General features: G+C 39.0%; 5 protein-coding genes and 1 long non-coding RNA gene across 12 annotated transcripts; 4 read left to right on the plus strand and 2 right to left on the minus strand.

The window, feature by feature from the left end:
- Positions 1-4,527: 4,527 nt before the first annotated feature.
- Positions 4,528-10,723, plus strand: LOC311276161 (uncharacterized protein; the record flags this gene model as incomplete). Its single annotated transcript, XM_084385702.1, has 4 exons — positions 4,528-4,798; positions 9,745-10,371; positions 10,551-10,607; positions 10,700-10,723. The coding sequence occupies exons 2-4, from the start codon at positions 9,808-9,810 to the stop codon at positions 10,721-10,723; spliced, it is 645 nt and encodes a 214-aa protein (XP_084241828.1). The 5' UTR covers positions 4,528-4,798; positions 9,745-9,807.
- A 14-nt stretch (positions 10,724-10,737) lies between these two features.
- LOC311306730 (microtubule-actin cross-linking factor 1, isoforms 6/7-like) lies at positions 10,738-52,726 on the plus strand. Its single transcript, XM_084435278.1, has 37 exons — positions 10,738-10,862; positions 11,577-11,743; positions 12,280-12,439; positions 12,531-12,615; positions 12,727-12,968; positions 13,220-13,339; positions 13,442-13,549; positions 13,670-13,888; positions 14,183-14,386; positions 14,692-14,923; positions 15,053-15,279; positions 15,529-15,651; positions 15,752-15,853; positions 16,296-16,397; positions 16,506-16,670; positions 16,748-16,903; positions 18,203-18,400; positions 18,645-18,773; positions 18,886-19,056; positions 22,310-22,465; positions 22,544-22,750; positions 23,161-23,280; positions 34,388-34,557; positions 34,642-34,801; positions 36,080-36,274; positions 37,571-37,696; positions 38,295-38,438; positions 38,976-39,164; positions 42,155-42,269; positions 42,358-42,524; positions 42,622-42,784; positions 42,881-43,035; positions 44,191-44,265; positions 46,895-47,012; positions 48,623-48,789; positions 48,893-49,004; positions 50,355-52,726. The coding sequence occupies exons 1-37, from the start codon at positions 10,767-10,769 to the stop codon at positions 50,378-50,380; spliced, it is 5,571 nt and encodes a 1,856-aa protein (XP_084291404.1). The 5' UTR covers positions 10,738-10,766; the 3' UTR covers positions 50,381-52,726.
- LOC311306731 lies at positions 25,260-30,223 on the minus strand. The gene is made up of 5 exons (XR_014630215.1): positions 29,661-30,223; positions 29,409-29,436; positions 29,007-29,252; positions 28,474-28,635; positions 25,260-25,461 (listed from the first exon to the last, which is right to left on the minus strand). It is a non-coding gene; the product is annotated as an uncharacterized lncRNA (long non-coding RNA).
- A 15,546-nt stretch (positions 52,727-68,272) lies between the features above and the next one.
- Positions 68,273-85,167, plus strand: slc52a3-2b (solute carrier family 52 member 3-2b). 3 transcript variants are annotated; one of them, XM_084384672.1, is made up of 4 exons: positions 68,273-68,384; positions 80,946-82,013; positions 83,985-84,108; positions 84,384-85,156. In XM_084384672.1, the coding sequence occupies exons 2-4, from the start codon at positions 80,992-80,994 to the stop codon at positions 84,594-84,596; spliced, it is 1,359 nt and encodes a 452-aa protein (XP_084240798.1). In that variant the 5' UTR covers positions 68,273-68,384; positions 80,946-80,991; the 3' UTR covers positions 84,597-85,156. The 3 variants fall into 3 exon arrangements, with proteins under 3 accessions (XP_084240798.1, XP_084240797.1, XP_084240799.1); XM_084384671.1 differs by lacking the exon at positions 68,273-68,384 and adding an exon at positions 78,650-78,909; XM_084384673.1 differs by lacking the exon at positions 68,273-68,384 and adding an exon at positions 78,652-79,037 and having other exon boundaries at positions 84,384-85,167.
- Positions 85,168-86,130: 963 nt separating this feature from the next.
- On the plus strand, positions 86,131-101,297 carry cyth2 (cytohesin 2). The gene is made up of 12 exons (XM_084384674.1): positions 86,131-86,321; positions 88,466-88,616; positions 89,077-89,143; positions 89,765-89,883; positions 90,303-90,383; positions 90,791-90,903; positions 91,355-91,503; positions 92,724-92,835; positions 98,038-98,114; positions 98,691-98,762; positions 98,909-99,063; positions 100,143-101,297. Exons 1-12 carry the CDS (start codon positions 86,255-86,257, stop codon positions 100,228-100,230), a joined length of 1,251 nt encoding a protein of 416 aa, XP_084240800.1. The 5' UTR covers positions 86,131-86,254; the 3' UTR covers positions 100,231-101,297.
- A 4,973-nt stretch (positions 101,298-106,270) lies between these two features.
- Positions 106,271-121,079, minus strand: LOC311275972 (neuronal pentraxin-2). 5 transcript variants are annotated; one of them, XM_084385349.1, is made up of 7 exons: positions 120,904-120,992; positions 116,590-116,707; positions 115,745-116,238; positions 111,952-112,378; positions 110,117-110,367; positions 108,026-108,205; positions 106,271-106,810 (listed from the first exon to the last, which is right to left on the minus strand). In XM_084385349.1, the coding sequence occupies exons 3-7, from the start codon at positions 116,177-116,179 to the stop codon at positions 106,601-106,603; spliced, it is 1,503 nt and encodes a 500-aa protein (XP_084241475.1). In that variant the 5' UTR covers positions 116,180-116,238; positions 116,590-116,707; positions 120,904-120,992; the 3' UTR covers positions 106,271-106,600. The 5 variants fall into 5 exon arrangements, with proteins under 5 accessions (XP_084241475.1, XP_084241474.1, XP_084241472.1 ...); XM_084385348.1 differs by having other exon boundaries at positions 115,745-116,328; XM_084385346.1 differs by having other exon boundaries at positions 115,745-116,514.
- Positions 121,080-133,090: the final 12,011 nt, after the last annotated feature.

Raw genomic sequence — 133,090 nt, forward strand, 5'->3', positions numbered from 1 at the left:
GTAGCATTACTTTAGTCTTACTACTTTAAATAAATGTCAAAAATTCTTTCTGTCAGCTTCTTTTGTCACCCCTTGTTTTTAATCCCCTGTGATGGTTTAATTTTCAATATCCCAGCAAGGAAGCTCTTCACATTGAGCCGGTCATCATCAGTCTGTTTTTGGAAGTGAACGTTCTGGTGACACATCACTGTGTTTGTGGAACGACACTTTGATTTTGCTGCTCAAAGGAGATCCTTCTGTAGTTTTCCATTGATCATCAGGCTCACGGACAGCCTCAAAAACAGGGTGTGATATGTCCGCTGAGGTGCTAATTATATACTGGAGGAGCCATTGTGTGTTATTTGATTTGAAAGCAGGAACGGTGGGGGAGGAGAACATGTCTGTTGGATTAATCCACTTTAAGGCTCTCTGGGTATTTACACACAGGGGACCTGTGATCAAATTTGGGCACATCTGCAACCCATTTGGCATTACGCTGATTCATCTGCTACTCTCTTAACATACAAGCCTCATTCATTTCACATGTGCAGCAGTCTGCCAGGCAGACAATAGATCTGAAGTGAATTATTACTCATATCAGAGATTTTATAGTCTTTACAGTCCATTGTGCACAATAGGCTATATACATCATAGCATGTGAACTGCAGAATACATTCGTTTGTAGATTGTAAGACTGACATTGCCATAGGAGTGAATAACTTAAATACAGTCAACTCCCTGACCAACGTTATCATATGATTCACACACTGGGTAAACGATATGGTCAATGAGAGGACAATTCAATTTTCCCTTTGAGTGATCAGGGAGCCTGGATCAGGTGTCAGATTGGGTATATAATGGCGGCAGTGCCAAGTGTTGACACGACGCTTACGTCACTCTCTCTTTGGTTCTTTCTCAGAATTACTACATTGGTATTATCTGTTCACATAGATCAATAATACATTTATGGATGGATCTATCAACACAATCTCAAGGCAATTTGTAACTATTTTAAGTTTTGGCGAAATGGTGGCTAATTCGAATGAATTTGTATAATCGCATTTGCATGTTTTTGTGCGATATATGCATATGCCCCAGTGATGGGTAGGTTTAGGGGTGGGGTTGGGGGGAACCTTCATGCTTACTTTATTCTTATATTGTATTACTTTATTCTTCCTTTATTTCGTAACATAGTTCATTTGAATTTTCAGCATCATTACTGGAGTACTTCAGTGTTACATGATCCTTCAGAAATCATTCTGATTTGCTGCTCAAGAAATATTTCTCATTATTAGCAATGTTGAGATGTAGAAATGTTTGTGCAAACCATGATTTTCCAAGATTCTTTGATGATGAATAGAAAGTTCAAAAGAACAGCAATTATTTGTAATAGAAATCTTTTGTACATTAATATAATAATACATATTGTGATGTCATACATGTGTAATGTTACACATAGCATATAAGATAAGTACTGTATTGAATTTGATCAGGGCAGGATTGCACATTGCTACCCAACAATTTGCTACCCAAAAAAATTCTTGCCATGTGAATTCACATACATCACAAAAAGAATTTCAGAATGGTCTGTTTAAGGGCCATAACTCAGGACAGACATTGATGCCCTGTCTCTGTTTAAGAGCCTGGTCAGGTTAAACATCTTGACCTCCTGGGATCACACCACTGAATTCCCTTTCCCAGGACAGTCAGGGTGACAGGCATTGTTGCTCCTCTTTTTTCCTCGTCTCCTCCTTTTGTCTGATTTATTTTCCTGGCTGTCTCAATAGGGGGGATGGGCTGGGGTTAATAATTTAAGTGCTGTGGTTAGTGTAGTGGCCGTGTCATCCCCTCTTCTGCAAGTCCCCTCTGAATTAGAGGGACTCATTCATCATCATAAAGTGGATGTGTGCACTCTGCCGCTCTTCTGCAAGCTTTCATCTTTATTTCCCACTCTTCCCCATTCCACTTCCTTGTTCTGTGGACACTGGTTCTCCTGCTACGTGGGTGGGGTCCACTCTGATGACCCACACCGTACCATCGCCCCAGCTCTTTATGCTCAAGGTCAAGCATTCTCAAAGACCCACATTCTTACACTGTATTCTGTGATCATTTTCTGTTTTCTGTTTTCTCTGGTCGTGTTCATATATGTAAATTGCATGAACTTATTAGATCGAAAGATCTGAAAAGCCCATAAATTTACCCGGTCATAGACCCTCCCCTCGAAGAAATCAGGACAGAAGTGTTTGAAAGTGGACAAAAGAGACGGATTAAAACACCAGGTGTAAACGGGTATGTGTCTCAGTCGTCTACCATGTGATCCAATCGACCAAAACGCATCTTAAAACCAGGTGTAAACGGGCCCTACAGGAGGAACTCTGCTCAGTGCTATAATACCTATAGCTATAATTGCTAGATTAGCAATCAAAGTCCTTTCACTGTCTAGCATTACCCATATTGTTATCAATGATGTAGTTAACACATTGTAAGTTTGTTTGTGTGTGTAGGTTTGGCTATAATTGTGAGGCCCAAATGTCCTCACTTATATAGTGAAATATTATGACAACCAACTAGTGAGGTCATTTTACTGGTCCTGGCCTGGTAAATCCTACATTATGGGGGAAAATGTCCCAATATCCATTATCCATTTCTTGAGGGGACATTTTTGGTTCCCATGTGGAAAACAGCTTATAAATCACTAACTACACTCTAAAAAATGCTGGGTTGTTTTAACCCAATGTTGGGTCAAATATGGACTAACCCAACGTTGGGTTAAAAAATGCAGTTTAAAAATGGACAAATTGCATTTTGGACAAAATCAGAAATGGACAAAAATGCAATAAAAAAATGGACAAATTGCATTGGTTACATTAAAAATGTAACCCAACGGCTGGGTTTGTCCATTTTTAAATTGCATTTTTTTAACCCAACGTTGGGTTAAAACAACCCAGCATTTTTTAGAGTGTAATGTTTTTTGAAAATGTAAAAATGCAGAAAGTTTTCTGTGATGGGTAGGTTTAGGGGTAAGGTTAGTGTACGGGGATATAATATACAGTTTGGACAGTATAAAAATCAAAATGTCTATGGAAAGTCTCCACAAAACATGCACGTTCGTGTGTGTGTGTGTCTAAAAAAATTGCATGAAAGCTGGGCTTGTTATATTGTATTTGATTAAAATCCTATTGGATTTGGCATTTTGTATCTATTGCAATGACATCATGCATTTTGAAGTGTGGTTTAAGCGTCCAAATATGTTTCGAGGGCACAGTGTGTAAATTGACAGTGGCATCACAAGGACTTCAATTTTCTCTCCCATATGTTAGTTTCCTGTTCTATTGAGCAATTGAGTGTTTTTTGTGTGAGATGGAGGATAAGGCCAAGTAAGAGCGCAGGTGTTGAGTCTTTTTGTGTGGCAAAAGAATGGGAGAACTGTGTGTTTGTTATACACCTGAGTCTCTCCCCCCTCCCCTGTCCTCATTGCACCTGCTATACACACCTGTCCTCACTCTCCCTCTCTTCCCCCATGGGAACCAATCAGAAGGATTATTTGAGATTTGACACCTAGACATAGAGGTGATAGGAGCTTCTATTCTCAAGCAGCAATGGAGCAGAAAGTGGAGATTCAGCATCACGTAACTCCCATGAAACTCTGACGAGTCCTCCACTCTATCGCTTTCTCTGCTGTTCTCTGTTTGTTTGGCAATTTCAGGACTGAAAGTGACTTGAAAAGTAATCAGAGATGTCTTACAGTAATTAGTCGTCTTTGTAGCTGTGGCGGGGGCTTTGAATAGTCATGGGGGTTTTTGTGTGCGGGATGGTTGGCTCCTTTTGTAGCCCGCCTCGGTTTGCCCTGCACTTGCTGCGGAGAGGGAGGGAAGAACGAGAGCGAGGGGCTGGAGGCAGCTGTCACTTAACATGTGAATGTTCGGGAGCAGCCTGGGGGTCTTTAGAAAGCTTTTTTATCCACCTCGTTTTCATTAGAAGCGGAGTTTGTGAGCCAAAAGAGGAGCTGGGGGAGGGGCTAGTGCTGGGAGGGAAAGAGGGAGGTGAAGGGACTGCTCCTCTTTCTAAATGTCTGGCACAAGAGTTCACACAACAGGCTGCCGACTTACGGACCTGCCTTAACTCTACCAAAATCACCAGATGGGGAATATGTAGGATTCTGGACCTGGAAACACAGGATTTAAGGAACTTTTTTTAACCGCTGAATGTCCCATCATTTGCTTCACCAAGGAATTCCTCTATCGGAGTGTGCACAACAAAGGCAAGAGAGAGAGAATACCGCTGACGGGAGGGGGCAGCCGGAGGGAAAGAGGGACATTGTTTGCTTGTGGCTGTGGGCGACGGAAAAGCATGGGTCATCTTGCATAAAGTGTGTGTGTGTTTAAACCGGGATTTGTGAGTAAGTGAGGTCCTGTTTGAGCAAGTGAATGTGAAGGTTTCGCATGTTTATACGTCGCTCCCGCTGGAAAGGAAGGCCTCTCAAAGGATGCTGAGAGAAGACAGGTTTTTTGTTCTCCTGTTTGAATAATGACGGAGGAACTTGTGGAATTGTTCGGTTAGACGTTTGTCCTGCTCTATGAACAGGGGTAAGTATGCACCACCGAGACCCCAACCGCCACAACCGCCACCGCTTTCAGCTCATGGTGGGCTCATTCAAACTTTCTCACTGAAACCGCCAGCTGCTTTTGGATGCAGGGAGACAGTGATGCTATGCACTGAAGGGGATTTTGGCACAAATGTGGTATGGATAGAAACAGCTTGCAAGGATTTGGGTGTAATTAGTTCATTTGCTGCTGTTTGTGACTGCTGCTACTGTACTGTATGTAAGTATCTATTTTTTTTAATTATTTCATTAGTACATTCATATTATATATTCTTTGGCAATTACCAAACCCTCTACTAAAGTTAAATAAAATACAATTTGTTATTCATCCCTTTTGTAGTATAAACTTTTAGATTCTATATCAACATGTTGGCTAAAGCATAAAATCAATTGGTAGCACTTTATTTTACAGTCCTGTTCCCCATGTACATAGTAATTACAGTAACTGGGTAATAACTAGGTACCAATCTAAACTTACCCCTGAACCTAACCTTAAACCATGTAGTTTATATATATATTATTATTTATATTAACGAGCACTTTCTTAGGTAAGTACACTGTAAGTACACGTAAGTGCACGTACTGTAAAATAAAATAAAACCAATCAATTGGACTAAAACAGTTTATACATATTTTGCATTTATGCATTGACTTTTTACTTATGAATTATCGTCAAACACTCTTATCTTTCTAGTGGGTTACACACTGCTCTCCTCGTTAATTAGAGAGACCACTATAATGATTACCGCACAAACTCACCAAGACAGACAGCGCTAATTTATGATTATTAGGAAACACATAAGTACACTTCAAGAGAGCCAGCACTCTCACTGCTTTGGATACGAGTTAATCCACCAGCAGAAGGACACCAGTATACACCGTCTGTCTGCCATATTGAGGTCAGATTAGGAAAGGGTATTGTCAGGGTGCTCTGACAGCACCCACACCCATTGGTTTAATAGGTAAAGTGGAGCATTTCTGCCCCCTTTCTTTATTTAGCATATCATTAGTTAGAATATGACAGAAGAATCTTTCAGTTTGAGCTGAGACTTAATTAATCTTGCTTTATGGATTGTTGATACACAAAGCTGTCCATCACAGGGGTTAATCTAACTCACTGGGAGGCCAGTCACAGACGGGCCTCATAAATCAATATCAAGAGGCTACACGGGGTGGTCTGAAATCAGACTACATCAGAGTTAGGTTAAGTGGAAGGTTGGTTCAGATAACCAGTTGATAAACATGCAAAGGGGAATCAATCGGTTTCATTTATCACAAGCTTTAGAAAATTACTTTCTTTCACTCAGTGATGTTAGTGTGCTGCTATAACAAAGTTTAACCAGCAAGACTTCCATGGTCAAACCGCATCATTACAAAAACCTTGCTGGCCTTTTAAGAAAACAGGGAATTGCCTCATTAAATGCAAAATATGGCATCACCTCTTTTGAGATGTTCAGTGCTGAGGTGTAGAAGGTTGTGTCACCTCCAACTCCATTGAAACAGCCATCACACGTTTTAGACACCATGCCATAATGCTTGTAAATCTTTATATTCAAATGGCTGTGGTGTCACTGCTCTTACATTAATGACTATTTCTACTTTCCCTCCCATCCTCCTTGTGTTAACCACCAAGGCTAGGCATGAGATGGATGGAATGAGTTAATTTAATTAAAGTTAATTTGAAGAAGAGCATTTGTCAATAGTGATATTGTTACAACTGCATATAGATTTTATGGCTTTGAGTGCTCATGAATGAAGAAAAATGGGTAACACTTTGGAATACTGTTCCGTCATTAATTAATAACTACAGGAACAAATGAGTAACGCAATATAAACATTCTCATTTCTGTCAGGACCACTATCATCAAATACGATTGACAGTTAGCATACAGTTTGGATTGGCGGTATGGTTCTGTTCTGGGCGAGAACTCCCTGCGCGTCCATGCAGCCTAGCATGGATAAGAGCAGGGAGAGCAGCAATAACCTTTGTATTCCTATAGGTAGATGTGGATCAGCTGAGGGTCAGCTGATGCGAGCTTGACTAACGTGACCTGCCAGAACTAACGCTACGCTTGATAACTACTATTAACTAATAGGAAACTCTGATTAACAAATTAGTAAGTAATAGTGCTCAGTTGAATGAGGTAGTTCACTATTAACTAATCAGTCATTTTTTATTAGAACTACTAAGAACTACTATACAGGTTCAGAATTAATGGGAATAATGTGAAGATCATGATGACCTACTAGTAACAACTCAAGTATTACCAAATCCTCCAGACGGAAAAACATTTTATTTGGATCAGTATTCTAAAGTCAAAAACATGATAACTCTCTAGTAATGATTGAAGTCATTGTAAGCTTTTTGTAAGGTTTTGGATAGTAATGACTCAAGTTTTACTACATCCTTCTAAAGGAACTACTAATTATTGGATCAGTATTCTAAAGTTAAGATCATTGTAACCCTAGTAATGACTCAAGTGTTACCCAAAACCTTAAAAAAAAACATTAAATGCTTGCAGTGACTTCAGTCATTATTAGGTAGTTATCATGCTTTCACTTTAGAATACTGTTCCAAATAATTTGTAATTCCTTTAGAAGGATGTAACGCTTGAGTCATTACTAGTGGGTAAAATCCATCCAATGATCTTCACATTAGAATTAATGGTCACACTTTAGATAAGGGTCCAATTCTCACTATTAACTATATTAACTATGACTTTTGCCTCAATAAACTCCTAATTACTGCTTATTAATAGTAAATAAGGTAGTTGTTAAATGCAGGTATTGGGTGGATTAAGGGATATAGAATATGGTCATGCAGAACGTGCTTTATAAGTACTAATAAACAGCCAATATCCTAGTAATATGCATGCTAATAAGCAAATAGTGAGAATTGGACCCTAAACTAAAGGGTTACCGAATTAATTATACATGAAGCATTATTCATGTTAATTATGAACCTGTTATAGTTGTTATAAGTAGTCCTCTTGGAGGTATGACAAAATAGTGGTTACTGATTAGCTATAACAGTGAACTACTGCATTCAACTGAGCGCTATCAATTACTAATTCGTTAATCAGAGTTTCTTGTTAGTTAATAGAAATATCTTAATTGTTTTGCTCAATGATCAAATTTTTTTTTTTGATATTTAACAAGACAAAACATAACTGTACATTCATTGAATCGAAAAAAATGACAGATTGTCTCAAATGAAATCCCTCCCCCCATCCAAATTAACATAAACTCAGTTACTCACACCCTACATTCAAGGTAGGGGAAGAAGTAAAGGAAAATAACAGCTCAATAAATTTTTATTCTATGTCCATAGCATCAGACTCATCATTACAGTATTTCCTGTCACGTGTTAGCAATGTCAATTCACACATTATACAAGTTAATCCACCCTGCTAGAATGTGGGCTGATACTAAGTCTTCTGCTCCAGTGATCTAGAAACACTGAGTCTGTCTGGTGTCTGGAGCCAGTTCCCTCAGCACCCGTCATTAGCATGCAGTGAACCACAATGACCTGGACTGACCCAGATCACCTGTGCCAATTAACATACACTCTTATCTGCACTCAGTAGAGCTCTGTATTACCTACACAAACAAAACTGACCGGCATATTGTGCCTGGAATGTCCAGCTAAAAGGTCAAAATGTCATTGCATTCTTTATTTGTTTTAAATGAACAAAATTTAAATAATGAGCAAGCACATCATAAAAAAAAAAACATATCCGTAAATAAAGGAAAGAGGGTCAAACTACTACTATATGCAGTGCAAGTAGCTTGAAGCCACAACATTTGAACCTAAAACTGAAAAGAATTTGTAAGCAAAAAAGAAAGCGACAGTGCTGTAATAAATCATGAATTTGAATCTGCATACCATCACATTTGCTGTGCATTGAGTAGATAAAAAAAAGAAAACAATGTTTATGCTTTTAACAATTCCAATCTCTAAACCAGTTACTGGTCTATTTGTCAATAAATAGCCTTGTCAAGTTATAGTTTCCACCATTGCTTGAAATTAATAGCAATCATTATGTCTAATGTCAGCGATGCCAAACTTTAACATTGTTTTAAACCAATTGATTTCAACAAATCAAAACAACAATGGCATTTAAGTTACTTACCTGCTCATAAGACATATTTTCCACATATCCTTCTTTCATTATTGGGGGAGTTTAGATGTTGTTAGTGCCATTTATTCTGACAAGGCGATTTTTGTAACCATGGGCACAGTGGTGCACCTCAAACCATCAGATGCATCTGCACAGAATAGCAGAGCCGAAAGCACAACTCAAGCAATGACCAAAACACTGTTCCTCCACAAGTAACTTGCAGTTAGAGGGCCAAAAGTTACATAGTATAGCTTTAAAAAAGTATGAATTTGTTATGTATAAAACATAGAACACGGTTTGAATCATTTAGTTTTAATGTTTGTTCGCCTTTTTCCTGAGAAAGAGACCATAATTATATAGTCTCATATTGTTTCAATATCTACTAAATCAAATAGTGTCGATAGTGTCATATAGTATCTGTGCAGAGTAGACTGGTTGTGTCTATGTGTTCATCCCTGTCCTGCTACTCAGGCTTGTGGTCTGTGTCTCCCAGTAAACCATGAACACGTGCACTAAAAAAACACTGTTCATTCTTTTGTAGCAATGAAATGAAGCAGCATTTCCATGCCTGTCATATTTGATCAGGAGCTAAATAGTTTCCCAGGGCCATCCCGGGGACAGTCTTGGCAGAGAACAGTGGCTGTGTCTGCCAGGAGGAACCGTGGGTATCCTGGAGGAGACTGCCCTCATAAACAGGCTTGTCACTTGCATTTGTATGGCTAGTACTAGCAATTCTGTGTTCATGTTGTAGTTCTCCAGCAGTAATCTGGCCCCTCTTGATCAGGATAGAGTCTCAGTCAAGTGTTACCCTTTCTGTCGTATAAATAATGATGGTGGTGTTTGTTGGCGTGAAAGTGGTAAAAGACTCTCCTTTGTAGGACTACAAGGAATCTAATTGAGATTTTAACTCAGTGGTCTTTGTCAGACCTGGATGAACCTGCAGTAGGAAACTGGAAACTAATACCATTTCCTTAAAGGGGTAGAAGTGTTTTTACTGTTTAAGAAGAGTATCTTCTCACTTTGACCTTCCTTGTGTTGTAGGTAGTTTAGGCGACGGCTGTATGTATGGCAAAGGGACCCGATTAACCTTTGGGTTGAAGAATCATGGGTAACCTCATTAGCAGACCTAGCTGTTTGGGACAAAAGTCCAAACATGTTAAGTCAGATGAAAGCGTCTTGAAAGAGTGCTACCAGCAACGGAGAGAATGGCCGCTCCCAGAGCCTCCTAGAGAAGAGAAAAGGAAAGAGGATGTGGAAGATGTTCTTCGACAAACTCCAACACCGGACAAGCAGAGGAGTTCCCCAGCCCCTACTGTCACCACTACCAGCACTCTGGACAATGCTTGGAGAAGCACCCCATCCCCAGTTAAAACACCACGAAATGGGTCTTTGCCCAGAAGGTCTAACGTTCCCGAGTACAGAAGATCCCCCCTTAGTCAATATGGATCCATGGACAGAAGAGCCAGCCTGCAGAGAAGGGATTCTGGAAGTCCCTGGTCCTGGAAGCCTCTGAACACTCGAGAGGTTACCGAAGTCACAGAGGTGACAGAGACTATTGTGACAGAGATTGTGGAGGTGACAGAGTATCCTACTGGGGGGAAAGGAGGTGACCCTATTGTCACCAGAACTGTTAGAGTCCTTACTGGAGCTGCTGAGGAACTTGCAGAGGTTATTCAATTTATAATAATGATTTTAAAAAAAAAAATCAAACTACGGTTCTTCATCGAGTTTTTCTTTTCTTTTTTACCATCATTTACCATTTTCATTTAACTGATTTTGGAGTCAATGTATCAACTGTGTTCACCAGTTGTTCATTTTCCAATCAAATAAATTGTTGTGATTCACAGCTGCAGAGTGATGGTCAGTCAAGCTCAGACCAGGAATCAAGTGTAAATCAATGGAAGGTACAGTTCAATGTTCTTTTCTTAAATTACGTTCTTTATGAATTTTTGTTACATTTTTAGCATATTGTTTGGTCTTATGTTAAGGATGGCAGAAGTGCTTTGGCTCTGAACGATGAGTTCAGGGATCCGTTGACATTCCAGCAAAATCTGGAAACACTGATGACTTGGGTCTGTGATATTGAGGAGTTGACAGCCAATCAAAAACCACCATCCTCAGAGTTCAAGGTAGTGAGAGCCCAACTGCAAGAACAGAAGGTATGTTCAAAAATCAGTTACTGCTATATAAACAAACAAGCAAACAATTAATACATAAATATATGTACAAATGAATAGTAAAAATAGATTTACCTATTTTAAAAGTCTTGTCATGAAATTCCACTTCCTTGAGTTGAGAAGCCTAAGTTCATGCTTGTAATGAGCCTCTAACTGCCTTTGTGTATATTATAAGAAAGCGAGGGAAAAACAAGTCATTCACCTCGTAATTTGAAATAGCCATCTTTGTTAGCTTAGTGAGTGAGGTGAAACATACCCGAAAGTCTACAATGCTCCTCTGATACATGATACAAGCATTTGGCTTAAGTGCCACAAAGAGAGACCAAGGTGCATTATAAAACTTGTAGATTTTCAGAAGTAGCAATACCTCTGTAAACACAATGTGTGTTTGCTTCCTCATACAAAGCGTCTTCAAAGACAAAATAATGATTTTGAGACAGAAATGTTCTACAACATTGTGTTAGGAAGTTAATTCTGCAAGTTTCTTCAATAGTCTTCAATAGGCCTTCTTCAAAGATAAACACATTAAAGCAAGCCACTTAAAAAGTCCAAAATTGTACGTGTCCAAAATTGCCAAAGGGTGTACAATGTCCAGTGCTAAGGTACTCTGGGACCAGGATTGAGAACCACTTGCTTGCAAGCCCTTGGCTTTGAAGGAAACATATAATTTGTCCAAAAACATTTCTTGTCCTGCAGCTCTTACAGCGCCTCCTAGTGGACAGAAGACCCAGTATAGAGACCATGATGCAGGAGGGTCCACACCTGGCAGAAGGGCTACAGGGAAATGACAGTGAAACGACCAAAGTGCAGCTCTCACAGCTCAAACTCAAGTGGGAGGCTCTACTTGAAGGCGCAAACAGCAGGTCAGTCTGGTCCACACTGCAGCTTACTTTGGTCCAGAACTACCCACTTAGATGGGTCTGCCTGACTGACATATAAAACAACCAACCAGAACATCTTTAACATATGATGCTTTGGGTGGGTACATCTGAAACCCTTAATATCCCTGGCAGCAGAGATAATACACAGGTATACTCATATTTTGCTTGAGACTCACCGATTTACCATTATATATATTCTCAATGCAAATTTACACTTCCAAATTATGTTTTATTAACAAAGTTCTGGAAGAACACGTTCAGATACCTCTGTCCCCCTGTCTGTTTTTGAGCATCACTCCACCACCCCAACTCCTCACTCTCGATTGTTCCTATCCCATTCAGGGATATGGGGGGAGAACTCTGGGTTCGGGCCAAATTACGAACTTGGAGCCCTCCTCTCGGACAGCACACCAAATATGCATACTCTTCTGCATATTTCTGATTAGATGTTAGTGTGAACTCATTAAATAATACTGCCACATATAGAAAGCAGTGAAGGAATACAAGTTTTTTGACAGACACAGGATTCTGGAGGTCATTCTGCCAAGGGCTCAGCTATTCCAGGAGAGGACAGACAGACTTCAGCAATGGCTCATATCTGTGGATCAGGACTTAGCCGAACTCCGCTCTGCCGAGAGAGGGATGCTCCATCTGCAAGAAGCCACAGGACAGGCCAAGGTTAGCAAAACATTGCAAAATTTCATTAATAAATGTTCGTATTGCACCATGTCAATGTGGAAAGAAATAACATTTCTCTATCACCATTTAGTCAGTCATGGAAGAAATCAAATCTAAGAGTGTCGACCTGGGGAAACTTCAACAATGTGCTCATGAGCTCATGGAAACGATTTCAGGTGGTGTTTCCTCCATTTCTACTTTGATTTAATTGATTAAACTAACCTTCGTACAATACCCACAAGAACATTTTTCGAACATGTTTTGGTCCTTCACATGCTATTCTAAAGAGGAGGAAACCCAGCTGGTGCAGGAGCGGGTAGACGGTCTGCGTATCAGGTACTCAGTGATGAGTCTGGGCAGTGCTGATGTCCTGCAGAGGCTGGAGCAGGCTCTAGAGGCGTCTAGTCGATGTACCTCCAGTCAGGAAGACCTCCACCTGTGGCTGGGTCGTATTGAGAGAGAGCTGCTGGCTCCTGCTGCTCAGAGTCAGACTGGGGATGCAGTCTTGTGTTCTGCGGAGAGGCAGAAGGTAAGAGGCATATGGATACTTGCTTTGTCCTTTATTTGGCCATGTCAGAATCTAATCACATACACAATATATTGTTCTGGTGGACCGCTGTGGCCAGTGCAGTGCAGCATTGTGTGTAGTGGTCTAAAGTGTGCTGCAGAAAGTGGCTTAGGAAGTGGCTTCCTGAGCAAGGCATCTAAATTCAGGATGCTGAACTTTACTGTAAGTCACTTTGGATAAGAGCAGCTGCTAAATGAACCTGTTTTTCTTAGTTGGAACAGGCTGTTGAGAAAGAGTTGGGTTGGTTTCGAGACACCTCACTGGCACTGGAGGATCTCAGAGTCATTCATCTAGACCCAGACATCATTGCATCCCATCTCAATGAGCAGAAAGTGAGTTTTAGCACATTTACAAAGATTTTTTTCTGTGTATATACTGTTGTAAATGTTGTAAAGTTCTTCAAAATCAATCATATGATGTATGTTGTTCTGCAGATACTTGCTGTAGAGATTCTGCAGCATAAGTTTAACATTGAGAAAATGGTGAAGATTTTGGAACTCCTGCAGACATACAATGAGGAAGGGGAGACACAGAGACTCCAGGTAAGATAATGTCCTGGAGATAATGCCACTTTTGAAATATTTCAACACAAGGACCTACTCAAGGACCAACAAAATACTACTCTGTGTTAACATCTATCTTCTCTTTTTTTGTCTCCAAAGTCATCCCTAGGCACTTTACAGGAGCAGTGTCAGGTTACCACTGCCACTAATTCCCACGTTGTGCTTCAACTGGAGCATGCTCAGTCGCTCTTGTCTCAGTTCTCAGAAGGCTATGCTGAGGTGTTACCATGGTTACAAGAAACCAAAGCCCTTATTGGCCAGTTTACCCTGAACACCATCAGCTACGAGGCTTTCCGAGAACAACAGGACCTCTTACAGGTACTAAATAACCTGCATCTTCAGAGCAAGGCATGAACTCCTTTGAGTGTGTCACATGTGCTACAAGTACAACACATTGGACTATTTCAGAAAATGTATAATTGTTGTGCAGTATGCAGTATTCTCTAAAGATTTTAATAGCTCATTTGTATTTAATAATTCACACAGTTCATTTGAAAATGATTTCACTTTGTAATGTTATTCGACTTCATAAATAGTCATTCATTAAGTAGTTTCAGATAAAGCAATTCAACGACCAACATTTAGTCATGGTGCTCCATTACTTCCAAACAGGGTATCAGAGAGTCCATAGCAGAGCATAAGCCACTGATAGCACGGCTGATCATGATAGCCCAGCGTCTATCAGACCTGAATACAGCTCAGGGACAGGAGTTCTGCCAGAAAGCCAGAGACACTGAAGAACAGCATCTGTCCATCAGAGACAGGGTTCGAGAAGCTGCTGGAGTTCTGGAGGAGTCTCTACCCCGCTATACACAGGTGACATACCTGTACATGAAGACTTTTATGTTAGCTACATTTATGCATTTTGGCAGACACTTTTATCCAGAGTGACTTAGATTGCATTCAAGGTATGCGTATGCTTACCCTGAGACTCAAACCCATGACATTGCTAGTGCTGTGCCCAACTGTTTGAGCTACAGGAACGCCACCTTAAACAAATATAACCTGTTTTCCAGAAGGCATATGTTTCATTTTGCTATAGAGGTATAGAAAGACATTATTGCCACATTTTAGCCATATAAATGTTAGCTCACTCCATACTCTCTGTGTGCCCTTGTCAGCTGAATGAGAGGATGACTCTGATTGGAGAGAGACTGGAGCGTCTGTGTAGTCATCTGCAGGCTTCAATTGCTCTTCAAGGCCTTACCCCACGAATTCATGAGCAGTTACAGGACAACAAGCACACACTGTCTGAGCTCTCCAAATTGGATCTGGACCTCAGCAGTGTGAGGACACAGGCTCAGGAACTCCTGACCAACACAGGGGCTGTTGGGGACAGTTCCATTTGCGCAGGTACCTCATCTCCTTGTACATACAGCATTAAATAATACACATTATAAAGCATCTCATAAGCATATTTTTTTCAAATGCATAATGCATGTCTTACTATGATAATCTTGGTAAATCTCCTTCCAATTCCAGCTATTCAAGAGCGGGTTTGCAGTCTAACAAGCCACTGGGAGGAGGCTCAAAGACAAGCTCAAGAGAAAGAAAAGTTGCTTCTCAACCTCCTTGATCTGGCAGTCAGGTTCTGGAATGACGTGAGTGACATGACAGCTGGACTGAATGATGCACAACAAGCTGTTCTGGACCTCAATTCCAGTCGATCAGATTCAGAAACCATCCGACAGAGCCTGGAGACCATGCAGGTAGGGTACACAAATGACACTGTAGTCAATGTTTCCCTGCTTAAACAGCTTGGACTTTGCTGGTTTGGTGCTGGTCCAGCTGGTGAAACAGAAAAGCTGAAAAAAGCTGGTTGACCAGTGTAATCTTTCTAGCAAGTACATATTATGCTGGGGACTAGCTTCCAAAAGAGTATTTAAGGATGTTCCCTCATTGTTTTAAAGAGACACTTGGTCTCATACCATCCATATTTTCTTATCCTGCCTTCTCAGACTCTCAGGGAAGACATTGATTCTCTACAAGGTGACCTGGACACACTAGGAATTCTGGGAATGGAACTCATGTCAGCCTGTGGTGACACAGACAAACCAGAGGTCACCAAATGCTTGGATGAGGTTTGTATTTGAAACTGAACTGAGCCTAATCCCTATAGAATTGTTGTACATCATACAGTTAATTATTCAAATTTCACTACCCAGCAGTCTTTCTCCGCAGCTTTACGGCACATGGAACAATCTCAGTAAGATTTGGACAGGGTGCAACAGTAAGTTAGAAGAATGTTTACGAATGGCTCTCCATTATCAGGACAGCATGCAGGTGAGTTAGCCACAAGAAACAAGTCTAAATTCTTTTCAGTCATAATGCATGCTGTACTTGCTGCTGACAACATTTAAACAATCACAAAGGATTGTCTGTTCATCCCTATTTCTATCTTGATATCCTCCATTGGTGGTAGGTCTCTGTCTACAGTTGTAGTATTTCAGTATTCATGCCTCCATGTGGTTATAGTAATAAGTCTCTGACAGACTGGCCAATTGGATGCCCTTCTGAGAGAGACTAGCAATAGAGAATTTAGATTAAAGTCAGTTTATTTAAGTACATTTTCTTGTTGGTTTTCTTAAATTTTCTTGTTGACAGTGAAATAACCTGACAAAATGTGCATTAAAAAATATTCACATCTATTTTAGGGTGGGTAAAGAAAACTTTACAAAAGGGTTTTTAAAAACAGGTTTAAAAATAAGACCTTCTTTTTTTCAAGGGACTCTTTGAGTGGCTGAAGTCTGTGGAGTTAAAATCCACTGAGGAGTTCTCAGTGGGATCTGACCTGGGATCAGTTAAAGAGCAGCTATGTGACCTAAAGGTGAGACCAAACAAACAACCTACCTTCAGAAACTGAAAATTGTGTGAATGAAATGAATTATCAATTTCATTAGAGCTTTTGTGATGATGTCATCACCTCTCTTGTCAGGAATTTAAGCGGGAGCTCTATCAGAAGAAGATTGAGATAGAGAGTCTAAACCATCGCTTTGTGTGTCGTCTTTCCCCGGGTACTGAGAGGCCTGGGTCCATCTCTCCACTGTGCGACTTCCGTCAGCGGTGGGACAACTTGGAGTCAGTGACTGTTAGCAGACAGGTAAGATCTCAGCTAAGTGAATAAAATGATTGTTTCATCATAGCGATACTTCAAGGGAACAATGTGTTTTTGAGCAGCACCAGTTGGAGTGTGCACTGCTGGGCTTGGGTCAGTTCCAGAACACTCTTGATGAGTTGCACTCCTGGCTCTCCCACACGGCTGACCTCCTGCAGGCCTCTCAGCCAATCAGCATTGACCTGCAGACCTGTGAGATAGAGCTAGCCAAACACAAGGTACAAACACAAACTCTAAGTGTCTACGGCATGTTTTATTATTGAAGATGTTGAGTCCCCTCTTTTGCAGGGATTTATGCTAATTTCAGAATGAAATAAGAATGTACTGCTTACTGTATGCTGCATAGTATCTACCGCATGGCTACTACTTTAAAAAAAATACTGTGTGAAACAGTATATTATACAGCATAGAGTTAAAATTGTAGAATGAACATTTTATTTGTATTCACTGCTTAGTCACAGAGCTTGAATAGGGTATAGCTCAGTTTCACATTATTATGATCATTATTATGATCATTATCGTCAGCTAGCCAGCACTCATCAATAAGAACTATCAGTGGATGCACACATTAAATAAGCATGATCTGCAAATCTGCAAATGCTTAATTTTATTGAAACAAACTGCCATTCACTATCAAATAATTAAACTTTCAACCTAAAGTGTGTGTGCATTCAAGTGAAAACAGCAACAAAATATACCATAAAGTATTTTTTTTAAAAGCCTGCGTAAATGTGTGGTGACAATGTGCAACAAATAAAATGTACAAAGTACAATAAAAACTAACCAAATATGGGACAAAAATATTTTAAGAAGAACTCTATCTATGCAATTATTGTGGTTTTCTATCATTTGAAATCTCTAGTACAAGGCAGCAGGGAAAATACATTAGGTTTGCAGTATTTTGGCTAAAGTGGCATACAGACAGTAGCTATGTTTCCATCGAAAGTTGTGAATATAACTAATGCGCAAAACTGGAATATCGCACAAAACATCCAGCGAGTCGAAGAGAACAAAATGGTCACTTCCTGATAAATATCACTAAGAAAAATGGAAGTCGATGCAGTAGGAGAAGCCACTGTGTATAATAATGTTCGTATATATAATATATCACTCCTTGAACCACAATAAACGCGGTCATGTTAACTTGCTTTCTGAAGCAGATGTCTGCCGTTTGGGAACACAGTCGTGTAAGACAATTCTGAAAGGTAATTATACGAAACACTTGACAACAAATGATGCTGCATGTGCAAAAAGATCGGTCCGCTGGTTGGTCCAGTTATGCCGTCCCATTGCAGAGTCATGTCTTTGATGCGTATTGAGGAATTTATTCGGGAAATGTGTTTCCATCTCCACTATAGAAATATTAATTATTGTCCCCAGTAATTTGTCATTACTGTAGTGGCTACTACATGAAAAATACTGCATACTTTTTTCTTTGTAGGTAATATGCAGTTCCGAACGTACTCATAGTATCAATCTTTGAATGACTCACTGTAATGGTTGTTGTGTGCATCTAGGTTCTGCGGAATGATGTGATGTCCCATGTGCGCACGGTAGACTCTCTGAACCAGGCCGGCAGAAACCTGATGGAGTCTGGGGCAGGAGACAGTTCACATGCCCTGCAGACTCGCCTCGAACAGCTGAATGAACGCTGGGAATTTGTGCGCTGCGAGACAGAGCGCAGACAGCTAGAGCTGGAAAATAACCTCAGTCAGGTGACCACAAACAACAGCAAATTAACTTGATTACAGAATTATATAAAACAATGTCTTTAATTTAATCAGTCTCAGTCCCATTGTGCTCATATGTTTACATCATCCTTTTCTGTGTATATACAGTTAAGGGTTATAAATATATATTTATATATACATACATACATACATACACTTAATGTATAAGTTCAAGTTCATAAGTTCAAGTTCATGCAGAACTCAATTAACAATTATAACTGGATTTCAGGTTCAAGATGTAACCATGGAGATCCAAGATCTCCTGCAGTGGCTGGAACACACAGATCTGAGGCTGTCGTCCAGTAAGACAGTGTGGGGTATGCCAGACTCTGCCAGCGAGAGACTAAACACTCATTTGGTAACAATGACTTTAATTTTGCTTGCTGAATTTGCAGTCTCAACCCTGCAAACTGTGTTTATAAAACATGATTCTACAATGAAGCCTGACTAGTTTCTTTATTGTTTTATAGGAGTCGTGTAATGAGATGGATTCTAAAATGCACGCCTACACAAACGTTCGCAACGCCATCCACAGGATGCTAGAGGGCAGTGAGGTGGCCCGGGGCTCCAGCACGGAGCATAGCTTATGCATACTGGAGCAGAAATGGAGCACTGTCTACGCTAAAATGCAAGAAAGAAAGGTGATGACAGTATACTCTGCCTAATTATATACAGTTGTGCTCAGAAGTTTACATACATCTTGCAGAATCTGCAAAATGGTAATTATTTTAACAGATCATACAAAATGCATGTTATTTTTTTATTTAATACTGTCCTGAATAAGATATTTTACAAAAAAGAAGCTTACATATAGTCCACAAGACAAGAAAATAGTTGCATTTATAAAAATGACCCGTTCAAAAGTTTACATACCCTTGATTCTTAATATTGTGTGTCGTTACCTGGATGATCCACGACGGTTTTTTGTTTTGTGATGGTTGTCCCTCAATTGTCCTAGTAGTTAAACTGCCCAATGTTCTTCAGAGAAATCCTCCAGGTCCCAAAAATTACATTACGTCAGAGCCGAACTGACGAATTGGGATCTCGCTGAGAGATTATGACAGCCTGTGCTTCCGGGAGAGTGGAGCCCCATCCGCAGGTGGTCCAGCTGATCTAGAAGTGCTTCAAGACCGCACAGGTAGACCTGTTTGCCGCTCCGGACAAGTCTCACTGCCAGTTATTTTACTCCCTGACCGAGGGGACCCTCGGCACAGATGCGGTGGCACACAGCTGGCCCTGGGGCCTACGCATGTATGCGTTTCCCCCAGTGCGCCTACTTGCACAGACACTGTGCAAAGTCAGGGAGGACGAGGAGCAGGTCTTGCTAGTTGCGCCCTATTGACCCAACCAGACCTGGTTCCCAGAACTCATGCACCTTGCGACAGCCCCTTCCTGGCACATTCCTCGGCGGAAGGACCTTCTCAGAGACGGGGCACCATATGGCACCCACGTCCAGACCTCTGGAATCCCCACGTCTGGTCTCTAAACAGGACGCAAAGGACTTGGGTGATCTAACCCAGGCAGTGGTAGACACCATCACTTTGGCGAGAGCACCCTCTACGAGGTGTGCTTATGCTTTGAAGTGGAACCTGTTCGTTGAGTGGTGTTCTCCTCACCAGGAAGACGCCCGGAGATGCCCGATCAGAGCTGTGCTTTCATTCCTGCTGGAAGGGTTGGAGCGAAGGCTGTCACCCTCCACCCTGAAAGTATATGTTGGCACTATTTCCGCACATCACGATGCAGTGGTTGGTAAATCCGTGGGGAAGCACAACCTGATCATCAGATTCCTGAGGGATGCGAGAAGGCTAAATCCTCCTTGCCCTCACCCTGTACCCTCTCATTGGTGCTAACAGCATTACAGAGAACCCCCTTCGAACCACTGCAGTCAACTGAGCTGAAAATTCTGTCATTGAAGATGGTGCTCCTGACCGCGCTGGCTTCCATCAAGAGGGTAGGGGACCTGCAAGTATTTTCGGTCAACGAATCGTGCCTGGAATTTGGGCTAACTCTCACGTTATCCTGAGACCTCTGCCTGGATATGTGCCCAAGGTTGTAATCACTCCTTTTAGGGACCAGGTGGTGAACCTGCAAGCGCTGCCCCTGGAGGAGGAAGACCCAGCCCTTTCTTTTTCTCTGTGTCGTCTTCGCTTTGCATCTGTACGTGGACAGAACGCAAAGCTTCAAGACCTCATACCAGCTCTTTGTCTGTTAAGGAGGCCAGCAGACGGGAAAGGCTGTCTCTAAGCAGAGGTTGGCTCACTAGATAGTGGATGTCATCGTCTTGGCGTACCAGACCCACGGCGAGCCGTGCCCCCTTGGATTGAGAGCTCACTCTACCAAGGAGTGTTGCTTTCTCCTGGGCGCTGGCACACGGCACCTCGCTGGCAGATATATGTAGAGCTGCTGGCTGGGCAACACCCAACATGTTTGCCAGATTTTATAATCTTCATGTCTCAAGTAGCAAGTAACTGGGGACCCATTCCCCTCCTAAGGACCGGATACGTGCGCTTATCTTGCTCCTCAGGTGAGTTACCTAGCTGGTGAACCCTGTTGGACTTCCTCCACCACCCTCGGCAGTCAGACGTGGCGGAGACTTCCGCCTCCAGGCCTAACGTTCGTAAGTACGCCCAGTGGTTGACCCCTGTGCTAGGCTAGTTGCCCATATGTTGTGATCCCTATGGTAATCCCATATGTGTATTCTTCCATGGTACGGCTTCCCCTGCAGGTGAGCCTGTGTCTTTCCCTTGGCAGAGCCCGCTCTGCCGGTGTTGACTCCCCCCTAAATAGGCCGGAGCTACCTCAGAGACCTTCCATATCTTGCACTGCCTAATGGCCAGTCCATATGTGTAATCTTTACATGATACCTCCCTAAGGGCAGGATGTGGCCTCCGTAGCATCCCTTTCCACTTGGAAAAGGTACGCTTTCACAGTGTTATCCAATAGTCTTACTGTATGGGTCAAGCGGAACAGCAGTAACCCTGCGTAAGCCCTGTCCCATCTGCCGCTCCAGTAGGTGTGGGGGGATCAGGTGGCTGGACACGGCGCGTTGGAAAGGGCAGCAATAGTGGCGCTTTGGTAGGGATCCCAATTTGTCAGTTCAGTTCTGACGTAACATTGAAAGTGACTAAATGAAAGGGAACATCTTGGTTACGTATGTTACCCTCGTTTCCTGAAGGAGGGAATGGAGGCTTTACGTTTCTTTGCCTTAATAGCTGTACCAACGCTGATCGGCCAGGTCACCGGCTCGGCTCCTCAGCGAAAACCTAAATGCGGGGCAGGGCAGAGTATGCGATGCAAATCTCGGCACACCAATGTGCATTGGCTCGTTTAATTTACACTCGAAGGTGATTGGGCTCTCAGGCAAGATCCCAATTCGTCAGTTCAGTTCTGACATAATGTCTCCGTTCCCTCCTTTAGGGAATGAGGGTTTCATATGATACCAAGACATTTTCTAGCATCTTTTGCATATTTTAACCCTTTCCAGCAGAAACGGTATAATTTTGGGATCCATCTTTTCACACTGAGGACAATTGAGGGACTCAAACACAACTATTAAAAAAGGTTCAAACATTCACTGATGCTCCAGAAGGAAACACGATGCATTAAGAGTCGGGGGTTGAAAACTTTTTGAATTTGAAGATCAAGGTAATTTGTACAAAATTTGTCTTCCAGGAAACTTGTAAGTATATTCTGTTGCTTCCGAAGGGCAGTACTATATGATTTTTATTTATTTATATTTAAACAAAATAAATTTGGACGTCTTCATCCTGTTCAAAAGTTTTCACCCCCAGCTCTTAATGTAATTTTGATGATGTTTTTTAAAAATTAAATATGTCAGTAGCTTTTATAAATTTTTATTTCCGTATTTTTACATTATATTATTTTTTTTTTTAGGCAAAGTTAACAGAGGGACTTGGTCTTGCAAAGGAGTTTAACAGTAATGTCCAAGACCTGCTGACCAAAATGGCTAAGTGTGAGGAGACCATAAACACTCTACCTGCGCCCAGCTTCATCCTGGACACCATCTCCTCACAGCTTCAGGAGCACAGGGTATGTGCATCTGCACATGGATTTGTGTATGTCTGTGGTAGTGTACATGTTTGTGTGATTGTGTCATCTTGTGTGTAGATGCTGATAGGTGAGGTGCAGTCTTATGGAGAGAGGAAGACGAGTGTGGAGAACGCTGCCACACGTCTGTCTGCGCTCAGCAGGAAGGAAGACTGCGATGTTGTGCAGAACCTGATCATGACCGTTCAGGACAGATTCAAGAAACTCCTCCAACACACTACAGAGAGGGGAAAAACGCTTGAGGACGTCAAAAGACATGCTAAACAGGTATTCACTTCCAACGCTATCTCACGACCAATTCGTACGAATTCGTACGAGTGATTAAAAGGTTGCTAATTCATACGACCTCACTCGTACAAATTCGTACGATTTGTCTAAACCTACGTAATGGGTAGGTTGAGGGGCGGGGTCAGGGGTAGGTCATCCATACGAATTCATGTGAATTGGGCAACTCGTAAAATATGTACGATTTAGCAAAAATCTTACGAATTCGTACGAGTGAGATCATATGAATTTGTACTAATTAGCCACCTCGTAAAATTCGTACGAATTGAGATCGTGAGATCGGGTTGTCACTTCTCATATGGACTTTGACACAGACAGAAAGAGTTAGTTTAAAGTATCTAGGAAATCATTTGGCAAGTACTACTAAACTTTTGTGCTTTCCACTTCCACAGTTCAATGAATCATGGCACTTACTGGTGGACTGGATGACGGAGGTTGAACAGACACTGGATACACACAAAGAGATCGCTGTGTCACAGGAAGAGATCAAACAACAGCTTACTGAACAAAAGGTACTTCACATTTCAGGTCTGAACAAAGAGGGTCTGAAGCCAATGTCAGAGCGTTTCGGGTCAGTTGACAGTTTGGCCTTTTGGGCTAGTGCTGCACTGCCACAGAAAAATGTAGTCTACATTCATTGGTCTTGTTTTAATTAAAAAAAATTTAGGTTTACTTTAATTTTATTTTTTCATCTTGGTAGTCTTGGAAGCATCAGTAAGAATGTGTTGGAAACTAAATATAATGTTTTGCATTGCAAATGTAAAAAAAACAACAACTTTACATTGTATTGCATTTGCAGAAGAGTTTATGAATTCAAGGAGCTATATTATAGCTGTATATACGGTGGCCGAGAGAGCTCAACGCACTGCAGCTGAAGAAAACACATGCAAATTGAGAAACACCCGCAAATTAAACATCTTCATTAGTTTTACAACACATGTGTGCTCCAAATACTCACAACCAAATACAGAAACGCGCTGCAAAAGTTCACAACACAACCAAACACAGAAACGCGGTGCAAATAGCACAGACCACAACAGAAATGTTTCCAGGGGACCCCAATAAGTGTCGAACCCGACTGGGACTGCTTATAGCTCAAAGTCTACTTTTTTAAAAAATTTTGCAAAACATACAGTGATGACATGTTTGACACATAACTTTGTATACAATATACAAAATGTTTTAATATGTTCAATGTCATCAGAATACAAATAAGAAGAGTTAAAGGGACTGTGTGTAGGAATTTCTCCCATCTAGTGGTAAAACTGTATTTTGCATTCAAACGAATAATGCTCTCCAGCGCTAGGCCTGTCACGATAACAAATTTTGCTGGACGATAAATTGTCCAAGAAATTATCGCGATAAACGATAATACCCATACAGAAATGTAATATATGTCAATATATGTAAATTACATATATAATGTTAGTGCCCATGTATGTCTGCTGCATATATGAGAATATATGCAAAATTCATATATGTAAAACACATATACATATATGAAACATATATTTCAAAATATATCAAAAATGGCCGTTTTCATGTAAGTGCCATATATTTTCCCGTATATGCACATAAATGTGAAATATATGTAAGACGCATATATGTATACATGCATATATGACGCATATATGTATACATGCATATATGACGCATATATGTATACATGCATATATGACGCATATATTTATACATGCATATATGTACTTATTTCAATAGTACATACTTTAACATATATTAGGGGTACAAATCTTATATCATTCTGAATGCCTTGAAATTAAATGACTATAGTTGGAGATTTTGTCTATTGTGTGAATACCAAATATAGTATTTTAATATAGTAATACCAAATATAGTATTTCTTTGTCATTTTTGACAAATACATCCACAAAGTACCATAACCATATGCCACAGCTTTAAAAATGCATCAGTATCACATGCATGTACACTGTAAAACTTTTCACTGTAAATTTACAGTTAAATACTGGCAGCTGGGTTGCCATCCACATACTGTATTTTTACAACACTACTACAGTAAACAGCATTTGCAGTACTCCACTGTAATTACCAAATACAGTATATACCACATTTTACATTATTAAACTTGTCGACAGCAATAAATTGTATTTTTACAGGGAATACTGCTTTTATTATTACATAATTCAAATATTATACTTTAAGGTTTCATAAGAGTAGTCACACTAGGAAAAAGCAAACAACATTTTCTGGGTTTTAAAACATTTATTTAGTTAAATTGCCTTCTGTGAACATGTTGGCTGAATTACTTTTTAAACATAAAATGCAATTTTAACACTTAACAACAAACAGGTAACAGTTAGCACTTAATTAAAGGAATAGTTCACCCAAAAATGTTAATTAGCACATGATTTACTCACCCTCAAGTCATCCTAGGTGTATCTGACATTCTTCTTTCAGACGAATACAATCAGAGTTCTATTAAAAAATGTCCTGGCTCTTCCAAGCTTTATAACGACAGTGAAATGCTGTTTCTTTTTTGAAGTCCATAAAAGTGCAAACGAAATCCCATTCAAAGTCTGCAAGGTTTCGCAGAAGTGAGGACACCTGTAGGCTTACAGTGGTGTTCGTTTTGCACAACTTGGCCAGTTTTCTTTGAAGTTACTTGTCCTTTCTTTGTTTTTGATCCACGTTCAGGATTGATGTCAAGAAAGCGTCTAAAAGGCAGAAAAAAAACACAATTAAATATTATTAACTGAGTGTATATATTTTGACAAAGAGAGACAGCACAAAAGCTGTCTAAAACTGAACAACATAAAAAAAAATGCAATGTAGGATGTTGTGAAAAAAAAAAAAAAAAAATGCAATGTTGGATGTTGTGATCAATAACTGATATTTTTTCCGCCCTGGTAAAATACATCAACTCAATGTGTCTGTTTACATGCGCACTGTCAACTAACTAAATTTTTGGAAGTGGGGTTGCCAGATTTAAAGTTTTAATCTTTTCATCTTCGGGACACAAATGAAGATATTTTTGATGAAATCTGATAGTTTTGTCCTTCCATTGATATCAATATCATTGCAACTGTCAAAGCCCAGGAAAGTGGTAAAAACATTGGTAAATCTATAGCTACAGTGGTTCAACCTAAATATTATGATGCAGGGTTTCTGCACATTTTTTAAAGTCAAATTTAAGGCTTTTTAAGACCCGAAGAAATCAAAATTAATACCATGCATTAGGGGTGTGCAATATTGACAAAATATGTCTCGATCGATATTTTCAAAGTTTTCTTGATAATAATTAGATAACATTTTACTGATTGTGTTTCTGTGCTTGGTGCCATGGCTTGTTTAGGCCTGTTGACAACTGACTGACAAAGATATTCATATTTTTCATATTCTATGCAGTGGTCAGTTTACAGCAGTGACAGAAATTAACATTTTTTATTAAGGGGTAATATTTGCCACCTTAAATTGATTTCAAGGGGCATTTTCACCTATATACGGACATTTGTAGATGTTTCAACAAGATCTTTCACATCTACTGCAGTCAGATTCACCCGTGTTCACTCTGAAGGAATCACTCACATGGCTGGGCACTTGTATGACACATCAAGGATGTTAAGAGGCTAAAAGCAGGTTTAAAACTTGAAGTCAACAGGGTGCAAATTTTAAAAAGAGGATAACACGGTGTAGGCAACATCGATTTTTGTCGTTGTTCTCTGTACTGACAGCACTCCAAATTTACACAAAAATGCACTAGTTACATGGATTATTTAAACAATGTTTTTACTAGCTTTCTGGGCCTTAAAAGTTGCACAGACGTTGCTGTCTATGGGTGGTTCAGAAACCTCTCAGATTTCATCAAAAATATCTTAATTTGTGTTCTGAAGATGAACGAAGGTCTTACAGGTTTGGAACGACATGAGGGTGAGTAATTAATGACAGAATTTTCACTAATCCTTCAACTGAAAACAACTTGCACTGACATATCTTAAAATATATGACTGCCACTGTTTTATCTCAAGATGCACACCAGTAATTTTTTTTTTTTTTTTAATGATACATTATTATAAAATCTGCTTAAATACCCTAATTTTATTAAGGCCTAGACCTGGCTTAAGCTAAGCCCTGTATGGAAACCAGGGCCATATTGTTCATACCAGTAGTCAACATAATAAATACTGTCAAGTCAAGGTTAGTGACACAATTCAGTCTAATATATGTATATATATATATATATATATATATATATATATATATATATATATATATATATATATATATTAGGGCTGTAACGATTCCTCGATTAAAGTCGAATACTCGATTTTAAAAAATCCTTGATTGCAATTTACCCGTGTCGAGTAACCGGCAAAATACCGGAAGTGGCGCATTCCACAGACGAGAGTCCATGAACCGCATTATTACACAGTTTTCTAAGGCTACGCGATATATTTAACTGTTTACAATCATGATATTGTGAAATCACAAAGGCTAAGATTAAGTTAAATAAATATATGCGCTGTTTTTTTTTCTCCCACAGAGAAGCATGACGGTTTAATTATTTACATGCGTGCAGATTGTGTTAAAAGTACCTCAGCTCTGTTCACAGTAAACGCTGCTCCACACATACTCAGTCTCTGCATGTGCTGTTTGTTTAAGTTTCCAATAATGTGCATTTGGGAACGCAAAACCCCGGACGCGTGTTTCATAGTAACTTACTGTCATCATTTATGCGTGGAGCGTCTCGGGTTTCTCAAACTCCATCTCTGCGTGCTGTGAGTTTGTGTGGCTTATATAACGTTCGCACGCATGCTGCGCCGTTTCACAAGATTCGTAACGCAGCTCATTTATAAATCTTCGCCAACACAGGAGAATACATAAGTATGTTTCTGAATATATTCAGAAATATATTCGCAATCGCATATATTCTCATGTGCGAATTGTTGTTCATCGCGATTTCAAAATAAAAGTTTAACCCTTGCACTGCTTGCATGTTTTGACGTGCACATGTTCTTTTCAAGAAATTACGGCAGCTGTTGCATTTCTATCATACAGAAGTGACCAAATATGAAAGATTAAGTTGACATTTGAATTAAATGTTATGTTCATTAGTTATCATATTTACATGGTGTATTTTAACAGCGTTGTTCAATAAAACCCATATGATTACTTCAATACTTTATTTGAACCAATAATTATTGCTTGTTATTATTTGGGTAACACTACAATAAGGCTCATTAGTTAACATGAATGTATTAATCAACATGAACTAACAATGAACAATAACTACATTTGTAACTAACATTTGTTCATAAAAATACAGCTGTTCATTGTTTGTTCATGTTAGTTCATTACATTAATGTTAACAAATACAACCTTTAATTTTAATAATGTATTAGTAAATGTTGAAATTAACATGAACTAAGACTAATAAATGCTGTAGAAATAAATATTGTTCATTCTTAGTAACTAATGAACCATATTGTAAAGTGTTACCTATTTGTCTTTAAGTAATTTTAAAGGCTGTTGTTCACTTGGATCTATTTTTATTACCACAATTTTTTATCCGATTACTCGATTAATCGATGGAATAATCCGTAGAATACTCGATTACTAAAATAATCGATAGCTACAGCCCTAAAATATATATATATATATATATATATATATATATATATATATATATATATATATATATGAGAATGGCAAATATGCCAATGACTAACCTCTGAACAAACTCAAGGTGCTGCCTCTTCCTGGTACTGCAAGCTGAAGTTATAGGAGGAGGCAAACAGCGCTGCCAGGCCAGTGATGAAGAGGCTGTGATCCTTCACACACACCTTGACCTTCCAAACTTAATATCCAGCACTGGTTGCTTAGAGATTGACCTGTAATGGAATAAAAAAATAAATAAAGAATAAATAAATAATATTAATAATTAAAATAACTACTGTGGGTTCCACTGTGGTTCGATGTAGTTGTCTATTCATAGTTCTATGAATTACATTTTTCAACTAAAAATTAAAATTGGTTAGAATGCTAAAATGCACTGGCATATAATTTTGTTTGTTTTAAGCATAAACTCACTTAATTTTGACTTATTCTTTAAGAAAACAAGACAATTTTTACGTGTCTATTAAATGCTTCTTCATGTAAGAATTGTAGAAAACACTTATTAAGAAAAACATATTTTGCAGTGGGGTGAGTAAATGATGGCTTTTCATTTTAGGTTTCATCTACCCCTTTAATGTTTACATACCAGGAAATAAGTCGTGGACTTTCTGGCAAATGTAGATTGCTGGACATCAGCGATGCAAATTCCTGAAACAATTTTTAAAAAGGACAGCACAACCTTGATCAACAGAACCAAAACATAAAACATATTACAAATTAATGAGATTTGCTGAATAATCTCTACTTATCTGCTTGAAGGATAACACCGTCTAACTTCTTTGAATTAGGGAGTAGTTGTAGGACCATGGGATGGCAATCAGGAATAGGCCTACTACATTTGAAAACAGCATTAGGAACATGGATTTTCATGTGCTAGCAAAATTCTGACAACGATTCAAAAGCACGATCACAGAACTGACAGAATTTGACAGCATTTTTTTTTTTTACCACATAGACTATAACTGTAACACTACTTAAAAGCACTTACATTAACAATGGCCATCAGATTACAAAGCCTAAAACGAAAAAAATATATATCAAATGCACGTCATGCAAATAGCATGGTAAAGGTTGCCTATTATATGAAATGTCGAAGTTAACGTTACTTGGTAAACAGGTGGAACAGAGTCAGTGAATTGCTTGCGCGGCCACGTTAAACCGCGTTCGCAAAATCAAACCAAATACGTGAAAACAATCACACAAAACGCAAAAAAAAATATATATATATATATTGGCTTACCGTATCACTCAGTTGAACAATTCTCCATCTTCTCAAACTCTAAATCCCACTTATCGTCACGCGCAGGTTAGATTATTCAATGACAAATTCTTCCATCCGTCTTCAGGTAGCTGCTACCGTTAACGTCGTCCATTTTCTGCTGCGTCACAGGCAACTAATGTTTGAAACACGAACCGAACCTCAAAAAAGCTTTAAAATTGCTCACAGATTCGCAGACATTGTTTATCTTGATAACAGGAATGATTATTTTGTTCAGTTGAATCCCGCTGACAAAACGAGTTTGCCTGTTGTAGCTGCCTAACGTTACTGTCTGCTGCTGCTGCTCGCATGACGCGTCACATTTGAACTGAATTGAGCGCGAAAGAAATCAATCCCACAATGCAATGACTTTTCAGTCAGTATGATGGTAACGAATTTATCAGGACGAAAACAGAAATGTGCTGTATATTTACAGCTGTTCTGTAAAAGATACATCTTAATACTGTATTATGGAAATACAGTACAATTCTGTAAGAAATTCGTTGTAAATTTACAGTAAAGGGTTACAGTGTATGTTTACATACATTTATTAAATATGTTGAAAACAAATATGTATGTCACATATTTATAATTAATGCTGTCCATATATGCGAGAAACCAATACTATAGGCTACTGTAATATATGCAGATATATGGTATCATATATGGATGAACTCAAATATTTTCTTTACATGTTTGGACACATACATGTTCATATATGTTGCAGGCATATATTGTGATCTCAGATAAGTCAAATATATGTATAGATATATGTTGCAGTCATATATTGTGTTCTCAGATAAGTCAAATATATGTATAGATATATGTTGCAGGCATATATTGTGTTCTCAGATAAGTCAAATATATGTAGATATATGTTGCAGTCATATATTGTGTTCTCAGATAAGTCAAATATATGTATAGATATATGTTGCAGTCATATATTGTGTTCTCAGATAAGTCAAATATATGTATAGATATATGTTGCAGGCATATATTGTGTTCTCAGATAAGTCAAATATATGTAGATATATGTTGCAGTCATATATTGTGTTCTCAGATAAGTCAAATATATGTATAGATATATGTTGCAGTCATATATTGTGTTCTCAGATAAGTCAAATATATGTATAGATATATGTTGCAGGCATATATTGTGTTCTCAGATAAGTCAAATATATGTATAGATATATGTTGCAGGCATATATTGTGTTCTCAGATAAGTCAAATATATGTAGATATATGTTGCAGTCATATATTGTGTTCTCAGATAAGTCAAATATATGTATAGATATATGTTGCAGTCATATATTGTGTTCTCAGATAAGTCAAATATATGTATAGATATATGTTGCAGGCATGTATTGTGTTCTCATATAAGTCAAATATATGTATAGATATATGTCATGCTATTTAAAATATAAGTACATATATGGCCATATATTACATTTTTGTATGGGTATTGTCGTTCTGAGACCATTTTCATTTAATATAATTATAATGGCATAATAATGCAGGTACACCTTTTCAACGATCTATAAACTTTTATTTCTAAAGAATATTAAACATTGAAAACAGAAAACATTTTAAATATCCCAAAAAATGAACAAAACAACCAAAAACAATAAAAGCAATGGACTCTCAGTGTCTGTTAACAAAATAAATGTCTGTTAATAAATAAAATGGATGTAAACAAAATTGCACTTCAAAAAATATTAAACATAAGGCTTTAGACATTAGGCATAAATAGTGATACATACATTCCATAACAGGCAAATCTGACAGTTAGGACCTTTGTAAACAAAAAAACAAAAAGCCTCAACAAGCCATATCGCGCAATTTTGCACTGTTACTCCTGTTACTTTGTCCTCCTGTTACTTTGTCAAGTGATTGTGTACTGTCGGGAAGACGGAGACGCGCTTTATTACGTGTGTATGCTACGCACTGAAAATACTTGGTTAGGATTAGGGGTGAGGAGTGCGTGCGTATTACACGCCATAAAGAGCGTATCATATGCACGCAAAAACTATTTTTGGCGTATAAATGGCACGAGAAATAACATTCGTGGTATAGATACGCATTTTCATGTGATCGGGCTCGCTGTCGCTACTCACAACTAGCGTCTTCTCTCTCTCCCGGCAGTCGCCGCAAACAGTCCCGCCGGCGCTTTCCCGCACAAAGACCATGTGACTGACAAGCGCCGCGGCACCGCCTCCCCACACAAAGACCATGCAACTGACAAGAGGGTTCACTCCTCCTATAGGCTACGCTAAAGAACCGAGAGTGGTCATCCAGTCTCTTTGGTAGAGACTGAGAGAGAGAGAGACGAGGAAAACAAACAAGCATGCAAATGGAATTATCGCGGCCGGAAAAATTATCGAGCTCATTTTTTTTTATCGTGCGATTAATTGACTTATCGACTATCGCGACAGGCCTATCCAGCGCCTCACTTTTTCAAATGCGCGTTGCATCTACGGTAGCCGTTATGTATTAAAAAGCTATGACAGGATGTCTTATAATAGCACTTCGAGTTTTTCTTCGGGTGAACAGGTTTGTTATTTAAAACAAACTGAAACTTGAAACAATGAAAAAAAGAATGTTACAGTATGAATTACTGACTGTGAAAAACATTAACTATGGTAGTTAGTAGTAATGCCTTCTTTACTCGTTATATTTTTTGAAGTACGTGCATTGTTAGATATCATCATCATCATCAGAGCCTTCTCTAACGTTACTTTACTCAATAGCTGCTATTCATCAAAGAGCCTGTTTAACTTTTAACTATAAATGTTCTACTGTCTATATAATAAAGTACACAATCAAGCAATGAAAAAAAAGCTTGTAATTAAGACCGTAACATTGACTTACCTGTCGAGAAGAAAGCAGGCACCTTCAGGGTCTCTTTTGAAAGCTTTCTCCTGCATTAGCTATCCCGACATTAACCCTTGTTTTTGTAATCTCCGGTCACGTTTCCTTTTACGGTCTATTTTGGACTTTTTCGACGACGAGGACTCATCCTGTGACTCAGCATATGTATGAATGAACGGTGTATAAATAACCGTGCAGTGCAGCCTTTTAAACTTGCCGCGGCAGTGACAAGCGCCTCTCACTGCTCTGCTCCTCCGCGTCTGCTGGCTTCAGTCACGTGACGCTGGCTCTGAACGAAAACGCGTTGTGGAAACGCGTTGGCCTAGTACTTTTTGTCCCTCTCTGCTATTATAGTTTTTCAAGATGGCGTAACTACATGGAAGCCTCCGTGGACCTACCCGTCCCATGTATATAAAGATAATAAATTCTTCGTTTACGAGGATTAGTCTGATCATTGGCATAGGTATTTGTACACCATTTGTACACCATACATAAAAATATTGATTTTAGATAATAAAATACCTGAAAAGCTACACATAGTCCCTTTAACAATGAGTTGAAAAAATAAAAATAGAGAAATAGAGAAAAGGAACATGAGGGTAAGATATGAATCTATACATCAGTTACATTGTACACATTTTGTCATGTAATGTTTCAATAAGTTTCATGGGTCCAAAGATGAGAAGGCACATTTTAAAGTTGAGACACTCACACACACATATATAACGCATATTTTAAAAACTTTTTTTGTATAAAATGTATATTTATTTGCAACAGTTATGTTAACAGTAATAATAAGACATTTCTGTCATAAAAACAGCTATTCAGCTGATGGACGCCGTGCTGCGTTGTCATGGGAACATCCCAGGTGAAAATAATGAGGAAATTACGTTGTCTTTCGTTGCTCCCTTTACCAAGTGAGTTCCAAATGGCTACATAATGGCACACAAGTGCCCTGCTCCCTCCAAAGTCCCCACTTCAAGGGCTCTGCCCTTCTAAGGGAGTAGAGCATAGGGATGCTCATGAGCAATAAGCATGTCTTGTCCCAGCCGGGTTTGTCACTTATTGGGGTCCCCTGGAAACATTTCCGTTGTGGTCTGTGCTATTTGCAGCGCGTTTCTGTATTTGGTTGTGTTATGAACTTTTGCAGCATGTTTCTGTATTTGGTTGTGTTATGAACTTTTGCAGCACGTTTCTGTATTTGGTTGTGTTATGAACTTTTGCAGCACGTTTCTGTATTTGGTTGTGTTATGAACTTTTGCAGCACGTTTCTGTATTTGGTTGTGTTATGAACTTTTGCAGCGCGTTTTTGTATTTAGTTGTGTTGTGAGTATTTGGAGCACACGTGTTGTGAAACTGATGAAGATGCGGGTGTTTTTCTATTTTGATGTTTTCTTCAGTTGCAGCGTTTTGAGCTCTCTCGGCCACCGAATGTATCGTTTCCAGCAAATTTTCTTTTTATAAAGCAAAAATTAATGAACCAAAACATTTGGAAGGAAATCTTAACATTTAATAAAAAATATTTATAGCAAATCCAAAAAAAAATGCATTGTTAAAAATGTATCATTCTTTTGTGGCGGGGCCAGTGAAAATGTTAATAATAGCAAGCAAAAATGGGGGTTAAATTTTATTTCAATAGTCCACTTTAGACTAACTATAAGTAACTTTGCAACTGTATGTTGACTAACTATCATTAAACTAACTATCAAATAAAAAAAACCTAGACAGTGAAAGTAAATAATCTATAGTATAATATGTATAAACCACACTGGAAGTTTCACCCCAAAATAAATAAATTCTTCACAATGGCTCATTTATGAAGTGCATTTGTATATCTTCAGGAGTTCCAGAAAGTTCTCCGCTCGAAGCGGCCCATGTATGAGGCTTGTCTGAAGAGTGGCCGCTCACTCCAGGAGAAAGCGCAGGGCCCAGAAGACACACAGCACCTGGAGAACATGGTGTCCGAGCTCAGAGATTCATGGGACACCATCAGCGGGAAGTCCAGTGAGAGGTGAGTCTGATGTGAGCTGTACCATCTGATTGGTAGTGATTTGAGTATATTCTCTGAGCTCTAAGTTGTGCTTTTTCCCCCAAGGCAACACAAGCTGGAAGAGGCTCTGCTGTTTTCCGGGAGATTCACTGACGCTCTCCAGGCTCTTAATGACTGGCTGTACAGGGCAGAGCCACAGCTGGCTGAAGATGTGCCTGTCTGTGGTGAAAAAGACCTGGTCAACAATCTGATTGACAAGCACAAGGTACATATCTCTGCATAATATTACACTGTAAAACCAATAAGTTGGCAAACCCCCAAATTACATCAAAATTTTTAAGTTTAAGTAAGCAGAACTGGCAGAAGCATGGAGCAAGATTTGTTTTACCAACCTTTATGTTACAATCATTCACGCTAGAGCTCGGCTAATGTATGCACTGTTATTTATACAGTTTTCACCGCAATAAATTAGAAAAATACATGGTAAATAAATATAAGTAAAATAATTTGTTCATGGACATGCACTTGTTAATGCTGATGGTGAGGAATTACAGTTGCAACATCTCATAATGTACCTCAAAGTGAGTAGTGTATCACTGAAACGTCCTGCTAAAGTTGTCCTTGCAATGGAGGTTCGGGTTGAATGAATAGTTCTTCCAATGTTTCATCATCGGACTCGCGCTCGCATTGATATGGTAAAATCAACGTCACTGTTCGTTAAATTAAACAGTTTTTTTACCTTTGATGCATGTAAACCTGTTGTAGGAGACTCCAAAACAACATTAGGAAACTTAAATAGCATAATAGGGGCACTTTAATGCTCAGCTAATGATTAATAGCGTGCAGTCATTATAAAGTGTTATACCCATTCATTTTGCACAAAAAAAACATTAAATAACACTTTATTTTAGCATTTACACTTCCTTTTGAGTGTTATGGCAAAGCATGCTGGGAAATAGAAATTCCAGCCCATGTTTCAGTTAATTTTAAGTTTGTCTAACTCAAATCAATGAAACAATTCAGGTTATATAAAAAAACAAAAACAATTGTGAACTCAAAAGAAGAAAAAAAAGTTCTAAATACTCATAAAAGTTAATTTGATTGAAATAATTTGTTAATTTAAGTTTACTCAAACCAGTTCGGGTTAGGGTTTAAATTGCATACACTCTTAGAAGAAAAGTTTCTATATAGAACCTTAAAGGGTTCTGTGAGGCACTTCATATAGAATATTTTCATGGGATCATATATGGATTTAGTTTTAATTCATTCATTTTGTTTTAATTCATAAATGTTATGAATCAGCTCGTAAACATACTTTATCATTAGAAAAAAAAAATCGAAATAACCCATTCAACATGAAAGTGTCATGCAATCATTTAAGACGATTGTCTTTATATAGAAGCTTTTTGACATAAAGGATTCTTTCAAACTGAGTCAAGAACCCTGTGGTTCTGTATAGAACCCCACTAAACCTTTGCTTCTAAGAGTGTAGACTTTAGGTCTAAGCTGCTAGGTGACCCGTACACCTTCTCTGTGACTGCAGGTGTTCCAGCGTGAGCTCGGGAAGCGTGCCAGCTGTATCCGGACCCTGAAGCGTTCGGTCAGGGATCTGACACGGAGCAGCATGGCTGATGCCCACTGGTTGCAGGAGCAGATGGAGGAGCTGGAGGGCCGCTGGGAGGCCGTGTGCCAGCTCTCGGTGTCCAGACAGGCTCGACTCGAGGCGGCCCTTCAGCAGGTACCGTCACACTCCACTGCGTTGTATGATAATTGTGGAACCTTCGATCACAGAAGTTATATTTACACTGTGCATTTGGCTGATACTTTTATTCAGAGCACTTACATAACATTCAAGGTACTGTAGTGTTGTCATCATTAAAAAAAAAAAAAAAAAAAAAAACTGAAATAAAATAAACGCTGACAGAAATAAAATAGATAAAAAACTTCAACTTAAACAAAATAAGTTAAGTTGAATTTCTAAAAAAATATATAAAAATGGTTACACTTTACTTCAATGGTCCACTTTAGACATTCTACTAACAATAAGAAACTTTTTAACTATATGTCACCTAACTCTCAGAGTATTAGTAGACTGTTAGGTTAGGGTTCGGGTTAGTAGTATAACTTGACGTTGTTGCAAAGTTACTTATAGTCAGTTGAATGTCTGTTGGGAGCATTAATATAAAGTGTTCAGATATTAAACAGACAGTCTACTAATACTCTAATGAGAGTTAGTTGACATGGATTTGCAAAGTAACTTATAATTATTATGTCTAAAGTAGACCATCGAAATAAAGTTAGCATAAAAATGAATAAAAACTAAAAAGGCAATTTTAAAAGAAACTAATAAAATTGACAAAAACATGCAAAAAATTACAAAAACTTTATAATATTAATAAAAAAGTATAGTCTTTTTTTCCCTTGAATGCGATGAATGTTTCCAAACTGTTGTTATTTGTTAGGTACATTATCATTTACAGTTTTTTTTTATTTTATATATCTCTTAATGTCTTAATGTCTTTAATGTCTCTTATGCTAAGATTTATTTGATCAAAAATACAGTACAAACTGTAATGTTGTGAAATATTATTACAATTTTAAAAAACTGTTTTCTATTTGAATATATTTTAAATGTAATTTATTCCTGAGATCAAAGCTGCATTTTCAGCATCATTACTCCAGTCTTCAGTGTCACATGATCCTTCAGAAATCATTCTAATATGATGATTTGCTATTAAACATTTATTATTATTATCAATGTTGAAAACCGTTGTGCTGCTTCAGATTTTTGTGGAAACTGTGATATTTTATTTTTCAGGATTCTTTGATGAATGGAAAGTTCAAAAGAACAGCATTTATTTTAAATAGAAATCTTTTGTAACATTAGGCTATAATTGTCTACTGTCACTTTTGATCAGTTTAATGCATCCTTGCTGAAAAAAAGCAATTTCTTTAAACTTTTGAACAGTAATGTACAGTCAGGCATATTAATAATCCCAACATTTTGCACACTTTGTACCTCTGTCGTTCTCAGGCGGAAGAATTTGATGTGATGGTTCATTCGTTCCTGGATCATCTTTCAGATGTTGAGAGGGTTCTGAAGTACGGAGTGCTGCCTGAGGAAGAGGAGGCTCTTCTGGCATTTCGTACATGTCATCGGGTATGGTGGACATGGACCCACTTATTACTCCAGAAATGTATACAGAGTGTCTATAGCCCGCCTTGTTGGCAAAGGCTCTTTAAACTAACTCCAGATGAAATTACAAAAAATTACAAGAAACAAAAGAAATCCTGCTGATAACAGGAGCAGTGGCATGGAGAGTAAGGTGGGTGGTGTTGGCTTTTGAAGCGACCAACCCAAGTTCGAATCCACCTTTTTCCGAACTCTTTCTTCACTCATGTCATTTCACATCAGCTTAGACAGGCGTTTATTTTCAATAAAAATTAAGAAAATATTTAAAAAGTGGAAATAAAGTGCCTCACGGGTATTTAATAGTGGGAATAAAGTGTTTATTGGGTAAGGGTGACCTAATAAGGCAGCATGCATTTATGATTTTAATAAATATAACCGTATACACTGAATAAATTTGTATTATTGCATACTTTTTCATAATATACTACAAAACAATAAGGTGCAAATAGTATCTGCCACTCTTTGCACAAAGTATAAATAGCATCTAACAACTATTTACACTTAGTGCAAATAGCTGCTGCCAATGTTGTCATATGAGTTGCATGATTGTGTCTGTGATCTGCAGGAGTCAATGAGTTCCTTGAACGATCAGCAGATGGAGCTAGAGAACATTCGCAAACTGGGTGAAGAGATTCTGTCCTCCTGTCATCCTGACTCTGTCATCACCATCAAGTCATGGATCAGTATCACAAAGACTCGCTATGAGGAGGTGAGTCAAGTTAGAGGATGAGCAGGCCTACTTGATATTAACAGTTGCAATCTGTTGACAATTAGCATGCAACAGAAAATCTAATTCTATAGATCAATGGACTTTTACCAATAAAATACAGTGTAAACTTTCAAGGCAGACCTACCATGAGCTCTGAGGTTGCTGCTAAGTGATGAAATATGGTTCTGTAAAAGTGATTTCAAATTAGGTTTTGAAAAATCACATAATGGCTGAACTCCTGCTAAAGAAATTACACTAATTATAACCCTGAAGCGAGCTCCACCAATCAGAGTCTTTGTCACCCTGTAAGTGGAATGATATGTTGTAAATTATATAATCAAGTCAGTTTCCTACTTACTGGTGGTGGTACTATAAAACTATAGACATTGAGATTATAAGAAATATATTGGACTTTTCCGAGAGTGCAGGCTTAGAATTTTTAATGTGCATGAAGAACTGTTGTGTTGTTTATTTTTGACTTTTCTCAGTGTAGAAGTATAAGTGTGTTATATGTACATGTGTGATTTCATGCATCAGGTCCAGATGTGGGCGAAGCAGCAGGCCGAAAGAATCCAGACCACACTGTCTGCTCTAGAGGCAGAGAGAGAGGAGGTACAGCGGTTACTGGACTGGATCTCTTCCACTGAAGAGTCTCTCAGTCTAAAGGAGCAGGAGCCATTGCCTGAAGACTTAGAGATCACCGCAGAGCTCATCACTCAGCATGCGGTACCAATACCCAATAATAAACTATTCATATTAAACACCCAAAAATTATAATGCTGTCCACATTAACTCACCCTCAAGTCAGTACAAACATGTATGACTTCATTCTTCAGTTGAGAAATAACTTTCTGTTATGTTCCACTGAAGAAATAAGGTCATACAGTTTGGAAGAACATGCGGGTGAGTGCAGCATTTTCTTTTTTGGGTGAACTAACCCTTTTAGAAAAGCAGATACATATTGTACATGCAGTAGTGGCCAAAAGTGATGCTCAGAGGGAATATTGTTTTATTTTTATAAGTATAAAGTATTAAGTCTGACGGAACCATCGAAATGTGTGGAAAATATTTTAAAATATATTTGAATTTTTTACAATTTAAATATGAGGGAAGAACAAAACACTGAACTTGGTTCATTTTAAATTATTTGTTTATTTATTTATTTAATAATAAAAAAAAAAAATTGGCAAAAAAACTGCATAGAAAAACAAAAAGCTCACAAAAAAGCATACATTGACTACAACTGTAAAAGTTGGTGGCTGTATTAAAGCACCCGAAGACAAAATAGCAAAACAAACTGACTTTAATAAAGATTCTTAGAACACTTAGGGAATTAAAACCATGTAATCCAAATCTGACACCGAACCATGAACTGACAAAACTCAAGGGCTGTGTTCAAAATCACCCCCTATACTCTCATTCACTATTCTCTACATTACTCCACTTGAAGAGGTGAATGAAAACAAGTGAGGTACAGCCGATAAGCGCACCTGGTCAGACTCGTACATATCAGGCAACCAGTGGGCTCGCAGCTCACGGGAGACAAGGGCTCGACGTCTTCGGTGGGCTTAAACTGCTTTCTTCTGATCGATGTGTTCTGGCTGGGCACTGGGTTTGGAGTGGGGCTGGTGACGTCACTGGACTAGGGGCTGGAGCCCACGTGTGCGCAGCCCACACACAAAAAAATGGTCATGGCCATAATGGTCAGCGCTGTATTCTCAGGAGCAGACTCTAGGGCTAGAATGGGCTCTGGACTGGTACATTTCTCTCACCGGAACAGACTCAGGAATTTCTCTCACTGGAACGGACTCAGGAATTTATCTCACTGGAATAGACGTTTTCCTCATTGGAAAGGGGGCTGTGGCTGGCATGCTGGTTTTCTCCTCACTCTCCACGATGGTAATCGGGGATCCATTGTGGACAAGCACCAACTCCACATAGTCCTGGAAGCTCCCACGAGGCCCGTCTTCGGGAAAACTGCCCTGAAAAACACACAGAGGCTGGTGTCATCATAATGGACAAAAGGAACCAGATCCAAATACCTCTGTGTGTGGACCTCCAGGGACAGATCCCCCTGGGAGAGGAGGAGAATCTTCACTGCTGCTTGATCCATGTTTAGTTCAGTTCTTCTCTCAGCATTGGTTGCAGAAGAGATAAAACAGGATCTAAGTGCAGCAGTCTTTATTTAGAAATAAACTAAAATCTTCACAAAACAGAATCTCGGGAACAGGAACAAGATCAGGACCAGAACAACCAACTTAACACAATGTACACATTGACAAGACCCGACAAACACTCACAAACTGAACGGGAGTTAAATCGTGGCGATAACGAGACACACACGTCTGAACATAATGATGAAATCAAATGAATAACCATGCCAACTGACAAGGAGCGGGAAAACACAAACAAATCCATGCGGTGTGACACTACCAATTTTTTTATCATTTTTTAAATAATATTTGAATAAAGGATAAAGGTCCATTTTCCTAGTCCAGACATCCCTTTTGGACACTACTGTATGTCTTCACTACAATCATTACTGACAGAGGGAAAAAGTAAATTTTAATACACTTTTTATAAAATTTCACACCTGTGCATATAATAACCTTTATAAAATTAGGCAAAATCAAAGTCAGGTCTTCTTTCCATATTTCACCTTCTTTGAGCTTTAATTCACCTTTAATGATTAGATTTATGGTTATTTTTATAATCTTAGATAACTGTGCTTATATTTCTTTGTCAAAAATGAATGAATTGTGTATTACCGGTATTATATGATGTTAACTTTTGATCTTAGCTTTTTTTTTTTATTTTATCCTCTATCCGGTTTTGTCTTGTCTTAGAAAACAATTACTTGCTTTTAGTCTTAAAAATGTGTTAAAGGTATAGCGGAGGATTTTCCCGAATTTTAGAAAAGAACCGCCCTCTCCACTTTTTGAAAAAATGCACATGCGCAACACTCTACCTGCTCCCGAGAGGGAACGCCTATTAAACGTGTGCACGAGAGAGCATGCACGAGCTAATCATAGCTTACTTTAACTTTTACTAGCAGTGATTTTAAATGGATTTCTCCAAATAGCATGCCAAACTTTACCTGTCAAGTAGAAACTTCGCGACTGAGGCATCAGTGGGAAGCCCAACCTGTGTTTTGAGCGCACGCCATCGTGTGAATCGTGTGCACGAGCACGTACGACGGCCTTACGTAAACATATCACCAGAATGATTGACACTTAGGAGGACCAATAGTCTTGATGATCCACCCGGAAAAAGAAAATCCTCCGCTATACCTTTAAAGTTAAATAAAACTAAAACAATAAAAAAACACATTTGTTGTTACCTGAATTAAAATAATATAATAAAATAATAATAAAAAACTCATTTCATTTATTATATTAACTTGATGTACTAAAATAACTAAAACAGAAATAAAACTTAATAAAAACTATATAGTCATTTATATAAAAAAAATGACAAAGAAAAAAAACTCACAGCAAGAATACTAAAAATGTAAGGAACATTTTTGATAAAAATTGGGGAAATAAAAACTACAATAGTATCTCCATGATACTAAAATAAAACTGACGTACATTGAGCAACAATTAAAAAAATTCTAAAAATCTAACAAGTTCACATCAAAACAAGATCATGATGACATCACAGCATTTAATCATCATTTAAATAAGGTTTAAATTAAGAAAATTATGCTTTTGCAGGATTTTATGGATGAGATAAAAGGGAAGATACCAGAAGTTGAAAATGCCACGAAATCCTGTAAACACAAGCTGGTTCCCAAGCAGCAGGTTTCCCCAAGTCGCAAGGCACCATCAAGTGAGTAGAGAATCATCAAGATTCATTACTGTGATTATTGTGTGTATGCATTCAACTGTAATCTCTGTGGATTGCATTGCATGAATAGAGAGAAGAGGCATGGCAAAGCCTCCGCTATCAGTGCCTCTACCACTGGATAAACTGGACCCTCAAACCCCCTTGATGTGTCAGCTGGTAAATCATTGGCAGAAGCTCTGGCTCCTGGCACACGGCAGGCAGAGCAGACTAGAGGAACATCTACAGAGGCTAAAAGAGGTGATCATGACTGTGCTGTAGCTTTGATAAAAGAATATGCTTGTGTTTGAATCTATACGGTTGGTCTAAGTAAGAACCTTCTCTTTGGCACATGCAGTTGGAGGAGTTTGCTAATTTTGACTTCAACATCTGGCGGAAAAGATACATGCAGTGGATAAGTCACCTCAAATCCCGGATTTTGGATGTTTTTCGTAGCATTGATCGAGATCAGGATGGCCGAATAACTCACAAGGAGTTAATCGACAATGTTCTGGCCTCTAGTAAGCGCAGTTTTAACACTCTTGGTTGCTCATTTTTTGCATCGAGGTGTTTGATATGCATGTAACTTCACAATATTTGCCTTTGCATTTGGACAGAATTTCCCACCAACTCCCTGGAAATGACGGCTGTTGCTAACATATTTGATGTAAACGGTGATGGATTCATTGACTACTATGAATTTGTGAGTGCCCTCCACCCAAGCCGAGACCCTTACAGAAAAGCAATAGATGTAGACCAAATCAACGAGGAGGTATGTGTAGTTCTGTTTCATCTTTCATATACACACTGCAAAATTTTATTTTACTTAGAATTTTTGTTTTTGATATCTAAAATTTCTTAAATCAAGATGCATTTACTTGAGAAGGAAAATTGCTTAAGATATGTCTTGTTTTCAAAAAAAAAAAAAAATTCTAAATTAAGTGAGTTCATGCTTAAAAAAAGAAGAAAATATCTGTCAGTAGGATTAGTTTTTTTCCAACTGAATTAAAAGTTTAGTTCACCCAAAAAGGTAAAAAAAAAAAAAAAATCACTTACCCTTGTCATTCCAACCCAATAAGACTTTCGATCATCTTCAAAACACAAATGAAGATCTTTTAAATTAAATCTGAGAGATTTCTGTCCCTCCATTGACAGCTACACAACTACTTTGACGCTTCAAAAAGTTCATAAAGACATCGTAAAACTAATCCACATGAATTGAGTGCTTTAGAAGAGACTCGATCGCTTTATATGATGATCAGGTTTAATTTAGGCTTTTATTCACATATAAACATTGATCAGAGAACATAAACAGAAGCTCAACCGAACCTGCTTGACGTGCAAGAACAAACCTTTAGCGGAAGCTCAAGCGTGCTGTGTAACGCATGAGAGTGAACCTGGTGCTGCGTAAGAAATAAGGATGAACCTCATTGGTTCTCGCACGTCAAGCGAACATGCTCGAGCTTCCGTTTACCAGATCTGATGTGTGCATTGATGAACGTTTATATGTGGTAAAAAAAATTTCATCATATAAAGCGATCAAGTCTCTAAATTTTGACTAAACTGCTCAATTCATATGGATTAGTTTTACTATTAATGAACTTTATGAAGCGTCACAGTGGTAGTTGCTTTGACTGACTATGGAGGGTGTTTCAAATATGAACAAAAGTCTTACAGGTGTGTAATGACATGAGGGTAATTTTTAGGTGAACTATCTCTTTAAGTTTATTTTTCTTACAACACTGACAGACATTTTTTCTAATTTTAAGCGTAAACTCAGTTTACATTTTAATTATCAAACAAGACTTACTATCTCAAGTAAATGTATCTTGATTTAATGTATGAAAATATTTTTTTTCCCCAGTGCATTCTTATCATCTACATTGAGTTTTTCTGTAATATGACTAACAAAAACACAATTTTGCAGGTGAGTCGTCAGGTCTCTCAGTGCAACTGTCCAAAGAGATTTCAAGTCGAGCAAATTAGCGCAAACCGCTATAGGGTGAGTAGAAATCTATTCTAGTTTTTTGCTTGTTTCAGCCCGATGCAGTTTTCATTTTTATGTCAAGCGTCAAGTTGTTTAAATAGCAAATGCATTGGCGCCCATTTGTTTGCCCATAGGCGTGCTGGTCTGAAAACGAGGTGTGTTCAGGTGCATTGTTTGCTATTGCTATTTTGAGGCAACTGAAATAGACTGCGCCATTGACCAACTGAAACCTGGTCTAAAGGTTTATTTAATTTTTTTTTGTTATTTAAAGATCGCATTAGTAATATGCACCTACAGGCGGGTCCACAATGCGCGTACACTTTGTCCCGTAGATGGTCTGCTTGCGCATTAACCATCCGTTTCCTCTCTAGAGAAGCATTCAGTTTTTCCACTTGCAAACTCCATCATGTAAATAGCGAATCCGCCATGGCGTGAGCGCAATTGGCTTTTAAAGGGAATGAGAGATGAGACTCTGATTGGTTTATTGCATGTTATGCCCAAAACACACCCATTACTCAAGAAGAGAATAGGACCATGCGCCGGGAGCACCAACCATTTTTCCCGTCGTTAAACTAGCAAAAGTGGATTCGGACACGCCCTTAGTGCACTTGTCTAAGTGCACTAGATGGAAGATTGTTAAAATCTTCCATTTATGTCTAAAATATTAGAAAAAGTGGTGTCTGCTCAATTGTGTTCTTTCTTGCAAGAAAATGATATCTATGAAAAGTTTCAGTCTGGTTTCAGGCCGCACCATAGCACTGAAACTGCGCTCGTTAAAATCACAAATGATTTACTTTTAGCTTCTGACCAAGGCTGTATCTCAATACTAGTTTTACTTGATCTTAGTGCTGCGTTCGATACTATAGATCACACAATACTCTTAGATCGACTACAAAATTATACTGGTGTTCAAGGACAAGCATTAAGCTGGTTTAGATCATACTTATCTGACCGCTACCATTTTGTCTATTTAAATGGAGAAAAATCGATCATAACTCCAGTAAACTATGGAGTGCCGCAGGGATCTGTGTTAGGCCCTCTATTATTCTCAGTATATATGATGCCACTTGGAAATATTATAAGGAAACATGGAATTAGTTTCCATTGTTATGCTGATGACACTCAAATATATATTTCGTCACGGCCAGATGAAAACGCTAAATTATCCAAATTGACAGAGTCTGTTAACGATATAAAAGATTGGATGACGCGTAATTTTCTTTTATTAAATCCAGACAAAACAGAGGTACTACTTATCGGTTCCAAAAACCACCCGCAAAACCTCTCGCAATACAACTTTAATATAGTAGGGTGTCCTGTTACTTTATCCTCTACAGTAAAAGACCTGGGTGTTATACTCGATTGCAACCTGTCTTTCGAAAATCATATTTCATATGTTACAAAAACCGCCTTTTTCCACCTTAGAAACATTGCTAAGCTACGTAATATGCTATCAGTTTCTGATGCAGAAAAGTTAGTTCATGCATTCATGACCTCGAGACTAGATTACTGTAATGCTTTATTAGCCGGTTGTCCTGCATCCTCAATAAACAAGCTACAGTTAGTCCAGTATGCCGCCGCTAGAGTTCTTACTAGATCAAGAAAATATGATCATATAACACCGATTTTATCATCACTGCATTGGTTACCTATAAAGTTCCGTATTAATTACAAGGTAGCCTATTGCTACTGACTTATAAAGCCCTAAACGGCTTAGCTCCAGTCTATTTAGCGGATCTTCTATCGCCCTATAATCCATCGCGCTCTTTAAGATCACTTAATTCAAGGCTTTTGGTCATACCTAGGATATCCAGAACCACCAAAGGAGGGAGCGCATTTTCACATTTAGCTCCAAAACTCTGGAATAGCCTTCCTGATACTGTTCGTTGCTCAGACTCGCTCTCCCAGTTTAAAACTAGATTAAAGTCGCATCTCTTCAGCCAGGCATTCATATAATATTTTTAATCTTACAGTTCAAATTACAAACCGGCCTCTAGTTAATAAACGCCAGAGGAGAACTGGCCCCCGACTGAGCCTGGGTTCTCCCAAGGTTTTTTTTTTTCTCCATTGGGTCACCTGATGGAGTTTTAGGACACCATTAGGTCATTTGATGGAGTTTTTCGGTTCCTTGCCACTGTTGCCTTTGGCTTGCTCAGTTGGGGATATTCTGGGGATATTTAATCTGATTTTATCAATCAATAAATTCCACTAGAAACAAACCTTGTTGTATTATTTTAATTTAATACTGTGAAGCTGCTTTGATACAATCTGTATTGTGAAAAGCGCTATACAAATATACTTGACTTGACTTGACTTGACTTGTGCTGTGCGCTTTAGACCATGCGCTTAGATCATTAAAATAGGGCCCATAGTCTTGGATGATCTGGTCACAAGTAATCAGGTGACACAGACCGCCAATTACACCTGATGGTAACGTGTCTCAAAAGTGTCTTCTGTGGCCACTTGAGGGAATCTCTGATTTCATGACTACATACATTACTTACTACATCAAATTTTATGGTCACTGTTTACACTCTATTTAATGCCCAAAACAGATACCAGGTATAAATGGGGCAGCACAACTACATATTCACAGCTACATGCTTGACATGTGATTTTCATTCAAATCTGTGATTTTCACTAGTTTGGAGACTCTCAGCAGTTGCGGATGGTTCGTATTCTCCGAAGCAGTCTGATGGTTCGAGTTGGTGGTGGATGGACGGCATTAGATGAGTTTCTGGTGAAGAATGACCCCTGTAGAGGTGAATAACTTGCATTAATTCAAAATCTGCATATCATAGATCAAATAAGTAGAGGACAATGTAGGAAAGTCAGAAGTGAAGACCAGGAGTTTCGGCTGTATCTTCAGCAGGATTCCTTATTGAAAACGCTCTGTTGGTATAGCTGCAGTCATCAAGTCCAAACGAAGGCAATGTACAGTGTAGTTTCAGATAGATTTTAGGAGGCAGTGTTTAGAAATGGAGACAAAGCATCTGGGTGACGACCTTAAACAAAGCATTCAAATGAAGTATCCAGGTATAGGAACCCGTACCAGGCTCTCGAGTGTTACCAGTCCTAATCCAATTAGCATAACTATTCAAAGAATGGGACAGTGGCTCCAAGAGCCATTAAAGACAAGGGGTGAGAGTTTCAGTAATCTGACTCATTTGGTGCACAATAAAGAGAACAGGACTAGCAGGAACCTCTTGCTAAAAGCCTTGCTTAACCGAATCATTCATCTGATGTCATCATCTTTACCTTAAATGCTAAATACAATCTACTTCCCCTTAGTTTTTCATGTGATGTTATGTAAGGATGTAAGATCCTTAACACATTCTTAAATTTGTAATTCCACAACAACCAATATATGGCCAAGACAATATTCTTAACAGCACTGGCTGATATCATCTCCTGTTTGGTTGCTTTGGCTAATTACAAACCTGTGCACCTCTAGCTCATGAATGTTGTGTGATGATCAGCCAATGAGACCCAAGCATCCTGGAAAGTCTTGCTATTTTCTTAGATTTCAAATGATGTAATAAGTAATTGTTCGCTATTAATATCATATTCATTGTGTACTGTATAATTACTTTTTCCCATGCTTTTGTAGGGGCACAGACTTTTCCGTCACTACTTTCTTCAGTGTTTACTTTTTTAATAATATTAGTGAAGAAAAACAAGGAGAAGTTGCTACTATAAAACAAACTAAAGCACATACAGTACCATTCAAACGTTTGGGGTTGGTACAAGAAGTCTCTTCTGCTCACTGAGGCTATATTTAGTTGATCAAAAGTACAGTAAAACAGTAATATTGTGAAATATTATTGCTATTTAAAATAACTGTTTTTTAGTTGAATATATTTTTAAATGTAATTTATTCCTGTGATCAAAGCTGAATTTTCAGCATCATTACTCCAGTCTTCAGTGTCACATGATCCTTCAGAAATCAGTCTAATATGATGATTTGCTGCTCAAGAAACATTTCTCATTATTATCAATGTTGAAAACATTGAAACCATGACACATTTTCATGATTCTTTAATGAATAGAAAGTTCAATAAACAGCATTTATTTCAAAATAGATTTTATTTTATTTTTGTAACTACTGATAAATAGAATGCATTCTTGCTACAAAAGTATTGATTTCTTTCAAAAAACTAAATCTTATTGACACCAAACTTCTGAATGGTAGTGGATTTATTATGTATTTTAAAGTTAAAGTCCTTGGCACTGCCTATTGAAGAACCCATATCAACCACCACAAATGAGTACTTCAAAAACATATAGCCAAATCTCTGAAATAAATCAGCATCACTATCAGCTTCTGAAAGAAACATTGACACGCATCATTTCCCCGGTTCTTCTCACACAGTAAAGGGACGCACAAACCTGAAGATCAAGGAGAAGTATCTCTCTCCAGACGCGTTCGAGGCATCGGGTCGCAGAGGGAGTGCTAAAGGCCTGACTGTCAGCAGATCCAACTCCAGCCTGAGTTTATACAGCAGCGCTTCGGCTCCCAGCAGCCCACTGACACGCAAGGTACACCAGACAACTCGGCAACAATACTAAAACATTGTAGAGCTCCTAATGTCATTGGTAGGATTTATTTTTCTGAAGTCACTCTGTTTTGGTCCTGACACAGGCATTGCTACGCAGAAGTTTCTCTGGCGAGAGGTGTATTCGACCCAGGAGCTCTATTGCTGCGCTGGGGAGCGACCATTTCTGTGCCGACATTGACTCACCTTCACATTCAGGTCAAAGTCGGGTTTAAACTCAGCTCTGTCGCGGTGTGTGTTTGCCATACAGTATGCATTTGTTTTCCAGTATAAATACCTAAATGCAAAATATTAAGGCTTGTTTTGGATTATGCTTTAAGAAATCTGGTAAGAAAATACAGTTCAAAACAGTTGGAAAAATACACTACCATTCAATAGTGGTCAGTAGTGTTCGGTAAGGAAATAATTACATCTTCAACAGTTTAATTAGATTACTGTACTAATTACTCTCTCTAAAATGTATTGGATTACTTATTAGTTAGTAATTACTTTATAAACCCCAGATAAACCTCGACCAGTTGAACAAAACAATGATAGACATGAAACTCAACCGCTTTAAAATAAACAATATACAGTTACATAAATTATTTTTGAACTCACCAAAGTGTGTAAATTAAAAGGTTGTATTAAAAACATATATTTTAACTTTAGATTTTGATGTTAAATCCACTATTATTTTTATATAATAGTTATTTATTCTACACAGTATTTAATGAAATTACATCAGACGTAACTGTAATTAAATAACAGAAAAATTAAGAATAATCCTTTACTTTACTTTGTCAATGGAAAAGTAATCAGATTACTTCGTAATTAATTACACCCAACACTGGTGGTCACTCAGTAATATTTTGTTATATTTTTGAAAGAATTCTCTTCTGCTCACCAAGGCTGCATTTATTTGTTCAAAAAATTTAGTGAAAACAGTAATATTATGCAATATTATTACAATTTAAAAGAGTTTTATGTGAATATATTTTAAAATGTAATTTATTCCTGTGATCAAAGCTGAATTTTCAGCATTATTACTCAAGTCTTCAGTGTCACATGATCCTTCAGAAATCATTCTAATATGGAAAATATTAGTCATTGCTCATTAAGAATGGACCCTTTTTACATTTCCGAGGTTCTCAGAAGTGGAAGTGGAAGCAAAAGGGGTAAAAAACACAACTTTCCAAAAGAGGGAAGAAATATAGAGAGATATAGACAGCAGTCAGAAGAGAGAATGATGTGAAATTTGCTGTCACTCCCTCAGCCATTGTATTAAACACTCACACATTAGTGTTAATTCGTTTTTTTGGTATTTACTGCCAAGGAAATATAACACAAAGTATAGCGTTACAAATGAAAAAATGGACACATGTAAAACTTTATTACATTTGCGATGTTGACAGTCTGTGAAAAGGGTCCATTGGATTTCCTTTCAGTGTGAATCCTGTTTTTAATGTATAAATGTTATTTTCACCTTGTAAACTTCTGCGACCTGCCTATTTATTTGTATCCTCTAATTATTACATTATGAATAATTTTGTGATTTGTTTTCTGTAGAAGAGGCAGAAAGACCGCCAACATGACCACATCTTGTCCCACACCAAGAGATCAACCACAGACAGACAGGCAGGCGTTCCTCACTGTTCTGAACCCCAGGATGGACAGAAAACCACCCCAGCAGGCCTCAGATCAGTGAACACATTAGGACAGTTTGCTCATCACATGAGCTCCTCTGCACTAGTGCTCTGAGGTGTGTTACACCATCAGTTTCCTATCATAACATGCCTTGATTTGTTACCTTCACAGACTTTGTTTTTACAAAATGAACTCCCTGCTGTCCAACGTGTTGTCTCCTTCTTTGTCGCGGCTTGTGACACTGCTTTGAGTGTAATGAGAGACTGCTAGAATGTTTTGCATGGGTTTTGAACAGCACGATGTCCATAGTCTCTGAGAGCAATAGTTTGTGTAGTGCTTTACACAACATACATGCGCTGAGGTCTTTATTTTCTGTAGCTGCTCGCTGTTGGGGCAAATGCTTAATCTTACCCTGCATCCTCAAGAGTAAAACCACTGCCTTTTTATTAGTTTCACATAAAGACACCCCACAGTTAGTGATGCAAAATACAAACCAAAAACAAACAGATGTCTGTTGTCTTATGGTTTAGGCTTTATGATAAGCTCTGCTTTGGGGGTTGGTGTTATTGTTCTGTGTAACTGTGGCTATTATATCCTCAGGTTTCAAGTGCTAGAATACTTAAGGGTCTAGAGCATGAATTTAAAGACCACATGAAATATACTCATATGCCCCTCTAATATCACCTGACACCATAAGCAACAGCAAGTAAATAATAATTCACGGTGGTGAATGAGGCTATTGGATTTTTTATTTTTAAAAAGCGAAGAGCCCATCAATATGTCCTGCCTGAAGCTCCTGTTTTAATAGAAACTATTGCTGCAAGTCCTCCTGGGACGGTCTTCATTAATGCTACTCAAAATGTGTTTAAACTAAATTTGTACAGTCAATATTCTTATTATATTTGAAAAGATAAAAACTGCCTTGATTCTTTAATTAAAGGCTTTAATACTAGTACTTTTATCCAGATTTTTGAAAATCAGAAAATCGCATTGTGTATGATGGGCACAGACTCAGATTCAGTCTTTGATTTCGTCCATTCAGAGGATATCAAACATGTTTTGAGCTGGTTTTAGAACACACATTGTTTTCATTTGTCACGCCTCTCCTTGCAATGAAACGCATGAAAGTTTCTGTGTAAAAGTCTGGTAGTGATCCTCAGTGATTTAGTGTATGATACCTAGGCTCTGTTTACACCTGGTATTAAGATGCGTTTTGGTCGATCGGATCCAATTGGTCGAAAATCCAGAGTTTCCTACTGATAATTATGACTTGGTGGTGTAAATACAATCATTCCAACATGACTTTAATGCAACACATGAAAAAAAACTGCACTCGTTGGGTCATTTCATGAGGTCTTTAAATACTTGATTGTTTCTATTGTGAGCATTGAGTCTGTTTAGGAATGTCCTTTAGCATTTGATTGTGTTTACCACATATTTCACGTCCCAGTGTCTGTAAAATGTATATTAGTGTATTTCCAGTATATATACACCTATAGAGTATTTGTTTTGTTCTCCCCTAAAAATGTCTTTTTTGGTTTTGTACTATCATGCCACCAGTTGTAATAACTTCCTTTGAGGATATGAAAGTGTAGGTCTCAATGAGATTACATGACATAAAACCCTACCGCAAATGCTCCTTTATCAGTGCCGGCTTATTTTTGACTTTTATTTGAGCCAAACAAAACCACATTGATATGACCTGCTTTTCTATTGTGTCCTGCTCAGGGCAAAGTCTGCTGTATTCATTATTTGCCTTAAACCTATTTGTGAATTGTCATGGGTTGAATTCTTATACCATTGTACCAAGTGTTATGGATGTAGCATTTGATTCAAATTACATATCAAATATGTGTGTCTTTTAATTTTGTGCATATGCAGTTTGGTTCTCTTAATTTCGGAGAGTTAAAATGGGTTTTGAGAGTTCAGGATTACAGCATTTGAGTTATTTCTTGGCAGGTGAAATAACAGTGTTTTATTGCCATGTCTAACCTGGCAGTGATTGATTATTATCTATGCAAAATCCATTTGACACTCAAAATCCATTTCATTTCCTTGATTATTCATGTTCAGCTTATAAATGCTGGTTTATATAATCCATTTCTTGAACAATAGAAAGAGATCCTCTTCTGCTATGCACCTGCTATTATTGTATTGTAAATCTCCGAGCCTGTAAATAATGGTAGCATTATTGCTTATTTTCTGTACGTTTCTGATCTTGTAAAAGAACGTTACATACTGTAGAATTTGTGTTCAGCACTGCATTACTTTTAGGGCCTAGTTGTGGAGTGACACTAATTATGACATTTCTTGTGATTACAAATCTGTTCAAATAAAATGTTTTATAGAATGTTGTGTATAAAATGTCTATAAACTGCTTTGTACATTTTTGCAAAATGCAGCACTCGAAGAAACGTTTGTTACACTTTGTTTTAACATGTCCTTGTAACAGTATATTATACATTTAAAGGAATAGTTCAATTAAAAATGAAAATGCTCTCATCATTTACTCGCCCTCAAGTTGTTTCAAACCTGTATACATTTTCTTCTTTTGTGTTCAGCAGAAGAAGGAAACTCATACAGGTTTGGATCAACTTGAGGGCGAGTAAATGATGACAGAATTTTCATTTTGGGGTGAACTATCCCTTTAAAGGGATAGTTCACTTTGAAATTAATTTTTGGTATGTTTTAGCTTACCTCAAAGGCATCCAAGATGTAGGTGTCTTTTTTTCCGGAGTAGTTTCAATTTTGATATTTTTAGGTCAAACCGTTCTTGTCTGTCAGTCATATAATGCAGGTCTATGGTCACTGTCTCAAAACAGCATGCACAAAGTCCAAATTAAACAATTCCCCATCGTCCAAATTAAACAATTCCCCATCGTAAGTACACATTGATGGCTTAAGACACGAAACGAGCGGTTTGTGTGAGAAAACGAACAGTATTTATATAGTTTTTGTCCTCTTGTAAACACACACACCCAAATGATCAGAGGACGCGGGTGCTTCGGTCTGCGCAAGCGCCGGAAAAGGTCAGAGGGCGCTTCGATCTGCGCAAGCGCCGGAAAGCGCCAGAAATTATCTCTCGCGCGTGTACGTCACTCATTGTTTACACAGAGATTTAAACATCTTTTAGTCCGATGTATGCACCAAGGCACTCTGTTAAGTAGAGCTACACGAACATGAATCCACACTGTCTATTACTATTATTATTATTATTAGGCTAGTAGTAGTAGTAGTAGTATCATTGACTGCACCCTTATGAGTAGTACACATAGTTTCACATTGGTTTGACTAGCAGCTGCTTAGTATAGGCTACACATATCTTCTCTTCTTATAACATATCTTATAACTCTCTCATGTAAAACCATTCTTACCAAATATATGGTGCAGAAATACATTGTATTGCTCATTTCATGTAATGCCAGCTTTACAAATACAAAGACGTTGTTCACATACCTCCGTTGGATGAGAAAACACCATAGGCACAGCTGATGATGTCAGTACTATGCGATCCTCTCCTTGGTTTATAAAATCATCAGGGGAAAAATGATCGCTGCAGACCCTCCTCAACTTTAGTACGTTTATGGGTGTGTTGATATCCAGCCGAAGAGCGATCAACCAGGGGCCCGTTCTTCGTACGTCGCTAACTCAGTTAGCTGGATTTGATTGTTGGGGATTTGGCATGATCTTGGATTGTTTGGTTCTTCGACGCTCATCCTGGACTTGCTGTCATAGCAACAGGTGCGCAATCTTAAACCTGCTCGGGAGCAGGCTTATTTCATGTAAACAGGATTAGACTGCGGCTTCATAAGCGGAGCTGATTCGGGAAGTCCAGCGCAGCGCGATAGTGCACTCTCCGAGATAGGCTATATATTTTTTCTCGGGACTCGTGAGATTGTCGTTTACATTATTAATTTGTTGGAAACGCACATTTATTTTCGACTTGTCGGAGTCGGGCTTTAACTACAGCACAAACTGTTTGCATTGCCCTAAGATTATTTGCGAGTGGCTTTCCTTTACACTATTGGAGATGCGGAGAACTTGATGGAAAGTGCTGTCTGTCGTGTCATTCGGAGTTTATCTGGCGCTTTTAGGTTTAAGAAACAGTTTTAGGTTGTTGTTGTTTTTTTTGTGGAATTTCCAAGCCACTTAAGACCCAATGTTGTAAAGCATTTTTTTTAAAGCATTTTTTTTTTTTTTAGGCTATCATAATTTTTTATGAAGATCATGCAATCATGACCATGGTCCATGCCGATTACAGTATGTCACTCAGGCTTCACTAACGTGATTGGTAGACTATAGGCTAGACCATAGACTGCTATCAAGGCCTCAATAAGGGGATTATGTGAACAGAAAGAGGGTTCACAATGTAAATGTGCAGCCCAGTTACTATTGTGATTCTTAATATTCCAGATTAGTAATATTATATATTAAAAAAAGAAAGAAGGCAGTTGACTAAAATCTTCCATATCACAAATGTGAAAGCAAAATGGCCAGGGTCTGTGCATGACTTAAGCATTTTCAGAGATTCACATTTATGCACATTATTTGAAAGTGGTAAGAAAAGTTGCACAATTAAATATCAAGCTCACTGTATTACATACACTTATGCTGATCCTAACAGAACTGCATTTTGTCATAGGTGATTATGACATGTTCCTGCCTGCAGACAGGTGTTTTATAACCCCATTGACCCAAACCAGTTACAATGCAGCTCCAGGACAAGGGCACACATTGAAATGAACTTTGGCTAACTAAAGGGAAGATGTCAGTGTCTGAAAAGTCTGAGGGTTGCACACCTGACAGGGCCTGTGACATTGTTGCATGTGCCATATTACACAACATTGCCAAAAAAAAACACTTTTCATTAAATGTTTAATAAAATACAAATATGCTTAGTTCCTTGAGTTTTATTTCAGTTGTTCTTTGTAAAGAAAAGCCAGTGGTCAAGTGCCTGCAACAAGTGATATTAGACACATGCCTCATGCAACAAATAAAAAGGAAAAGTTGGCTATACACTGCCCACCTGTAGGCCTATGTCTCCTCTGTCTGTGCAGACTCTTCTGTAGGCCTTTCTGTAGATGTGGAATCCTGCAACTTATATTGCAGCCATAAAGCATACAAGTATATATTAAGTAAAGTTATTTATGCGCTTGCAGGTAGGCTAGTTCCTCCATATGACAGTTATCTGAGAGGGTTTATTCACTGTCCAGTGCAATGGAAACAAATGGACAACTTTATTTATTTTGGAAAGTTAGAAAATGTCCACTTACTGCACATATTTCAGCCACCAGTGCCCACCACTTTCTTGGGAACAGATACAAGTGTTAATATTTTTACATTAACATAACATAAGTTTATCAGTTTTCACTTTCACAAGTCAAAGCAATTCATCATTCAAGATTTAACAGTTGAAATGACTATACGGCCTTAATTTAATGCAGCAAAAATTATTTTACAGTGTAGGCTACTAAGATCTTTTCTTTTCTCAGCCTTTTTCTTGGTTGCTTTTATAATCTGACAACCATTTATTTAACAGTGCCTTTTATAAAAGAGACTATATAACAAAAAATACCATTATGTAGAATATTTTTGTACTTCACTTTTATTTGTTCCCATGTTCTAGTGTGGTGACTCTGACATTACAATGAACAAAGTAATTATGCAATTATTAAAATACAAAAATATAGGCTAATAAGTGATAAAAACATCTAACATGGCCACGGATTTAAATTGTCTGCTACTTTTTGCCAGCCCTCTCTCCTGGCTTTTGCAGACTTTGAGGTGTTCCCTGGCGTTTTAATTAAACATTAAAATTCCGAATAAACTTTGACTATTAGTTCTTGCTCTGCTAAGGAGAAAAACTGAGCGCGCTCTTTGGCCACGCCTACGCTGAGCAGCCAATAGCAGCGTTGCTGATCAATGTTTCTACTATCGATACATATCCCCTTTTAACCAGCGCATGAACGCGCAATTATCTCAGATGACTCAAACCAGCTATACTAATCATATCCGGCAAGTGTGTTCGAAGAACCGAGTTAGCCAGATCATGATTAGCACAATGATATCATCTTGGATGTCTCATTTGATCTCGGATGTTTTAAGCAACGTACGAAGAACAGGCCCCAGAACTTCAAGAGGGAAGGATTATAAATTGGGAATTCGTGAAAACTCACCACTCCCGGATGAGTTCGCGCGAGCATACGAAATTGTTTTCTTTTACGTCGGTTTAAACATCCTGGATAAGCGCAAATTAGAACCATTTCGATTAGCCGTCTTACCTACAATCTCTGTTCTGTGTAAACAATGAGTGACGTACACGTGCGAGAGATAATTTCCGGCGCTTGCGCAGATCGAAGCGCCCGCGCCCTCTGACCTTTTCCGTCGCTTTCCGGCGCTTGCGCAGACCGAAGCACCCGCGTCCTCTGATCATTTGGGTGTGTGTGTTTACAAGAGGACAAAAACTATATAAATACTGTTCGTTTTCTCACACAAACCGCTCGTTTCGTGTCTTAAGCCATCAATGTGTACTTACGATGGGGAATTGTTTAATTTGGACGATGGGGAATTGTTTAATTTGGACTTTGTGCATGCTGTTTTGAGACAGTGACCATAGACCTGCATTATATGACTGACAGACAAGAACGGTTTGACCTAAAAATATCAAAATTGAAACTACTCCGGAAAAAAAGACACCTACATCTTGGATGCCTTTGAGGTAAGCTAAAACATACCAAAAATTAATTTCAAAGTGAACTATCCCTTTAAGGAAGGTTATTGATACATTTATCTCTTTAAATATGAAAAAAGAAAAGAAAATGAAGTGAAATTAGAAAGGTGAAATGAAGAAATGACATGAAGATACACATATTCAGATGTGTTTACCCACCTCACAGGGAACGTTCTGGCAAGGTTCTCTCAAAGTTATGAAAAAAAACAGAAAGTGTTCTCAAAATGTTAGCACAAAAACATTATTTAACGTTATTCATTGAACATTTTTTTTCTTTAAATGTCTTGGACATTCATCTAATGCTTTTTAAATGTTTACTTTTGGTTACTTTTGTATGTTTGCAAAATGATCAAATAGAATGTTTTCAAAACATTAAAAACATTTTAAATGTTCAGAGAAACATACATATATGTTAATGGGAACATTAGCAAAACAGAACATATTTTTGTTAGCTGGGTAGACAACTAGGGTTGCAAGTTCCTCTTCAGTCGGTCAGTCGGCGCCACGTTGAGACCGTCGAATAGGCCAATCTACTTCGAGTGAAACTAAACGAGCCAATGCACTTTGGCGTGCAATCATTTGCATCAGCTGTTCAGCCACGCAGCGCATGCACTTCAGCTTTTTGCTTCGGAGCCGAGCGTTTTGATGCTGTTCTCTTCAGTGAGTGTCTACAAATGAAATGAACGAGCTCTCCAGGAGGATCTCTCACGTCTGGTGCGGGCAAAACAGCGCAGCAGGGTCGACTTTTCTCTCTCTCTCTCTCTCTCTCTCTCTTTCTGTCTTTTTGTGTTTGTGTTTGTCACTGAGCAAAACAAAAAGGCTGTTCTTACAGCTGGTACGGTGCGCCAAGAGCGCTGAAAAGCCGTTTTTACGACTGGTAAGATCGCTATGAGAGAGAGAGACAGTGCACGACAGGCTGCACACTTCCCTTTCTGTGTTCGCGGTGACCGTTCGCTTCAGCACCAAGGAGAGCAGTCCCCTGAAAGAGCTTACATGGGTGGAGCGCGTCTTTTTAAAGATGTCACTCTACCTGTGTGTTTCTGGATGTTTGTTCCATGTTCCATGTTTGTCTCTTATCCTGCCGACTACGCCAAATTGTAGTGGCAAACAATGTTACATCACTGAATAATAGACAAACGTGCAAATTGTCTTTAAAGATTATTTATTCCCTTACAAGGAAAGGTCAGCAATTATACAGTCATACAGAGTGGCTGCAGAGTGTGACAGTGAATGGAGGACATCCTTCCTCCTTTATAGTTGTGACTCCCTCTATGTCATCAGAGTGAACTAACGCATTGTTGCATCCTCCTTTTTCTATAGTTGTTACTTCCTCTATGTTATCAGAGTGGCTAAATGAACAACATGTCCCATAATTAACACATTGTTGCATCCAACTACCCTTGAGTAAAGGCCCTTTGTCTCAGTCATACATTAGTCACACATTTCTCATTGTCCAGTCATGTTTTCTAAGATTATATGCTTTAAAGGTTATGCAAACATATAAAACATATTACATTTCTTCCATAGGTTGTTACCTGGGATCGCGGGATGGTCATGAACGCAGCATCGTGTGTCTGGGCATTGAACATGCTGAAGCAGCATTCCTGGATGAGTCATGTACCCATTGTGAGAAGGTGACCATCTCAGGAGCTTCGGTCTAGACTCTCGTTCCTGCAAAGGGGCAGAGTCCCTGCGCCTCTGCCACGATCTAACCTTCCTCAGAGGTTTGCTTCAGGCAGTGGTGCGGGTGACCTGAGGATTACGGTGAGCGCGCTTCCTTCGGGGAACCAACCCCCTAGGAACCTTCTTCCGTCCCACACTCCGCAGCCAGTAGAGCCGCCGATGGAACGTGCTGGACCATCCACGAGGTGTGTACCAGTCGTTTCCTTCGGCGCTCCCCACGATGAACAGACGTTGGTCGTTGCATTGGAGGGTGGGTCAGACTTCTCTGTGGATGACGATTCGGCACCTATCACTGCCAGAAACCGTCCCGGTGGCTCCTCCTCCCTCAACACCCTTGATGGCGGGGTGGCTAAGGGGTACACGCGTATCCCACCAGTGGAGCGGCCCATTGCAATGCAGCTCTGCCCTAACTCCACTTGGCGCGGAGAGCCGTGTCTCCCTTCCTGGGCCTGTAAGTACTCGTCGGAGTTAACCGACTAGGCTTACAAAGCCTGTGGGGAAGCCGCCTCTGCCATACACGCTATGACGTTGTTGCAGGTCCATCAGGCCAAGGCACTGAAGGACCTGCAAGAGGGTGGTCACGATCCCAAAGTTCTTCATGAACTTCGTGCCGCGACGGACCTTGCACTTTGTGCGACGAAGGTGACCGTGCGGTCGGTGGGTCGTGCGATGTCCACTATGGTGGTCCAGGAACGCCATCTCTGGCTGTGTCTGGCTGACATGAGGGAGACCGACAAAGTCAGGTTCCTTAACTCCCCCATGTCCCAGACCGGCCTCTTCAGCGATGCGGTCGAGAACTTCGCCTAGCAGTTCTCGGCTGTACAAAAGCAGACTGAGGCAATTAAACACATCCTGCCGCGACGGTCAGCTGCTGCCTCCACCCCATCACCTGCGCCCCTCAGTCTGCTCATCGCCAGGGGCATCCTCCTGCATCTGCTCTTGCTCCCGTGCCGCAGCAGAAGCCTCCACCTAAGCGGCGCCGAGGATCCAGTTGCAAAGCCAGGGGTAAGCGGCCCTAGGACAGGCGACCCGGAGATGGATGGGACTGCTCTCCAGGAGATGGTTACCGCACCGTTCCCTCCCCCGGAAGAGGGCCAGGTAGAAAATCTTTTGTTCCCTTTTATTTGTGTTCACAAATCTTGGACCTGCGAGTTTTGAATCGGAGTCTCCACAAGCTACCGTTCAAAATGCTAACGCCGTCCCTGAGATTGGTTTGCAGCGATCGACCTAAAGGATGCGTACTTTCATGTCTCGATTCTCCCTCGACACAGGCCGTTTCTGCACTTTGCGTTCGAGGGTCGAGCATATCAGTACAGGGTCTTGTCCTTCAGGCTGTCCCTGTCTCCCCGTGTCTTCACGAAAGTCACGGAGGGGGGCCTTGTTCCCATGAGAGAACAGGGCGTTCGCATCCTCAACTATCTTGACGACTGACTCATACTAGCACACTCTCGAGATCAGTTATGCGAACACAGGGACCTCATGCTCAGGCACCTCAGCCAGTTGGGTCTTCAGGTCAACTGGGAAAAGAGCAAACTCTCCCCTGTGCAGAGGATCTCTTTTCTCGGTATGGAGTTGGATTCGGTCACACAGACAGCGCGCCTCACAGAGGAACGCGCTCGGTCGGTGCTGAACTGCCTGAATACATTCAAAGGCAGGACAGCGGTCCCACTGAAATTCTTTCAGAGGCTACTGGGGCATATGGCAGCGGCAGCATCAGTAACACCGCTCGGGCTGCTCCATATGAGACCGCTTCAGCACTGGCTTCATGGCCAAGTCCAGAGATGAGCGTGGCATCACGGCACTCACCAGGTGATAATCACACCGGCGCGCCGCCAGACCTTCAGTCTGTGGTCAGACCCCTCATTTCTGCAGACAGGAACAGGTGTCCAGGTATGCTGTGGTGTTCACAGATGCCTCTGCCACTGGCTAGGGTGCCACATACAACGGGTATGCAGTGTCAGGGGTGTGGATGGGCCCCCAACTGCATTGGCACATCAACTGCCTCGAGTTGCTAGCAGTACGTCTCGCTCTGAGCCGCTTAAAACCTGTTTGCCTCCTCAGGGACCGGCCCCGGGGCCTCTGCAAATATGCATTTCCCCCAGTGAGCCTACTTGCACAGACCCAGTGCAAAGTCAGGAAGGACGACGAGCAGGTCTATCTGGTGGCTCCCTATTGGCCCACCCGGACCTGGTTCCCCGAACTCATGCTCCTCGTGACAGTCCCTCCCTGGCCCATTCCTCGGAGGAAGGACCTTCTGACTCAGAGACGGGGCACCCTATGGCTACCGCGTCTGGACCTCTGGAAACTCCATGTGTGGTCCCTGGACAGGACACAAAGGTTCTAGGTGACTTACCCCCAGAGGTACTTAACACCATCACTTCAGCGCAGGCGCCGTCTATGAGATGTGCGTACGCCTTGAAGTGAAACCTGTTCGTCGAGTGGTGTTCTTCTCGCCGAGAGGACCCCCCGAAGATGTTCGATAGGGTGCATGCTTTCCTTCTTGCAGCAAGGGTTGGAACGAAGGCTTTCTCCCTCCACCCTCAAAGTACATGCTGCCACTATTTCAGCATATCACGACCACATAGATGGCAAAACAGTAGAAAAGCACGACCAGGTCGTCAGGTTCCTTAGGGAGGCGAGACGGTTAAACCCTCCTCGATCCCCCTCCATACCCTCTTGGGACCTTTCCCTGGTGCTCCAAGTACTCCAGGATGCTCCCTTTGAGCCTTTGCAATCAGCAGAGTTAAAGCTTCTCTCCATGAAGACTTTGCTGCTGGTTGCACTGGCCTCTATCAAGAGGGTAGGGGACCTCCAGGTATTTTCAGTCGACGAATCGTGCCTAGAGTTCAGGCCGGGTGACAACCATGTTGTTCAGAGACCGGCCGGTCTCCTTCCGTGTTCTCACCCTAAATGGGTAGAAGCACTGAAGGTGCTTTCACACCTGCCTCATTTAGTTCGGTTGAATCGCACTAGAGTTCGTTTGGGCAGGTGTGAATGCGACAATCGCCTGACTACAAAATACAGATTACCCAACATCTCAGATTAACCTGACATCACTAGCTTCCGTTATTATTAGCACAACACGCTAGTAATTCGCTAGCCTGTTAAGTTATTTTTTATTTATTTATTTTTCTTGCGCGCCTTTGAGTTCATAAAAAGCCCAGGTGAGTAAGAATCAGTCAACAAACACGGTGAGTAATGTCTTGTCCTGTTATTGTCACCTGCACTTCATGCCACATGTTTTGCATAGCCTTCTCTGTCGGCAATATAGGATTTATATGTGATAAATGCAAGGAGACAGTTAGGCTGACGGAGAAGATTTCAGAACTAGAGACACACATCCAAACTTTAATTGAGGATAGTAAGAGTGCTAGAGCTTTAGGTACTATTTTGGATGCGCCTAGCATGAACTCTTTACATGATGCGGTTCCGGCTGAGTTAGTGCCTGCGCAGCAAGGCAAATGGGTGACAGTGAGGGATCGCTCTAGTCGCGGATCAAAAAACCACTCTTCCGTTCCGATTACCATAACAAATCGATTTGTCCCGCTCAGTGAAACACCCACTGAGAATTCTGTTGATTGTGCCCTAGTTACTGGCGATTCTATCACACGGAACGTGAAAATAGAGACACCAGCCACCATAGTCACATGTTTGCCGGGAGCCAGAGCGCCTGACATCAAAGCAAATTTAAAAGTGCTGGCTAATGCTACTCGTAAATTCTCTAAGATCATTATTCACGTCGGCACTAATGATGTTCGACTCCGCCAGTCGGAGATCACCAAAATTAATATTAAAGAGGTGTGTGAACTCGCAAGTACGATGTCAAGCACTGTAATTTGCTCTGGCCCCTCTTCCTGTTCATAGGAGTGATGAAATAGTTAGTAGATTGTGTTCATTCAATGGCTGGTTGTTGAGGTGGTGTCCGCGTAATAACATAGAATTCATAGACAATTGGAAAAGTTTTTGGGGCAGACCTGACCTGTTGAAAAGAGATGGTATTCATCCCTCCTGGGATGGTGCTGCTCTTCTCTCTAGTAATTTGGCTCATAGTCTTAGAGATAAAAAATGACAAATTGGGCACCAGGTCAGGAAGCAGACAGACTGGCTTAACCGACTGTCTGCTAGCGGCCTCGCGTAACCAAGGTCAGATAAATCCCATCACATAAAGCCTCTTTCACCTAGATATCATCATATAGAGACTGTGTCTGTTCCCCGAATTTGGAAATCCAAAAAACGTCCAAACCCATCTAAGGTTAAAATTTTTATTGATGTTCAACAAATAAAAAACTGATATAATACAGACGAGCAAATGCTAAAGCTTGGGTTGCTGAATATTCGATCGCTTAGTCCAAAAGCACTCATTGTTAATGATATGATTTCAGATAATAACCTAGATGTGCTATGTTTGACAGAAACCTGGCTAAAACCAAACGATTACATTACTTTAAATAAGTCCACCCCGCAAGATTACTGTTATAAACATGAACCTCGTCTGAAACGCAAAGGGGGAGGTGTTGCTGTGATTTATAATAATATTTTCAAAACCACTAAGAAGTCTAGTTTTAAATATACTTCTTTTGAAGTGTTGGTGCTTAATGTAAAAATATATAGTGCAAACGATAAATCACGTTTGAGATTTGTGCTGGCTACTGTATACAGGCCACCAGGGAACCATAAAGATTTTATCAAAGAATTTGCAGACTTTCTATCAGAATTAATATTGACTGCAGATAAAGTACTAATTGTTGGTGATTTTAATATACACATAGCTAATGAAAAAGATGCATTGGGATTGGCATTTAAAGACATTGTAAACTCAATTGGAGTTAGACAACACGTGTCAGGACCTACTCATTCTCGTAATCATACTCTAGATCTAATATTATCACATGGAATAGATGTTGATGCCGTTGAAATTCTGCAGCAGAGCGATGACATCTCAGATCATTATCTAGTCTCATGTAAATTACATTTAGCCAAGACTGCAAAGCCGACTCCGTGTTATAAATATGTTAGACCTATCACTTCTGCCACTAAAGATTGCTTTATCAATAATCTTCCTAATCAGTTTCATCATCTCAGCATCCCAGATAGCTTAGAAGAACTTGATATTGCAACAGAAACTTTTAACTCTCTCTTTTCCAGCACTTTAGACACAGTTGCTCCGTTGCGCTAAAAGAAGATTAAAGAAAATAGTCCCAACGGCGTGGGACAATGAGCACACTCAGGCACTTAAGAGAGCAGTCCGAAAAATGGAGCGCAACTGGAAGAAAACAAAACTAGAGGTATTTCGGATTTCATGGAAGGAGAGCTCGATTACTTACAGAGAGGCTTTAAAAGCTGCTAGATCTGCTTATTTTTCAACCCTATTAGAAGAAAATAAACATAATCCTAGGTATTTATTTGAAACAGTGGCTAAACTAACTAAAAAGAAGGCTTCAAGCCCAGAAGTTTCCAAGCAACACAGCAGTAATGACTTTATGAACTTCTTCACTTATAAGATTGATAATATCAGGGACAAAATTATAACTATGCCACCGTCTACTACAGTATCGCATCAGGCAGTGCATTTTAGTCTCCCTGAGGAAAATTTTGATTAATTTATTGCTATAGGAGAGGAAGAATTTTGCAAACTCGTTAATTCATCTAAATCGACAACATGTATATTAGACCCTATACCGACTAAGCTACTGAAAGAGATGCTTCCAGAGGTCATAGATCCTCTTCTTACTATCATTAATTCATCTTTGTCTCTAGGATACGTACCAAAAACCTTTAAGCTGGCTATGATTAAACCGCTTGTTAAAAAACCGCAAAAATGTAAATCTGTAAATCCTACAGAATTAGTCAATTACAGGCCGATCTCGAATCTGCCTTTTCTGTCAAAGATATTAGAAAAAACAGTACCCTCACAACTGTGTTCCTTTCTTGAAAGAAATGATATCTGCGAGGATTTTCAGTCCGGATTTAGACCATACCATAGTACCGAGACAGCTCTCGTTAGAGTCACAAATGATTTGCTCTTATCATCCGATCGTGGTTGTATCTCTCTATTAATGTTACTTGATCTTAGTGCTGCATTTGACAACATTGACCACAAGATTCTTTTAAATAGACTCAAACATTATGTTGGCATTAGTGGAATTGCATTAGCATGGTTTAAATCATACTTATCTGACCGTTATCAGTTTGTAGCAGTAAATGAAGAGATGTCTTATCGATCACAAGTTCAGTATGGTGTACCACAAGGCTCAGTACTAGGACCGTTGCTGTTCACTCTGTACATGCTACCCTTAGGAGATATCATTAGGAAACATGGAATTAGCTTCCACTGTTATGCTGACGATACTCAGCTGTATATTTCTTCAAAACCTAACGAAACTTACCAATTCACAAAATTAACAGAATGCATAGCTGATATAAAAAAATGGATGACTAGTAATTTCCTACTTCTAAATTCTGAAAAAACAGAGATTCAAATTATTGGACAAAAAACTTCCTCACGTAATAACCTAGAATACTGTCTAACACTTGATGGCTGCTCTGTTAAGTCTTCGTCGTCGGTTAGGAACCTGGGTGTGCTCTTTGATACCAATCTTTCATTTGAAAGTCACGTGTCTAGTATCTGTAAAACCGCATTTTTCCATCTTAAAAATATATCTAAATTACGCCATATGCTCTCATTGACAAATGCGGAACAATTAGTTAATGCGTTCATGACATCAAGGTTAGATTATTGTAATGCTCTACTGGGTGGTTGCCCTGCACGCTTAATAAACAAACTACAGCTAGTTCAAAACGCAGCAGCTCGAGTTCTTACCAGAACCAGGAAGTATGACCATATTAGCCCGGTTCTGTCAACACTGCACTGGCTCCCTATTAAACATTGCATACATTTTCACAAAAAATTTCGCAATTTCGAACACTTCCCATAAATCCTGATGTACTCGTTACATCATAAGAAGAATGGCATCTACGCTAATTTTAGTGTCTTTGTTTATCCTGAGGTTTTCCCACAGCCTGCCGGATCCAGATCTGACGAAGGACCTTCGCCTGGACCCGATGACAACGCAGTGTTGAAGTGCCAACTAGTCTCTCCCTATGGAAGATCCCTTTACTACTCCAGATAAAGCGTTGTCGGGAAAATTGCCGAAGTGACAAAATAAAATTCTATATCAAAATTTATGAGACCAGTACTTTGTTTAGGCTTGGTTTGTAGGGAATTACAAACCTGCGCACATATATTCAAACGCACATAACTATAGAACCAATTCTTAATGCGCATGTGAACGCCATCAGCGTTTATCACAGGTTCGCGTTTAAAGTCTGTGTAGAGAGAATGGTGTCGTCTTAGCGGCCCCTAATTTAATAACAAATGATCGTTGCGACGGAAGCGAATCAATCAAAACTAACTTTAGCTGAAAAATAACTTCTACAAAACAATCTCTGTTACCTTAAATTATACGCTTATCTCTGTAAAGCTGCTTTCAAACAACCTACATTGTTAAAAGCGCTATATAAATGAAGATGACTTGACTTGACTTGACTTGACTTGAAAAATACTACAAAGTAAAATTTTCGCCCTTGGTCCGGACCAAATGAGCCGAACTACAGATGTGAACTCCTATCGTCCTTCCAGGCAAGAAGGGGCAAGAGGCTTGCACAGGGCGCTGGATGGGGTCAGCAGCTGTGGCCCTTTGGTAGGGATTCCTATTCGTCAGTCTCAACGTTGCGTCGACCGACCGACTGAAGAGGAACGTCTAGGTTACATATGGTAACCCTTGTTCCCTCAAGCCAGCTTATTGGCTCGGCTCCTCAGCAAAAAACTGAAATGCAATCGCACCTGCTGCTCATTATATACACGCACTCCGTGGCTGAACAGCTGATGCAAATGATTGCACGCCAATGTACATTGGCTCGTTTAGTTTCACTCGAAGTAGATTGGCCTCTCTAGCGAGATTCCTATTCGTCGGTCTCGACATGGCGTCTCTGTTCCCTCCTTCAGGGAACGAGGGTTACCATATGTAACCTAGACGTTTCCTTTATCTTTACTGAATCCATTAATAGCTGCTGTCTGTTTGAAAGATTGCTAATGTTCCTGTCTAGTTCAGTACATTATTTAAAGTGAACCATTTTAATGCATTTAAAGACATTGTAATATTTACGCACCAAAGTTATGCACTAATTCTGCTGTGTCTGACACAAGGCTGTTCTAGGTTTTTGGGAATTGTTTCTTCTGAACTTATCTTCTCTAGCCTCAACATTCCTTGTGTGCTAACATACTCCAAACACTGCAGGCTATTGATTTCTACTTGATACCATTCAAGGGTATTAAAAATGCTGACAACTCTCGCTGTGAGGCCTTGGAAAAGCCAATCTGAACAAGTGACCATGGAGCTGGACTCTTGGCAGAGGTGAAGATAGAAATTAAGTTCACTGCCAGAACACATCAGTGTAAAGGAACTTTCCATGTACCAACAGAATAATTAAAAGAAATCAACATACCGTACACTTTTGAGAAATAAAGTTAAAGGTGACATGAAACAGAAGTTGCGATAGTATTTTCTTCCCTATTGTGAAATTTATTTGGCTTTTCAAACAAGAACAAATGTAGGGCAGGCTTGATTTTGTCCATTGGGAATTAATTGGATGGTTGTGGATTGCTATAGGTGGATCTCATGTGAGGTTACCCCACCCTCATCATCAGAGAAGAGAAGAGATGTCGCTGCAAGAGGGAGGGGAAGTTATTTTCATTCAAGATTATGGATTGAAAAAAATAAACGTAAAAATCATTTACAATAAATACTGCACTATTCAATAAAAGGGGGTCAATTTTGATTTCATGGTAAATTTGAAATGATGAAAAAAGTTTTTCAAGAACCTTCAATCTAACAGCCTTTCATAAACAATGACCACTTCCATCAGGCTCCAAATACACCATTAAAATATAATTTGACTGATACTAAGTTCCAAGTCTTCATATGTCATACAATAGCATTGAACAGACTGAACGTTTGCTCACTGAAAACCATTTCCTCTGCCAAAGTTCTCAGATCTCATTTGTGATGGTGTTCAGATTTAAAAATGGCCAATTATCACATGATGCAGGGTTTGATATTATTGAGCTACAGTAGATGCCTTCAGGTGATATGATATACAGTAGAGCACACAAGCTATATAGACTAGTTTTTGGTCCAAGACATGGTTACTATGATGAACTGCTATTGTATTAAAAAGATTTGCAAGAAGGATTGACAGAAAGTCATATGGGTTTGGAATGACATGAAGGTGAGTAAATGACAGGATTTTCATATTGAGTGAATTGTTTCTTCAAGCTAAATTTCCTTTTGTCATTGTGAAATCTGTGTTGAACAAAAAGCGCTCAGTCCTGCCTCTTGAAATGAAGCGTCTAACACACTCCCTCCTGCTTTACTCTCGTCTCACTCTCATCTGATAGCAGCAATTCAACTCTTCCCTTCATCCAGAGCATTGACTCTCACTGTCTAATAGATTGAAGAATACAGCAATTAAAATAACGGGTGAGTGTACGCTGTCAGGAATGATTTCATCCTCCATAGTCTGCATTGACGTGACATGTTTTGCATTAATTATTTTCTGTTGTAGAAAAGCTCTTTGCAGATTTCTGTGGCTTATTCACTTACCAGATGCTTTGTAGAGAAACAATGTCAAGTTATTTAATTATTTTTATTCAGTTACTTGGAAATCATTCAGACAAATCTACATAATTGCTAAAAAAAAATTCACTTAAATGTTCAGGTCAGCATGTTGGTAAAGACTGCAGTCTTCAACGTATCATTTGTGGGAACATTTTCTCAAGTATTGAGAAAAATCAAGTATTATTTATCTCTTGAAATGTACAGTAGTGGCAAAAAGTGATGTCCGGTCTAGGAAAATGTACATCTTCATGCTCTCTTTAAATATTGTTAAAAATGTGTTAAAAAGATTTTGTAAGCATATTGTGTAGTTGTGTTTGGAGTCGATTGTTTTATTTGTGATAACGCAATGAAATTGTGCGGCATCATTTTTGTCCTGGTTGTTATACAAAGAAATTATGAACATGCAAAACAAGAGAGAACCAACAAAATATTAATAACTGATTATGTTGTAGTCAATGTATGCTTTTTCCTGTGAGCTTTTTGTTTTTCTATAAAAAAAATTACATAGTAAAATAATTATTTGGCCTTTTTTGCCAAATAATGTTGTCAGATCAATACCTTAACCAAGTTTAGTGTTTTGTTCCTTCCTCATATTTAAAAAATATATATATATAAAATATTTCCCTCATATTTTGATGGTTAAATTGAACTTGTAGGGCCATTAAAAACTAATTTCCCTCCAGACATCACTTTTAGCCACTATTGTACTTTTTACAGCTGTGATCTTTATTTACGTGTATTCATTCACTTTTATATAGTTATATAGAATAAAGTTACAAATATGAAAATAAGGCAGAAGCAAAGCGAGGAAATTATATTAAAAATAGTGCTACCATACCAGACTAGTGCAAAATGCTAAAGGATAGTTAGCTTTCTATAGAAAAGCTTTCTGTCCTCCGAATGAATAATATAACATTTATGAGTTATCCTCAAGAGTAACAGAGCACCAGTCAGTGATCAGTGCAGTTCTACTCTAACATAATTGTTTCATAAACTTTAGAATGACAGCCAAGCCTTTTCTTTTCCCTTTGGTATTTTTGTTTCCAAATGCCAGGAGTTTCTCAGAGCTTCTAAATAATATTGGGCTTCCCATGTGTGTAGGTTCCCACTGTGTGACAATAAAGGCTTTCAGGATCTCATTAAGCTTCATACAATAAGTGAACTGTATTTAAAGCCTCACTTGGCACTTGACTTGAGTAACATGATGACAAGAGCCAGTTTAAACCACAGCATACAGCAATCAACATAACTATCAAAAATAATGAAATATGTAGTTTAAAAGACATATAAAGAGCTCTTATGTGTACAGTTAGTGTGTTTATTATTGTAATGACAGGAGCAGACGATTTTAGATTAGAAGTTGACAGATATTGAGTGACAAGATTTTGATATTGTGAAATGAAATTTCACCAGAAATTGAATTCCACCAGAGATGTGTTATTTCTTTATTTTAGAAGTGCTTTAAGAAGGCATCGATTTTTAAACTACATTGATTTTTCACCACTGTTATCTCAAAGGTGTCAGTATTCAAGCCAGTACTCGGACACTCTTTAAAGTTTTATGATCCTGGGATATATCCTGTAAAGTATCAGTCTGACCATACATATTTAGATCTGTAATGATACAACATGATGATACATCTAAAAAAAAAAAAAAAAAAAAAACCATCAGCATTTAATGGAATGGCTTTTGTTGTACAAATGACATAAAAATCTTATTTTAATGCAGCTGTATTTCAACAAGAATGAGAAAAATTATCACATATTTACACACATTTATAAAAAATTTGAGATGTTGCAATTTGTCTTTCACTGAGAACTAAGAAAAAATTAGTTAGTAATGGTGCAGGCAGTGACCGTGTGCCCTTGAGAAAGAAGTATTACACTTCAGCATACTTTTGAAAAGTGTATTTATTATGGAGATTGCAGTTTAAATAAACATGTTTAAATTTTTATTTAATGCAATTAGCTGAACTTAAAATTGCTTTTTTGCTTTATATGTAATTTCATAGTTCTGTTGTCTTTGAATTATGGTTCAAAGCATTAATGGTAAACTAAAATATACTTTAATGTAATAATCCTTTATATCATGCAATTAAATATAGTTGTAATTACACATTTGTAATGGTGAAGTTGGAATTTAGTATCAACTTTAAAGGTAACAAAAAATAAAACACTACAGTTAATTAATCAGGTACTTTAAGTAATTTAGTATGTTAGTCAACACATCAAAACACATGTACTTTAAATCATGACAAAAGATTATTGATTTTAAAATGTGTAGCCTATAGTTAAATTACACCTTTTTTCCCCCCAGTGTTTTAAGAAACAGCAATGAATTTGAAGTAGCCTACACTACAAGTGCACATTACAATTCAATTTACATTACAAGTGCAATTGACCTTTCGCCGGCCCCTCCCCCAAAACGGCCATTGTCCAATCACACATCATAGCAACCGTTACTATGTGAGCAGGTCCGACAAACATTCTCCGCCCACGGCGTTTGTAAATATGTGGAATAAAGCCTTGTTTATACTTTCGCCTGGCTCCGCAGCGCGAGTCTCCGCAGACTGCGCCCGCACCTCCCCAAACGGACGAGGCGTTTATACTTGATGCGCTCGCCGTTGTACTATTCTTTGAAACGACAGGGGGCGACTCGAGTAATTGTCCTCTAAACCATCAGGAATCAGCAGTGAGAAGAAGAAAGCTATATACACGTGACTGTGTTTATTTTAGTACACCGCCACCAACACCACAAAAATAATCGTGTAAAACCCAGTAAACCCTGAGATTATTACTCGTGACAATAAAACAAAATATATGGATATAAGAATGTGTATAAAACATAACTAAATTAACTATCTCTTACATATTTTCTAATTTCACTAAACATTTCATTAAGTTTCGTGAACATTTTTATTAAACATGGACCTTTATGTTCATTAAAAATACTTTGTATGCTATTGTATGCTCATTTTTTAAATGTAAGCAATTCATTTAGACGTGCAAACTGGGTGCCGGTGTGGTGAGTAGGGTTGGGCGGTATTACGGTAATATCGGATACCGCGGGATCTTAAAATAGCACCGGTATCAGTTTCAATACCGTCATTACCGGCACTTATATAGCCTATAATATATATTATTTATTTATTGCCTAAAAAATGCTTATGTGTGGTTGCAGTTTGGCAATATTTCTGGTTCCAACCGAATGAGAAGAGAGAGGCGGTAAATACTGACAAGGCAATTTGTAAATTGTGCAATAAAAAGGTGACCGCGAGAGATGTAAACACCTCTAACGTCGCATCTCCGAAACAACCGCCCACTCACTGCTGCCAGGATACATAAGCGCATTAAGTTTCGTATTTGTTAAAATATTATAATGTTATTTTTTCCATCTTTGTTGATTATGAAAAGTGAACAGCACAAATAAGATGGGATGCATCGAGTCAGACGATTTGACCACTTCAATAAATTTAGTTTTGTAAAAGGCCTCTTTAAAACGAATTTCGTTTTGTATAAATTGTATCTAAATTTTTATAAAATTTTCATCAACCAATTGCCTGGATTTAATATAATCATGACATGATGGGCATGCCGCTGTCACTTGCATTGAAATCTCATAAAAAAGGCTATGCCTCACAGACATGACAAATAAATAAAGCTTGAAATTTCTTTAAACGAAACAATTAAAAACGAAAGAAATAGGCAACTCACTGATTAGACTAAGTAATCCATGATGTGCATTTCTCTCGTTCATACAGAGATGCGATCGTCAATTTCATTAAACGAAACAATTCAAAACGAAAAGAAATATAGTCTGATTAATCAATGGTGTGCATTTCTCTCTATAGCGTTCACTACAGAGATGGCGATCGTCAATTTCTTTAAACGAAACAATTCAAAACGAAAGAAATAGGCTACTCACTGATTAGGCTAAGTAATCCACGATGTGCATTTCTCTCTAGGCGCGTTCATACGGAGATGCGATCGTCAATTTCAGTAAACGAAACCATTCAAAACGAAAAGAAATATAGTCTGATTAATCAATGGTGTGCATTTCTCTCTAGGCGCGTTCATACGGAGATGGCGATCGTCAGTTTCTTTAAACGAAACAATTCAAAACGAAAGAAATAGGCTACTCACTGATTAGGCTAAGTAATCCACGATGTGCATTTCTCTTTAGGCGCGTTCATACGGAGATGCGATCGTCAATTTCAGTAAACGAAACCATTCAAAACGAAAATAAATAGACTAGCCTACTCTCTGTAATCCATGATGTGCATATGTCTCTCTATAGCGTTCAGATGCCGATCGTCAATTTCTTTAAACGAAACAATTCAAAACGAAAAGAAAAAGGCCACTCTCTGATTGTGTAATGATGTGCATTTCTCTCTATAGGCGCGTTCACTACAGAGATGGCGATCGTCAACTTCCATCTTTGCAGAAAAGTTTTATTAATAAAAATCAATGGACACGCGTCACCGGATTACAAAGGCACTTCTTGCTTGTTGCACGCACACAGATATTATGTTGAATAATGGTGGGCTCGGCTCATAATAACAGTTAATGCCGTCGGCCTGACTCAGACACAACGTGCAGGGGTTGGGCTTGATTTTTTTGTTGTTGTTTTTTTGCCCGATCTGGCATTCAGTTTCTGAACGGTGTAGGCACAAGCCAACAGTTTGGTGACGCCGTCTGAGCCCATTATGTCATAATTTTTAATTAGTCACGGTAATACCGTATACCCCGGTAAAATAGGGAGGCGGTTTGACGGTTTCAAAATTTGAATACCGCCCAAGCCTAGTGGTGAGAAGTTCGAGCTCGGCCAGATTCGGCTCGAAGTCGTTCATCTTCGGATGCGGCGCCGCGCTCGTTGTTACAAAAAATGTCGCGCACACCGCCAGGCGAAATTGGGTCTTGCGAACCCAACGCGCACGACCGCCCACACCGCATTGACGTCATTTTTGCCGCGCGCACCATCACGCTCGTGCGGACGCGTCGAGTATAAACCAGGCTTAAGGCGGCGTTCACATATCGCGCCTAAAAACGCATAGAAAACGCTAGGCGCGCCACGTTCTCCTTTTTCCAAAGCACTCGGGTGGTTGCGCTCCAGAGGCGTCTGTCGTTGCTAAGCTTGGTTCTTGTCACGTGACCTGCGGTGCGCTTGCGGCATTCTGAAAAGTTGAGATGTTTTTATCTCGATGCGGCGCGGACGCGCTTGGAAAAAACGAGCGCGTCGCACCGCGACCGCGTCGCTTCCATTATGAGCGCGCATACCGCGCGCCTACATTTGAAATAACGAACTTGCGCGCGCAAAAGACACGATATGTGAATAGGCCCTAAGGGCTGCCAGTGCCTCGGACAAAAAACATGAATATCAGTCACGTGACCTCTTACGTCATCCACTCTTTTTCCAGTTTACTGCCGCCATCTTGAGTACCTACCGAGTACTGTCTATGGTACTGACAAACCTATTATCTCAAGTCTTGTTAGAAAAAAAAAAAAAAAACTATTCTTGAAACATTATTTGAATTCTTTAAAAAAATGTATTGTATGGAATAGAATAAGTTAGCTCCTGCAGCAGGTGCATTAGCAGAGCAGGTAGCATAAAGCTACATGACACAATTTAATTGATTAATATTACACTTTTACTTTTAACTCACTTTAAAACACCATCGAGTATTTGTATCATATTCCGGTCGCGGTTTAAAATGGTTTCAAGTCAAAAAAATATTTTGAAATATGTTATATTTAACATTTTATATGAAGCTATGGCCTATCCTTACCTAGTCTCGCGTAGCCAGACCTTCAGACTGACGGCTGAAGGTCTGGAATTCATAGCAGCTTTCTTTGGCCAAGGCCCGCACATAAGGCCGTTTGACCGACATGTCAAACAACCAATTACAGTTCGTTTCGTTCAGCGTCACGTTTCGTTGCGTGGAAATGTCCCCACAACAACAGATCGGGGTGCAACCATAGACTGCAACAAGTCAGTCAGCATAGAAAATCAAAGAAGGAGAAGAAAACAAGCAGTAAGTCATTGATCTGTTTGTGCACGTATAACAACAATTGCGTCTGCATTACCACATCTGATCAAAACACCGAGTAAATCAGTAGGAAACGCAATTACACGTCTGCGCTTTGTTTCCAGGCGGACCGAATATAAACGCGACACTCGCGCCCCCCGGAAATCCGATAAAATTCAACCAATCAGATGACGACTTCGACATTCCTGAAGTGTTTCCAGTTAAGTGTACCATATGCATCAGACGTTTAGCCAACGTTCCGTGGGCGTGACGTCTGAGGCTGAGACTAATCCTTACCTAGCATGCATACTCTGTAAACATTCTTTATTCATATGAAAATACCCCAATCGCACGAAAATCACACACAAATCACATATACTTCAAACCGTGCATTTATTAGCTTCTTGTTTCAGGTGAAGAAATGTTACTTTAGCTTTGTTATCACGGATGTCAGAATGAGGAAGTCATGCAGGACCGCAGTCAGAACAGAAGCCTGATTTTTTTTTTTTTTTAAACCACTTCAGCGGAAATCCCACCCTGAAGCTGATTCTAAAGTTTTCATTGGTCATATCAATCACTGTACTGATTGCCTACACCAAACACTGATTACCATTGGACTAATAGCCCTGGCGGATACTGTATTGCATGTATTTGAACACAAATAAACCGGAGAAGACGTGAATGAATGCTTTTTGAGTGATGATTTCTATTCAAAATAACGAACGTTACAGATTTATGTTATGTTACATTTATGTTATATTTATGTTACCGTGTTGTGAAAGCATAGCTAGCTAGTTCCTTTGCAACTGACATATCGATCTTGCCGAATCAGATACTCAAGATGGCGGCAGACAAGTTTTAGAAGGGAGTGACGTCAGTGAGGAGACGTTGGTGACATCATCTGATATTCATGTTATTCATTTAAGCCATTAGTGGACAAATCGCCCCTTTATATTAATTGAATTACTTAAATAGGCTATATAGCCTACAGGATAATGAGCGTTTACGTAATATAGCCGCACTCAAGCGCACGACCGCAGGCATAAAGCTTGCCACAAAGAACCGGTAAAAGTAATTTGGGGTCAGTAAGAAATTAAGAAAAGTCATAGGCAAGGATGCATTCAATTGATCAAAAGTGACAGTATAGACATTTATAACGTTAGAAAAGCTTTCTATTTCAGAAAACTCTGAAACTTTCTATTCATCAAAGAATCCTGAAAAAAAAAAAAAAAAAAAAGTTTTCTACATTGATAACAATCAGAAATATTTATTGAGCAGTAAATCAGCGTATTATTCCCTCAGGTAGGTTGCACGTTTTCTTGCGTGGGTGGATGTTGGAATCAATAATCACGTTGTTTGCATTCGCCTAAACTGATTTGCCGAAATCAAAATGCTGACATTGAAAGTCCCGATCGGAGCGGTAAATCAAACAATGATTTGTCCCTAAATAATAATATATATTATATCATAATATATTATATATTATTATTATTGATAGGATGATAACAGGTGTCGTGATCAGCACTGCTGCTTTATCAGTCAGTGGTTAGATCAGCTTTGCAGTAAAAAAAAAAAAACAGGACAAGAGAGATATAAATTATGCATTATTATGCCCAAAATACGGGACATTTGGCAACCCTAACGTTAGTTTTTCCCTTCCCCAAGAACAAAGCACATAACGTTAGAACTGGAACAAAAAAAATTAAATCAAATTTGCTAATAAAAATGAGCAAAATATAGCTAACAGCTCAGATAACTGCGATTGTCTGCAACAAATCAGAGAAAATCAAGACAGAAGAAGAGGTCTACGATGCCTACGGATGTTGGTTGATCACAAACTCCCAAGATGCCGTTTGCAAGTGTGTTTATGTCGATTGCGTGGGTATTAGAATTTTTTTTGCGATTGTCATGGGGTTTCTCAGATTTCGCTTGAGATCGGTAAGCATTATAGCCTCGATAGTAGTCGTGTCTCCTTCATTGCGTATTTTTATATTTTGAATATATCCCTCCACTGCATACTGTAACCCCTTTTGCCTCGATCTGGAGGATATCGCGGAGGTATTGCTCCAAAAAAGGTCACTGACACGCACGGGAATACCTCTTCCCGTCATGGCAATCTGTCGTGCTGGTTGTGTTTGACCATTTGTTTGTCGGACGTAGCAACAGTAACTAAGGGGGGCGTGGCTCGGCGAAAGGCTAATTAAGTCAGAGGCTGTGTCCAAATTCAGGGTCTACATCCTTCGGAGTACTCATTTGAAGGATGTTACGTCACAGCGCCGCGACAAAGGCTGTCCAAATTCGTAGGATCCTTCAAATGCGGCCCACAAATACGTCCTCCTTTTCCCCGAATTGGAAGGATGGGTGTGGTGGATCCAGGGGGGCATGGATTTCTATTATTTTGAAGGTACCCCCGGGCGCCGCCATTGGCTAGCGGACCCCCACCTGCTGTTAGCATCCCATTGACTCCCATTCATTTTGGCGTCACTTTGACAGCGAATAACTTCACATCTGAGGCGTTTAAAGACTCCATTTGTCCATTATTTATTTCTAAAGAAACACGAAAATGTATAAAAGGCTTCATTACCTTGTAGCTTACGTTATGGCCCCGTAGAAGCAGTTTTTGTAAAAATAGGCTAACGATTGCGTCATAGCCACGCGACTCTCTGTCGCACAGTAGGAAATTACCGTATGGACAGGAGGAGAAGCTCGCGGGCAATCGGGAGGACGTGGAGACAAAATGACAAAGTAATTAATCAGAACACCTACTAAAAGTTTCTCCTGCTCCTATCTCATGGACAGCTCCTACTCACACTCTCCGTCTCTGCAAGTCTCGGAAGGGAATGATTCAGATTTCTCTTGGCACAGCTACTAGAAGACAGACGGTTTGCCCACGTCACATCTACGTAGTCAAGCTCAGTTTGAGTCTGCGCAGTACGCTCGACCCCCAGGAAGTAAGAGTTTCTAATTGGCTTCACTTTGTCTCCGTTGAATCCAATGGGGTCGCTGTGTCCATTTCTTTTACTGTCTATGGGTGGATCCTTTCCCGTCCTACCTATCCCATAATTCTTTTCGGCAGAGCGTAATGGCGGACGAAGCGAGCGGTAGCGGAGTGGGAGAGGAGTATGCTTTTCGATGTAAGTTTTTTAAAAACTGGCTTTTCAAAAAAATATTGTTTTATTTCTTCCAAAAGAATTAAAATGAGGAGAATAACTCTTTGTTTGTCCATTTTCCCGCTTCTTGCTTAGCGCTGTCACGGTTGCTAGGCGACAGGATATGAGCAACGGGTAAGGGAGGGAACTGAAAGAAGGGTAGGCTCATAGATATCATATATAAACGCTAGATGTCTTATGGCGCAGTCACTTCCGGCATCATCGTTCGGCCATCTTGTCACAGTGCTCTGTGCATTAAGGTGAATGATCAGCACGCACACAAATCCTCTTATCTCGCTGAAATCTTGACGGATTTACAAACGGTTTGGTTTCTTACAAACGTTATTAACGTGGCTATAATTCCGAATGCTTGAACATGTATGTTATAATTTTTCATATGTATGCAGTGTATGTATGCAGTGTCATAACTACATCTCTGACGTTTATAACAAACCAAACCGTTTGAAAATCGGTAGAAAAATGAGCAAGTTATGGTTATTTTAAAGTACATGCACCATTGAAGTAGTGAGCGAGTACACTGTGGCAAGATGGCCGCCACGTGCGGACGTCGACCTCCATTGGCCAGCAGTGCGCACGAGACATCTAGCCTTTATATATGATATCTATGGGTAGGCTGTCCAAATTCACAAACACCGACTTCCGGGTTTTGCGGTCGTCGGAGGACCCCTCCTCCTTCAACCGGGTAGGAAGGATCCTCAGGAGGATGCAGACCCTGAATTTGGACACAGCCAGAGAGACGGGCTCTGATTAAGTGCACTTCTTTTTCTCAAGGGTTGTGTGGCTTTGTCATGCTGAGGCACTCAAATTATAAATGTGTTCCTCCCAAATGATACATGTTATAATAAAAGATTGTGAGTTGCTCTTGTATGGGGTTTAACCCGTATTTAGTAAAAACACTTTTAATTGTTGGTAGAGTGAGTTTACAGCAAGGGTTAAATAATCGTTTCAATGTCAGTTCAGCCTCTGTCATGTAATAAGATACACTTCCTGTTTCCGATCGACGTCAAGGTTGTTATGAGAGAGAGAGAGAGAGGGAGGGAGAGAGGGAGGAGTTAGTTGCATCATGCTTACTTGTCTTCTTTCCCTGTTCTCTCCGTCGGTCAGTTGAGCACATGGTCTTGAATGTTTGCCCACTGGGATAAAGGACCCCAAGTTCACACAGCTCGCGCATGCGCGGTCTTATTCCCATCAGGTGAGTTAATATCAGAGTAAGAGAGAGAGAGAGAGCCAAGGAGAAGGAGCGAGAAAAACAGAGTTTAAACTCACGCTGAAGGCTGTTCAAACTGCTGCTAGAATGTACTGAAACCTCAGGAGAATCAGGTGGGATGTATGTGTGTATCTTTGTGTTTAAACATGAGTGTGTTTTTGGTAAACCAATGAACCAGAAAAAGATTCAAGGGCATTGGAGAGTTCATTGCCACTGGTATGAACACAAACTGGTTATTGTGAATATGGTTAATTGATTATACAATCAGGTAGAAGGAACCGGTTATGTCATAAAGCAAGAAAGGTGATCACAGTGAATAATACAGAAGTGATTACAGGAACTGTTGGTGTAGTATTATGTGTAGTGAGTGAGTTTATAAGTAATCTGTGTTGCTGTTTGGCTTTAGACTGAGTTTGACTGAGACTGTCATGTGACAGTCTCTGATGCAAACTGTGATTTCCTTAACCCTTTACAATAAGGTTCATTAGTTAACATAAACTAACAATGAACTGCACCTATACAGCATTTATTAATCTTTGTTAATATTAATTTCAACATTTACTAATACTTTATTAAAATCTTGTTAACATTAGTTAATGCACTGTGAACTAGCATGAACTAACAATGAACAGCTGTATTTTTTATTAACTAACGTTTATTGTCTAATCTTGCTCACTTTCCAGCAGTTTAGATCCAGCCCTAATTAATATCTCACCAAGAGGAGAATTTGCATAAGACCGTTCACACACACACACACACAGCCGCATACCATATGCCACACACACTCTCCATAGACCACATGCTGATTGTTACAATGCAGTCACCTCTCTTGTCAGAAAACAGTTCAAATGTCAGTACTTTGAACTTTATATACTGTAGAAAGACTGGTATTGTTTTGTTTTTAGTGAAGTGCTGTTACTTTTGACCTACACAAGTAGAATTCTTTTTTTTTTTATCTATACCAGATATCAACTGTTTTTCAGCCCAAGACCTCTTAGTAAAAATTAAGAGACTGTGAAGGGACCCCGCTGTTGCATATTATAAAAAATTATGTTTTAACATACTTAGCCTTTAAAAGCCATCCAAATTACTTGTCATATACATGTACATTAGATTTTTGTATTTCTTCTTATAATGTGGGAAGGAAAATGAGTTTAGCTTCATATCTAAATTTGGTTACATTTAACTAAATATTGCATTTTTTGTTAAACCTAAAGGGATAGTTCACCCTAAAATGAGAGTGCACGTCATACGGAGAAGCCCAACAGCCAAGGTCAAGAATTTAGTTAAATAATACATTTAAGTAACAATAATACATTAAAATCTTATACCTCCCAGGGCACTTGGAATATATGACACTGGATCATTCTGTGATACTTTTGCGTCTTTTAAAAACAAAAAATCCTTGATTCTGGTCGCTATTTACTGCTATTATATGATCAAGCCCATAAAAGAAAGAAGGGTGTATGGTACGGCATTAGAACAACACCAGGGTGAGTAAATGATGACTTAATTTTCATTTTAGGGTGAACTATCCCTTTACGTCAATGCAGGGCTCGACAATAAGGACTGCTGATGAATGACTACTCTTTCGCATCTTCTTGCACTTGAACGGACAAATACACACACGATAATGTCAAAATGCTCGTCTTGGTGAGCATCCTCGTAAACACGGTTGGTTATATCTTAAGTGAATGTAAACAGTTGAGGAAGAAAAAGCATGTGTCAGTATACTGGAGTCTTGAAGTGACAGCAGCCTAATATTCCTGCTGCTGTCTGTGTCATTAATGTTAAACACCTGAACCAGCTAATCAAGGTCTTCCGAATCGCTTACTGTGTCTCATTTTAAAGGCTGCGTCCTCTGGGGGTCTGGAGGTATTTCAGTAACCATTATAAAATTGACCGTTATTCCTAGTGAAGCATAAGTTGTTGCAATTTATTTATGACTTCTGACATCAAAACGGTGCTTGAAATGTGGCTATTGTAAAACTAATCACTTTACCTGTACTCCCATCTTTCAGATAACCTTTAAAAACCAGTTGCCTTTTGGACATCAGTGCCTTCATCATGTCACTGTTCACACATGTTTTGGCGTGCCTTTTTGGCATTGGATCATGGGTGGCTATTAACGGGATGTGGGTGGAGCTACCTCTGATTGTCAATGACATTCCTGAGGGTTGGCTCCTGCCCTCCTATCTCACAATAATTATCCAGATGGCCAACATTGGCCCTCTCTTCATCACGCTCATGCACCGCTTCAGACCGGGCGTGCTGGACGAGCGGCCCGTTATCTACACGATTGTGACGGTCGGTGTGGTGGCCACTTCACTCCTGGCTTTCCTCTGGAACCGCACGCTTACTATTGGAGTTGGCGAACATAGTGCTGCCTTACTGTCCCTTAGCTTCCTACTGTCTGTTGTGGACTGCACCTCATCCGTCACCTTTTTACCCTTCATGATGCGTCTGCAGCCTCGGTACCTCACCACCTACTTCATTGGAGAAGGTCTGAGTGGTCTGGTCCCAGCGCTGGTGGCTCTTATCCAAGGTGTAGGGGTAGTCCACTGTAAAAATGCAAGTGCTAACGCAATGGAGAACTCATCCTCGGGCTTCGATGGAGAACTAGAGGCACAGTACCAGCCGGCCAACTTCTCCGCTCAGGTTTTCTTCCTTTTTCTCAGTGCGATGATGATGGTGTGCCTGGGCGCTTTCCTGTTACTCAATTTCCACCCAGCTGTGGAACGGGAACACAAGAGCAAAGGTTATATTGATGATTCTCAGCGGGTGGAGAAGATTGATATAAGTCAATCCCCGAACAGTGAAACTCCAGAACAGACACCCATGCTGGATTTTCCAGAAGGCCCAGTGATAAAGCGACACAGCTCGTTTGGAAAAGGAACCTACAGCAGAACAGAGCTGGTATTCATTTTTGTAGTTCTGGCCTGGGTCAATGCATTGACCAATGCAGTCCTGCCCTCAGTCCAGTCATACTCATGTTTGCCGTATGGAAATCAAGCCTATCATCTTGCAACCACTTTGTCCTCAGTTGCGAATCCAGTGGCATGCTTCATTGCCATGTTTGTCCCAATCAGGTGAGGAAAAATAATTAACTTTGATTATAAAGTCAATATTCTCTTCCTGGAGCTCAAACAGTAGAGCATGGTGCGAGCAACCCCAAGATCATGAGTTTGACTCCTAGGGGATACATGCAATAATGCAGTGTAGCCTGATCTTTACCATAATATAATTATTCATCACAGTAAGAAACACAATCACTCTATAGTAAATCTGTCTGAAATTAGAGATGCTACTAATTACAATTGAAGCCATAACCTATTTTTCACATCGTCACTTAAAAGACTTAAATTAAATTTGGAAAATGTTAAACTCAAAATGTTAAACTCACATCAGTCTCTTTGATAACTGGCAAGTTTTGCTGACTTTTACTCTCGCTTACTAAAAAATCTAAAACCTTATTTTATTCTTCCCGGCATGTGCCTGAGCATCAAACTTTTCACCTGCGACATCTTATTTTCATTAATACTTTGAGAATCACACTCAAAATTTCAATCTCTTAATATAATACCAACCAGTATTTAAATCTATGAATTGCCTTTGAACGCTGATGAGTCACTGATTCACTGATTTATATGCTAGACGACATTATAAACACAGTATAGATCTAAAGTCTGGAGGATCACTTGCATCAGTGACTACGTTTACATGCAGCCAATAACCCGTTCAAAACCGGGATATTAGCAATAACCCGGTCGCGCACGGCCATGTAAACACCGGCAAAAACCCGGATATGCTCATATCCCGGTTTTTAAAAACCCGGATATTACCCCTGGGGTACCCCATTTCTAACCCGAATATTTGGTCATGTAAACGCGTATCGGCATATCCCCATCAAAAGGAACATTGATTTGTGTTCTGCGCATGTTCTATTCGCAAGGAATCTTGGTCTTTTGAGTAGAGACGGCGCATACAAAAACCCGCTTGCAGTATACCGGAAGTAAACAAGAAGTAGAGGTAAACATGGCGAGACGCAGCACAGCAACACACTTTTGGAGCGAGAAGGAAAGCGCAAACAAAGGCGATCGCTATCTGCCCCGAACTATTCATTATCCGGGTGCTGCTGCTGTTGTTGTTGTCTTTGGATACAGGAAGAAGAATCGGAAATGACGCATATTTGTCCGTACGTCCTGACGCTAACCGTGCGTCGCCGTTTACATCGGGATATTCCCAACTGATTACAAATTCCATATACAGGAGTAACTCTCTCTGCTCACGCATGTAAACGGGTTATTCCGAATGTTTCAGAAACCCAAATAGTGACCCTAACCCGACCATAACCCGGATATTGGCAGCATGTAAACGTAGTCATTGTTATATATCATCATTTTGCCCAGCCCTAAAAATTGCTCTGTGGTAAAGCACTAAGGGTATGTTTACACGACAATGATGACGTAACTCGTAACTAAATACGAAAAAACACACGGATACGCAAAAACGACTAAAAATGCTGTGTGCAAAAACTGTATCGTTTTCAAAAACTTTCAAAAAGGCCGCTCTCTTCACTAAGTCTGCGTTCCACTCCCAATTTTTATGCCCTTTACTCGCTAAATCCCAATTTATACTTTTGCGTCGAACTCACGGCGTCGCTACGTCGTAGGCTGTGTGTATCACGCGTAGCCCACGGCGTACCCTGACGTGAATCTCTCCAAAAATGTAACACCGCGTCAATTCTTTGCGGACCGCAAGCGCTGTGATTGGTCTGCTAGATCCCCTCCCTCGGGTTTCACATGCTCCCTCTGCATGTGTAATTGCACGTCAACGACGCAGAAGTATAAATGAAAACCAACGCAGCATTTACTACTGATCACAGATCTGTACATCACTCATAAGCTGTGCATAAAAATAATAATCGCAATAAGAGATTTCATGTTAATTGCGATTAATCGTGCAGCCCTAAAATTCAACTATTCTATTTCCAAGAAATGTTTGACTGGCTGACATGCTTTTATTATACAAATTCATCCAACTACGTAACTATGTCCAAGGTCTCTGGTGCTGATGGCGGTTCTGACAGTGACGGGCACAGGGTTTGGAGCGTATCTAATGGCCATGGCAGCACTAAGCCCTTGCCCTCTGCTGATCGATCATGACCTCGGAGCAGCGCTCATTGTAAGGTTCTCACACACACATGCACACCATTGGTGGTAGTTGTTCCATGTTTAGACCTGTAGATGTGACTGTAAAGTAAATTTACTGGCACTGGCATTTACCTTGTTTAAAGGAGTTCAAAAGGGCATCTAATTGTATGTCAGAACTCTTACAACATTTGTTAGAAATGCATCATGGACACTACAGTGCACAGTACTACATATTTCAGCATAAATGTAATGTGAGGGCAACAGCATCACATAATCTCTATTTTCGCTTTCTCCCTTGATCTTTAGGTCATAACCTGGGTCATATTTGTCCTCACTCTGTCCTATGTGAAGGTGATTATTGGAGTGATCCTGCGAGATGAAGGCCACAGCGCCCTCGTGTGGTGTGGAGCTGTGGTGCAGCTGGGCTCTATGTTAGGTGCCCTGACAATGTTCCCTTTAGTCAGTGTTTATGGACTTTTCCAGTCAGGACATCCCTGTAATACCAAGTGTCCTCAATAAAAGCAAGCATTATTCTGATGGATTCAGAGTAAAGTGAATCAATGCCACACAAGGCTGAATAATACACAAATGTTTGGCCACACACATTTTTCAGTTATACCCTATTGTCTATTTTTTTTTACATTTACAAATCCCAGCTACTGTATTGTTCCAACAACTATCTTTCCTTTTAGTTGTCATTTGGTTCATAGTACTGTTACATCATGACAAAACAAGCTTTATAATCTGCTGTAATATCTGGCACTCGCTTACAGTTACAGTTTAACTTGTCAGTTACTGCATTTTTGTTATATTTAAATGTTATACTTGATATGTGGTATTTTAATATCTCATTGAAGTCTGAGGTCATGTTTTTTTTAAAGAATTGGAGAATATTTATGATTTTAAGACATGTAAGGCCTTGACAATCTTTTTTTCTTTTTTTACAAGACTTTAGTTTCGGAAAAAAATAAATCTTTGTTCTCTAAGAATTATGTAAATTGTGTTGTGGTTATTTCTGTGAAATATTTTATATTTGTTTAACTGATATAAGTCTGTCACATTATTAAAACTTAAATCATAGAAAACCATCATGTTATCAACTTATCTGGTATATTTTAGTACAGAGGTTCTCAAACTGGTAAACCTCAGAGTATGTGAAATTTTGATAGGCATGTATGAAAATATTTATTATTAAGGAAAAGCGAGCCTAAATACATATACCATATCATATCAGCAAATGTGACATGAATGTCCATTTCCATAAATCATCTCTTGATATAGCTCTTATTATATTACATTTTCTCCAAAAGAAGCTTTATATAGACTAGTGATAATGGCCCATAAACAAACAAACAAACAAATTTTGGACAAAAACACTCACAAACAAAAAAACAGCTGGCTATATATGTTATTTTATTATTTATAGGCTATACGTTATGTTATTACAATTAATTAATTATTATTGTATGATCATTTGTAAGAAAAAGAAAAGAACGCCACTTGATCCTATTTTCTGAACTAGGCTACTGATGCAAAACGTCTCATCACGCTTGTAATAGAAAACCTGTTATTGAGTTTTCATTAGGGCCTAAATGTTTTCTTCTTTACTATTTTAGCGCACAAGTTGTTACATGAGAACATCTAGTTTTTTTGTATGCCTTATTGTATTAAATAACTAGACTAGACGTAAATTAATAATAAGGCTATCCTATTTTGCGGCGGTGTTTTCAGTTTTGTACCTCTTTGAATTAAAATACTTGAAATGGGGTGGAGCAGAAGAAGGAGTTGATGGTGGTTATTGATTATTCATTTAAATTGATTGTCATGTTTACTGTTGGCGTTACAACGACCCTACTGTTACCTCGGTTGGTTGTAACATCATCATGTGTTAAAACTAATAGTTATCGCCTACTATTACGTACTTGACTACTAGTATCTAATAATAAGTCTATACTTTTAGAAACACATTTTTTGTCCACGAACCAAACAGAACCTGCCCTTACCAAGATGGCCGCATTTCCGGGTCTTTAAATTTCACTGGCTGTCTGACACTGGCGCAACTTCCGCTCTCAACTCCTCCTTTGTCTGAGCCCGATCGGTCCTCCGCCTAGTTATTTATTTATTTCATTTTCGTTTGTGGGGTATATTTTTATATATCCTTATCTCTCGGTTATTGAATGACATTCGATTCCGACACATATATGCCTAAAAGCAAAGCCCCCAAAATGGATGACCTGGACTACAGTAAGTAAAGCTGGTTTAGCGTTGTGTTCAGTGCCGCATCACGTACTGTTTTATATGAGCTTGAGAAATGCTTCACGTAGGAGGATGTTTTTGCTATTTTAAAGGGTTTAAACCAAATGTCATTATTTCGTTGTCACATCTGCAGCTTTAGTACATCATTAATCTGCCCGTCTCCAGTCATTGTTCTGGGTTCATTCATGTTCGGCCTCCTTCAGTTGTTTACATCTGTATCCTGTCTCTTTGCTTTTATCAGAGGCTGAATACATTCATAAATATCCTCATACAGAATACAGAAAATAAATACATACATGCATAAATTCATCATCATACATCTTTTGGGTGGCGTTATTGGATTTTAACAGTCATTCTTAAGCACAAACAGATTGGTCATAACTTAATTTTTTAGTCAATTATAAACTTAATGTAGGCACACAGAGTGAAATGCTTGTCATCTGTCATCATCAGTCTGTTGCACATTTAATTCTTCACTGGAAGATGTGTGGGAGGTCTATGTACAGTTAGACATAAAAGTCTGAAACCACATTGAAAATCTAGGATTTAAACAACAAAGAAACGTTTTGATAAAGCCATCAATTCTGTGTAACTAACCGTATGTACAGTCGTGGCCAAAAGTGATGACCGGAGAGGATATTTGTTTCAGTAAGTAAATGGATGTCAAGACAAGTCATCTAAATTTATATAGTGCTTTTTTACAATACAGATTGTTTCAAAACAGGAAAATAATGCAACAAAGATTGTTTTGGCTGTACAGCGTCTTTAGAAGAAAGTCAGTGTCCAGTTTAAGTTCAGTGCTGATTCATTTCCATTGTAGAAATCATTCATTTAGTTCATTTATCTATAGTTGCTCTGGACAAAAAAAACAGTGATGTCATTGTCCAGCTGAGTTCAGTTCTCATATAATGGTGTCAGTGCAGGCAGATCCATAATATATATGAATATTAAATGTCCCCAACTAAGCAAGCCATAGGCGACAGTGGCAAGGAACCCAAACTCCATCAGTGACAGAATGAAGAAGAAGAAGAAAAACACCTTGTGAGAAACCAGGCTCAGTCGCTCAGTTCTCCTCTGGCCAACGAGCGAACACCGTGTGATTATGATTCAGGCAGCGTTACAGGTCAGAAGTCAGATTGCAATCTGAACATTCAGAATATTCAATCCAGTTCCTTCTGGTTTATGATCGGAGTCATCACATCGGTATGGAGACGGTCACGGTCATGTGACTCTTAGCAGAGAGTCAAATGCTCTTCTGTTGAAGCTCAAGATGCTCTTTAGATCATCTCAGATCATTCTGGAGAACATGATCATCAGCTTTAGTTCATGTAGACCCAGTCCTGCTGTCATTGCAATCAGAGACACATGCAATATTGAGACCTTCTCAGATTCATGTTATTTAATCAACTTTCTTTTTAAAAAAAATGATTTTTTGGATGTATCTGTGTACAAATTTAGGATTTGCAAATGAAAAAAAATATATAGGTACAAATGACCCTGATATAGGGCCTAATCTGAATTTAGCATTAATATTGCTTTTTAATCATTAGCCTTTAGAATTTTCCTTACCGCTGAAATTACTTTGAAATGGGGTTGAGTTGGGTGAAAGGTTTGATGAGGTTGATATTTTTAAATTCATGTTCAAATTGTCACGCTGATAAAGTCAGTTTGTTTTGGAAAAATGTATTACAATAGAAGCTTTTAGACCCTATTGTGAAGCAGAAGCTAATAGTGTTTTTTTAAGTGAATCATTTGAGGGTTGGAGCTGATGATTGTGAACATGAGTATGTGTCTCTGCCTGCAGGCGTTGCTTTCTGAGCTTCTGCGGGTTTGGCTCAGGTTTGTCCTGGCTTGCTCTCTCTAAAGCTTCCAAACACCCACCGGTGTCGCAAGAGTCGTGTGTTACTCCACAGAGAACCTGAACGTAAACCTCTCCCGTGCAGCGCAGTGTCCCGAATCCTGATCACACTTCCATCTCGCATCATAAAGTGAATCATATTAGATGCAGGCCAGAGGAACGGGGGGGGGTGTTCGTGTTAAAGAAGCCTGGGTGGAGTGAACCGTCTTTTCAGTTCCTTTCCTATCCAAGTCCCTGTGACCTCATTTCGCCCCTCCTTTCTTTCTCTTCACAGTCCCAGCGGACCTGAGCCCAGAGGAGCGCTCCGAGCTGGAGGAGATCCGGCGCAGGAAAGGAGCGCTGATTCTGGAGATCCAGAGACTGAAAGAGGAGCTGAGAGAAGCCATTATAGAGGTGGAGGGGCTGGAGACCAGCACAGAGGGCAGGTTAGTCTTACATTTACATGCATTCATTAAGCAGACGCTTTTATCCACAAATGAGAGCAGTAGAAGCAGTTAAACTAACAATAGGACATCAATATGCAAGTGCTATGACCCTTCCCAGTTTTTTTTTATAAATAGATATATAATAGAATAGAAGAGGAAGTGTTAGTATTAATGCAGAAAAAGATGCAGGTTTAGTCTCAGGTTGTATTGTTGGGAATTCATGCAAGAATGGTTGGTATATTTGTTTTCTTTCTCCAATTTGCCTTCTCAGATAGATAACACTCAATAAAAGCACACACACACACACACACACGTTATCTCTGTGTGAACAGTGCAGTCATTGACATGAACTTGAACTCTCTTCATGCTGTGTGTTCAGTAGGTTCATTAAACACTCTACACTGAGGTGTTGTATTTCACACCTGAAAACAATATTGATCTCCTGTCTTTTACTTTATAGTAAAACGTTACAGAAGAGTCGACATGTGGCCATGGGCAGGAAAAAATTCAACATGGACCCGAAAAAGGTAAGCCATCCTAAAAGTGACGTTATAAAGTAATACAGCTCAGGATAACAGAAAGAAGAAATGTTGCCACTGTTTTCCAGCATTATTATCACAGTCACATTTTTTTTTTTATATGTTCATTAAATTTCTTTGAAAGAAGTCTCTAATGCTTACAAAACACTGCATTTGTTTATCTGGTCAGAGGTACAGTAATATAATGACTAAGAACTGTTTTTCATTGAAATATACTTTAAAAATGAACATTTTTCCTGTGAATTCAAAGCTTAAATACTCACATGATCCTTCAGAAATCATTCTAATATGATGATTTGCTGCTCAATTTCTGATTATTATCAATGGTGAAAACTTTGTGGTGCTTCATATTCTTGTGGAAACTGCAAAAAAAAATCTGGATTTTTTGATGAATAGAATGTTTAAAAGAACAGCATTTATTTGAGATAGAAATTGGAAGTTTTTTGATCAATTTAATACATCCTTGCTGAATAAAAGCCTTAACGTTTTGTGAAAGCACATAAATATGTTGCTAAAATATTTTAAGGACATTACGTGGCTGGACAATTTTGAATACAAGATAGATTTGAATCTTTTCTTCGTTTTTCCACATATGTTCCTCTTTCGCAGGGCATTGTGTTCCTAGTGGAGAATGAGCTTCTCAGACACACTTCAGAGGACATTGCTCAGTTCCTGTACAAAGGAGAAGGACTCAATAAAACTGCAATAGGAGACTATTTGGGTGAAAGGTACTTTGCACTTCAACTGCATTATATCAGTGATTTATTTATTTATTTATTTATTTGTGACTGTAAGAAAAAGAAGTACAATAACATATAAGATAAGCATGTGCAAAATTAAATTTTTGTTTCAAATCAGTTTCAAAGCAGAGAGGGTTTAAAGGGATATTTCACGCGAATATGAAAATTAGCCCATGATTTACTCATGGAGTCATATGCACCTAGGATGGCTTGAGTAAATCATGGGGTCATTTTCATTTTTGGGTGAACTAACCGTTTAACTTTGCAAACGGTCTCTAACAGCTAAAGCAACAAGCATATTTAAACTACTGATTTATAATATCATTATAATAGATCAGTGATTTAAACAGAGATTTTGTTAATATTGTTAATACATTTCTCTCTCTCTCTCTCTCTCTCTCTTTCAGAGATGACTTCAATATTAAAGTATTGCAGGCTTTTGTTGATCTTCACGAATTCACAGATCTGAACTTGGTACAAGCTCTTCGGTAAATCAGCAACTTTAACCTTTGTGACTTTCCTCGGTGTTATTTTAGTTTTTTTTAAGTTTTTATTAATATTTTTATATATTTTTGTAGCTTTTTAGGTTTAATCAATTCTCATTTCAGTTAGTTTTATTTACAGTTAATAATTTTAGTACTTAAATACACTTAAACTTATTTCAGTTTATTGCCAAGACAACATTTCTAATAATAATTTAACTAATATTTACATTTTATTTTATTTCAGCTTTATTTCAGTGAACATTTTTAGTTAACGAAAATAACCCTGACTGATCTAGGAACATGTTCATTTTCTATTGGGGCTTTTTGTATGCAAAACAGTTTCAAGTATTCACGTGTTACCGTGTTGTGCTTGCCTTCATGGTGCGTCTGTCTATTTGTGCTCAATGCAGGCAGTTTCTGTGGAGTTTCCGCTTGCCAGGCGAGGCTCAGAAAATCGACAGGATGATGGAGGCCTTTGCACAGAGATACTGTCACTGCAATCCTGGAGTCTTCCAGAGCACAGGTCTCACACACACACACACAGAGCTCATAAGGCTTTCATCAACATGTACACTAGCTGTTCTTTTGATCACAACATATAATGGGTCACATTTGTGTTATTTCATCATTTTGATTCTAAGATTCTCAGAATAGTCATAATTGAGTAAGTGTGTCTGGTTAAGGTTATGGGTCTTTTCCACTGCACGGTACGGCTTGGTACGGCTCACTTAAATAGTACCACCTCTGTTGAGGTTCCAAGCGAGCCGAACCGATACTGAAATGTGACGTGTAAACACTGCAGATCACTGATTGGTCAGAGAGGATCGTCACTACCAGCGTCATTGGATTTGCGTCACGAGACGCCGAACCCGAACAAACAAACGTCTTCGTCTCGCAGTGAAAAACATCCACACGCTGAGAATCGAGAACACCAGTCCATCTCTCAGTCCTTAAACTCTGTCTTGTCCCCGCAGACACCTGCTACGTGCTGTCGTTTTCCATCATCATGTTGAACACTAGTCTGCACAACCCCAATGTGCGGGACAAGCCCACAGTGGAGCGCTTCATCACCATGAACAGAGGCATCAATGACGGGGGAGATTTACCTGAGGATCTGCTCAGAGTGAGTGTGAACATCTCATTATGACTTGGCTGATTAGTATATTGTAATAAAAAATAATGCAAATGAATGACTTCAGCAGAGCCCTATGGAATCCAGTCATAAAAACAGAATTTAATAGAAGTAACACAAAATGTCACAGAATTTGACAAATTAGATTAATAAATCAAAAGTCTTCTCTGCATTTCTCTTCTCTAGCTTGCTTTCTAATGTAGTTGTCAAATAAGCCTAGTATTTTATATTACAAATATTGTTGGCTTTTTGATGAATTGCATAATGCGGAACAGTTATTCAAATCTTGATACGGACCAGTGTGTGAATATTAAATTGCAAAAAGACTGCTATTGAAGTCCGCATGTTCTATGGGTCTCTGTGTGACACTGTGTGAATGTACGTCTCAAAGTAATAATAATAATAGTATTATTAAAATTATTAAAACTTTATTGTATGGAATATCACACAATTTTAACAGTAAGCCTCTTTTGTGCAGCATTTTATTTGTCAAAAAATAAAAGAAATAGTTCATTTTCTATTTATTACTTTTTAAAAGATTCATTAATGCTTTATGCTTTCATTTGATTACCACTGTTTTTGATACATTTTTCATAAATCCAGCTTAATTTAAAGGTATAGCGGAGGATTTTTTACTTCCGGGTGGATCACCTATACTATTGGTCCTCCTAATTGTCAATCATTCTGGTGAATCAATCAAACTTATTCAAAAAGTGGAGAGGGCGGGTCTTATCTAAAATTTGGAAAGATCCTCCACTATACCTTTAAATAAGCAACACAGATTTTCTGAAAAATGGGGCACATTATTGTAAAATTTTTATTAAATGTTAAATGTTTTATTTATTCAATTGTTTAGACATGCTTTTTGATTTATTAAAATTTATTCAAGCCATAAAAAAAACAAGAAGTTAAAACGGAAAACAGAATTTAGAAATAATAAAACAGAATTTGGGAGTGGAAATAAAATGAATTTCATAGGGCCCTAAGAATGTTATGTTTTTTTTTAAATCTTTTAATAAATTGTTAAATTATGTAGGTTTCACGAGCTCAATAAATTAGACCTGCTTTTTTATTACAAAAAATTACTCTACTTACTATGTTGCTTCAAATTGCTGTCAGTGTGAACGACCCTTGAGTGTTTCAAGGCCTTTTTAATAATGATAACTATTCACATTGAATGCTTTTATAAACAATGTGAGCGTTCTCTTCAGAATCTGTATGACAGCATTAAGAACGAGCCTTTTAAGATCCCAGAGGATGATGGGAATGACCTGACGCACACTTTCTTCAACCCTGACAGAGAAGGCTGGCTCCTCAAGCTGGGTGAGTCCCTCCTGACGTGCGCCAGGAGAGTTTCTGTTTAACCAAAATCGTTGGAAGGGTCTCTATCATTGCCATTGCATGATATTCTATTTCATTGCAGCGCTTTGCACTTTTTTTTCTCCTTAAAACAAAAAACCCAAGCGAAACATCACTTCTGATTTCGAAGATTTACTTTCTTTCTGCATGGCGAGCTCTGTGATCTCTCAAGCACTAAAGGCTTTTGAATCTTTTTCCCTCTCCCTGTGTCTCCCTCTCCTCTCTCTTTCTGTTTCCTGTGATCCGTCCCCCCGTTCCCTTTTTCCGATCTCTTCTGGCTCCTGCTCTGCTTGACCTGTGATTTCTCTGCCGCTGCTGGGGCTGTTCACCCTTCAGGAGGTACGTACAGCCTTACTAGAACAACTCGTAGAGAAAGACCGCTTAGATTAGGACACAATGATCTTATTAGAGCATTATTATTATTGTAGTGATTGTGCTTCAGACATGACTGATTCATGTGTGTTGTTGCAGAGAGGAGAGCTGTTACTTTACTATGTAATCATGGCCGGTTGCATAAACTGCTTAGGCTAGTCTTAAAAGTTAGTCATCTAATTTTTTCCTTCAAGACTGGTGCTAACTTTTTAAAGTTTAAAGTTACATAAAAGGGTAGATCGGGCTAATTTGAATCAGAAAAGTAAGACAAAAAGTGATTACCTCTTGACTAATTTCTAGTTGGCCAAATTAGTTCTTAAAGGGATACTTCACCGATTAGCATTAAGCTTTGTATCAGTAGAAACCCGGTAGTATTTTCGAGTGACCGTGCTTCCCTCCCTCATGTCCCCCTGAGACGAGAGATTTCTGCATTGTGTGTCTGGAAAAAAAACTCTGGTGTCGCAAAAATCGTCATTCAGCTCATCAGAGGCTTTTCTGTCCAGAGGCGAGAGACTACAGCCAGTAGGAGGAGCTCGTCCCGCATGTGTTCAACCCGCCCATAGGGGGATCTCACCATAAAATGGCATCTGTTCAGTTTCGAGTCGACTAGTAGCCTAGTTGTATAATTTCTTCTGATACTGCCCTCTGTAACCGGTAGGCGTGGCTTGGGAGTGGCCTCGTAGGGCAGCGAAGCAAGTGCATTCTGGGAGTTGTTGTCTTTCATCCACATGAGCCAAAAATAAATTTTCTGGCTTTTCTCAGTCTAGAAGGCACCAACTTCTAAAATAATTTCACATTTCTACTGCATAAATGACCCAATTTAAATACACATTCATCTTTCCAGCGGTTAAATATACCTTTAAGACACAGTCTTAACATAGTGGCTAAGTTTATGCAACTGGCGCCAGTAGTGATGGGTACTTTCGAAGCACTGCTTCATGAACATTGCGAATCATTAGTTTCAAACCAGTGATTCGGAGCATGTATCAAACTGGCAAAGTGACGTGATTTCGGTAAACAAGGAATTGTACGGAATTCCAATGGTTCACCACTAGGGTCGATCTGTGAGAACCATGAACCAGTGTCTATAGTTTTGACCTCATCTCTGATCAGTCAGTGTTATAATTCTGTAGAGATTTTCAATGGCTAAGTTTATTATAAAAGAAGGAAGAGTTGTAGTTTCTTATTGATTAACCAAGCTCTCCATAAAACAAACAAAACAAGCCCTACAAATTCATAAAATAACACACTTTCAATAAAACATTTGCAGTTGGTTTGTAAAAAGTGCATGCTTGTTTGGGTTGTGTTAACGTTGCATTTACACAATTCTGACCTGCAGGAGTCATCAGCATGTGGGTAATTCAAAAGTGAATTATTTTACATAGCAATTGGTTTAGCTGATTCGAAGTTTCGAAAAGCTTAGCTTGTACTATCACTAATGACCAGACCATAAAATAAGGGGCAAAAACCCTCATAGACCTGAAAAGTGACCTACCTCTCACATACACTATATGGACAAATGTATTGAGGGACACTTCTTAATTATTGAATTCAGGTGCTTCAATCGGACCCATTGCCACAGGTGTATAAAATGAAGCACCCAGCCACACAGTCGGCATTTACAATCATTTGTGGAAAAATGTCGTTCTAAAGAGCTCAGTGAATTCAAGCGTGGTACTGTGATAGGATGCCACTTTTGCAATTAGTCCGTTCATGAAATGTCATCCCTGCTAGATATTCCACGGTCAACTAGTGATGGGAAGTCCGGCTCTTTTCAAAGATTGGCTCTTTTGGCTCGGCTCCCAAATGGCTATTCATTTAGTATCACTCGGACTTCTATTTTAGCCTAATTTAGCAATTGTGACTGATTTGTGTGTTGGTAAGCAATTTTTTATTCAGTGGTTTCATAAAAGCCTTATTTTTATGATTTTTTTCGTTACAAAAAAAATACAGTTACTATTATTCGACATTTCAATAAAACTTCAATATCAGATGCCTCAGTCTGTCCGCCCATGTGATTGGCCGCATGGCGTGCCCATCCAAAAAAAAGTCCCGGCCCTGCCTGCGGCCCTCCCCGAACGGGAGTCGGCTCTTCTCGTTCGCTACAAAGAATCGGCTCTTAGAGCCAGCTCGTTCGCGAACGACACATCACTACGGTCAACTGTAAGTAGTATTTTTGGAAAGTGGAAGTGTTTAGGAACAACAGCAGCTCAGCCACGAAGCGGAAGACCATGTAATGTCACCGAGTGCGGAGGCTCATGGTGTGTACAAGTCTCCGACGCTCTGCTGATTCCATAGCTGAAGAGTTCCAAACATCCATTAATACCAGCACAAAAACTGTGCGGCGGGAGCTTCGTGGAATGAGTTTCCATGGCCGAGCAGCTTCATGCAAGGTAACATCACCAAGTACAATGTCAAGCGTTGTATGCAGTGGTGTAAAGCACACCGCATCTAGACTCTGGAGCAGTGGAAACAATATTCTCTGGAGTGACGAATCACACTTCTCTGTTTGGAAGTATGATGGGCGAGTCTGGGTTTGGCGGATGCCTGCCTGACTGAAATGTGATGTTTTTCAGTGGTTGGGCTAAGCCACTTACTTCCAGTGAAGGGAAAACATAATGCTTCAGCATACCAAGGCATTTTAGACAATGCAGTGCTTCCAACTTTGTGGGAAGAGTTTAGGGAAGGCCCTTTTCTATTCCAGCATGACTAAGGTTCATAAAGGCATGGTTGGATGAGTTTGGTGTGGAGGAACTTGACTGACCCACACAGAGTCAAGTCAAGTCAAGTCATCTTCATTTATATAGCGCTTTTAACAACGTAGATTGTTTCAAAGCAGCTTCACAGAGATAAGCGTATAATTTAAGGTAACAGAGATTGTTTTGGCTTTATAGCAGAGTTAAGTTATTTTCCATCTAAAGTTAGTTTTGATTGATTTGCTTCCGTCGCAACGATCATTTGTTATTAAATTAGGGGCCGCTAAGACGACACCATTCTCTCTACACAGACTTTAAACGCGAACCTGTGAGAAACGCTGATGGCGTTCACATGCGCATTTAGAATGGGTTCTATAGTTATGTGCATTTGAAAATACGCAGGTTTGGAATTCCCTACAAGCCAAGCCTAAACAAAGTACTTGTCTTTCCTTATAAATTTTGATAAAGAATTTTATTTTATTTTGTTGCTTTGGGGTAGGAACGCGAAAAAAAATTTCCCGACAACGCCTTATCTGTATAGTGGTAGAGGGATCCTCCATAGGGAGAGACTAGTTGGCACTTCAGCACTGCGTTGTCATCGGTCCAGGCGAAGGTCCTTCATCAGATCTGGAAACGGCCTGGATCCGGCAGGCTGCAGGAAAACCTCGGGATAAACACAGACACTAAAATTAGCGTAGATGCCATTCTTCTCATGATGTAACGAGTACATCAGGAGTTATGGGAAGTGTTCCCGGTTCCGGCTGACCTAATCTATGCAGCCTAACATTAAATTATAGAAGTCTATAATGTATTATGTGAATGCTAGGTCAAAGAGATGTGTTTTTAGTCTAGCTTTGAACTGACAGAGTGTGTCTGCTTCCCGGACAATGGTAGGAAGACTGTTCCAGAGTTTTGGTGCTAAATAGGAAAAGGATCTACCGCCAGCAGTCGATTTTGATATTCTAGGTATTAGTAACTGGCCGGAATTTTGAGATCGCAATAGACGTGACGGACTATAATGCGTTAAGAGCTCGCTCAAGTACTGCGGAGCTAAACCATTTAGTGCTTTGTAAGTAATCAGCAATATTTTAAAATTGATGCGATGTTTAATAGGGAGCCAATGCAGTTTTGACAGAACTGGGCTAATATGGTCATACTTCCTGGTTCTGGTAAGAACTCGAGCTGCTGCGTTTTGAACCAGCTGTAGTTTGTTTATTAAGCGTGCAGGGCAACCACCCAGTAGAGCATTACAATAATCTAGCCTTGAGGTCATGAACGCATGGACTAATTGTTCCGCATTTGTCAATGAGAGCATATGGCGTAATTTAGATATATTTTTATGATGGAAAAATGCAGTTTTACAGATACTAGACACGTGACTTTCAAATGAAAGATTGGTATCAAAGAGCACACCCAGGTTCCTAACCGACGACGAAGACTTAACAGAGCAGCCATCGAGTGTTGAGCCCATGACCTCAACCCAATTGAACACCTTGATGAACTGAAACGGAGATTGCAAGCCAGGCCCTCTCGTCCAACATCAGTGCCTGACCTCACACATGCTCTACTGGATGAATGGGCAAAACATTCCCACAGAAACACTCTGGAAAGCCTTCCCAGAAGAGTGGAAACTGTTAGAACTGCAAAATCCTGTTAGAATTTAGAATGCAGTGTCATGATAGTCCCTGTTGGTGTAATGGTCAGGTGTCCCAAAACTCCAGATAGAATATAGTGTATATTCTCGTAGAGCTTTGAGGCTGTGAGCTCTTTTGACTTTTACCTCTACATAACCACCTAGCAACCAACCAGAACACAAAAGAAGTGTAATTGTACTCAGGCAACCACTCCCAATACACTGGCATCTTGATTTTGCACTAGCAAACATCACTTACCAATCTTCAGAAAATGTACAAATCTTGTAAAGTTAGTTTAGTAGGAATTTAGTTGGGTTTTTCAAGGTTTTCACTCTACTAATAATATAATGTGTAGAGATTTCTTGCTGTGTCTGTGCAGTTTCATTCGCAGGCTGACACAGAGGAAATGTTATGTTTAAAAAGCCTGTCTTACATCTCTAATCCAGTGTAATGATCATTCTCAGGAGGTCGTGTGAAAACATGGAAGAGACGGTGGTTCATTCTGACAGATAACTGCCTCTATTACTTCGAGTACACAACAGTAAGTCAGTCAAAAATAGCAATATTTCATCTTAATACACAGCTCTTTGTAATACTTTGTATAAAATAATTGTGTATAATGGCTTTATATAACAAGTAAATGTAAATATCTTATTAAGCAGGATAATGAATTGGACAGTCAATTATAGTTCATTGTACAAAATAATTTGACCCGAGAATGCTGCAGTTGACCAATCAGAATAAGATATTCTAGAGAGCCATGTAATAATTGTTTGTACTGCATATTATTAGCATTAAATTGATCAAAAGTGATAGTAAAGACATTTGTGACAAAATATTTATATTTCAAATAAATAACATTTTGAACTTTCTATTTATGAAAGAATTTTTAAAAATGCATCACAGTTTCCACAGAAATATAAAGCAGCACAACTGTTTCAACAGTGATAATAATCAGAAATGTTTCTTTAGCAACAAATCAGCATATTAGAATGATTTCTGAAGGATCATGTGACACTGAAGACTGGAGTAATGATGCTGAAAATTCATCTTTGATTGAATTGACCCCTGATGGGAAGTTCTGACTGATTTATTGAGTGATTGTGTGTGTCTTTAGGACAAGGAGCCCAGAGGCATCATACCATTGGAGAACCTGAGCATTCGAGAGGTCGAAGATCCCAGAAAGCCAGTAAGCCAAATGCACCTAATCAAATACAATTTCCATGATAATTTTCATATATCAACGACAGATTATTTTATTTGCCATTAGGGCTGGGCAGTATATCGAAAAGGGTTTGTGTGCTGTTTGTTCATGGTGTTGTTTTTTGTGTGCAGAACTGTTTTGAGCTGTACATCCCTAATAACCGCGGGCAGCTGATTAAAGCGTGCAAGACCGAGGCCGATGGACGTGTGGTGGAGGGGAACCACATGGTGTACCGGATCTCAGCTCCCACCCCAGAGGAGAAGGACGAATGGATACACAGCATCAAGTGAGTAAACGGCAGAATGAAGATCTCAGAGGACAAGGCATTCGAAAGAGTGAAGAACTATTCACACCAAGAGCGACCTGACAAAGGGGCTCAAATGCTGTAAAAATATTCACACTGATGGCAGTGCAAGTTTTTATCAGCCTCTGACAAATATTTGCGTACTTATCTGAAGTATATTTGCATTTCCTGAGGGGGAATAGCAGTGTATATGCTAGTGTACTCCTCAGGGTACAAAAATAACGGATAACAAATATTTGAAATGTAAATTTTGTGCTCCTAAGCCTTTCAATATGTTCCTCCCCAACATGTTTAGCCTGTCTTACATGAAACAATAGTCAGAAAAAGCTTTTTTTTTTTTTGAACAGTTTATTGAACCTTTAGACAAGAAAAAAAAAAAAAAGTGTTTTCTGAGTATCATAATGCGTCAGGCTTTTATGGCTCATATAGTATGATTTAGTGAGAATAATGGAGCTCATACTAGAGGAGGAAAAACAGCTCAGTTTTATTCAGAGGCCCAAAAATGTGACATTTGTTGCAGATGCAGATATTTGTATGGTTAAGATGAAATTCTGATTGCTTGTACTGTAAATCAATGAGATCTTTATACCAGTATGGCAGACACTTACATAAAATAATATCAGTTTTCCCTCTATATCTCCCAATAATATGTCTTGGTGGTAAGATGATTTTGTGATCAAAGCTCTGTAGTTTTAAAAACACATAATGCAATGCAGTACAATGATGATTGAGAGATGAACAAATTAACGTTCCTCAAAATCCTGATGGATCATATTTGATACTCACAATTTAATATGATTTTTATAAAAAAATGATGTATGGATAATCAAGTAAACCTAAGTTGTTTCAGTCCAGTAAGTGTTCATCTTGAAATATCACTAACAATATAAAAGCTATACTTTGTGCTGTGAAGTAGATTGTGCGCAACAGTTTTTTTTTTTTATCATTTGAAATGTGTATAAAATGATACAAGTAGGCATTATAGGGTCAAATAGGAAATCTATGCTAACTCTGCAAATAAGAGCATGTATCTTGATCCTGATCTTCTGTTTTCGGTGCAGATCTGCTGTGAGCGTCGACCCCTTCTACGAGATGCTTGCAGCCAGGAAGAAACGCATTTCCCTAAAGAAGAAGGAGGAGCAACCCTAGAAATCCTCCATTTCTCCTCCATCCTTCCAAACACTCCATCCATTCTCTGAGAAACCAATGATACTTCATTAAGGTAGCTCTTGTCCTCTCATCAGAAGAATCCATAATGCTGGTTTTATGGAGAGATGGATGTCGTTGGGGAAACCTGAACGTCATCATCTTTGGTTTGGATTTAGGTGGTCTGGACTGCACAATTACCCATCTCTAATGTTATACCTTCTTACCACACTTGTACACTACACAGTGTTATTCACCATCACTCTAGTTTGTAGTCCCACACTATATCACGCTGACATTCCATAGACCTTCACCGACAAACATAACACTCATAAATCTGCATAATTCTCCATCCTCACCTCACCACTGACAGCGCTCTCACATTCGGTGGCTTCTGACCGCCATTACTGCTATTTCCAGCATTTTACTGTGAAGTTCTTACACATACAGGGTAGATGACCAACCAGCCTGATGTATTCTTCATCACCTCCATCATCAGGGACAGATTCAACCGAGCCTTTAGCAGAAATGAGCAGGAAGTTTCGTTCTCACTGAAGGCTTTTGTTATTGGTTTACTGGGTCTATCTGCTACCTGTCTTAGTTAATTTATCTACACTGACACTATTTATCTCTTACTCGTTTGAGTTTATTTACATGTTATAAATGAAGATGTAAATGAAGGTCATTGCTGTTCACACTACATATCAAGACTGAGTCAAGCATATCCAATCAGTTATTTTTAGACTAATATTGGTATATATAGGATAATAATGGTATAGGCCACGTGATAAACCTGCCGGTGATGTCATTTCCAGTGCACAACTATATTGAACTTCACTGACCCATCAAAGCATCTGTAGAAACACATCTCATTGAATGCGAGTCCTTAAATGAGCTCCTCCACCTTTGAGAAAAGAGCCTTAAAAGTCCCCACAGCCCTGTTTCTGAATGTTCTTACTAGTGTTTCAACTAAACCAACTGGGTTTAAACTGATAACTCAACCACTGGTGCTGCAAAACTGTTTCTTGGGCGGGAATCTCATGAAAATATGTCCAGATTATATTGTACACTAAGAAGAAAAACTAATTTTCAAGATTGTTTTTTAAATTTAATTTATTTGCCCTTAACTAAGCACATTTCCCTCCAAATGCATCCAGATGTTTGGCGGAATTAAATCTAATTTTGGTAACATTTTACAATCGGGTCACATTTGTTAAAGGGTTATATTGTTAAGGGTTCTGTAGTTATTTACTCACACTCGTGTCGTTCCAAACCCGTAAGACTTTCGTTCATCTTCAGAACACAATTGAAGATATTTTTGATGAAATCTGAGAGATTTCGTTCCTGCCATTGACAGCAACGCAACTGCCACTTTGATGCTTCAAAAAGTTAAGAGATCGTAAAACTAAACCATATGAATTGAGCGGTTCAAATTTTCTGAAGATACACAATCGCTTTATTTGATGAACAGATTGAATTTAGTCTTTTATTCACTTATAAACACTGATCAACTCACAACTCAAGCATGTTTGCTTCATGTGCAAGAACTAATGAGGTTCATTTTTGCGTGTTAATTATTTACGGTTGAGCTTCTGTTCATCATATAAAGCGATCGAGTCTCTTCAGAAAATGTGATTCATATGGATTAGTTTTACAATCTCTTCATGAACTGTTTGAAGCGTGAAGTGGTAGTTGCGTAGCTGTCAATGGATGGACAGAAATCTCAGATTTCATCAAAAAGATCTTCATTTGTGTTCTGAAGACGAACGAAAGTTTTACGGGTTTGGACAGCCCGATCTCATCCCAAGGCGTCATATACTGACGCTTTTGACATTTCGTCTACATCCAACGCACATGGCACCCTTTAGCGTCAATATGAGACGCAGATAGATATGGGCCAGAAGGCGCCTCCTAGCGGTCTAACCCTAACCCTACCCTAGACCTAAACCTACCCATAACCGAACAAAGCTATCTGCGTCTCATATTGACGCTAAAGGGTGCCATGTGCGTTGGATGTAGACGAAATGTCAAAAGTGTCAGTATATGACGCCCTAGGATGAGAATGCGTTGGTTTGAAACGACACGAGCGAGAGTAAATAATGATATTCTTTTAATATTTTGAGCATTAAATTATGTCAATAAATATTAACTAAGATTAATAAATGCGATAGAAGTATTGTTCATTGTTAATTAGTGTTAACTAATAACAAATGAGACCTTATTGTAAAGTGTTAACCTAATTTCTTTTGAATTTGGGATGAAATTTGACATGATCTTGACAGGTTTGGTGAGATTCGGTGTCATTACAAGCAAACCGTCTCGATTGGCCTTTCAGAATGTGTGTTTGCCAAAGCAGAGGAAGACTGCTGTGTCTGCTGCTTAATGCATGAAAAAGATGGTTTAATATAATTCCTGATCCTAAAATATGTGCCAGACGTACTTGTATTGTTATTTGTGTGAAACACTAGTTACTCCCTCTTACTCAGTGCTGTTCAGTTTGAAGGAGTCCATGGCAGCTTTTTTCCAATGTACATTATATTTTGCCTTTTTTCTGTTTGTAAATACATGTTGTTATCTTTGTTTACTACACACATTGCTAGCATTTTTATTTATTGTTTTTCCAAATCTTTCTCTCTTTTTTTGAGAAACAAGGATCGGGGGTTGCATGTTGTACTGAATTGAAGCATCTTTTGTAAAGGGTGAATCTGATGCCTGTGTTTTGGGCACGTCTGCGGCGACTATTAGCGTTCTGTATTTCTAAACCTCGCGTGAGCGTGCGAGTCTGCAAATTTGGCATTGCAGTTCAAAAAGCATCTAGTAACTAATTAAAACGTGTACTTGATCAAAACAAAGCGATAAGGAATGTTCTATCAATATTTTTAAAGCCGATTTATACGGAACACTAATAGCGTCTGGAGTCTAAAATAATAATAACCACGCTATTTAAATATACTAATGATGAAATAATTAATACTGAGAATTGTTTAGCAGTGCATTTTGCTTGACCTTTGTGATTTTTCCCGATTAATATAAAGCTTGGCTATAGTAATCGATGTCTTTGACTTTAAGACATATTTAATAGTTTGGAGTTAGAATCCATGTTTATGGCACTTTAATAGAGTTCAGCACAGTTTCGACTAAACGACAGCCTGATTTACTCTCTAGTGCCCTCTGTGAGTATGTAATTACACTGCAGTTCTTAACTGGTTTAAGCCTTGCTGCACACGTAACGGATGCCAGTATACAGCATCCCCATCAAATCATTTGAGGTGAACCTGCTTCACATTGTATTGTATGTTAACCCACAGGCCATTCGTATATATGACTGCGAGAGATCTCAAGAGACTCCAAGTGTTAAATGGCATTAAACTGCTGACTGCAACAGTACATTCCTTGATATAAGCTATGTGTTTAAACGAATAGTTTGGGCATGACGTGGTCTGACGAAGACTGTAGAACGACTCTGATGACTTGAATACGTTTTGGAGACTCTAAATCTGGGCATTCTTGATGAGAAGTGCGAAGGTGCCAAAACCTTTCAGCTAGTCTGTGAATACGATAGGACAAATGAAAGCGTTTCCTCCTCTTCTTTCTTTTTTTTCCCCCCCTCTCCCTGTTTCTGATTGGCCACAGAATGGTACAGATTGTTGAGAAATTCATGTAGCAAAATGAAAACTCAGTTATGGTACACTGGTGCCAATCAACTCTAATAAACAAAAAGATTTAAAAAAGACATTCACATTGTGTGTGTGTGTGTGTTTATTAATAACTGGTGAATCCTATTGTTCTCAACAAGGTGAACTTTACAATACATTTTGAGACAAAGGGCAGCGCAGGAGACACAAATGCCTCAATGCTGTCTAAATATCAGTCTTCCGGTGGTGGACACACTTCTATAAGTGTGTTGTTTTCCATCCTACACTGCTTTAGCTTGTTAGCTCATTTTCTGACTGATAACTAGAATGATTAGTGCTGCTAGTCTTGTTCACTTCAAGACAAAATGTTTAAGAAATCTATTGCTAACCTCATTCTGAGTCATTATATATATTTATTACATGGCTTGGTTGAATTCTAATGTAGAATGCGGTGTGTTATTTCTTGATAACCGACCGCTGCTAAGGATAACACACCGTTGCCATGAAAAACAGAGCGTTGCTATGGACGCAGGATTCTAACCGTAGAGACGGAACGGACTATTTTCTTTAGCGGAAGCAATACAGTCGTTTTTAAATCAATATTTTGTGTCAAATTATTGATTTATTTGGTAGGTAGCCATGTAATAAGCGGGATAATGTAGAGCGAGGCGGATGTTATAGCGAATACAACTCAGGCTGATTCAAGATCCCTCTGCTTCGCTTCGGGGTCCCGTTCAGCCTGTCGCGGTTGTATTCGCTATAACAACCGCCTCGCTCTACATTATCCCTTTTATATATATAATAGGACCCTGAGATATTTTGTGTGTTTGTATCAATTGTCCTTGTGTGTGGGTGTGTCTTGCTCGCTCTCTCTCTGTGGGTAGACAAGCTTGTGTTTCAGATGGGCGTTACCTCTGCTAATCTGTGGAAGACTGTGATTGGACCAGCTATGCACCTGACCTGGATCTAAGGACCGCCCCTGACACACAATGGTTGCCTTTGAGCCTCGCTGACTTTGTGCTTTATGCCTTTGTGCTTCGCGGTCGTACCATTTAATTGTGCTTCTCTTCAGCTTTGTTCGTTTCGCCATTATTCAATTGAGTAAGAGTGTCGTGCCAGAGAGATAATGTTTAGCGCTCTGACTCAGAATCCCTTCTATCTAATATTCAGATAGAAGGGTCAGAATTTGGCATAAACAACATGAAAGTATGGATCCATCCTGCCTATAATCAACGGTTCAGGCTGCTGGTGGTGTAAATGGTGTAGAGGATATTTTCTTGGCACACTACCAATTTAGTACCAACTGAGCATTGTTTAAACACCAAGGCACACCTGAGTATTGTTGCTGACCACATCCATCCCTTTACGACCACAGTGAGACTTCTTCCAGCAGGATAATGCAGGTCACAAAAGCTCAAATCATCACAAACTGGTTTCTTGAACATGGCGATGAGTTCTCTAAACTCAAACGGTCTCCAGATCTCAATCCAGTGGAGCAGCTTTAGGATTTGCTGGAATAGGAGATTCACATCATGGATGAGCAGCCGACAAATCTGCAGCAACTGTGTGATGCTATCGTGACAATATGGACCAAAGTCTCTGAGGAATGATTCCAGAACCTTGTTGAATCTGTGCCATGAAGAATTAAGGCAGTTCTGAAGGCAAAAGTGGATCCAATCTGGTCCTCAATTTTTGGTATACTAGATGCTGTAAGCGATGATAGCTTGTTGTGAATCTAAACAGTATAATACAAGAGTATTTTCTGCAGGGCCTTATCGAACACTTCATGCCTAATTAGCCTAGTTTCTAATAATAGCAATGAAGACCAGCATAAGACAGGTCTGCTATTTCACTGAGAGGCTTGTGCTGATCAATACTGCAGGGCCGAGGAATTCAGTTTGGAAATGCAATGAAAATCAACCTCATTTAAAATCCTATAAATCTTTTTGAATTATATTAGTCACAAGCCATGAAATTGCTATTAAAGAAAAATCCCCCAAAAAATCAGTCCCTTTTATTGTATTTCAGCTTCCAAATCTCTAAACAAATGAAAACAAGTACGGTTTTAAACAAACTAAATGCATAAAAAATTCAGATGCACAAACATTACAGTGGAAAAGTATATTCTTTTGCGTCAATAACACATTTACAGTAGATTAATAAATAAACTAAAACCAACTACTACACAAGTACTAGTACGGTAAAGTACAGTAACATCTGGACAAGTACAGTAAAAACAATTTACAACAGTGCACGTGGCCTGATCAAATGCTGTCTCTGCAGCGGTGTGTAACTCTTCTCTTTGGTATTGCTGTATCTTTAGATTCTTCTTACAGTACAAGAAAATGAATCTTTCAACTTCAACTCACTGCTCAGGTTGAGCCGCTTTTCTATTTTTTGCACGAACATCTACATTTCTATCCAAGTTATGACAATATGTCATATACTTGCATCAAACATTGAATGACACTGAAGTGCCATTTATAGAATACAAATGAAAAAAGTTCAGTAAGAAAACATTATAAATACAAAAAACGGGTCCCTGTCGAAATCCTGGAGGTCATGGGATCATCCAATTTTCTTATGTAAACAGAAGGCAATGTTTTTTAAGTGATAATGGATGAAGTTTGCATTGCACCCGGGTGACAAATCATCAGAATGCTTCAAAACAAGCTTATTTCAAACATTTTGCACTCTGAGATTTGTAAGTGGATTGTCCTTTTGCCCGGTGATGCTCTTTAATGACAGGGGTCGAAGGGGTATTTGGTGACCCCACCATGCAGCTCCACCACTGACTCTGACCAGGCGATGATGTCACCGGTCATATGACCACCACATGAAGCCAGGCTGTAGACGTCATGTGGCGTGAGAACATGAGACCACATCTGCACGTCTGAGATTTCTCCAACAAACGCCTGCGTCGCATCAAAGCGACCACCCAGTGTGTCCTGGGAAAACATGGATGGAAGATTTGGTGAAATTATTTTAGCAACACTAAACAGATGCTTCATCTTACTTCGACTTCTTAGCTCTTTATTTGTAAAGTCAACTTCATGAATACAACTTCATTGGCTTATTCATTAGCATGAAGTCTCATATATGACTTTACTTGTAAAAAAGAAGTTCACGTTAGCATACTTTTAAAATGAGTAATAATACACTTTACAGAAACTTTTTAAATGAGTAATAATACACTTTACAGAATATACTCAAGTATGAACTGAATGTAATGTTTTTGGACACTTAATTGCATTTTAATAGCAACTTAATGAAAATGTGTTATGTAAATTTATATTAAATGCAATTAGCTTAACTTTAGAGTGTATTTTTGACCCAATTAAGTTGGACTTAAGTACATCTTTATATGTAATTTCACAATTACTTCTAATATAAAGTCTATATTTTAATGAAACTGTCACATATATGTATGTACTTACTATAACACATGTACTTACTATAGTAATAACAGAAAAATAAGCATACATAATAGCACCGGATACACTTTATTTTGAGGTGTTATTGTTACAGTGTAATTATACATATACATTTACATGTACTTACTATAGGGTTAGGATTAGGGTTTGGTTGAGGGTTAGTTGCATGCAATTATGCATAATTTACTGTTGTTACTATGGTAAGTACCTGTAACATGTAACAAAGACACTGTAACCCAAACTAACCCAAATTATGTAGTAGTAAGTACATGTAGTTAATTAATATTATTCAGTACTTAAATGTAGGTACTTTTATTATTAAATAATTGCACTGTAACGACACTGTCAAATGAAGTGTAACCAAACTATTAATTTGACATTATTACAAAGTGCACTTTTTAGTGTGCTAAGAAGCACAGTCCTAAAAGTGTTCTCTATTTAAGTGTACTTAAGTGGCCTTTTATTTAATTCATATCATATTATCTGCAAGTTCAAGTTTTAAAAAATATACTAAGATTTTAATTGTATGCTTTCAATACAATTAAGTGCACTTTTTTTTCTCACCGGAGTTTAATTAAGTGTCAATTCTTTTGCCACAGTGCTATAGTGTTGTGGATGGTTGCCAGGGTGTTGCTATGCAGTTGCTAATGTGTTAATGTTTGTCAATGGCTCAAGTCAAAGGAGAAATATGAGTTTAGCTGATTGTATGTCGTGCTTGTCTCATGTTACCTGCTCCTGCCCCAGTATGAAGACCCCGCCAGGTTTGATGGGATGCCAGGGGGAGAGGTTTTCTCCTGACCCTCTCTTCACTCCATCCTGATAGGCCTCCCACAGGCCGTCTCGTGTTGACCACGTCACACACACATGGTGCCATTTGCCATCACTCAGCGAGAGGGGTAAAGTAACAGCCTGTGAACCCGAGGCAAGATAATGTCCTCTATTAAACACAGAATTCTCTTAATAAACACTTTATTTTCTGTTGTGCTCCTCTATTTCACCCAGAGCCTTTGCAATCCGGAGGCCCGTTTAAAAAAGACAATGTTCTAAGTCTAAAATGAAAATCACCTAACATTAATTTCTTGTTTTTTGAACTGTTATGAAATCAATGGACTCACATTTGCAATCGTGCTGATATTCGGGAAAACACCACTCTATATCCTGTCATAAATATTAAAAACAAGAACTCATACAAGTAAATTTTTTACCCATATATCTTGAATTTTGGGGGCATTTTTATTCATTTTGGTGGCCTTTTTGCCCCAAGCCCCCGTTAATTTCCATGATGGCGGGGCTCTTTTTCGAGTGAAACACAGCAAAGGCCACTACTGATTTCACCATATGTCCTTCATTTGTCTATTTTAAAAATCCTAAAGAAATGTGAAATGGGGTCCCTTTTGGAATTTATTTCATAATTAAGCCCCAATGATAAAAATGGGATTACAAGAGAATCCTCTAAGATTCAAATAAGATCCTACTGGATAAACTGAAATTCCTACAGGATTTTCTAATTCTTATTTAATACCTAGATTTTAAAGAATAATATTTACCTGAGCCGTCTAACTGGACAGTTAATGGAAATCACAGGAGAGCTGAAGGAATTTTAAAACCCCAAAATATTTTCTTTAAATTTGTTTGGTCATCACACTAGTCATATTTGCAACTATATTCACATCCCAATGCAGCTAAACACGGCTGTCACACAGAGTTACAACCACATTTGACAACTGAATTAAAACTAATTGTTACATCGATAGTTCACCCAAAAATTTAAATCATTTACTCATAATCAAGTTGTTCCAAACCTGTATGAATTTCTTTCTTCTGCTGAACACAAAAGAAGATATTTTGAAGAATGTTGGAAACCAAACAGTTGATGGACCGCATTGACTTTCATAGTACGGAAAAAATAAAAAATACTATGGAAGTCAGTGTTTGGTTACTGACATTCTTCAAAATATCTTCTTTTGTGTTCAGCAGAAGAAAGAAATTCATACAGGTTTGGAACAACTTGAGGGCAAGTAAATGATGACAAAATTTCAATTTTTGGGTGAACTATTCTTTTAACTAACTGTTGCAAGATAATAATTTTTTTTTTTTTTTTTTTTTTTTTTTTTTTTCACTAATACTTTATTTTAAATAAACACAGCTTCACCAAATAGGTTGAAGTTTCAGTATCCATGTTTCTTGTTTAAAGCAGTGAGCTCACATTTTTTATGTGGTTGTAGTTCTCAAAACTTATGAACACTGTGGTTTCTATAAAATAAAAATGTCTGTTTATGTTATACTACATCCAAAGGTTTGGGGTAAGTATGAGTTTTTCATGAAAGAAATAAGCTTCGATTTAGATTTTGTTCAAAGGTGTCAGTAAAGACATTTATAATGTTACAAAATATTTATATTTCTAACAAATGCTGTTCTTTTGAACTTTCTTTTCATCAAAGAATTCTGAAAAATAAAATGTCACCATTTCCAAAAAAAAAAAAAAAAAAAAACTGTTTTCAACTGATAATAATCTGAAATGTTTCTTGAGCAGCAAATCATCATATTAGAATGATTTCTGAAGGATCATGTGACACTGAAGACTGGAGTAATGATGCTGAAAATTCAGCTTTGCTCACAGGAATAAATTACATTTGACAATAAATTCAAATAGAAAACAGCTATTTTAATAGTAATTATATATAATCATAATATTACTGTTTTTACTGTATTTTTGATCAAATAAATGCAGCATTGGTGAGCAGAAGGGAATGATGGAATTATGTGCACATTCCTTCAGATCTCTTTCATCTCATTCCCGTCTCGCTCTCTTTCACTCACTCTGTCATCGATGAGCAGCTCCATCGGGTTGTTGCCCCACTCAATGAGCACCAGCTCGTTGGCCTGGCCTGGAACAGAGTAGGAGAAGGGCGTTCCGAGTCCAGGCATGATTCCAGCCTTCATCCACAAACACAGCGTGAAGGAGAAGACCTCGTGCAGCAGAGTGCGCTTCACACGACCGTACATGTAGTTGGTTCGCATGGGGAAGCCGACCTGGAAAGCGTCAGTGGATTTGCTGTTCTTTCTAGACCCTGTGGAATTGATAATCAGTGTCAAGTTTTGCATTGAGGCAGAGTGTGATTGATATGTCAAGGGGGATTTTTTTTAATCCCCTCTTCTGGTCAGATGGGATGCATTTCTGGCAGTAGATGCTAAACTGCTAACTAAACTGCTTGTAATTGGATTAATACTGTTATAATATTAAGTCTAATGTTTATACATTGCAGGTCAACAGTTTTACTAGCTATTGTTGTCCTCGACATTGGCTGCAACCGAAAACTGAAAAATGCTGCCATAGGAGGATTCCAAGGTAGGAAAGCATCAAGACATGTCCGAATCCTTAGCTTCACTTCCTATCTCCTGAGCTACTTTCATCTGATCAATTTTTGAATGCAGCATAGATGTATTCTTCACTGCCATTTAATATCCCACAATCCTGTGCTTTCCATCCTGTGACAGTTGTGCTAAAAAATAAAGATGGTGTCTGAAAGTTGCGGTTGGTGATCAGTTAGTGTGTAAATGTGTGTTTTTGCACTTTTGATGTCATTTCTAGTGAGAAACGACTGTTGTAGTAATTAAATATATTAACTTAGTTATCACCAAAGCTTTCTCTATTTTGTTGGAGATCATTAAACCGTTATGCTGCCTGAGAAGTCTGTCCGAAATCAGTTTCGTGAGGTACCTTCATTCGCCAAAGCTTTCAGACTCAGCCAGAGTCAGCGCAATGCAGTCGTTGCTACAATGCTACAAGTTGTAGTGACTTGACTTGACTTCTACAAGTGACTTGACTTGACTTGACTACAACTTAAAAGATTGGAATTTCAGTAAATATCCAGTAGGATCATATCTGAATCTTAAGAGGACTCTCTTGTAATCCCATTTCTATCATCGGTTTGACAAAGTAGTAGTTAGTCAAGTCTTACTTTTCAGATTTAAATTATCTTAAGATAACTTTTTATGTAGCTAATTTGAAAAAGTTACAACCAGTCTTGAAGAAAAAATTAGGTGACAACTTTTAAGGCTTGTCTAACCAGTTTATTCAACCGGCCAATGGATTAAGATGGAATGAAAATAAAACTAATTTGTCAGGGTATATTTAAATGTGTTCAAAATGTTTGACATTTTATCTTATTACCTCATGGGGCCGGTAAACTGTATAAATACATTTATAGTCAATTTAATTGTAACAAATGCAATTTAGTTAATTCATTTTGAATTTGCATTTTGAATTTGCAGAACCTGCACACAGGTTCAACTATGTTTTGGTATTTGTAACGTTCATTATAAATGAATTACACTACTTCTACAAAAATGTAAATAATGATATTCAAATATTCCCCCTCTGATTTTTTTCACACCCTGATTAGACGTAAAAACAGGTCATTTCATCTTAGAACATGGTAACTGACTTGTTGGCCATCAAAGGTGGTCTACCAATCCTAATCATCTTGATCAAGGTGTTTTTTCAGGTCCATCATCCAACTGATGAACAATCTAGAACAGCTAAGGACCAAAACTGGCCAAGCTTAAGTTGCATTTAGCTGGATTCTCCAGCAGGGTAATCTAAATGCTCAAAGATCAGAAGTAACTAGAGCATTCTTTTACCGCGCTCTTACCAGTGTCAGTAAGCCTGTGCTGCAGTTGACTCAGAACTGTGTCCAGTTTGCTGTGCACTCCAACCTGTGCTTCTCTGTGACCTTGTAGGTTATAAGACAACCTCTCGAAGCCATGTTCAGAAACCTCGTTGTCTTGGTGTCCATTGTCATGGCTGTTGTCATCATGGTGATCACTGTGGTGGCTCTCATCGTGAGGACCATCGTGATCGTCGTGGCTGTCATGGTCTCTGTCGTCATGGCTGTTCTCATGATGGCTGTGGTCGTGATCGTCGACATGGTGACTGTCATCATCATCACCCTCATGGTCACTGTGACTGGCACTGGTAAGTGATGCAGAATGGTGTTGCATCTGTTGTTCTAGAGCGTTGATCTTCCTCTGCAGGAGATCTTTCAGTGAACTCGCATAGCTGGTGGAAGTGTTTCTTGTCTGCAAACACAATCACAGCAGTCTAAGCAAAGGCCTGCACAGTGCTGTACATATGCTGCTGATGTTGGTAACTGCTCAAAACATGTCACTTCATATAATATTTAAATTGATAGGATGATTTTCATTACCCTAATGTAACACGCTCCCACAGCAATGGTTAAAAGCGAGACAAACAGTGTCCCATCAGTTTCATTTCACTTTGACAGGCAGTTAAAAATGGTCACACATTGGTTGTTTGCTGTCATTTTTGACTGGGAACCATAAGAGTGTTTTGGTGTTTAATGATAGAGTGCAACTTGCACAACGTTCTTGAATTAATCATATATTAGATGCCCGCCATCTGATAAGGTCTGTTATCGTAGGGACATCAACTTTATATTTTCACACCCCTAAACATGACACGGAACAAAACTAACTGGCTGATTGGTTGCATTACATGTCAGTCAAAACATCCTCTTGGGCCGTCCTTGGCCAATGAAATCTGCGATGGAGTCCAGACATTCTGCCGAGAGTCTGAAGGTCGGGCTACGCAAGACTATTGAAGATGTAGCATTTTCTTTTTTAATTAAATATTATGCTAATTTAAAGTAGTAACAATAAAGTTAAATACTTATTTTAAGATGTAGGTTATTTGGATCTTATTTACATGTACATTTCTTAATTTTACCATAAAAATAATGTTATGATAATAATGGCCAGTAGATGTCTGCGTCAACAAGGGTTAAAGCAAGGATTAGTAGAGGCTAGGTGCAGCATCTTTTAATAACAATAAATCAAAAACAGGCAAGAGAAACAGGAAATGCAGGAGATGAATCAAACCATAATATTACCAAGGAGAACAGACAAAGAACAAAGAGGGCTATAAATACACAGGGGTAACTGAGGAGGAAAAGAAGACAGAGGTGGGGACTAATCAATCAACTAATGAGTAACCATGACAACAAATGCAAAGTGGGAACACAGGGAACAAAAGCACAAAAAAAAAAAAAAAAAAAGTAAACACAAACCTAACATTACTTCCCCCTCCCGGAAGGCGTGTCATTGCACCATAAACAGAAACTTAAGCTTTTTAGGTAGGAGTGGGGACAAACACAGTAAAGGAGCTAGGGAGCGACCAAGAGCAGTGCCAAGACAAAGGCCCACGGCTGAATCGATGGAGAGAGGAGCCAGGAGCTTGGCCAACTGAGGTGGAGCTGGGAGAGGAAGAGACCCAGGTGAAGCCAAGGAGAGAAAGACCCAGGGTGTCACCAATGGACTGGAGGGCCGAGGCAGAACACAGGCTTGCAGAACCATGGTGGAGACAGGGGCTCGGCAGACTGGGGCAGACCCGATGGGAGTGAGGACAACAGTGGAGCCGGAGGGAAGGAAAAGAGCCCAGTGGAGTTGAAGGTGTGGAGGAACGAGTCAACAAGTATGATGACTAGCCAAGGCAGAGCTGGAGGACGAGGAAGCCCGGCAGAGCTTGGGGGATGCTGGACCATGGTGCAGCCGAGGGAGCGTGGAGTCAAGGTGAAGCCAATGGGTCGACAGGCCGAGGTGGAGTCCAGGGCTCGGAGGCCTGAGGTGGAGCTAGGGGATCCTTACACTGAGGGGAAGCTGAAGACCAGGGAGCCAAAAGTGGATACAAGTAGCTGGTTGGTGCCACCGAAAGAGCAGCAGAGGGGCTGAAGGGAGTCAGTGGAGGTGGGGCCAAGGAACTGGATGGAGTTGTCAGAGGAAGAGGCAGTGGGAGGCTGGGCAGGACCAGCTGCGACAAAGAGACTTGAGGCTGGGAGGGACCAGCGGCGACAAAGGAGACTTGAGGCTGGCTGATGAAGGAGATTTGGAGCTGGGTGGGACCAGCAGCAGAGACTGGGCTTGAAAGTAGGCTGGGATCAGGGAATCCAGGGGTTCACATGAGAAGGGGCAGACTTTAGGGCTGGGAAGATGATTAATGGAACTCTTCACAATATCCATCTCAACCAGCACTCCCTCAGAGATGAACATGGATACCAGCTCACACACCTGGTCAGACTTGACAGGCTCTGGGTCTGCAGTGGGCTCTGGTTCGCTGAAGGTCGAGAGTGCTGGTTCAGGCTCACGAATGAACAGTGGCTAGGCTCCTGGATGAACATTGGGGCCGGCTTACACACCTGGTCAGACTTGGCTTGCTTTTTGGGTCTGTGTTAGGCTTAGGCTTTAGGTCCTTGGTAGTGGCATTGGTAGTGGCTTTGGGTTTGTGTCAGGTGTGTGGAGGAGTGGGGAAGGACTAGGGAGGAATTCCGAAGCAGGTAGGCTCACTGGAACAAAGATAGGTGGTGACTGGATGATGGAAGTGGGCTGGGTAGGCTATGGCTAAGGTGATAGCTCTCGCTGGCAGCAGTTGGAAAAGATGGTCATCCAGCCCACTCTAGAAAGTTCTCTTCAAGGTCGCTCCAGGACACTAGGTGGCTGAGCTGAACTCCTCCAAATAGTCTTCTAGGGGATGGCCATCTTGAGCAAGGTAGAGGAAAAGGATTTGGGGTAAGGGACTGCAGCTAGATCCATATTTTTGTCCGGAGAATGGACAAAGAACAACTAAAACTGAGTTCTAGAAATACACAGGGTAACTGAGGTGGAAAACAAGGCACAGGTGTGGACTAATCAATCAACTAATGAGTAACCATAAAACAAGTGGAAAGCAGAAAAATAGGGAACAAAGGCACACAGAAAACCGTAAAATGCAAACATAAACCTACCAGTCTGAAGCGTAAAAATTCTTGATTTTATGTTTAAAAGTTATACATTTGGATACTTAGATATTATCCAATTATTTTTCAAAGTTTAGGACGTCATCGGAGGACATCATCGCAGGAAAGCCTCGCTGAGCGAGGACCACGTCACGGGGGAGATTTTCTTCTCCCTCATCCACGCTGGAGCAGATGACCAATGACACTATTTTCTCTTAAAGGAAAATAGTGTCATGGTTCAGCTGAGGTCAGTTCAGTGTTGATTCAGTTCCATTCAATAACTGTGTAAGGATCATCAAATATGAAATTCGACCTTGGCAGAAACCAGGCTCAGTCGGGGATCAGTTCTCCAAACGAGATTATGAATTTTACCTGATACCTCAGGAAATACCTTATAAGATCCTCAAAGAACTTTTTATTCTCTAATTCTTCAAAAAAAAAAAAAAAAAAAAAAAAAAAAAAAATCACCATACTGAAGATTCAAACAACCCCAGAAACCCATAGACTGATCTGAAGAGCCTGTAATGTAACATGTCAAGTCAACTTCATTTATATAGCATAATTGATTAATTTTATGCTATTTTGCTGTTTATTGCTGTGAGGCTGCTTTGAAACAATCTGTTTTGATTAAGCGCTGTATAAATAAATGTGACTCTACCTGCAGGTTCTCTAGCCGCTCCTTTAGGGACTGAAGCATCCTGCTCATCTGCTCCGGCGTAGACGAGGGTGAAGGAATCTCCCCTGTGACATGCTTCTCACTTAATGAGGCTTTCCCGCGATGATGTCCTCCGACCCCGTCCCCATAGTGACCCAGCTCCATTCCATGACTGCCGTGGTGACTATCGGGCGGCGCCCACCCAAGGTGTGCTGTGTCGGGTGCTGTCGGATAGGCGTGGTGGGCATGGTGAGCCAGGTGTGTAGGTTTGTGGTGCGGGTGGTCGTCATGGCTGCCCATGCCGCGGTTGAAGCCCTCACACAGGTTCAGTTTGGCGGTGAGCTCTCGGATAGTCTCCCTCTGGTCCAGGATGGTTTCTTTCTGCTGCACCAAACTCTCCCGCAGGTGCAGGATTGTCGCTTTTGCCTCCTCGGACATTCCCCACCAGCTGTTGCTGTTCCCGTTAGGTCCGCTGTGGTGTCCGGGACTGGGGCCACCTGGGCCGCCCGTCGTGGGGAAACACCCGGGATCGGCGTCAGCGGGAATGGGGGAACAAATGAAACGAGGATGAGGGTTGTAGTCCGAACCTGGCATTCCAGTCCCAGCGCATACGGAAAGACAGATGGCATAGAAGAAGAACAGGGAAATACGTTCACCCATCCTGAGTCCTACTGTGGAGCTTGTTGGATGCATATTTGTTGAATGAAATGTTTAAGAATGTGGGATACCACAAAATTCAGTTGTTTTGCACAGCAGTACAATTAAAATAAAGTCTTTATCCTTAACAGGATTGCACTTGTATCCGTCCTCGTCGTCTAAATCCTGTAAAACTGTATCTTACTGCTTACGGTGTCTTTTCAAGCCTCTTCCTCTCCAAGGTCATCAGCCGTTCAGAGACCATGTGTATTTACAAGTAATCCTCCCAATGATCCTTCTCTTGTCTCTTCAGAGCAGCTCATCTAAAGCCTGGGGAAAGAAAACAAAGAAAACTCTTGTTATTCCTGATGATTCTAAGTTTTCGGAAGACAGGATCTTTTTTCTTTTAACCTTGAAATCTAAAATCTCATTTTCTGTTCTATGGAACTGATCGGCCATCCTTTAAAAAAAGAAAAATGCACGACTTTGTCTGCAGTTCAATAATACATTTTTATTGAAACTTGTATGTCTTGTATGTCACTTGTTTAAATATATTTGTAATTACAGATTTACAATGATTAAGCTGCATTTAGGACATTTAAAATATATTAACTTGAAATGTAAATGTACTTTACATGTGCTTTAATATGTTTGTCAACACATCAAAACAAGTATTAGAAAAACTTTAATTTAGTATTATTACAGTGCATTTTTTATACTTTTAAGATTAGAAGGACACTTCAAGTGCAATACACTTTAATACAATTTAATACTTTAATAAAAAAAATTCAAAAGGGTTATGACCTTTATGACCCATGACATAACTGCAATTGCAAATAACACAAATTATTGTTTTGTTAACTACAAGGAACAATGTTATAAATGGCACAGCAACATTTCCTACCATGGCACTTAATTAATCCAATTAATGGCGAAGTTCAGCAAGTAGAAGAGACAGTATACGGAGACTCTCTCGATCACATGCTAATCCTCTGTAGACCCTTGATGACGACTCGTTTCTTGACTTATCTTCATTATGAGGGATTCTGACGCACAGACATCCACTTGTGCAGGCGGAAATGTTTGCCCTGTATTAATTCAGTAGCTTCAATCAACTTAAACTGATCATCTACTGTATAACTCAAGGGGTTTGACAGCCTGATGCCACAAAAAAATCCATTATAAGATCCTCAAATAACTTTTTATTCGTTAGTTCTTCTAAAAAAAAAAAAAATAAAAAAAAATCACCATACTGGAGCTTCAAAGAACCCCAGAAACTTATAGACTGATTAGAAGAACCTATAATGTAACATCAGGAGCTTTTATAATCTCCTAAGAAAGTTTCAAGGATAACATTTGAGTGCTGCAAAGAACCACTGAAGAACGTTTCGTTTGGGATGTTTGGGATGATCAGTTTAAGTTGTTTGAAGCTACTGAATTAATACAGGGCAAACATTTCCACCCGCACAAGTGGATGTCTGTGCGTCAGAATCCCTCATAATGAAGATAAGTCAAGAAAAGAGTCGTCATCAAGGGTCTACAGAGGATTAGCATGTGATCGTGTCTGTAAATTGAGAGAGTCTCCGTATACTGTCTCTTCTACTTGCTGGACTTTGCCATTAATTGGATTAATTAAGTGCTTGGGCTGATAGCTGGCAGGAAGGAGGCTGGACTGAGTTTCATACTGTCCGGAACTTCAAGAAGAACACAGCTTGAAGGGAGCTTGAGCTTCACTAATGAATTTAACGCAATGTTCAGTGCATATATCCAATTTAAAATCATTTATTCATATATTATTTTTATTTTATATCATTTCCATAATCTACCAAGAGCATCACAAATTAGCATGTTTAAAGACATGCTTTTCTTTGGCGGTAAATAATGGCGCATATACCAGTAAATTGATGAGTGCAAACCTTAGTAAATCACCTTGCATGTTTCAAAAATACTCTCCTCCCATAAATGTTGTGTCTGAAAGGGAAACTCTTACAAATGCATGTGCAATAAGGTCAGCTGCGAAAATATCCCTGTCCACGCCTTTTCAGAGCTAATTTGTCTCTGAGTGCCTTTAATAAATCCTGACAGTAGTTTTTTTTACGCCAAAAGAGGGTTTGCGCTGGCGCAAGCTGTTAGTAAATCTGTCCCTAAATATGTTTTCATATACAAAACACATGGGGAAATTCTAGAAACATCATATTATATTAATCATCAATGTTTTAAACTGCTGTATTTCATTTATATTATAATTAGTCTTACAAGTCTTTGAATTCAATTGAGTCATTCCAATTCCTAATCCAATTCAACATCATGCTGAGTGTAGCCAATTCAAATCAAATCAATTCCTTCTTGAAAATTTAAAAGGGAACCAATTCTTCAGTTCTGAATTTTGAACCCTGAATGACAAATATATTCTGTATCAAACAATACAACTGGACTGTCCATCCCCACAGTCAGTGCATTTTGTCCAATCAGCAGATACCACCATTTTCACTGCTAACCAGGATGCACATCTTTCCAGTTACCAGACAACTCGCTTAAAGCTTTTGTGGATTTTGCCTGTGGTTTGACTAGAGCAGCAGTGTTTTTTCCTGAGGGTGAAGTCTGTCGGGTCGTTGCTTCATGTGCCAATGGGTTTGTGTTGGATTTTGCTGTCAGACAGACAACCTTGATGAAACCAGCAAGAAACCAAAGTACCTTTGACCTCAATACTAAACAATATAAATAATAACTGTTCATACGGCTTTACCCACCCATATACAGCAAGGATATCTTACTAATTAAAGGCACACTATGCAGTTTCCGTTTTTCTCAAACAGCGACCCCTAGAGTCGCTGTGGAGTACTTGTATTTGTATTTAACGTTACTGTCGTAAATACCACTCACGCAGAGCCGTCTCTGCACTCTTCCGACCGCGCTACTACGAGTTTGTTTACCATCAAAATGATTTCGAAGCTGTTACATTAAGGTACAAATCTTGCATAGTGTGCCTTTAAATGACATTGAGTTTTAGACCCCTCTCACACAGGTCGTGTGCTCGCATGAACATGTGTGTGCGGTAAGATCATGCGTGTCATGAGCTTAGAAAGCAAGACAGATGGCAGCAGTTGAGAACAGCGTGAAGCCGTTTCCCCCAGTCTCTCTCAATCCTCACTTCATCTCGGTTTATCTTCCAGTCTAAATCCACTTGATTAGCCTGATTGTCAGTTTCGAAGGAAGGCAGAACTTAAAGTCAGAGAGACACCATTCAAATTGAATGTGCCGTCTGCTGAATCCATGAAATAGTATTAAACAACCACCTCTAGTCTAGTAAAGAACCATCTGGATCTTCATCCGGAACAACTGGCTGAGCAAAACAGTGACCGTTTTAGTCATTTAGTAACACAACATTTAAAAATGCCATATTTATTGTGAAATATGTAATCTTTCATTTAAATATCACTGAAGTATTGCTCAGATATTTGAAAGCATATACAATGCTAAAAAGTCTAAAAAGACAATCATCCCTTTGAAAAAGAAGTACACTTCAGCTTAGATTTAAAAAGTGCACTTATTCCAAAAATAATATACTTTAAAATAATATAAAGTGCATTGATTTCGAATGTAACGTTTTCGGATACTTAATTACATGTTAATTACAATAGGATGAAAATGTATGTTTACACTTTATTTGAATGTGTCTTTGTTACAGTGTAATTGTACATTAAGTTCTGAGTAGTGCACTTAAGTGGCCTTTTTATTTTATCTGCAGTTTTTTTAAGTACAACTTAAAAAAAAGATATATATATATATATATATACTTTTAAGATTTGAAGTACACTACAAGTGCACATTCAGTACAATTAAGCGCACTTCTTTTTCACAAGGGTATTCCAGTCCTTAAACACAGTGTTAATCTCAATATCACCAACAAAACTGTGGTCACTTGTTGTCAACCACTGTCAAAAAAATTTAAACTTAACAAAAACACAGAATGATCCTGGAAGCTGTTTGAAGGAGATCCCATATTAACATTACCAACAAAAGCCAGTATTACAGTTATGACTATCATGGCAAATGCTTATATGGGCAAAAAATGTATGTATGTACTGCAAATGTTTGTAATCATTAACTCCTCAATCATAACCTCAACCAAAACAGCTGCACAAAAGCACAATTCATATAGAAAACAGCTGAAGAGTTTTAACACACAAAACATCTGTTTATCAAATGAATGAATCATGAACTCGCTGAAAATAAGCAGCCAAACAATCAAATCTGCAAAGAAGAAAAGGGCAGATTGAAGTTCTCAAAGAAATGGATGTGATAAATAATGCCAGCCTTATAGCAATCCTACACAGACACACTGCTCATGAAATATAGAGTATAATATAAACAGACACACAGAGAACTGGAACATGTCCATCAATGTCATTCACACGCCAGTAAAACACATTAAGCTCTCAGTAAAACATCATGTAATCTCCATCTCATTACCTGAGCTATCTAGATTTATGACATCCATAAACAATCAACAAACGGAGACTTACCGTAACGGTACAGATGCTGTCAGCTCATTGGTCTGGATGTGTGGACTCCTGCAGGTCTCTGTCTGTTCGTCCTGTCACTAGTCAAACTCAGTCACCAAACAGCTTGTAAGGTATACTTAATCCTGAAGAGTCTCTTTAACCCCCGCCTCCCCTCCGTTTCTCCCCTCCTCCTCTCTGTTTCTCCCCTCCTCCTCTTTTCTTCCACCTCCACTTCCTTTCTTATGGTCCTGTGCTCTTTAACAACCTAAAGGCCTCAAGAACCCGCAGTTAGCAATTCATGACAGTTTCAGTGAAATGTTTGGGATGTGCTACCAAGACCTTTAGATTTGACAAGTGTTGTTGTCTTGTTGACGGTTTCTATCTGATATATACAGCAGAATTTCTCTTTTTTTTTCATAACAAATTACATTATCATCATGACAATTTCAGTGAAGAGTTTAATTGCAAAATTGACATGAGTTTAAAAAAATATTTTGCTTTAACCCTGTAAATCCTGACATATTAAATAATAGTCAGGAATTAGATTGTTAATTACATTTAATTTAATTACATTAACAGTGTATTGAGCCTTTAGGCAAAAAAAAGTTTGCATATGTGTTTTTTTATTGAGTGTCATATTTGATACATCAGGCTTTTATGGCTCATATAGTATGACACAGTAAGAATATGGAGCTCCTACTCGAGGAGGAGAAACAGCTCAGCATTATTCAAACGAAAAAATATGCAATTTGAGACAGATGCTAATATATATGCCTATATGATCAAAAAGACAAAAGATCTTTAGAACAGTATAGCAGACTACTTACATAAAATCATACAAGTATCAGTTGTCCCTCTATATCGCCCAATAATTGTAATAATTAATAATTATTGTCAGGGTTATGTTTGTTTTTGATCTGCCTGAGTTTCACCTGTTCCTTTGTTCAGTTTCCCGCCTTTGTTCGGTTTCCATGGTTACCGTCATTATTAGTTCATTGGTTTCAGCTGTGTGTCATTTATTAGCTCGTTTCAGTTTGTCATTTAAGCTTCACCCTTGCCTTCACTCTTGGTCCAGCCTCTGTTATGTTTAGATGTGTTTGCACTGCCTGTTTGCTTGCTTTTTTGAGTATGAATTAAACTTATTCGTGTTTTGTGAGAACCTGAGTCTTCAGCTTCCCTGCATGCATCGTTACAATAATATGTCTTAGTAAGTTTTATGATAAATCTCTGTAGTTTCGAAACATAATGCTGTACAATGATGATTGAGAGATGAACAAATAAACGTTCCTCAAAAGCCTGATGGATCATATTTGACACTCACATTTTACCATGATTTTTCTTTTTCTTTTTTAAATGATGTATGGATAATCAAATTAGGTTGTTTCAGTCCAGTAAGTTTTGCTCTTGAAATATAAATAACAATATACAAGTTATTCTTCAGTTAAAAATCAGTAAAAATTTCACAGCAAAAACACACGTTTTTACAATTATACTAAAAGGCTTTTTAACTTGCTAAAAAGGTCAAGAATAACATAAATATCAATCAGATGTCAGAAGGAAGGTAGTAGATTGTGTGCAACAGGTTTTTCAGCAAAGTTTTGAAAGTGTTTTACTTCTCTTTGTTCATTTGCATGTGTACGCGCAGGAAACTCCTCACAACAATAGGAGGCCATGTTGAGCCACAAGCTGTCATAGGTCTTAACAAGATAACCAGCCTGATTAAAGTCTGAGAGAAATCCAGCACAGCAGCCAGAGAGACAGATGGACACGTATTGAGGTCAGGGGGAATATAGGCTATGCTTATGCACAAAGCAGAAAGACTGAGAGAAAGGTGATCGGCTCGGACTTTGGCTCAAAGCAGCGACTCGTTAATTACCATCGGTCTAACAATGTAACTGACAGTTCGGAAGATCATTGAGCATTAAATAAAATATGGCAAAGCACACTGTCCTGTGATCATTCATAATCACCTCCTTCATTCTGTGTCTATAACAAGCATGTTGAAGGATAAAAACTGGTTTACTTTACAAAGTTAGATAAAAGTATGATGCCTAATTGTCTATCTGTTTAAAAGAACAGAAATGTAACTGTGACTGAACAAAACAAGAAAGAAAGAAAGACAGAATTAGAACCATGAGATATTGATTTGAGAGTTGTCTAATTATCTGCGAAGACAGGATGATACGAGAGATATGAAACTAGCGCAGCAATGTGGGAAATCACTTCATAAAAATAATTAGTGGAATATTGCAGTATTTATTGTAAATTATTTATCTGTGCACCTTTTTTTTTATTAATCTGATTTTTAATTAAAATAACTTCCCCTCCCTCTTGTAGCGACACCTCATCTCTTCTCTGATGATGAGGGCGGGGCAACCTGTCACTCACATGAGATCCACCAATAGCAATCCACAACCATCCAATCAACTACATTTGTTCTTGTTTGAGATGCCGCTTCACTTGGATGTACATCACAATAGGGAAGAAAAGACTATCGCTACTTCTGTTTCATGTCGACCTTGTACGCAAAAGTTACTTATAATTAGTAGAATGTCTAGAGCGGACTATCAAAATAAAGTGTAACCTAATATTAGCAACTGAAAACTCTCAGAAACAGAGTAGCTACCCCAGTAGACAAAATGTACATTCGAATAACATGAAATTATGACATAAGATAAGTATCGTCATCACATTGCTCTACATTCAGGTCAGTTCACTTGTCTGTTGCTGTATGTGTGTCAGCTCCGCAGTTTCCAGGAATAAAGAAATCTGCTCGGCACACAGCCAGAGGTCAAAGGTCAGCTCACCTGTCCAAGAGATACTTTCAATTCAATTCACGTTTATTTGTATAGCGCTTTTCACAATACATCATTTCAAAGCAGCTTTACAGAAAGTGCATGAGTCCACATTACAATTTCGAGTGTTCTGTTATCAGAGCTAAATGTCTAAGTATTTCAGAAATGTACATATACAAAGTCACAGTTAGCTAAAAATTTATTAATTTAAAGAATGTAATAATTTAATGCAGATACAATGAGCTCATTGAAGTAATGAATACTTGTTTGATAACAAATGATTATGACATTTAGAAAATATAGCATTGGTGCATGTTGATTCAGAGTTTGCGTCATACTTAAAGCAGCACTTTATTTTACAGTCCTGTTCCCCATGTACATACTATGTACTTATTATAGTAATCGCAATAACTGGGAAATAACTAATACTAACCGTGAATCTCCTCCTAAACCTAACCTTAACCCATGTAGTTACCTTATATTACAGTACTTTCTTGGGTAAGTACACTGCAAGTACACTGTTAGTACACGTACTGTAAAATAAAGTGTAACCAACAACTTGTATTTATTTCATTTAATTCATTAGTATTCATTGAAAGGGACACTCCATTAGTTACACAGTAAAACAGGTTAAACATCTGTAATATTTTTAGTTGGAGAAAACAAACATAATACAAAATATTAATATTAACATCATATTTAACTTTGTTAAGTACAAGTTACCTAACTCAACTTATTTTGAGAGTAGCAAGTCCATACACATATTTTTACTGTAAATAACTGTATATGTTATTTTATTATTATTATTAACACTGTGACATTTCATTTGAGTTATTGTATTATTCTGGTGGTTGTCCATGTATTTTAAGGTATTACACAGATTTGTGTAGTTCAAGTAATTTGGTAAATTAACATTTCATTTAATAATTTTATCATTTAAGGATCTTTTGGTGATGACAAACACAGGTTTTACCATAAATGTAACATTTGCGCAGTGTATAAATGATCTCTGTTTGTTCTACAATGTGTATTATGTATTTTATATATATATATATATATATATATATATATATATTTAGAATTTTGCAGTTGATATTATTTTTTTAAGACGTCTCGGTAACTTTATAATAACTGCACGCTACTAATCATTAGTTAAGCATTAATAAACAGTTAATTCATAATTTATAAAGCATTAATAGACATTAATAAGCAGTTTATAAATACAGCTATAAATGCTTTATTCTTGATTTATAAGCATATCTATAATGTGTTTAATAATTGTATTTATTAATGATCAATTTATCATTTCTAAATGAAGTATAGCATTATTTAACCACTGACAACTCCTAAATAACTGGTTTGTTAATAATGCAGTACTTCATTTAGAAATGATATATTGATCAAAATACAATTATTAATCAAATTATAGATATGCCCTTAAATTAAGAATAAAGCATGTATAGCTGTATTTATAAACTGCTTATTAATGTCTATTAATGCTTTATAAATGATTAATTAACTGTTTACTAATGCTTAACTGATGATTAATAGCGTGCAGTTATTATAAAGTGTTACCGAAGTCTCTTATGCTCAGCAAGGCTGCATTTTATTTGGTAAAAAGTACAGTAAAATTGTGAAATATTTTTACAATATAAAATAACTGTTTTCTATTTGAATATATTTTAAAGTGTAATTTATTTCTGTGAAGTATATAAGGGATTCTCAAACGACTCGTGAGATGAATCAATCTCTCTAAATCCCTCCTTTCCGCGAGCTACTCCGCTCTGGTTGGCCAGACAGCTCCGTCTATTGTGATTGGTCTACATGCCCATTGCCATGAGGACGTCAGTTCTGCTTGTCCTGAGGCTTCCTACACCGTAAACTAAACACAGTAACGAACAATAACGTCTATTTTACCATATCAATGCGAGCGCGAGTCCGATGATGAAACATTGGAAGAACTATTCATTCAACCCGAACCTCCATCGCAAGGACAACTTTAGCAGGACGTTTCAGTGATACACTACTCACTTTGAGATGTTGCAACTGTAATTCCTCACCATTAGCATGAACAAGTGCATGTCCATCAACAAACCGATTATTTTACTTGTACTAATTTATTTACAGAGTATTTTTCTAATATACTGTATCAATAAAAGTGCTAATATTTCACTTTGACGGTTTATTAGGACAATACATTAGCCAAGCTCTAGCGTGAATGACTGATGAAACATAAACGTTGGTAAAACAAATCTTGCTCCATGCTTAATCTTTCCTCAAAGTAGTGCGAACGACAGACAATCTGCATTAATAGACAGTTAGGTAATAGTGGTCCACAACTGATTCGCAGAAGTATTAATAATGTGAGTTAGCCAGTTAGCAGGAGACCTACACAATATAAAACTCAAAACGAAGTATTTTGAACACCATCTTTCAAGAGAAAGCAGTTTGCGAATCCTGCATTGAACTCTGAGATTTGAGAAGCAGTATTCAGTAAAATAAAGGGAACACAGCAAAAGTTTAGGATTATACTGCTGTGATATCATGGTAAAGATGAATTTTAACCACCGATTCTTCACATGCTCGTCCTTGAGCAGTGAAAAAATCTTGCTTTACCTTCAAAGGCACAGCGTCTTCTCGACATGATGCTATCCAGTATCCACAGGAATTAGCTGCAGATTTAAAGTTCAAGTTCAAGTTTTCCCTGGTGTCTGTGCGCGCAATAAGTGGGCGGGCAATACGCTAATGTTTCGTCTTGACGTCACAACGAAACGGCTTATGACTCGTTTGAAAAACGATTCATTTAATTGACTCAGAGTCGACTCTTACTTTTGAAAGACAATAACTTTATATACGGTGCACTTTCAGATTTAAAACTTTGCAGGATGTTTTCATTCACTTAGATCTATGTTACACACTACATGAAAGGTTATTTTCAAAAATCCATAATAGGGGCCCTTTAATGCAACCTTGCTGAATGAAAGTATACTTTTCTTTGGTAATACTTTACTTCGATGGTCCACTTTAGAAATTGTACTAACTATAAGTAACTGCAACTGCATGTCAACTAGCCTAACTCTCATTAGAGTATTAGTATAGACTGTTGGGTTAGTAGAATAAGTTGACATTTACTTATTACTTACTTACTTACTTACTTACATTATCACAGTTACTTATAGATAGTAGGATGTCTAAAGTGGACCATCAAAATACAGTGTTATCATTTCTTAAAAATTGTTTGACTGCAAACATTTGAACTGTAGTGTACATAAATGTCAGATGTCAGAATGTTTCTTTAACAACTACCTACCAGACACAGACACACACAGGGATCAAGCAGTGACCTCACATGTAGGTTACAATAATGACCATCACACACACTGACACACATTCACACAGACTCACAGTGTGTGTGTGTGTGTGTGTGTGTGTGTGTGTGTGTGTGTGTGTGTGTGTGTGTGTGTGTGTGTGTGTGTGTGTGTGTGTGTGTGTGTGTGTGTGTGTGTGTGTGTGTGTGTGTGTGTGTGTGTGTGTGTGTGTGTGTGTGTGTGTGTGTGTGTGTGTGTGTGTGTTGAACAGCTGAAAACAGTTGTGCTGCTTCATATTTTTTTTTGGAAACTATGATAGCCTACATTTTTTCCAGGATTCTTTGATGAATAGAAGATTTAAAAGAACAGCATTTATTTGAAATATAAATTGTGTAACATTATAAATATCTTTACTGTCACTATTGATGGATTTAATGTGTCCTTGCTGAATAAAAGTATTAATTTCTAATTTATTAATCTTCATTAACCCAAACATTTGAATGGTATCATGGCTTCCACAAAAATATAAAGCAGCACAAATGTTTTCAACATTTAAAATAATCAGAAATGTTTCTTGAGCAGCAAATCATCATATTAGAATGATTTCTGAAGGATCATGTGACACTGAAGACTAGAGTAATGATGCTGAAAATTCAGTTTTGATCACAAGAATAAATTACATTTAAATACATTATTCAAATAGAAAACAAGCATTTTTTGTAATTGAAATTTGACACATTTTGTTGTTACTGAGATATATTGCCCCTGATTTGACACATTTTTCAAGTGAAATCAAGCACTATAATTTACTGTACATTTAAAGCAGTCTTTTCAGCTGTGATGTTGTAGGTGAGACTAAATGAGTTGTTTAGGAATGTTTAGGGATGTTTAGGAAACAACTTTTAATCTCAGGCAGGACGCCAACTAGAGCGACAGCAGTGCAGACATTCAGGAGCTCAGTTCTGCTGAGTTCTGAGAAAGATGACGTCTAATACAGGAGAGAGAGAGAGAGAGAGAGACGGGTGAGTCATCCGGTTACTGGGCCAGGCCTGGGGCTCCGGTATCGCTTTATCTCTGTGCGTCAGTGAGGTGAACGGAAGCAGAGGGCCCAAAATAAAAACACGCACAACAAGATTACATTTAAATACACAGACACTGATTGACGGACCACTGGAGCAAACACACACTGAACCTGTGAATTCACTACATTATTTACATTATCACTGTTTGTCCATTTTGAGTGATTTTAACATCACACACAAAGAATCTGTATTTCCTCATAAAAATTAAATAAATGTAATAAAAAAACTGAAGATGTACTTGTACAGTTGTTCCACTAAATGGCATAATATATGCATGGTTTGGACAAGACTGATGTCAAGTGCATTTGACTTAAAATGTAAAAGAAGTTGGGATACCTTGTCAATTGAACGTTGTCACATGACTCTCCTTGCCATTTCCTCAGACAGTGGCATGTATTATGAAGAGAGTCAAGCATGGAAAGAAACAGAAGACCAGTATCAGAAATAAAGTGATTTTCTAATGTATTCAAATGAAACACATTCTGATTTTAGTTTTTAAAAATGGAGGTGACTGAACTTATCATGTTAATAATAATAATAATAATAATGTTTATTTTCTATAGCGCCCTTTAAGAACCCAAGGTCGCTTCACAATGCAATACAAATAGCAAACAAACAGCAAGCAAACAGATACAAAGGCCATCTGCTTATAACAGACAAACAATTGACATGAATCAAAGAAAAACATATTGTACTATTTATCAAAATATACAATTACGACAAAGTATGTAGCAAATAGAACTGAGAAAGTGGAGAACAGAGAAAACAGTGTTGAGGATACTTATTTATTGAGCAAGCTTGAAGATATGAGTTTTAAGTTTTTTTTTGAAGGTCCGGATGTTGTCGGTCGCACGAAGATTCAGGGGCAGCTTATTCCATAGCTTAGGGCCAACAACACTAAAAGCCCTACCGCCCACCGTAGAGAGTCTGACCCGGGGTACCACGAGTAGGTTTTCAGTGCTAGACCTAAGGGCCCGAGTTGGAGCATATGGCTGTACCAAATCAACAAGGTATTTGGGTGCCGGGCCATGTAAGGCTTTGACTAACAGTTTGAAATGGATGCAGTTTATGACAGGAAGCCAGTGCAGTTGATGAAGGATAGGAGTGATATGGGCAGATTTTTTATTATGTGTGAGGGCTCGTGCAGCGTGAGAAACAGACACAGAGCGTGAGCGATTCTTACCTATCTTAACAAATTGTTGTCTATCACATAGATACGAGGTCAACCACTGAAGTGCCGCACCCGTGATGCCTATTGCAGACAATCGTGAGAAAAGTGTAGAGTGGCACACAGTGTCAAATGCTGCACTGAGGTCAAGGAGAACCAGGATACTATGTGCACCAGAATGTTAATTTAATATTGTCACCTGATGACTTACATTTACCATTGTGGCGTCTCAAACACTGACATGTAGATGAAAAGAGTCACATCATGGAAGAGAAAGCCAGTGTTAGAGTGATTTTTTTTTTTAAATAATGATTTTGTGATATTTCATCATGAGTTAGTAATTTTTTATGTATGTGTATTTTTAAAGATATTTTCCAACATAGAAAGAAAGATACCCTGTATGTCCTAGTTGCACACATAATTCAAAGACTACAAAGCAGCTGTGGTAAAGCACTAAATGCAGTTGTACATAAGACTATATACTTTGTGTTCTCCTAACTTATTAAATTACAGCAAATAAAATTACAGAAAACCAGTCAACGCGTTGCTACGAAAGTGTTACTATTACAACAGAATGGATGAAGGACCGATGGCAAATTTGACATCTTTGTCTCTTTTGGAAAGTCAAATGCTTTTATTTTTGTCTATTGAAGCAAATGGAAACGTAGAATGTAGCGAATGTATTTTGTTCACCACTTTAGAAGTTTACTCAACTCTGATGACTTCTGCTTCCGAGAACCCCGGAAATGTCAAAAGGGTCCATTACCTTTTATTTCAGTGCTGTCACATGACTCTTCTTTCACATTTACCTTTGTGGCTCAAACAGTGGCATGTAGATGGAGAGAGTCATGCACAGAAACGTCTAGGTTTCGACTGTAACCTCTGTTCCCTGAGAACAGGGAACGAGACACTGCGTCGATTGACGCTAAGGGAAACGCCTCAGGCGTGACAGGTGTCTGAAATCACAATCAAATCACGGTAATCCTAAGACCGGCGACAGCCCATGAATCATTAACGTGCGACCTGGAAGTATATAAGGGCGCCTTGCAAACATGATAATCACCTTTTTGTCTGAAGGGACTGTTTGGTAGGCAGGCCTCGAGGCACGGCGAAAAGACACAGTGTCTCGTTCCCTATTCTCAGGGAACAGAGGTTACAGTCATAACCTAGATGTTCCCTTTCGAAAGGGAACTCGCACTGCGTCGATTGACGCTAAGGGGAAGGATATACCAACGCCACGATGCTAAGGGGAGTATTGGCAGTGACAACTGTTAAAACCAGCAAATTCATATGAAATGCCAGAACCACTCACCCTCAGGCCACACTGGGCTGTCAGTGACATCTGTACGTTCCACAGAAAAACCTCCATAAACTTTGTTTAATGAAAGGCCTACCTGGGCCTGCTCAAGGGCCTAGGACCACAGCTTCAAATTTAGAAGGGGTCCCTTCAAGGGATTGTGGCTAGGGAACCCGAAGGAACCCCAGCCAATCTCTATTCAGGGGAACATACTCACCTGAAATGTCACCAGGAAGGCTTGACCTGGCGTCACTTACATTGGACAATTCAGCCTGGCCAACTTCCTGTCTGTCCGAAGACAGGGCCTCTGGACACTTGCCTTTAGGTAAGGCATCCAACCCGAGGGACTGCGAAGCTGACAGTGAACCACTCGGCCCAGAACTCAAAGACGGGGTATCCCGGAGAGCATGACTCAGCATAGTGCTTACAACCCTTGCTAGCGAGGGGAGTTTCTCTGCTTGATCCATGGATCTACCCAGCGTTTGTGTTTCAAAACACTGAGGAGGCCTGAAAAGGCCTAAGGGCTGATCTAACTGGGAGGCCTCACGAGAGGCCTACAACCGTCCAACCAGACTCAGGAGGCCGGGTACTCATAGTGTCCCTCACTGAGGGGAGCACATGGTCTGCCTGGTAGGCAAACCAGGCTGTAGGCTGGATAAAAGAGATTCCGGGAGGGAACCAGTAGCAGAAAATGACCATTAGTTATGCTAGGGCGTGTAGGAAACTCAGAATCGAAGACCAGGAGACGTTGGGATCGCGATCAAACAGAAGTTATTCTTTATTGAGAACTTCGCTTTGCGGTTGCTGCAGTTCTTCCAACAGTCTAATCTAACATAACTTTACATGGTATCTTATAGGCATTTTAGGAGGAGTTCTGGAGGTGGAGACAAATTCAAACAAAGCATGCAAATGAAGTATGCCAGTTAAGGAACCCCCCTAGACTCCAGCATGTTACCAGTCTCAATCCAATCAGCATAACTATTCAAATGCATATATGCTAATCCAATCAGCCCAACCATTCAACGTCTGGGCCAGGAGCTCCGAAAACCATTTGGGCTCCGAAAGCCATTTGCAGAACAAAAGGTGACAATGGAGAAAACAGGAATTGCAACTTTGCTGAGCAGAATCATTCGTGTGATATCATCATCTTAACCTTAAAAGCTAAATACAATATTATTCACCATGATGTTATGTAAGGAAGCATATCTGAAATAGAGTCTTAAATTTGTAATCCTTCAGTCCCCCGTTTGAGAGTTCTTAAAAACTCTCATAAAATACAAATTTAGACACTTAAAAGTTCATTCTTGTAACTTGAAAAAGTTACAGGCACATATAACTTATTCTGTGTTGTGTCCTTGATTTACATGAGTGTCATAGTTCTTCTCAAAACCATAACTGTTGACACATACGACGCAGGGTGTAAAATGTCGTATAAACTACATGATTACACAGAAAACCATGTAGCATAAGAGTGGAAGTCTTGAAAGTCCATAGCGCCTGAATAGCTGTGAAGTCTGTTTCCTGTAGAGTCCATTTCCCATGTAGAGTCGCTCTGATGACTCGTTCTGGTCCCTCATGAGGCTTGTTCATGGAAATCTTAGGTGATGCTTTACACCAGGTTGCCGCTTGCGAAGACATCATGGCATACACACATACCTGTAACACAAGAAAACAAAGAAACGGCAGACCAGCAATTCTTCCATAAGTCTGTTTATCGTATAGTGGTTTTACGTCTAACTCTTATCAAAGTAAACATTGTGACCATATAGTTTTTACATATAACTATATTACAGTAAACATGGTGATCGTATAGTGTTTTTTTTTTTTTTACCTATTCTTAAAGGAGCTGTATGTAAGAAATGTATTTCAATTAATCATAAAATAGCCCTGATATGTCACTAGACATTAAGAAATCATGTTATTTTCAAATACTTATATCACTGACAACAGTAGTCCGGCCAGGATATTGTCATTTAAAAAGTGAAGTTGCAGCCCTCAACTGATGTTGATGTTGTCATGTTGTGTTTTGGCCTGATGCTCCACCCTCCACCTATCTACTAATCACGAAGTCAGTAGTGTTTCGGCATCCGGGTTGCCAGCTCAGCTCTAGTTACCACAGCTGCAGCTACAAACGTGTCAGCTGGATCCTGCAGCCTATCTGGCAACCTTGAGTCAGGGGGGAGGGGGAGGGGATACACTGCTCTACAGTAATTTGAAAGTGATTGCAGTACCAGTTTTGGCCACAATCTTACATACAGTTCCTTTAATTGATTTGACACCTATGGACTAGAGTGTGGATCGGGCCGAATTTTTCTGTCCGACAGAGCAGTAACCGAACCCGACCCGAGCCCGACAGGCATAAAGATATTTATGTCCGAGCCCGACCCGAAACCGACAGTTAAAATCAATTTTTTTTCTAATACTAATGACACATGTAGGCTACGTTTGTCTGTGTGGAAATCCCGCTTTTATTAAGCAACTGTAGGAAGGCATTCGGAAATGTCAACAGGATGAGTGCATCAGCGCGCACGGAAAAACAAGCGCACTTAACACAGGCG

This window comes from Rutilus rutilus (assembly GCF_951802725.1).
Source record: "Rutilus rutilus genome assembly, chromosome: 17".
Classification (NCBI taxonomy): Eukaryota; Metazoa; Chordata; class Actinopteri; order Cypriniformes; family Leuciscidae; genus Rutilus; species Rutilus rutilus.

Excerpts from the sequence above, each read along its gene's own strand:
- LOC311306730 (XM_084435278.1), top strand. The coding sequence starts at position 10,767 with ATGACTTGGGTCTGTGATATTGAGGAGTTGACAGCCAATCAAAAACCA. Across the intron at positions 38,439-38,975 it reads CAAAGACTCGCTATGAGGAG|GTCCAGATGTGGGCGAAGCA; the intron begins GTGAGTCAAGTT and ends TTCATGCATCAG. Across the intron at positions 44,266-46,894 it reads TTAGCGCAAACCGCTATAGG|TTTGGAGACTCTCAGCAGTT; the intron begins GTGAGTAGAAAT and ends GATTTTCACTAG.
- cyth2 (XM_084384674.1), top strand. The coding sequence starts at position 86,255 with ATGACATTCGATTCCGACACATATATGCCTAAAAGCAAAGCCCCCAAA. Across the intron at positions 89,884-90,302 it reads GGAGACTATTTGGGTGAAAG|AGATGACTTCAATATTAAAG; the intron begins GTACTTTGCACT and ends TCTCTCTTTCAG. Across the intron at positions 90,384-90,790 it reads AACTTGGTACAAGCTCTTCG|GCAGTTTCTGTGGAGTTTCC; the intron begins GTAAATCAGCAA and ends TGCTCAATGCAG.
- LOC311275972 (XM_084385345.1), bottom strand. The coding sequence starts at position 116,434 with ATGCATCCAACAAGCTCCACAGTAGGACTCAGGATGGGTGAACGTATT. Across the intron at positions 112,379-115,744 it reads AGCGGCTAGAGAACCTGCAG|ACAAGAAACACTTCCACCAG; the intron begins GTAGAGTCACAT and ends TTGTGTTTGCAG. Across the intron at positions 108,206-110,116 it reads AGCTGCTCATCGATGACAGA|GCTGTTACTTTACCCCTCTC; the intron begins GTGAGTGAAAGA and ends TCGGGTTCACAG.
- slc52a3-2b (XM_084384672.1), top strand. The coding sequence starts at position 80,992 with ATGTCACTGTTCACACATGTTTTGGCGTGCCTTTTTGGCATTGGATCA. Across the intron at positions 82,014-83,984 it reads GCCATGTTTGTCCCAATCAG|GTCTCTGGTGCTGATGGCGG; the intron begins GTGAGGAAAAAT and ends ACTATGTCCAAG. Across the intron at positions 84,109-84,383 it reads ACCTCGGAGCAGCGCTCATT|GTCATAACCTGGGTCATATT; the intron begins GTAAGGTTCTCA and ends CTTGATCTTTAG.